The sequence below is a fragment of the Boleophthalmus pectinirostris genome, unplaced genomic scaffold, assembly GCF_026225935.1.
Source record: "Boleophthalmus pectinirostris isolate CB_2022bp ecotype Guang Dong unplaced genomic scaffold, ASM2622593v1 HiC_scaffold_6, whole genome shotgun sequence".
Lineage (NCBI taxonomy): Eukaryota > Metazoa > Chordata > Actinopteri > Gobiiformes > Gobiidae > Boleophthalmus > Boleophthalmus pectinirostris.
In genome coordinates this window covers 35,188,640-35,332,818 of record NW_026571447.1, presented here as the reverse complement: position 1 = coordinate 35,332,818, position 144,179 = coordinate 35,188,640, and the positions used below count along the sequence as shown (strand labels likewise).

The following is a 144,179-nucleotide window of genomic DNA, read 5'->3' as shown; positions in this document are numbered from 1 at the left end:
TTAATGCATTTTTGTCCATTTTGCGAGTAATAACCCATTAACTATTTTCTTCCCATTAAAGTAGTCGAGATCACAGACGATGTATTTTTGCACACACTGAAATCTGAATAATGTTTGATTAATACCAACTAATAACTAAGTAACATCTAATTAGCAAACCAATTACCACTTAATATGTGGTCCCTGAACTAAAGTGTTTTAATGAAATTATTTTTATCTGTACTATACAAAACTTTAAAACAGGGGTGTCAAACATACGGCCTGGGGGCCAGATCCGGCCCTCCAAGACCTTTAATCTGGCCCTCTGCTGATTTTCTACTAAAATATTTTAATTATATTTTAAAATATTGTTAATTTTCTGTGGTGTTTATCACAGCAGTTTCTCAAGTGTCTCTGTACGTGGCCCCTCCCACCAGAGCAGCACAAATGAAGACTTGTCTCTTTCCAAACGCTCTTAAAGGACGATCGTTTTGACTGTTGACCGTGACACCCACATCAGAAAAATGTCCAAAATAAGAAAAGTGGACACAGAGTACAGGATTTTGCAACAAAAACTGACTTATTGTTAATGTTAAAACATTGTTGCATTTTTCTTAAAGTTTCAGGTTGTTCATGATATTATATTTTGTAAAAGAAAGAGTTCATCAATTTAAAAAAGATTTCTGTCATAGATTTGTGTTTCTCTGCACAAATATTTGAACTTATTGTTATTTTTGGGGTTTATATGTCATGAGTTTTCTGATCCAGCCCCTTTGTTTGACACCCCTGCTCTAAAACATATGCCAAAAGACCTTTTTATAGCAAAGACAGCAGCAAAAAAAAACCAAAAATAAACAATAAATAATATTCCAATCAGTTATTAACACATATTCATACATATTCTCTATTTAAGTCGCCATAATTAAAGCTTTATGTCAGTGGGGTCAAAACCAAATTCAGAGAGGCCCAAAATTTTAAAAACTGGGACTAAATTGTGCTTGAATATTTCACAGTGCGGCATTAAACTTAGAAAAACAAGTGGTCGACTCTCTGTTATAAAAAATTGTGCTTTTAAGACCTAAAATTATGTGCAAAAGTAACACCTTGTGAAATATCTCTGCTTTTAACCACTATAGTGAAAGATAAAATTCTAACTTGACAGAAACGCGTGAATCTCTACTGAATAAATTACAACTTTTATAACATAAACCATGTCCAATCTCCAAGTTTTTCCATTTTTTTTACTACAAAATTTACATTACAGACTTGATTTTCACCTATTTTCCATTTAAAACTTGGATTTTAACATCAAATAAACACTACACATCTACAGTAGACCATCTCTTCTTTCTCTTTTTCTTTGTCACGCCTTATTTATTCACATTTTGCTTATATTTTGATCCTAAATGTTCTCGTTAATGGCTCCCGAAGATGCATTATAAGATCTATCTCCTCTCTTTACATCCCATCCATATGCATACCCCACTTTTACGTGTTCAAACAGAATTCTCACCCCCATTTTTCACCCCGGCCTATACACGCTCCCTATATTCCTCCTATAGTCTTTTCCCTTTAAACTTGTGTCTGGTTGGTAACAAATGAGCCCCTGGTTTGGCTCGTGATAAATGCCCCGTGCGGCCGGTGGGGGGGCTGTTCTGGCTGAGTGGATGCAGGGGTTGAACGGAGGAGGGGGGGTAAAACGTGTCTGTGCATTTCAGTGTAAAGACAAAGAGACAGGAGAGTGATGGAGAGACGTCAGCACAGGAGCAGACACTGATTTAAGCATCTGGGGCTGGGTTTGTAGGGAAGTGTCTCCTGTCTTAGATGACTTATTTGTAAAGGTTTCATTAGAGGTGGAAAATGTTGAAAGATGTATAATATTGCAGTCGTTTTTGAGACGTAAAATACCATGTATATTATCTGGAATTAATCTTTTTGAGGAGATTTTTTAACTCAAAAGAGAGAAATGTTTTGTGTAATAAACAATGGTATAAAGTTAGGTTTTTGACATCCATCCATCCATTTTCTTCCGCTTATCTGAGGCCGGGTCGCGAGGGCAGCAGTCTAAGCAGGGACTCCCAGACTTCCTACACCCCAGACACGTCCTCCAGCTCCTCTGAGGGGACCCCGAGGCGTTCCCAGGCCAGCTGAGAGACATAGTCCCTCCAGTGTGTCCTGGGTCTTCCTCGGGGCCTCCTCCCGGTGGGACATGCCCGGAACAGATGCCCGAGCCACCTCACCTGGCTCCTCTAGACGTGGAGGAGCAGCGGCTCTACTCCGAGCTCCTCCCGTGTGACTGAGCTCCTCACCCTGTCTCTAAGGGAGCGCCCAGCCACCCTGCGGAGGAACCTCATTTCGAGCGCTTGTATCCGCGATCTCGTCCTTTCGGTCACTACCCAGAGCTCATGACCATAGGTTTTTGACATTTTGTAGTAAATTGTATAATCCATTAATATTTTGTGCTAAACTTATTTATATATTTATTTGTTAATTTATTTCAAAAAGACATCAACAGTGTCACAACATCAACCATACAAGAAATGAATGAAAAGGAGGAGAAAGAAAAAGTCGTCTTATGTTATTTGGCCCGTTTTCCCTTTTCAAGACAAAACATCATCACTGATCGTTACTTTAAAACATTTCAAATCAGTACATTTCAGTTCAGGCACAATTATTAATCAACTCCAAACAGAAATCTTCACTATTATGCACAACAACTTAGTTTTCTTTTTCATACATACACATTGCTTTCGATTTTATGTGTTTTTTTTTTTTATCATTGTACTTGATTCTTTTATATCTTTGTCAAGACGATCCCATAATTTAACTTCTTTCACAGTGATGCTTTGATCGATAACTCTAGTTCTGAATCATGTAGGTTCTTTTTAAATTGTAGTGTCTTGTTCTCATCTTAAACAGACTTTGAATATTTACAGGTAGCACTCTGCACTTTGCTTTAAACATGACTTTGAGGAGACTTAAGTCAACATTATCCTGCTTTTTAAACACTTTAAGTTGAACAAATAACAGATTGGACGGCTCTCTACAGTATAAAGACTGTTGGTGATAATTCTCATGACCCTTTTTTGTAAAATAAATGAAGGTTGTAGGTAAATTTTACATGTTGACCCACAAATTTCAGATATGGTGCGATTATACAAAGTTAATAATGCTGCACGATTTAGTGAGAGCTTTACTTTATGCAGCACAGCAATGGCTTTGGAAATTTTGTCTTTAGTGTAATTTGAGACCTCCAGTTTAGACCTTCATCCACTTGAACCAACTAAGACATTTCAGACACATTTTGGTACATTAATGATGCATTGTTAAAATAAATAAGTAAATAAATCTGAAAAAAATCTCAGTATTGCCCATATTCTGATGGAACATTTGGCAAACGCTTTTCGTCATGATGTTATTGCTTCATCCGGAATGTTTTGCAGTATGGCATTTTTAAACCTTTCTATCTTCATAGAAACTAAACTAAACCAGACCAAGTTACAGGTCAGATCTGTGGAGAGGCGACCCCGCTCACAGTCAGAATACATGTTTTTGTCTGTATTTTTGAGCTATAAATCCACCTGTAATTAAGTAAATGTAAGGTAGAGCTGTTTAATGCCGTACCGTGGAACATTCCAGGCACATATCCATACCAGAAAAGTTACACCGTGCACCTTTAACTTGTTTTTTGTCATAGAAAGGCGTTTAGAGCATCAAACACTGCATAGTTTTGATGTTAAGTGCAAATATGAGTTTTCCTGCATCTTTAGACAGTCTGCTCTTTATTCTGTCAAATAAACACAAAAACATTTACACAGTTAAACACAATAGATTACTTTTTATTTAGAAATGTTTAAATAATGTGCATGTTCTTCCCTTTCCTCTCAGGACGCGGAGGAGTACGCGGAGCTGCCCGTGCGACACAACGAGGACCAGCTGAACAGCGTGTTGGCTCAGCAGCTCCCCCTGCAGGTGAACCCGCACTCGTTCGACAGCGCTCACACCAAGACCCACCTCCAGGCCCACTTCAGCCACGCTCCGCTCCCCTGCAGCGACTACGGCACCGACACCAAGACCGTGCTGGACAACGCCATTCGCGTCTGTCAGGTGGGTCAAAGATTCTGTTTGTGCTTTTATTTAAAGAGGAGATTTGAACACCTAAACCAGCGCAGTATCTGGAGGAATGAAGGAAAGAGTGAAGGAGGAGGGGCGGAGTCTGGAGATATAAGAACTGTGTGATTGGTCTAACAGGTATCCATTAGGGCCCGACCAATATTTTGTTTTTATTTTGTTTTTTTGCTGCCGATATGATACCGATAAAATGGGAGTTAGAGCTGCCAATAGTCGATATAAAAGCCGATATATTTAGTGATGTAAAAATTCTCTATAAATCTTCAGTTGATTATAAAACATAGGTCTGGTTCTACTGGATTTTAAATTGGGTTTGTTTGGCAACATTTATTGTTGTTCTGCCTCTTTATGTCATATTTAAAGACAGCAGGTCAACCTAACGACATTTTTGCGTGACATTCTCGCCAGTAATTTTTTCTTTTTTAAATTAGACAAATTATAATATATAAATTAACAGGCAAAAGGAAAAAAAGAAAGAATACAATGACATCTAGTTGAAGAAAACTGGGCCATTTTCTCGAGTGGGTGAAGAAAACTGGTGAAGAAAACTGGGCCATTCGTTTTCTCGAGTTACTGTCGCCAACAGAGCCCAAAGGAAGTCGTCATCCGCATGTTTCCAAACATCTGCTGGCACAAGCATGAACAGTGCCCTTACAGCAAATTTGACTAAAATGCCAAAAAATAAATAAATAAAAAATGTCGAGGAGCAGTAGATAATGCTGTAAAAACCAAAAGTAGCAGAAAAAGGATTCAGTGTTTGGTTCAATTTTAAAGATGACTAGAATCATCTCTGTCCGTCCACTATGGCTGAGTATACATACGTACCTGGATGAGGTGCAGTCTTGATACGATTCAGTGCTCCTTTATATATCTGTATATATATTTGATCTGATCCATTAGAGCAGTGCTGTCAAACTCAGAATTCACAGAGGCCAAAACTAAAAAGTGGGACTAAGTCGTGGCCTAATCTATTGAAAATTTTCAACATCTGCATGTTTTGTAATGTTAAACCTTTTCTTATTAAAGTAAATGTTTAATAATACTTTTGCTTAAACACTGATTCCAGAACAAGCAGAATATAAAATAACAACATTTTAAATAAATAAATGTGTCTATAGTCTCTGTAGTCGGCGGGCAGCTCTAATACATATCTGATATGATCTCGCGGGCCAAATATAATTATATCGCCGGCCAAATTTGGCCCCTGGGCCTGAGTTTGACATGTCTGCATTAGGGAAAAGGCCCACTGTTTTGTAGTTAAAGCCATTTTAGAAAATTGTACACATGCATTTACTAATCTGATGCATGTGTAGATGTTCAGCCAGCCTATATATAAACCTATAAACTATACTCTAGTTGTGTTTTTGTACTTTTTCTTTGCTATTCAGTAATATTTTTTTAATTATATTGGTAAAACAACAGTAAATCACATGGGTTTTTTCTTGTTTTATAAATGAAAGCAAAAAAAAAAAAAAAAATCATACTTTTTACCTTTTTAAATTGTCTAATCAATAATCCGCAGACTGTGCATAATAAATGACGTTTGAAAAACACAAATAAGCCTCTATAAATGTTGGTAAGCGGTAGCAGCAGGGCGGCTCTGAAGTGGCCTGAGCGCTGAGCCTTGGACTGTCTCTGCTCTCTCAGCGTAAAATCACAAACACATGTGGACAATGGTTTACAGACACTGCTGACTTCAAATAGAAACTAAACAAACTCGCAAACAATTTACTCTGTCCACACATTAACACCCAGCACCGAGACAAAGAAGCATTTGTAAAGCCTGTGCCAGACTTGTCCTGGATATAATATTGTTTCACAGAAGGAGAAATGAACCGGCTGAAATGGACGAGATGGTTTTGAATGGTTTTGTCTGCCCTCTTAAGAGATTGTGTTATTTATGGAGTGGATCTTCAGGTTAAAACTACAAATCACAAACCAACGTCCAACATTCCTCTAACTCAGAGCGGCCTCCCAAGATGTGTTCGATTTCACGCTCTCCAGGAAAAAAACAACGCCTAAAGTGGTTTAATCTGGGGTTATAGCTATATCTGGGTTTACAGTGCCGTTTTAAAGAGGGAGGATTATGCAAAATCAGCTTTTTCTTTCAGTTTTCTACCGTTTTATAATGTTGTTTCCTCATCAAAGTCATGCCTGAGGTGCTTTTATATGTCATCCATGCATGTTTGAGTCATCTAGCGATCTCTTCCAAGCATTATTCAAGCTCTTACAGTTAGAAGTACAAGCTGGTACAAAGCTCCGCCCACAAACCAACGTCTCCCGTGCTCTCACATTACAGTTTTACATAAATATACAAAAGCAGGATACAAAACAACACACTACAACTTCACTAACCTGATTCGATGTGCAGTAGTTTCATTACTTAGACTTCTTTAAACCCGTTTTTATCAGCTGGACTTCCTTTAACTTGATTTTATTCCTTATTTATTTTGATTCTATGTTTTATTTATTATAATTAATTGAATAGTTTGCATTTTTGTCTGTTTTTCTATGCCTTCTGTCTGCTATTTTTATGCTTTTTGTGTCTTTCTTTGCGGCTTGTACATCACTTTGTAAACCTTATTTTTAAAAGTGCTTCGTGAATAAAAATCTGTTCATCTATTTATTTATTTATTCATTAGCGGGATTGACGCTGATTGTGTTGCGATAGCGCTCTGAACACGCCTGACCAGGAGCAAAGGGAAGGGTGAAACAAAACTGATACTTATTAATTAATTATTTATTTATTCAATATTTTACCAGGTAAGTCAATTGAGAGAACACCTTCTTATTTACAATGACGACCTGACCAAGAGGGAGTGAACAGAACAGACTCACACATCAACTATAGCATTAAACGGTGACTAGAGATATAAGACAGTGAAACAGTTGCAGATAAAAGATGTAAAAGTGTTAAAACATGTGCAGTTATTCTGTAAAAAACTTTGAATGGAGTTTGACAGAGGTAAAAACGAATGAAGTTTTTAAAGTAAACATGTTAATACGTTGTTTTCGGCAATTATAGCATTTTTAAAACAATAAAAAGTAACATGATGATCTAATTATGTGTCAGCAGTTAATACTCCACAGAACTGCCCTACCTCCTCTTTCACTAAGGTTCTGGGAATGCAAACTAATGTTAGATTGTTGTAGCCCGTCTGATCGTGTCTGTAAGCAGCAGAAGTTTAACTCTGGTTCTGTCCTCGTCCTCGTCTAGGCCATGTTGGACGTGTGTGCTCACGAGGGCTGGCTCGTGGCCTCTCTGTGCGTCTGTCAGCTGGTGCAGATGCTGGTCCAGGGCAGGTGGCTCCACGACTCGTCCTTGACCACACTGCCCCACGTGGAGACGCAACACCTTTATCTGTTCAGGTAAGAAGCCCGACTGTTACTTCATTTAATGGGTGAAGCAGTCAGTCAGCATGAACTTTGTAAAAGGTGATTTAAACCTAATTATTGATTTAAAATATTGATTATTAGTAGTTGTAGCTTAAAGGAAACTTAATGGACATTCATAAGCTTTTTGCCGTGTTATTGTTCTCATATTGTCATGACATTACTAGGGATGGGCATGATTAGTCGACTAATCGATAATTGATCATTAAGAATTTCGTAGACCACTTTCATTTTTAATTGACAAACCAAATGTAGGTTGCTGTGGGTTGCAAAGCGGTATGAGCGGGTTTATGGAGTATCCTGGTTTTGTCATGGTGCATGTATATTCAATATACCAACAATCAAAAGACAAACACTTTTCAGTCTTTTCATCACAACAGGAGCCAAAATAAATAAAGTGACCAACATAAATAAAGTGAGTGAAATGATGTTAAATAAAGAGCTGCACTAAACCTACATATGTCTGATTTCTGAAAACATGAACCATCTCCAACACGACACTCACACAGGAACAGACTCACCATCATCATCGTCATCATCAACACCCCTCTGTCACAGAAAGAACACTCATATTCCACTGAGTTGTGTCCTTTAGTCCGATAGAAGCTGAACCGCATCAGCGCACAAGGAAAGAGCTGTTTTTTCAGCGCTTATAGTTTATGCAAATGAGCCATGTGGTTTTAAATTTTGTTTCTGTAAAACATAAACAAATGTGTCAAAGCTGCATTAAACACATTTTAATCTCAAACGGGCTGATGTGGCTCTATAGTGATGATGGTTTATATGTTGTGAAGTTGAGTTTATTTATGCAGATTAGTAATAGTCATAATAAACATGATCATTTTAATATAAAAATGTTAATGATTAATCAAAAGTCTATCGTTAATTCTCCCGACGATTGATTAAGAAAATTTAATCGAATGACCGTCTGTAAGCGTTACTCATATTTGCATTTTGGTTCATACATGTTTAAGTAATCCTGTGTTATCCTGCATCAGAGGCTTGAGTTCTCAGAAAATGTCTGTTTCCACTTTCCTTTTTGTCTCTTCACTAACTGTTCTGTATTTGTAGTGATTGTTGGAAAAATTCAGGCTTTGATTCGGCATTTCATACGTGGATGTCACAGGACCTGTTTCCAAAATTAAGCCATTTTAGATCAGTATTTCTTCTTACACTGTACAAAATGTAAAATCATGATCTACTTGTTCGTTAGATGTAACTAAATCTAAACCAGATCATTTTTTAACCTGTTTGTGATCAACAGGAAATGGTCGAATAAGAAGAGCCCCTCTGATAAAGGCGCGTACACTGGACCAATAGAAGGACTTCCAGAGCTGATGGCCGTTTGTGCAGGAAGAGAAAGTGTTTTTGCATCAATCCTCGAGCAGGAGTTTAATCGCAGCCAAATCAACCAGGTAAAACTTTACAAAAACAAACTTTATTGATCCACAAGGGAAATTATTTGGACACAGAAGCTCACACATCAAAAATATAATATAATAACAAAGAGTAAAACATATAAATGGTAATAATAAATACTAAATAAATAGCAAAAAATTGAAAGAAACAGGTGTCAAATAAGGCATAATTAGTTAAATGTTTATGTACAAGTCAAAATAAAATTGAAGTATTTTTTTAGCTGTATTATTTATTTGTCTGTTTTGTTTTCCCTAACCCTAACCAAAAAAAGATAGATACATTTACATTTCAATTTTTGCCAATTGTAATGGTTCTGTCTCAATTTCAAGAGGAATCTGTTTTATTCCTATGTGTTTGAGCATAATCCGTCTTGCGTTAGTTCAGATTGTGTTGTATAAGCAGCTCTTGAGGTGAAAATAAATCTGCTGTAATTCTAAAATTATTATTGTCCAATAGGGCTGAGAATCAACAAGTTCCCGATACGATACATACCTCGATACACAGGCCACGATACGATAAAAATCTCATACACTGAGCTTACGATTCGATACGGTTCAATAAAAATAATGTCTAAATCATGGCTGTAATACTAAAAGTCTTTGTTAAACCACTTTTTGTGCAAAGTTAATCTGAATCTTTAATCATCAAAACTGTGAAAATGTCAAATGTGTCGTATAAAGGAGTTTCCTTTCTCTAAACATCAACAGAACTGTATTCAGGCTGGTGCCACTTAGTGTCTCCGCTCAATTTCATTTCTCTCCAGCGACTGGGTCAGGAATCAGAATACACTAGACGGTTCGCAAAGAAGTTGTAGACCATGCACTGGCCAATCAGTGAAGAGCTGTGAAGCCGTGACGTCAAACTCAAGCGCCTGTCTGGGTCCCACAACAGTAAACAAAGCGTCGAGATGGATGTAGACGAAGACATACATTCTGTGTTGGCAACGATTCCCGAGATCGAGGATTTAAAGCCGGAACAAAGAGAATGTTTGGTTAATTTTATCAAGGGGAAAGATGTTATTGCTCTTCTTCCTATTTGGACTTGGTGCATTACATACATCACGACCAAATAACATCGACTGGTTAAATAAAAAACGTACCCGCTTATTGTGTGAAGAATCCCTCAGTCGTCCAGGTAGAATCCACGGCGAGGAGAAAATTCAGTTCGTCGACTGGACAGAAGTTAGTTCGGTTGAAGACGTTTCGATTTTGTCCAGTCGACAAACTGAATTTTCTCCTCGTACCCGCCTATTGTTGAGCGAACGAATCCTAATGCTGCGAGGTCAGACGGTTTCCACAAAGTGAAACCGGCGGATGAATCAGGCAACAAAACTGTAGCTCTGTAACAAAATAATTTAGTAAAATATACCAAATAAATGGTGATATATATCGATACAGCAGCCCCCGATATCGATACTGTATCATCACATTAACATTTCAATATTTTTGCACACCCCTATTGTACAAGCATCAGGAAGTGCAGAGGTAGCATGCTGGTTGTTGTAAGTTTTTCTATTTTAAACTCATCGCAGTTAATAATTACGATGCTCAGAATGCATAAGGTAAGTGAGGAATAAGAATGGACCGTACGTTTTTAAGACAATAAACATTTTAACGTTTTTAAGAAATAAAAATCTGAACGTTTTTGAGAATCTGAAAGTTTTTAAGACAATAAAAATCTGAACGTTTTTAAGACAATAAAATCTGTTTTTAAGACAATAAAAATCTGAAGACAATAAAAATCTTTTTAAGACAATAAAAATTGAACGTTTTAACAATAAAAATCTGGACAAAGAAAATAAAAATCTAAAAGTTTTTAAGACAATAAAAATCTGGAAATTTTTAAGACAATAAAAATCTGAACGTTTTTAAGACAATAAAAATCTGCATTTTTAAGACAATAAAAATCTGAAAGTTTTTACGACAATAAAAATCAAAACGTTTTTAAGACAATAAAAATCTGAACGTTTTTAAGAATCAGAAAGTTTTTAAGACAATAAAAATCTGAAAGTTTTACGTAAAAAATCTGAACGTTTTTAAAAATAAAAATCTGATTTTTAAGAATCAGAAAGTTTTTAAGACAATAAAAATCTGGACGTTTTAAGACAATAAAAATCTGAAAGTTTTTAAGACAATAAAAATCTGAACGTTTTAAGACAATAAAAATCTGAACATTTTTAAGTGTGTAAAAGTGAAACACAAGAGCTAAAAACCACTTGGACACTCCAGATTTATCTCAGTTTTACTCTTACCTCGTCGTCTGTGTGGCTCTCTGCTCGGAGCCGGGCCCACGTCCCCCCGGTCTTCTATTACCGCCGCGTTGATGGGGTTTCAGCTCCTGTGGAAGTGCTAATTGCCGCCGTAATGAGAGTGTCCGGGGCCTTGTGTGTTCACCCAATCACGACCCCCCTCCTCCCGCTCACCCCCCCGGCGTGTGCTGCCCGCTCTAATTAAACGATTAGATGCTCGGCGGCGTCCCTGTCTGCCCGCGCGGACCTCAGTAATCTGCTCATAAATAGCTTTTCCCGGTGATTCAGACCGAGTGTTGGGCTCCACACGCCGCTCGGCTAACGCTCCACCTGTGTGTTTTCACTCATGACACGCTTTAGAGTAGGGTTGAACAATTTCGGAGGAGGGGGGGGAATATCTAATTGCGATTTGTCTGACGAGCGTCGCGACGTATGTGTTAATAATAGGATTCTGTTCAAAGTTCACATCATAAACTCATCCAGGAGAATTGACTGAAAATGAGATGAGGAACTAACGCAGGGATCACGTTTCGGAACATGTTTGTACAGATCTGGACTGCAGGGTTCGCACAAGAAGACGTTTGGATGTTTTGTTGTTTGTGGAGGAAATTGTGGTACTTCAAAAACTGCAGCCTTTGAGATTTGCTAATTGCGTCTCTTTAAATCGTGATTTTGGGTCGTTTAATCTCGCAGCTGCAGTTTAAAGTAGAGAACGGGCCCTTTTTTACAGGATCTTTGTTTACTATTCCATTCATTCCTTGTTAGGGGTGTGCAAAAATATCGAAATATCAGTGTATTTCGTATCATTTAACCCTCTCAGGCTCAAATAAATTTTTAGTATCAGGAAAAATCTGATATTTGGGGAAAGAAACACTGAATCCAGAACAAGCAAAATATAAAATAATAAAAAATTTTTTAAAAATAAATAATGTCTCTATAGTCTATCTGTATCCGGCGGGCAGCTCTAATATATATTTGATATGATCTCACAGGCCAAATTTGACCCCTGTGCCTGAGTTTGACATGTCTGCATTAAATAAAATAAAGCATAAAATAAATAAATAAGCAAAGTCAATAAAAAACATTTAAAAAACCTAAAAATGTGAACAATTTAGAAAAAATAAAAAAAAAAGAAAAAGAAAAATTGCAAATAAAATCAATAAAAGACAGTCAGAGGGCCACACGATTCTCACACCGTGTTAAAACCCGGTGAGTAATAGTGTGTTTTTTAAAGAGACTTAAATGAATCGACTGAAGGGGCGCTCTTAATGTGAAGGGGGAGAGCGTTCCAGAGTTTTGGGCCGACCACAGAAAAGGCCCCGTCACCCCGACTTTTGAGTCTCGCTTTTGGGACGACAAGTTGGAGTTCAGAGTCAGAGTCTAAAATGTTTGTGTTTCATATTCACTTTGCACAAGAAGTGGTTTAACAAAGACTTTTATTATCACAGACATGATTTAGCCTTTATTTTTTATTGAACCGTATCGAATTGATTTGAAATATATCACATAGAACCAAAAGTGCACTGTATCGAGATGTTTATCGTATCTGCATCTTCTTAATGATTCCCAGCCTTCTTTATGGGCAGTTATGTTTAATGCCACACTGTGAAACATTCAGACAAAGCAAAAACATTTCCAAGTGGACATCGACAGCTGACAGGACGTTGCAAACTCTACGTACGATGTAAAAACGTCACCAGACTATGACGGAGTATAAGGGTCAGATAAAAAAATAAAATAAATGCTGGCGCTATGAGAATAAAGTCGGAACATTTTAACATTAAAGCCGTAATATTATGGGAATAAAGTCAAAGCCATTTTACGAGAATAAAGTAGTAATTTTATGAGAATAAAGTCGTAGTCAAAATAAAGTTGTAATATTAAGAGAATATCGGCTGCTCGGAAAGTCTGAACGAGTGGAGAATGGAGAATTTGGAGCATTTTGTAAAGGAGAAGAATCCGTGTCATTCGTTCATTCAACTGAACAAGGACTGAATCAGGACTAAATCAGGTCCGGAACCAAACCAGAAAGACCAGGATTGAGACCTGGACCAGACCAGGACTGAAAATGGTTTAGTCCTAGTTTAGTCCTGGTTTAAGTCACGGAAATGGGAAATGGCGTTTTGGTGACTTTAAAATGCGATGCGGGACTATTGCGCCGCATACGGACTGAACCAGGACTGAAACAGGACTGAATCAGGACTAAACCGTTTTCAGTGATCCCGGTCTCAGTCTTGGTCCCTGACTCAGTCCTTGTCTAAGTCCTGGTCTCAGTCCCGGTCTGGTTTCGGACCTCGTTTAGTCCTGGTTCAGTCCTGGTTTAGTCCTGGTTTAGTCCTGGTTCAGTCCTGGTTCAGTCCTGGTTTAGTCCTGGTTCAGTCCTGGTTCAGTCCTGGTTCAGTCCTGGTTCAGTCCTGGTTCAGTCCTGGTTCAGTCCTGGTTCAGTCCTGGTTCAGTCCTGGTTTCAGTCCTGGTTTAGTCCTGGTTTAGTCCTGGTTTAGTCCTGGTTCAGTCCTGGTTTAGTTCTGGTTCAGTCCGGAGGCGCAAATAATGAAGAAAATTGTTGTTCGTTTTCTTATTTTTGGTTTTGTATTGAAAAACAAGATTCTTCTTCTGCCGCATTTTTCACTTTGACTTTGATTTTATTACGACTTCATTCTCGTAATATTATAACTTTATTCTCATAATATTACGACTTTAATGTTGAAATGTTACGACTTTATTCTCCTAGCGCCAGCATCTTTTTTTTTGTTTTATCTGACCCGTATACTCCGTCGTACCAGACCAAACCTGAGTGTGTAAAATCAAATAAAGTCTTTTCTGCGTGTTTGTGTTTTAGGCCTGGTCGTTCCTGAGCCACCTCCCCGTGCTGGACGTGAGCCTGAGCGTGAAGGGCTGGTGGGAGGGGGACCGGGAGCGGACAGAGCGCCCCCTGGCTGCGGTCGGGGTGAACCTCCGCGAGGACAGCAGCTGGTGTGAGGTGCACGCTGATCAGGAGTATGTTCTACAGGTGTCTCTGAGGAGGGTCAACGCAGGGCAGCAGAGGGTCAGTATAAGCTTTTTCACTCACCTTAAAGGTTGTATAGAGGATTTTCCAAGGAACGAGAAATCCAGCGACTGTTTGTCCTTTTTCAAATGTTGCGCATGCGTGAAATCACCTCCCCTCCCCTACAGCTCCTACGTAGAAACGCCTTCTCCCTCCTCCTCTTTACGCCAGAAACAGGTTTGTTTACAGCCGGTGCTGCACATGACTTGTAAACAACTAACTACAGTGTTGGTTAGGCAAGACGGAGAAGTGAGGAGCGGGGGGAGCGGGTGCGCGGACATTTCGTTCGCGGACGAGAAGTGAGGAGCAGGAGGAGCAGGGAGCAGGGAGAGGAGAGAGGAGAGGGGAGCGGTGCGCGGAGATTCCGTGTCCGGAGAAGTGAGGAGCAGGGGGAAGAGCGGATCGGGCAGCGGGGACAGGAGCAGGAAAGGGGAGCAGAGAAGGTTGCGCGGAGATTCCGTGCGAATGAACTAGCTACAACACGCAGCAGCAAGCGGACTCTTTCTTTGCCTTGAAATTACGTTTTCAGACATAGGATATCGCTTTCGTGTCCTGAAAAACGTTTGTCTCGCTCTTGGAAATAAAGTACGTTTTCATAATAAGCAGAAGTTTCCTGTCCAGGAGTAATTTGTGGACCAGTGCGTCAGTCTTTAGACCCTGCGTCTGCTTCAGTCGCGCCATCGCTGGAATGAATCTTCAAGAATCACCTTAGTTTAGCTTCGCTGCTTTTCCCCTTGTCTTCTTCTTTCAGCGACCTCAAAAACGGACTTTCTTTTGCGGCGAACTGCTCCTGGATTCTTGTCTGCCATTGCAACAAACTTTGTGCAAACTGCGAGGAAGATATAGGTCAAAAAAAGCCGCTAAGAACTGTTGCGTTGGTGGAGTAAACAGCGTCTGTGCGTCTTGCGTCTGTGGACTGCGTGACAGTCGTACGTAAACCACGTACCGGCGGCGCGCAGGCAAGTCAGTTACGCTAGAAACGTAGGGAGATTGATTGACAGCCTGTCAGCTCACAGATAACGAGGCAGTGTCGTTATCTATTGGCAAATGTTTAGCCCCACCACGTCCAGAGTTGATGAATTTTTATTCTCTTTTTTTTGGTCATCATAATTACAAGGCTACTGCATCTCTATAATCTATCATTGACAACTTGAAACAAAAACAAACAAAAAAAAAATCCTCCATACATCCTTTAAATATGAATATGTCAAGTTGGACTTAGCCTCTGCCTTACTAGGAGATTTTGAAAATAGAAGTGATCCTGTCAATTTAATTATAACCCTAGGAAAACGTTTTATTTTTAAAGCAAAAAAACAATTCTCACTTAATATTAATTATCTAAAAAAATATATTTATCAGTACTTAACCTGGGAAGGTTACACAATTGAAACAGACAAAGAGAAAAAAAAAGTATAAAAAGAGATGGGAAGTTCTTAAATACCTGGGAGAAAATTAGTATGTGATATATATGCTAATATATCTTATAAAACTGATGTCGGCCAAAAAGATTTAAAGTAGGGATCTATATAATATTCATATATCTACTATTGGGGACTACTGCCACTACTACTGCTACTACTACCAATGATAATGATAATAATAATAATGAAATATTATTGTTGTAATTATTGTAATTAATAGTAGAGATAATAATAGGTATTATGGATGTAATAATAATTAATAATAATAAAAATAGTAATAGTGATAAAAGGTAGTGGAAATAATAGAATATTTTATATATAATAGTGGAATAGTAGTGGAATAATTAGTGATAATAATAACAGTAACAATAATTAATAAAAAGAAATGCCTTTAGGGTTATGTTTTTTGAGATTGTGACAGATGGGGAAAGATGATGAGGGGAACTGATGATGGTGAAAATAAATATTAGTCTGAGTATAGGGACTAATACATTTAAAAAATTAAAATTAAAAAAAAAAAAATAAAAAAAAAAAGGAAGGAAGAGAGACCGCAGTGTATCAATATTAGGGAGCCTAGCGGTGTATTTATGTTGCACTATCACATTTATATTGTTTTGAATGTGTGTCGTGTGGGTGGTTGGGGGGAAATGGGGGGGCTTTTTTGTATTTGTTGTGGTGTTGTGGTTGTTGTTTTATGTTTTTATGTTGAATTTTGCAATTGTTAAATGTTTTTATTTTGTTTTTTTTTGTTTTTTTATGTTATGTTCTGCTGTCTTTAATAAAAAAAAAATATATATATATATATATATATATATATATATATATATATATATATATATATATATATATATATATATATATATATATATATACACATATATATATATGAATATGTCAAGTTTTAGGTTTATAGGTAACTTAATCGCCTCCATTTTAATTTTTGCAACCTGGAACAGTGCTGAAAATTATTGTTAAGTAACTGTAGGCTTTTATATTTACTTCATATTCTGGATTCAAGTCCCACTCTAGTTTCAGTCAACAGGATTGTTTATGTACCGTATTTTTCGTAGTATAAGTCGTACCAGCCAAAAAATGTGTAATGAAGAAGAAAAAAAACATATATAAGTCTGACTTTTGGGGGGAAATTTATTTTATAAAAACCGACATTTCATCTTGAACAGAGAACAACAGACTGTTAACGTCACATATGAACAGTTCTTCAGATAATTATAACATAAACAACAGAACAAGTTTAACAAACTCTTCATCTCACTCCAAATCACTAAATCCATTCAATTCTTCATCCTCTGTGTCACTTCTGAGTAACTCCACGACCTCCGGAGGTAAACAGAGCACCGCTTCCTCTTCTGTGTAACTGTGACTCAGCCTCAGTTCCAGTTAGAATTATTCTGGCCTTTCTGAATCCCGACAGGATGGTTTCAGTGTCACTGAAGTCCAGGCTTTGTTCATCCATCCAGTGACTTCAGGAAAGTTACATGACGCAACTATGAAGCTGTGTTCTCCATCCCCACTTTCTGTCAGTCCCTCACAAGTTTCTCGCTCACTCCAAACTTTCTTTCTGCTGCTGGATTACCATGTTCGGCTGCATATTTCACTACTTGCAGCAGGACAGTGGCTCTTTCTGCAGGAGACATGCGCAGAAGAGCCAAGTGACAGTGGTACAGGAGTAACAGGAACAAGACTAGCCCCTCTCATGGCTGTCAGCGTGAAAATTTTAATATATAAGTTGCACCAGAGAGTCACAGGAAACACCCAAACCATGAAAAAGTGCGACTTACGGTCCGAAAAATACGGTAAATGCCTACATCTCCACTTACTAATTTAAAAAAGTAACTCATTAAGATATGAACAACAATGAACCTCCCTTTAACCAAAAAGTAGTTAACATTTTGTCACATCTAATATCCTGACACGAACTCCATGTCGCGTTGTCTCCTCAGAGGAAGCAGGACAGTAAGGCCCAGGCCCCGCGGTTCCCCAAAGTGAAGGACGAGGGCTGGTTCCTGGTTCTGGGGGAGGTGGATCGACGGGAGCTTTTGGCCGTGAAGAGAGTGGGATATGTCAGGAACCACACCGTCGCATCTGTGGCCTTTTACACTCCAGAGACCACAGGGAAGTAAGTGCACAGCTGTAAACTGTACTCGAATAATGTACTTTAACTTAACATTTATATAAATGGTTGCCCACTGCTTCTAACATGTGCCTCTCTTACTTTAACCTTAACTTAACCTGTGCTGTAGGCCTCAGGAGTTATTTTTTCTCTCATGTTTGGTTTCCGGCATTGACAATTTCCTCTTAAAGTTCTCATATAGTTTCACGACAAAGTGTTTTTAGACCTGGTTCCATTCTTCGGGATAAAGGTGTCATGCCAAAGAGTCAAAGTGGCAGCAAATCTGATTCAGAAATGCTGAAACAAGCATTTTTGTTTATCTTTGTTTGTATGTCTAGGGTGACCAGATGTCTCTATTTCTCCAGGACAGTCCCAGTTTTGAGCCCTGTGTCCCTTGTCCCAGTGCATTTATCTAAAACCAGTGATTTGTCCCAGTTTTATACAGGAAATGTCCCTATTTTTGACCAATTTGATCCCTGCCAACATTAAAGAGAGGCATAAATTGTAATTTGTTTAGGTAACATACAAAAAAATCTGCTTAAAATCGACCAAAACCCAAAGAAAATGTGACAATACTGACTCACGTTAGTCATAACAGTTTTCTTTAATTATGTACTCATTTCATTTTAGGTTTATTTGACCATTTATGCAGTTGTACCTTAATATTTACAGTTACATAATTTCACCAGGAGCTTTTGCTAAATAGGGTGTTTTTTGGGCCCTGAGACCAAACGGGGCCGAGTTGGGGTTTGTCTCTATCAACTTGTGATGGCCCAAGATGTAAGATAAGAGGAAATAATGGTGAAAAAAGGGTCGCCAAAAACATCCTGAGGAGTGAACCTGGCTCTATTACCGGCCTATTACCAACCACTAGAACACCAGGGATTTCACTGTTTTATAGTTTTTAAATTCTGGTCAACGTATGTGCACCATAAACTCATCCTAAGTCCTGTTAACTGAAGACTTTTAGGCTGTGCAGTTTAGGCGACACGGTGGCTTAGTGGCTGTAACTCACACTTCACAGCAGGAAGGTTTTAGGTTCAACTCCCAGGTCTTTCTGTGTGGAGTTTGCGCGTGTCTCCTTGTATCTTAACCCAAAACATGTACAATAGGTGAAATCCACCAGCTACAGTAATCCAGACCAGCCTGACCAGAGACGAGTTCAAGATCTGGAGATGGGTCTCACAGGGTTCCCACGGTCATGGAAATCCTGGAAATGTCATGGAAATTGAAAATGTCATTAAATTGTGTAAATTCAATGAAAGTTTTGTAAAAGTCGTGGAATTTTAGTATCTCATTCACGCAATGCCAGCGTTCTGTTAAGTTCTCGTTAGATTATTCTGATTATTTCTGATCGTCTGCGCCTTTTGTTTAAAAGAGACGACAATAAATGCACTGACAGGATTTTGAATGTTAAAAAACTACCGTATTTTCCGCACTATTAGGAGCTCTGGATTATAAGGCGCACTGTCAATAAATGGTCTATTTTTGAAATTTTTTCACAAATAAACCGCACCGGACTTTAAATGAAACACAACAGTGTGATGGGTGAGTGGTTTTGTTTGTTTGTTCGTTCACGGTGACTCTGGGCTTTGTTCAGTTGTGGCGTGTAGGGAGGGTGCTGTCTGGGACCAACGGATTGTCGGCGTGTTCGCAGTGACTCAGTTGTTCAGTCGTGTCTAGAAGTGGCACATTGCACTCGCTTTTTCGGTTCGTTCGTCTGTTCCGTTCCTCGTCGGCGTGGAGTGATGAGTGTGTCTGCGGGTGTTTTTCTCTGTGCGGTCGCTGTCTGCTCCGTGTGTGTTTGCGTGTTCTGCGGGTGGTGCGGCTTTGTAGTTTACTGAAGTCGTGCTGTGACACCCGAGTGGATTCGTGTATAGGGCGCTCTGGATTGTGGGGCGCGTGGTCATTTTTTGATGGGGTTGGAGGCTTAAGAGCGCGTCCAATATCCCGGAAAATACATTATAATCCCAAACCATAAGGTGAGTGGAAAGGGTTAACATTTCATCTTTAGCCCTAAAAGTCTGATCAATTCAACACATGTAGGTGCCGTAAAATCATGAAAATTCACTTTAGGTCATGAAAAAGTTAGAAAGTTTTGAAATTTTGTCAGTAAAAAAAAGTGGGAACCCTGGTCTTAAATGCAGAGGACAAATTTCTTTCTAGGAACAATAGTGTATCTTGGCCTTAAGTAAATAAAACTGCTGCTTTTTGATGTTATATTTTTACAGTTTTAAGAAAAAATTTACTATTATATTACAAATTTTGGTATGTTCTTAAGATTAATTGTAAATTCTGGACAGTTTACAAACCAGATGGACTGTTTTGTTTTTCCACAGATACATCTACACCGTGTACGTGATGAGCGACAGTTACCTGGGCCTGGACCAACAGTACGACCTCCACTTGAACGTGATTCCCCCCAGCATCTCCGCACAGGTCAATACCGAAGTGTCCGACTCCGTCAGCGACCTGTCCGTGAGCTGACCCCGCGACGACTGCGCCAAAACCTGCACCAAAACTGCACCAGAGCACTCACCAAACACCTCATTCTGACATTCGAGCTGTGAGGATTTCTTGTTTACATTGAACCCGCGCTTATAATCTATGTTGGATTATACATAGAGTGGAACTATGCAATCGTATTTGCCTTTTCGCTATCAAACGTCATTCCAGAGTTTTGCAATTCAAACAGAAAAGCACTGCCCGATTATTTTTCGCCATATCTGAGCAACTGTGGGCTATTGTAGCTTTTGTAATGTGCCAAAAATATTAAAACGTCACAGAATACCGATAAGAGTGAAGCAAACTTTCACATTTTGACTACCTTACCTTACAACGAGCACAAAAGTTTAGTCCTCCAGCCAAGGTAATCCTGACCAAAACTAACTAGAAATGGGTCTTTGCTCCAGACAAATGAAGGATGGTTGGAGAAATTTCCAATACTGTGTCCTTAAACCTCAATACCGTATTTTCCGCACTATAGGGCGCACTGCGTCATTGAATGGTCTATTTTCACACTTTTTTCACATATAAACCGCACCGGACTATAAGGCGCATTAAACGAAACACAACAGTTAGATAAGTCAGTCAAATTTATTTAACGCGTTCACAATAACTCTCAACTTTGTTCAATTGTAACGCGTAAAAAAAAATACTATCTGAGAGCGACAAATTGTTAGAATATTCACAATAACTCATAATTGTTCAAACAGTTGGGCGATCATCACTGAACTGCCAGGGAACAGTAACCACACTGACTCGTCATTATCCGTGTCAGTGTGGTTACTGTTCCTTGGCAGTTCAGTGATGATTCGGGTCTTGGTGAAAGCTCGGACCACAGTTACACAGATACTGATCCTTAGCCGGGGCGTCCACGATCTGTTGTCAGATCGTGGCGTAAGTCGCTCGGCGCAGTCTCCCTGTCTCGGTGAATGTGTGTTCTCCTTCTCTCATCCACTGCTCCCATGCAGCTCGCACTTTCACTTTATAACAGTCTTGAGTTTAAAGTGGGCGTTGTGAGCGTGTCTCTTGACAGGTGCATTTTGATTTTAAAAGGAATCACAGTATGTTTTACTCCTGATGCTCCTGACTACAGAGCCGTAATGCTGCAAGTGGTGTGGCTTTGTAGTTTACTAAAGTCGTACTAAAACACAACAATAAATTCACATATAAGATGCTCTGGATTATAAGGCGCGCAGTCGTTCTTTGATGACATTAAAGGCTTTTAAGTGCGCCCTATAGTGTGGAAAATACGGTAATATAACATATTTTACATCTATAGACAATATAATTTATGGACTGTACATTGACTGGAGGCATCTTAGCATTTCAATAAAGCAAAGTGGCAGTATTTGTCCGTGCCAATGTTGCTCATCAGTAGGAAAACGTGAAAAACCGACCGGCTTATCACACTTTAAACTTAATGTAATGAGCTGAATGTTGCATTATTAAACATTGTGTCTGGTTTGGGTGAAGGATTGTGATGTCTACTGCCGCTTTGGCTCTTAGACGAGATCAGTATTTTGTAAAAAGGGGTCTAAAAATACACTTGATAAATAAATAAATAAATGTTGGATTTTAAAGGTGAGCTGTGTAACGTTTCTGTTGGGAGTCATGCCGTTAAACTCTCATAACATCTTTTTCTCTGACGGCATTCCCTGCTTGTCTGTATGGAGATAAATTGAATGCCATAGTGTGGAACATCCCAGGAAAAGCATTAACGTCTCCATGGAAACAAGAAAGTGGTGGATCCAGTAACGTTACATAGTTCACCTTAAGTTGCTTTAAGTTGAAAATTAGGGACGGTAAAAGTGAAAAAATGCATTGCACACAAAGTGTGATGCCGGACTTTTGCATCGCGTGCGGACTGAACCAGGACTGATCCACGTCCGAGACCAGACCGGGACCAGAGCGGGACTGAGACCGGGTGCGGTGCAAAAGTCCGGCATCGCAGTCACGGAAGTCACGTAAACGGGAAACGGCCATTATCCGTTTTTTCCATTCTTCATTTAAACATAAAATCGAAAACTGAAAAAACGAATCGTTATCCGTTTTTTCATTTTGGTTTTGGAGACAAATAGTGAAGAAAACTGCTGTTTTTTAGTTTTCTTATTTTTGGTTTTATATTGAAAAACGAATGAATGAATGATACACGGATTCTTTTCCGTTGTTTTATAGCAGCATCAGCTTATAAACATCGGGAACTACATATCCCATGATTAATTTCAGCGCAGACGACTTAAAGAAATATGTTTTTACTTGAATTTGACAATAATAATTCACTCCAGATTCTTGTCAGGGTGTTTAAAAGCAAAAAAGTGTCCTATCTACAATTGTATCAGCATATCGTGATAATATACCGAGAGATTAGGATATCGTTACGTCCCTATCTAAAATATTTTAACGAAAAGGATATTTTGATCCCTTTTTACAAACACAAACTTGTTTTGTCAAAGAGCCAAACTCAGAGCAGTGCTGATACTTTCTGCATATGTCATACTGGCATGTCTGGACTTTAGATACTTGTGATACAAGTAAGTATGTGATGGAATACGTTTATTTAGTTAAACAGTGATTGAAAAATGGACCGTACCTTTTGACGTGATAAATCCAGAGGCGTTTAAAACCTCTGTAAGTGAAACATAAGCAGAAAACCACATCTGCTGAAGTATGGGGTTTAAAAGAGGCATTGGAATCTTTTAGTTTGAGAAAAGTAATGTTAGGTCTTTGAGAAGAATTTGTGGATAAAACAGATTGTTCAAAGTTGAAATAAATGCATTACTTCAACCTAATTGTGTTCTTTTCTGTGCGGATTCGGGTGGGATCAGCTGGGGGCTCTTGATGTGCAAGTTATTTACTCTTTCATAGTTTGCTCCGGTTTCCCTTGGCAACATAAACATGCAGAGGAGTCGGACGATGAACCTGGCTCAGATTTGGAGACGGGTCCCAGGTGCCGCGCCGTGATCGCTCGCCGCAGACGGACCGCAGAGTCTGTCCCCGAACCAGGACTAAATCTGACCCATTTAACCACAACTAAACTATTCAAGTATTTCAAATGTAAAATCTCCCTAAAAAGACAGACTTGTTGTTTGTGAGAAACTTTAGATCAGACATAGACTGTATAAAAGAGCGTTCAGCGCCGCTCAAATGAGGCCCGCAATGCTCACAGTTACAGGAGCGAATCTGAAGACAGGCTCTATGTTATGAATAGGATTTTTTTGATGGATAAAATAGCAAAAAAAAAAAAATCTGGATCATGTAGAGCGAGATAATATGAACATTTTAAAACCAAAATGACGAGACTCACTGCAGCAGTTAGAGAGAGAAGCGCCAGAAGATCCTAATGTAAGTCAATTGGTGCCAGAGTCAGAGGGAGTCGGAAGAGACTCCTGGAGAACTTCCTAGTTGGCACACGGCTTCTACAGCGTTAGCTACGTCCACTCGTATATACAGTCTATGGATCAGTCTTAAAGGTTGTATGGAGTTTCAAATTGTCAATGATAGCATTATAGAGGTGCAGTAGCCTTGTAATTATGATGACCAAAAAAAGAGAATAAAAATTCATCAACTCTGGACGTGGTGGGGCTAAACATTTGCCAATAGATAACGACACTGCCTCGTTATCTGTGAGCTGACAGGCTGTCAATCAAACTCCCTACGTTTCTAGCGTAACTGACTTGCCTGCGCGCTGCCGGTACGTGGTTTACGTACGACTGTCACGCAGTCCACAGACGCAAGACGCACAGACGCTGTTTACTTCACCAAAGCAATGGTTCTTAGCGGCTTTTTTTGACCTATATCTTCCTCGCAGTTCGCACAAAGTTTGCTGCAATGGCGACAAGGATCCAGGAGCAGTTTGCCGCAAAAGAAAGTCCGTTTTTGAGGTCGCTCAAAGAAGAAGACAAGGGGAAAAGCAGCGAAGCCAAACTAAGGTGATTCTTGAAGATTCATTCCAGCGATGGCGCAACTGAAGCAGACGCAGGGTCTAAAGACTGAAGCACTGGTCCACAAATTACTCCTGGACAGGAAACTTCTGCTTATTATGAAAACGTACTTTATTTCCAAGAGCTAGACAAACGTTTTTCAGGACACGAATGCGATATCCTATGTCTGAAAACGTAATTTTCAAGGCAAAGAAAGAGTCCGCTTGCTGCTGCGTGTTGTAGCTAGTTCATTCGCACTGAATCTCCGCGCACTCTTCTCTGCTCCCCTTTCCTGCTCCTGTCCCGCTCTTCCCCCTGCTCCTCACTTCTTTTCCGCGCACGAAATGTCCGCACACCCCGCTCCCCCCGCTCCTCACTTCTCCGTCTTGCCTAACCAACACTGTAGTTAGTTGTTTACAAGTCATGTGCAGCACCGGCTGTAAACAAACCTGTTTGTGGCGTAAAGAGGAGGCGGGAGGAGGTGTTTCTACGTAGGAGCTGTAGGGGAGGGGGGGTGGTTTCACACATGCGCAACATTTGAAAAAGGACAAACAGTCGCTGGATTTCTCGTTCCTTGGAAAATCCTCTATACAACCTTTAATGTCACTGATGAGGAGCCTCTCCCTGGTTATCTCTATGGAAATGCTATCACTTTATCATGTTTAATATATCTCTTCTGTATTTCATGTACCTTTCATTTAAATACACTTTTTCACTGGTCAGAAATAGTCTTACTGTGAGAGGAGATCACGTCTCTACAAATCTGACCTGTAACTTGGTTTGATCACATTTTTATACAGCGCTTTTCACCTTCAAGTCCCTCAAAGCGCTTTACAACAAGGAAACACTCACCCATTCACCCATTCACACACCAGTGTACGCAGATACTGGGGGTGAGGTGGGTTAAGTGTCTTGCTATGTGTATGGAGGGTTTGCTTGTTAAGGATAATTTAAGGGTCCTGTTGGTGCATCACTCGTGGTCATACTGGTCTCATATTTACTTTGTTTTATGGTGTTTGTTTATGTGCTGCTTTGTGTGGTGTTGTCCTGTTTTTTGATAAAACATGTTACCCCCCTGTCCCAAGACAAATTTCTCCCATGGGAGACAATAAAGGATTATCTTATCTTATCTTATGTGCGTATGATAGTGGTGTGTGCGTGAGTGATGGTGCTGGATGGAGGGACCGATGGCACCGATTGGCATGGCAGGCGTGCTTCTGTCAGTGTGCCCCAGGGCAGCTGTAGCTACAATAGTAGTTTACCACCACTGGGTATGGAGAAAAAGAATAGTTTAGTTTAGTTTAGTTTACTTATTTAGTGTCATGCACCATTTAGTTGGTGCCCACATGGACTTATAAGACACATAAAACAATAAGCAGACACATCACACATCAAACATAAAGTGTCCTCCCAGACTTTCAACACAAACTGAGCCAACTTAAAAACATTACATTTAAACAAATACTTAAGTCTCTCCTCATCAGACAGAACAAACCAACAGAAAGACACATTAGACAACAACTGACAGCGAAGGTCATGATACAAAGGACAGTAAAACAAAAAATGCATTTCATTTTCAATGTCCTTTAAATCGCACAGAGCACAAGTGCGCTCCTCCTCTGGGACTGAGTGGAAGCGTCCCGTCTCCAAGGCCAGAGTCAGAGTCCCACACCTCAACTGGGCACATACTGACCTCTGACCTCTGCTCAGGTTCAGGGTGACATATGGTTCAGGTCCAAAACAGTCTGTAATTAAGATGTATGTTCTTAATTTTGGTTTACATAAGATGTCATAGTGACACTTTTGTTTATACTTATCAAAGTAAATGTTCCTCTCTTGTCGAACACTACAGATTAACTTATTTCTGTAAATAAACTGGAGATCTGCAATCTCAAAAATTTAAGAATAATGAATCTATGAAAAATGCTCTGTAAAGTGTCTTTGTGACATATGTCTGTGAAAAGCGCTATATAAATGAAAGACTTACTAACTCAAGGAAACAAGGACAACATTCGTCTGTGGGAGCTGGAATCGCTTCAGCCAACCTGTGGGTCTGTGGATTTCATTGCTCAATAAATTATGTTCATGTCTTGACTTGAACCGTCAACATTCGGATCAGTGGAAAAACAGAGCTACTGTCACCCTGGAATATTTCTGCAAAGCATCTCCATGGAGACGAGCACATAATAATTCACGCTCACGGGCTTTTCCAGACCAGGTCCAGCTCCTGTAGAAGTTCCCAAAGTTCCTAAACCTGGTCTAAACCTGGACTAGAATGGACTGTTGTGGTGTCCTTAGGCAAGACACCTTCGTTGCCTGGTATGAGTGAGCGGTGGTCAGAGTTTGGCTCGTGTCGGTCAGTCGAACCCCTGACAGACGTGGATCCAACAGGAGCTGAGCAGAACCAAGTGTGGAGAGAATGAATAACGGATCAAAATGTAAAGTAGTAGTAGTAGTAGTAGTTAGGGGTGTCAAATTATCGCGTTAATTGCGATTAATTAATTACAGTCATATTTAGCGCGTTATGTTTTTAATCGCGTTAATCTCATTTTTAATCTCTAACTTTACTGTTTCTGTATGTGAGTTTCTTTATTATAAAAACTGTTTTTATGTGTTGTTGGGACAACAACACACACACACACACACACACAAAAACATTTATACATTTTTTTATTTCGGTAATTCCACTCATTGCCGGAAACCCACACAAAACGCGCGCAGTAACAGCGTAAGTAAACGTCATGTTAACGTTGGCGGCGTCAGTCGCACAATGGACGAGGTGGAAGAGCCAGTAGAACAGAGCAGCAGTGCACAGGTAAAAACACATTCGTGTCTTGGAAATTCTTCTCCCGACGTGAAATATAAAAGAAAATAACAAATATAAAATCGCCTGAAAACAACCTGCATAGACTCATGATGTCTGCACTACTGTCCTATAGTGACCTGCCACATGAGGGGACACGCACACACACACACACACACAAACACAAACACACACACTTCATCATCGTCATTAACCTGAGAACGCGCGGACCACGTTTCCTTCCGTAGTTACTGCGTGGACACCGACGTCTCGTGCGCCGCATGTGGAACGTGTTTTCTCGCGTAAACCGCACTTCCTCCTGTGCGCCTCTAAACCAAAACTAACACCAAGACTAAAACCAAGACTAAAACCAGGACTAAACCAGGACTAAAACCAGAACTAAAACCAGGTCTAAACCAGAACTAAAACCAGGTCTAAACCAGGTCTAAACCAGAACTAAAACCAGAACTAAAACCAGGTCTAAACCAGAACTAAAACCAGGTCTAAACCAGGTCTAAACCAGGACTAAAACCAGGTCTAAACCAGGACTAAACCAGGACTAAACCAGGACTAAACCAGGACTAAAACCAGGACTAAACCAGGTCTAAACCAGGTCTAAACCAGGTCTAAACCAGGACTAAACCAGGACTAAACCAGGACTAAACCAGGTCTAAACCAGGACTAAACCAGGACTAAACCAGGACTAACACCAGGACTAAACCAGGTCTAAACCAGGACTAAACCAGAACTAACACCAGGACTAAAACCAGGATTAATCCATTCCAGGACTAAACTAGGACTAAAGTAGGTCTAAACCAGGTCTAAACCAGGACTAAAACCAGTGATCTCATATATAAAGCATTTCTCTATCAATAATATTTTTAATATGGTTAAGGAAAGACTGGACTTTTTATTGTCTTTAAGTCGACAAAAGTTATTATGTTCAGATTTCCTCGTCTTTGCTACTTTACAGCAAACAGTTTCTTATTCATGGAGACTTGGGCTCAACAGCCAAATTGGAGAGATTTGTTAAACAATAAATGACTTTATAAAGTCACTTTTTTTAAATCTATATCAGTCTTTTGATCTGCCACAATAATGTAATAATGAATTTAAATGAAAATACCTCAAATTGAAGACTTTTCTCAGCAATTTTTAGGTGAGATTAAAATGAGATTAATTAGATTAATTAATTACAGATCATAATTAATTAATCTCTCAATTTTTTTAATCGCATGACAGCACTAGTAGTAGTAGTAGTAGTAGTAGTAGTAGTAGTAGTAGTAGTAGTAGTAGTAGCAATAGTATGACCATGTTCTGCCACAGCCATACCTACAGCCCAACACAGTGACAGGTTTAATGTCTTGCCCAAGGACACCACAACAACACAGAGCAAGATTTAGTAGTAAATAGTAGAAGGAGTCGTAGGGGGAGGAGCAGTATTAGTAGTAAGAGGAGTAGTAGTAGTAGTAGAAGTAGGAGGAGTAGAAATAGTAATAGAAGGAGTAGCAGAAGTAGTAGGAGGAGGAGGCGGAGGAAGAGGGGGGAGTACTAGTAGTAGAAGGAAGAGAAGTAGCAGAAGTAGTAGTAGTAGGAGGAGGAGAAGTAGTAGTACTAGTAGTAGTAGTAGTAGTAGTAGTAGTAGTAGTAGTAGTAGTAGTAGTACTAGTAGTAGTAGTAGTACCATCATGTTCTGCCACAGCCATACCTACAGCCCAACACAGTGACAGGTTTAATGTCTTGCCCAAGGACACCACAACAACAGAGAGCAAGATTTAGTAGTAAATAGTAGCAGTAGGAGGATTAGGAGGAGTAACAGAAGTAGAAGTAGTAGTAGGAGGAGAATTACTAATAGTGAAAGGATGAGAAGTAGTAGTAGTCATAGGAGTAGTAGGAGCAGCAGCAGCAGCAGCAGTAGTAGTAGTAGTAGTAGTAGTAGTCGTAAAAGTAGTAGCAGGAGGAGGAGAAGCAATAGGAGTAGAAGTAGAAGTTGTAGGAGGAGGAGGAGTACTTATAGTAAAAGGAGGAATAGTAGTAGTAGTTGTGGTAGTAGTAGTAGTTGTTGTAGTAGGAGTAGAAGGAGGAGGAGTAGAAGTAGAAGGAGTAGTGTTGCCTGGTTCAGAGTAGAAGGAGTAGCAGAAGTAGTAGTAATAGTAGGAGGAGTTGTAGAAGTAGTAGTAATAGTAGTAGTAGTAGTAGTAGAAGTAATAAGAGGAGGAGAAGAAGCAGCAATAGTAGGAAGAGTAGAAGTAGTAGTAGGAGGAGAAGTAGCAGAAGTAGTAGCAGCAGGAGGAGTAGAAGTAGTAGTGGTAGGAGTACTAGTAGTAGTAAGAGTAGTAGCAGTAGCAGTAGCAGTAGTAGCAGCCAACATGTGGAATTAAAAAGCTCCACAAAAGTGAACACAATTTATATTCAAGTTATATTAGGTGAATTAAAAAATGTGACCTACAATACAACATAATACTACAATTTAAACAGCCAGTGCCCAAGTAGAAGTAGTAGTAATAGTAGTAGTAGTAGCAATAACACATGTTTTAAAAATCCTTGTACATGACTGATGACATTTTTAAAGAGCTCAATAATCAGTGAACATGAGCGCGGCGCGTATTTCTCCCTTTTCCAGCTCTGGACGTGTGGAGCGAGCGCGAGCGTGGCCCCGTCATGAATAAACCATCAACCTGTCTGTTCCCCGGACCAATGAGAGCCGAGCGGGGGCTTTCCGGACCAGCCAATCAGCGGCCGGATCTCGCGGAGGGGGGGCGGGCCCTGGAGTCTGCGGCTGTGGATGTGCTGGTATCCATCCAAACGCGAGGAGAGGAGCGATGCGCCGCTGCTCTTTGGGGGATTTCTCACTGGATACCGACGAGACCAACAGGTTTTAGCGCAGCAAATGTGGAAGAAATTGTTCCTCAGACGTAGCAGAGACTGTCACGTAAAAATTTAGCCAGAAAATTGTAATAAAAATAGTGGTAACATTGTTTTAGATACACATTTTTTGACATTTTTCATATTTTACGGCCTGGTTCATGCACCGATTTTTTTTTTTCCATCATGCATCTTTACGCAGACTAACCTTTCAAACGGAATGACTTGCACACTTTGGGAGTATGTCCGCGTTTTGTAGATTTCTGGAGTAGCGTGACCATGATTCTCGGACACATTTAGCCCGCTGGAAATGCTATGAGACGAGCGACCGGGACAGAGGAGGCAAATACTCGCGATCATGAAGGAAAAGTCGAAAAACGCGGCGAGGACCCGGAGGGAGAAAGAAAACAGTGAATTTTACGAACTGGCCAAGCTGTTGCCGCTGCCCTCCGCCATCACCTCCCAGCTGGACAAGGCTTCCATCATCCGCCTGACCACGAGCTACCTGAAGATGAGGATCGTTTTTCCAGAAGGTACGGCGCACTCCATTTCCATTTATCCTTCCGTTTCCACCCTGTATCCAGCGCGTAATCCATCGCTTTTTGGACCCGTTGCCATAGCGATTAACATTTATTTTTTATTCAGGTTAACATCATTTTTTAAAAGACATCCTAAGTTGTTATTTTTTACGATTTGCTGCTGTGTTTTTTTTTATATTTTTAGCAATAATGAATAAATAATAATAATAAGGCATACACGGCGCGTTTTCTCATCGTTCCAGCTCCATATTGGCCTATTTATTTATTTTTATTCTTTGAGTCTCATCCTGCTCTGTTTGGGTTTCAGAATAATGATTTTTAGAAGCGTTGGCATAACAATAAACAATTAAAATAAAATATCTCATGGATGTTTCTGAAAATGTCAGGCTATAAACAGAAAAAGCTCGAGTCCAAGAATATTTTTACGAAGGCAAAAACGAGGGCAACTCTCTTTTCTGTCCAGGTTTTAATCTGAACCACAGGCCTGTCTCTCTCTTTGGCTTAAAGTTGATATATATTTGTAATTCGTAATCGATTATTTAGGATTAATTCGGTTTATAAGGTCAAAAAGGTTTATAATATAAGAAAAAATACTGAGGACTTTAACGTAACATGATCGTGTAAATCCGTTTATTATGAATTTAAAAACGCATTTTAAACAAACAAAATGTGTGTCTGTTTTTCTTAAATCATTATTTTAACATCAGATGTAAATCATAACACAGATTTTTAGCAATAATACTTAAAAAAATGTGGGAAAAAATACGTCTAATAGTTTGTAAATTGTCAGTGACGCGTCTTGGTCCGTGCGTAAAATGCGCACAGCTGCGGTCAAGGCGCGTGTACAAATAATTCAATACATTATTTTTGCAAAGTAATTGATTAGTCGATTATCAATATTAATAATGAATATATGTTTGGCTTTGTTGTGCTTTATTACACCTATGTGTGGATGTCATAGGCCTGGAATGAAATGGATTAAATAACAAAACCAAACCAAACCAAACAAAACCAAACAGTCCTTGCTGAATTATGGAGGAAATCTGAATGATTACAAGTTTAATTAATTTGTCCAGGTTTTACTGTGATACACATGACTAAAAATAATAAGAAAATGTAATTAAACGGAACGATCTATAGGCTTTATGCTCCAGATACGCGCGTCCTCTCCGGGTTTTACTTCATCAAACCCCGTGCGTTAAAATCCTCTTCTGTAATCACTCCGAAACGATCCGCGCTGTTACTGTAATTAGTCTGTGCGTGATGGACACGTGTAAAGCTCGTGTAACGCCTCTAAAATAACACGAACGCGTCTCGTGGGACCACAACTGCTTTGCATAACATTTACAACTCTTCACATGCAGCACAGACAGGCCTGGATTTGCTCTACTCTGGTGTTAACCTGATCCAAATGTCGCCTGTTTCTATTTTACGCTTGGCAATTGCGTTATTAAAAGTAAACATTATTAGAATAAGTTGGTTGTTTAGCTTTTGGCAATGTTATTTTCTTTTATTTTTTAATTAAAGGTGCAGGAAAGCGTTGTACATTTAGATTCCAGCTGTAGCGTCTAAACAAAAATTCGTAAATCAGCGTAAATAAGTTTTTTTTTAAAGCATCTGCAGCAAAAATCGTGACGCCCACTGCAAGAAAAGCCACATCTGCGCGTAGCTGGATAACACGGGCTTACACATCTAGAATATATTTATTGTCCGGTGCGCCTCCAGTGCGTCCGTCCCGTGCGTAAAGGCCGTACGTGCTCGCTGTTTATCCCTCCTGAGAAATGTCATAGCCGTGACCTCCAGCCTCCAGCCCCCTCCTCCTCCTCCTCTGCGCCTCCGTGTGCCCGCCGCGCAGGCCCTTCTCCTGGGGGGCCCCCGGAGGATCGCAGCCTGTAGCAGATTAGCCTCACGGAGCTCCGGGGCTGCGTGACCACTGCAGAGCCTGGCACATTAGTATGACGCGCACGTATGATCGCTCCAAACATATGGAGGAAGGGAAGGGGAAAAAACGCAGAGGGAAGACGCGAAAATGCCAGAAATATACACATTTTTAAACCTTAAAGACGCACAGAGAAATCATGATCACGTTTCACAGCGCGTTTCTGTTGACAGTTTGTTTTCATGTGGTAAAAATGCACAAAAATATCGCTGAAAAACTGAGAAACATTTTTCCATTTCTAATTTACCAACACTTCTCCAAATGCGTAAAATTGAAACACTATAAACGCTAAAATTACTGGATTAGTGACCAGATTTTCAAAATTAAAGACTAAAATAAACCTGGGTGATCAGATTTTCAAAATAAAAAACTGGGACACTCGGTTTGTGGTGTTTTTTAAATAACAAAATTGTGACTCGAGTGCGTAATTATCAAAAAAACTGTTCTGCACTCGGTCCATTCATGACAAACACGAGTCAGTGCAGTCATATTTTTTTGAGTTTTTGTTATTTTTAAGCAGCTTTTTTGTATTTTATCCAAACAAATTACAATGTATGTCTCAATTTACTGTCAACAGGGATCAAATTGGTCAAAAATAAAGACATTTCTTGTATAAAACTGGGACAAATCTGTGGTTTTGGATAAATCTGCTGGGACAGGAGACACAGGACTCAAAACTAAACTGGGACGTCTGGTCACCCTGGACGTGATTCCATAAAGAACATTTCTGGAGAAGGCTTTAGTATCACTTCCATAAAGCCATAAACCTAAACTACACTGAAACGATTTTGAATTAGCTCAAAATACTCCACATAACAAAAAGATTCAAAAAGCTACAGTGTTAATTTTCACTGTATAATAAATAATTTTGTAGATATAGTGAAAAGAATAAACAGAAATCGAACAGAGCAGCTCTAGGCCCTAATATCTTTTCACTTGTGTCTATAAATAATCCACATAACGTTCCACTTTAAATCTGTATCAACATTCTGTCCAACAAAGTATTCAACAAAGTACAAGTGACGTAAAACATTTTTGGAACGTTTTATTTTCATTTTCAACTTTCCCTGAGACAAGAGTATTAAAATATGACCTTTACAAATGCAATATACATGTTCCAGTACTTATGCAGTTTATTTATTATCATGTACATCCTTGTGAGCACTTGAAAAGTTTTTTTTTTTTTTTTTACTGGACTGAAACGTTTTTTAAATAAAAGTAAATTTCATATGATTTGGGAGTTATTTTGATCATGTTTGGGGTAAAATCGTGACTAAAGGTTTTGAGTTTAAGCTTCGGTTTTGAGCAAATAAAAATAAAAACACAAAATTTATCAGAAAAGTTAAAAAGCTGATTTGTACTGCAACTTTTGACCAAAATCTGTGTCATTTTTCACTACGTTTAACACATTTCCCTACATTTAACACTTTATAAAAATAAATAAATAAATAAAGTACTTTTCCCTTTTACTCTAAACGTACATTTTTAAGCAAGTACTGTAATACTTTTACCTAAAGATGCACTATGTAACTTTTCTGGTAGAGGATCTGAAACCTGCTTGAGTCCATATAAATGCAGTTTTTTTCCTGGAATGTTCCACAGTATAGCATTTAATTTAACTATTTCCATGGAGACAGGCCAAGTTACAGGTCAGATCTGTGGAGAAATAGTTCCGCTCTTACTGTTAATTTAATTTTTGTTGTACGTTTGAGAAATAAAAACAACCAAAATTGAATAAAAACGTGATCAATTTGTTTAATACTTCAATAATCATGCAGAACAATCACGTCACCATGGAAACGAGCAGATGGAAAAGCGACACAGTGCAACTTTAACTAGATTTTTTTTCATGTGATACTTTTACTCGAGTAACTTTTTGTCCATAAAAGAGTTCTGCATTTTTTTTTTTTAAAGATCTTAAACACAAAACATTCACCACCAACTCGTGACGTCATCGGGTGGTGCTCCGGCTTTGCTCCTTTGTGTTTTTAAAGTCCATTCTGAGACGCCTTCTGATTCAAACTTCAGTACAGTTGAGTTTTTGCGCCCCCTGCTGGGAATTTGATGTGAAAATGTGTATATTTTTTATGTAAATTTAAGTTTTAGAACGTGAATTACCAAAACCGAGGGGTCAAAGCTGTTTTAAAATCTTAAATAAAGCGTTTTAATAATTGATCTTCAGACCTTTGACAATTCAAAACATAGAATATTTCGTTTTTTGTCAATTACGACGGCAGCAGCTTTAATTTGCCGTCACTCCAAAAGCCACGGATGCTATTTTTAAACTTCTCCGACGGTGAAATTACTACGGAGAAAATGCTTTAACACCGCAGAACTGTTACCTCAGCTCAGAAACATTTACGATGAAGTAAACAGGAAAAAATGTGTACGTTCCCGAGTCCCGAGAGTATCAGAAGTCAGAGTTTCGACGCTCATGATCCCAGCTCTGATATGACACCAGTGAGTGAGTCGCCTCCACACGAGTCCAGACCTCCGCTTTCGGGCCGCGAGTCCAAATCCGCAAAGAGTGAAAGGTTTGTCCAGTTACTTCAGATTTGGAAAGGCGAAAATTTTCCAGCATTTTTCCATCCGTTTCAATTTTAGTGTCTTAAAAATCATGAAAAACAAAACTAGTTCATCAAAAAGTTCCTCCTCAATCACCTTAAACATTGTAATTATTCCGTTTATAAGAGCTTTTAGACTCCAGAGCAGAGTTAGGACTAAATCTAGCATGCTAACGTGCACTTCCTGATTATCGGACAATAAAATACTTTCAAACTGAGCACACACGGTGGACTTGGTTTGACCTTAACAGCTGCTTGTATAATACGTCTGCACTGGGACAAAGTCTCTGCTCTCATGGGAAGAAATCATGTACAGGGCCTAAAGCAGCCACACTGTCCGGATTATGACTTTATCTCCAGCAGATGGCGCTAGTACTCGAAGTATTGGTGTATACTGAGCAATAAGGACGCACAATACAGATACTGGTATTGAATATCGGTGCCGATCCAAGAAAATGTGCAGTATCGGGTATTGGTTCCAAGTCGAAATCCTGGTTGGACTCTTTACTGACTGATTTAGGCCCAGGACGTCTCATCTCCTCCTGAGACTCGGCTCAGTCATGTGTGTCACCAGTCGATCTTTTAAGTGTTTTGAGACAAACTCTTCATGGGGGACGAGGTTCCTCTGCCTAAACAGGGCTGGGAGATTATAGGTTCTATCATCCATCCATTTTCTTACGCTTATCTGGAGCTGGGTCACAGGGGCAGCAGTCTAAACAGGGACTCCCAGACTTCCATCATCCCGGACACTTCCTCCAGCTCCTCCAAGGGGACCCTGAGGTGTTCCCAGGCCAGACCAGAGACATAGTCCTGTGTCCTGGGTCTTCCATGAGACCTTCTTCTGATGGGACATGACCAGAACACCTCTAGAAGGAGACGTCCAGGAGGCATCAGTAAAGATGCCGGAGCCACCTCAGCTGCTCCTCTCGACGTGGAGGAGCAGCGGCTCTACTCCGAGCTCCTCACCCTGTCTCTAAGGGAGCACCCAGACACCCTGCGGAGGAAACTCATTTCGACCGCTTGTATCTCGTCCTTTCGGTCATCACCTAGAGCTCATGAGCGTAAGTGAGGGAAGGCCTTAGGTGGAGGAGTTTAAGTATCTCGGGGAACTATCATGTCCACAATATTAAAAAAAAAAGTAAACTGAATAGGAGTGAGTTTGTGGCTGCATTATGAAACTAAAAAATTAAAAGAGAGTCTAAAACGTTTTGAGACGACTGTAGAAGCTTGACAGAGATGTTGGTCATCAAAAAAACACAGTTTTTGTTCGGTTGTTAACTTCACATGAATTTAACACCAAAATGTCCCGGCGTCCACTACAGAGGACATGTTACACAATTATAAATAAAATGAACAAAATCTAAATGCTAAGTTGTTAATTTACCTCCAAATGGATAGAAAATCACAAAATATATATATTGTAATACACTTTTTTTTCTTTGGTTCCCAGGTGGATATTTGAACTTTAATTCACACAAAACTAATAAGCTTTTTTTTAAGTATTTTGAGAGAAAATCATACCATTTTCAATCTCTCTCTCTCATGTATCGGTAAATATCAGAAAATGGCAGATACTTAAAGATGTAGAATCGATATCTGTGCGTCTGTACTGAGAAGTAAATCTACTTTGAATCCAGTTAAAAACAAAATCTGCGAGTATTGACGTTGTTTATTCAGTAAATAGTCTCAGTTTAAAGGACTGGGATTTGAACCACCAACCTTCAGATCAGAGGAGCAACATCTCGACATCCCCCGTAATATTTTAACGTGTGAGAAATGTGCTAAAACGTGCTCGTAAATGTTTGGGTTGAGGCTCAAGTGTCTCACAAACCCACGAGTCGACGCTATAATGAAGCAGAATGATCACTTTATGCTCTTTAAGACGATCGCGTTCGACGATTCAGGGTCGGTTTTAAAAGATTTGATTAGAAATGAGTTCCGCCGTGTTCTAATTTTACATTTACGTCTCCAAAACAACAAAAACAACAACATTTTAACAGGTGGTTGAAAGCTTAGTTAGGAAAAATAAGAGGTTTAAACAAGACGTACGGGAGTAAATGTGATACGCACTACATGATCACAAACTTAAGAACATTAAAATATGACCTTCTAAAACACTTATAAGAAACATATGAGTTGTCATGTAAAACTATTCGCGTTGAGAAATAAAAACACACACAAACAGCAGGATGTACGAGGTTGAAAGGCAAAAAATACATGTTCCAGCTGCAAAGTCCTTCTGGCTGGAAAGTTCTCTGAGGATCTGTTTACACGAGAACTCTTGAGGGTAAAAACGACAAAATATTTCATCTGAAGTGCCTTTTGTTTAGAGCAGGGGTGTCAAACATACGGCCCGGGGTCCAGATCCGGCCCTCCACGACCTTTAATCTGGCCCTCGGCTGATTTTCTACAAAAATATTTTTATTATATTTTCTATTAAAATATTGTTAATTTTCTGCAGTGTTTAGCAGAGCAGCGTCTCCAGGTTTGGTACATTCACATTTCATTTTATTATGATATAGAAGCGCTGATTTTCTAACTCAATACATCAGAGAGCGTGACGCGGCGTCGAGAACGTTCCCCCCTCTCCCGGGCACAGCAGGTCCCCGAGCGACGCCCATGAGAAGGTGCCCAGAAGGAGGATGAGGGGGACGTTTCCGACGAGAGAATGGGACGCTCCAGCTGGGACTTTCAAGCCAGGGGGACACTCGAGCCTGTGTTTATGCAAAAGCTAAAAATGCATATTTCGATTCAGGGTCATGGAAATCCTGGAAAAGTCATGGAAATTGAAAATGTCATTCTCCAAGCCTGGAAAAGTCATAGAATTTTGTAAATTCAATGAAAGTTTTTGAAAAGTCATGGAATTTTAGTATCTCTTTCACCAACTTCAACGTTCTTATGAGACTGTTCTGATTATTTCTGAACATCTGCACCTTTTGTTTAAAAGAGACGACAATAAATGCACTGACAGGATTTTTAATGTTAAAAAAACAATAAAACCAAACCATACAGTGAGTGGAAAGAGTTCACATTTCATATTTAACCCTAAAAGTCTGGTCAGCTCTACACATTTAGGTGCCGTAAAGTCATGGAAATTTCACTTTAAGTCATGAAAAAGTCATTGAAATGTTTTAAAATTTTGTCAGTGAAAAAGAGTGGGACCCGTGAATATTTCTTTGCCTGAAATGTTCCATAGTATGGCATTAAACGTGATCATTTTTGCTATAACTGGACCCAGAGGTGCTTGTCTCCATGGGGATAAATAATTGCCAAACTGTGGAACATTCCAGGTAAAGTAATTACAGCTCCACAGAAAGTTACATACTGCATCTTTAAATGATGATTTTATGATTTACTTATTTTCCTCTGCGCTTTTTGTTTAAAAGAGACGACAATAAATGCACCGACAGGATTTTTAATGTTCAAAAACTATAATACGAAACCATAAGATGAATGGAAAGAGTTCACATTTCATATTTAGCTCTAAAAGTCTGACCAGTTCTTCACATGTAGGTGCCGTAAAGTCATGGAAAATTCACTTTAGGTCATGAAAAAGTCATGGAAAAGTTTTGTAATTCTGTCAGTGAAAAAGAATGAGAACCCTCGTCCCAGACACGGCTCCTGACAGGTTTAACCCAGAGACACTGAAGGACGGGTCAAATACAAAGGACAAAATTACATAACATTATAGTTTTATGAAAAATGATACGATTATATTAGTAGTTTTGGTAAAGCCCAGAGTCACCGTGAACGCGACAAACAAAGTCCCACTCACCCATCCAACTGTTGTGTTTCGTTTAAAGTCCGGTGCGGTTTATTTGTGAAAAAAGTTTGAAAATAGACCATTTAATGACAGTGCGTCTTATAATCCAGAGCGCCTAATAGTCCAGAAAATACGGTAATAATATATAGATTTTCATAGGGGGGTTAATATACCATAAGAGGATTCTGATACTCACCTCACCGCGGGGTCAAAATCCTACACCACACCGGAAAGAGAATGTTTGTTGAATTTTATCAAGGGGAAAGACGTTATTGTCCTTCTTCCTACGGGATGTGGAGCATTACAAATGTCATGACCAAATAGCAGCGATTGGTTAAATAAAAAAGTGTCCGCCTACTGTCGAGCGATCGAATCCTAATGCTGCGAGGTCAGACGGTTTCCACAAAGTGAAATCGTCTGATGAATCAGGAAAAGTTTTGAAATTTTGTCAGTGAAAATGTGAAAAACCCTGTTGATTCTTACTCCTGTTTTTACACGTCAAGAATATTCCTCATTCTACCTCTGCTGAGCTTGTACTTTGCTGTTACAACACTGCAATTTCCCCACAAATAAAGCTCGTTTTTGTCATAAACGTGTTTGTAATGATCTGGAGCTCGAGCAGGACTGGAGTGTGCCGGGGTCTGTGTGTGTGTGTGCCAGGGTGTGTGTGTGTGTGTGCCAGGGTCTGTGTGTGTGTGTGCTGGAGTCTGTGTGTGTGTGTGCCGGGGTCTGTATGTGTGTGTGTGCCGGGTGTGGTTGTGTGTGTGTGTGCGGGTCTGTGTGTGTGTGTGCCGGGGTCTGTGTGTGTGTGTGTGCCGGGGTCTGTGTGTGTGCCAGGGTCTGTGTGTGCGTGTGGGGTCTGTGTGTGTGTGTGCCGGGGGTCTGTGTGTGTGTGTGTGGTGTCTGGGGTCTGTGTGTGTGTGCCGGGGTCTGTGTGTGTGTGTGTGTGTGCCGGGGTCTGTGTGTGTTGTGTGCCGGGGTCTGTGTGTGTGTGTGCCGGGTCTGTATGTGTGTGTGTGCTGGGTCTGTGTGTGTGTGTGTGTGTGTGTGTGCCAGGGTCTGTGTGTGTGTGTGCCGGGGTCTGTGTGTGTGTGTGCCAGGGTCTGTGTGTGTGTGTGTGTGCTGGGGTCTGTGTGTGTGTGTGTGTGTGTGTTGTGTGGGTCTCGTGTGTGTGTGTGTGTCGGGGTCTGTGTGTGTGTGCCGGGGTCTGTGTGTGTATGTGTGTTGGGGTCTGTGTGTGTGTGCTGGTTCTGTGTGTGTGTTGTGTGTGCCAGGGTCTGTGTGTGTGTGTGCCGGGTCTGTGTGTGCGTCGGGGTCTGTGTGTGTGTGTGTCGGGGTCTGTGTGTGTGTGCCGTTGTCTGTGTGTGTGTGTGTCTGTGTGTGCTGGGGTCTGTGTGTGTGTGGTGTGTGTGGGTCTGTGTGTGTGTGTGCCAGGGTCTGTGTGTGCGTGTTCCGGGGTCTGTGTGTGTGTGTCAGGGTCTGTGTGTGTGTGTGCCAGGGTCTGTGTGTGCGTGTTCCGGGGTCTGTGTGTGTGTGTCGGGGTCTGTGTGTGTATGCCAGGGTCTGTGTGTGTGTGTGTCAAGGTCTGTGTGTGTCGGGGGCTGTGTATATGTCGGGGTCTGTGTGTGCATGTGTGTCTGTGTGTGTGTGTATATGCGTGTGTCGAGGTCTGTGTGTGTGTTTGCCGTTGTCTGTGTGTATGTGTGTCAAGGTCTGTGTGTGTGTGTGTGCCGGGGTCTGTGTGTGCGTTGGGGTCTGTGTGTGTGTGTCGGGGTCTGTGTGTGTGCCGTTGTCTGTGTGTGTGTGTGCCAGGGTCTGTGTGTGCGTGTTCCGGGGTCTGTGTGTGTGTGTCAGGGTCTGTGTGTGTGTGTCGAGGTCTGTGTGTGTCGGGGGCTGTGTATGTGTTGGGGTCTGTGTGTGCGTGTGTGTCTGTGTGTATATGTGCGTGTGTCGAGGTCTGTGTGTGTGTTTGCCGTTGTCTGTGTGTATGTGTGTCAAGGTCTGTGTGTGTGTCGAGGTCTGTGTGTGTCGGGGTCTGAGTGTGTGTCGGGGTCTGTGTGTGCGTGTGTGTCTGTGTGTATATGCGTGTGTCGAGGTCTGTGTGTGTGTCGAGGTCTGTGTGTGTGTGTCTGAGGTCTCTGTGTGTCTGTGTGTGTCTGTGTGTGTGTGTCGGGGTCTGTGTGTGTGTCGGGGTCTGTGTGTGTGTGTCGTGTGTCTGTGTGTGTGTGTCGGGTCTGTGTGTGTGTGTGTGTGTGTCTGTGTGTGTGTCGGGGTCTGTGTGCGAGGGCCGTGCTGTCAGTGGGTGATCAGGGGCAGACTCTGGCTCACCTCCCCACATTTCTGACGTGGTTTCTGGGTGTCGGGCTCGTCACGCCGGCCTCTTTTACGAGTGTGTGGAGCTCCAGGCATCTGCGCCGCTAAAAACGAAAGCTCCAAGTCTAAATATAGAGTCCGCCGTAGTTCAGACGACTTCATTTAAGCTCCAGATGAGTCGGTGTTTTAATTTAGTTACATCCAACTTGATTTATCGGATTTGTTTCGATATATTCACCTTTTTATTACATCTGCATTTGGAATTTGACAGTTTTTTTGTCTTTTAAACCTGAGAGTTCAAAACCACAAATGTTATCATATATACACTGGAAAAAAAACAATATCTAGGTGATTTAAAATGACTTAAATTAAAAACATTTGACTTTATTTGAGTCGATTCAACTTGACGAGGGACATTATCTGCCAATGAAATAAGAGTTTTTTTCTTAATTCAAGCAATTATTCGATTTTGTTTCTTATTTTAAGCGTAAAAGTTGTGTGTTTTTCTTCTGTATTTTCATATTTTAAGTACAAAACATCTTAGTCCTTTGGTAGAAATTTACTCAAATCAAGATAAAACTTTCTTAATTCAAGTTTTCTTAACTTGCCTAGATTTTGTTCATATTTAGGTCTAAAAGTTTGATCAGTTATACACAGGTCATGGAAATTTCACTTTAAGTCATGAAAAAGTCCTGGAAATGTTGTCAATGAAAAAAATGGGTACCTTGAATGTTTCTTTGTCTGGAATGTTCCATAGTATGGCATTAAACTTGAATATTTTTGCTTAAAACAAACAAAAAAACTTTCAAGTTGACAAGTAAAATGATCTACCAATGGAATACAGTAAGTTTGGGTTTCTTAATTCAAGCAATGTTCGATTTTCTTATTTTAAATAGAAAAAGTCTTGCTCCTTTGGTAGAAATTTACTCAAATCATGACAAAACTTTCTTAATTCGTGTCATCTTAACTTGACTAGATTGTGTTCATATTTAGCTCTAAAAGTTTGATCAATTCTACACAAGTCATGGAAATTTCACTTTAGGTCGTGAAAAAGTTGTGCAAATTTTGTCAGTGAAAAAAAGTGGGAACCCTGAATGTTTCTTTGCCTGGAATGTTCCGTAATATGGCTTTAAACTGGATTATTTTTGCTTAAGACAAACAAAAACTTGACCCCCAAAAAGTAAAATGATCTACCAATGGAATAAGAGTGTTTTTCTTAATTCAAACAACATTGGATTTTGTTTGTAAGAGCAAAAAGTAGTTGTTTTTCTTATTTTAAGTGCAGCAAGATGTATTTTCATATTTTAAGTACAAAAACTCTTGTTCCTTTGGGAGAAATTTACTCAAATCATGATGAAACTTTCTTAATTCATGTCGTCTTAACCTGACTAGATTTTGTTCATATTTAGGTCTAAAAGCCTCATCAGTTCTACACAAGTCATGGAAATGTTGTCAGTGAAAAAGAGTTGGAACCCTGAATATTTCTTTGCCTGGAATGTTCCGTAGTATGGCATTAAACTGGATTATTTTTGCTTAAAACAAACCAAAACTTGACCTACAAAAAGATGACAAGTAAAATGATCCACCAATCTTTCTAATTCAAGCAACACTGGATTTTCTTTCTAATTTTAAGCGCAAAAACTTGTTGTTTTTCTTATTTTAAGTGCAGCAAGATGTATTTTCATATTTTAAGTACAAAAAGTCTTGCTCCTTTTGGAGAAATTTACTCAAATCACAATAAAAACTTTCATCTTAACTTGACTTTGTTTTTTGCAGTGTAATAAATCTGAATGAATAAAACCTGTCAAAAAAATTAAAGGTGCAGTGTGTAGCTTTTCCGTCACTTTCTTGCTTTCTTGTTGCTATGGATACGTCGTTGCCCTGCTTGGAATGTTCCACAGTGTGACATTAAACAGCTCTACTTTACATTTATCCAAATACATTTGGTTTTACAGCTCTAAAATACTGAGGAAAAACACAAATTCTGACTGTGAGCGGGGTCGCCTCTCCGCAGATCTGACCTGTAATTGTTCTAGTTTAGGTTTAATGCCATATTGTGGGACATTCCAGAGCAAGAAACGACAACAACCTCCGCCAGAAAAGTCACGCATTGCAGCTTTAAGATAAGAAAAAACAACAAGAACTCAAAAAATGAAGTTAAAAAAATCTTAATTTTCGTCATTTTTTAACTCGTTTCGGCGTCGTTTTTGCGGCGAAACACGCGTAATTTTCTCCAGCACATCGTCGAGGAGTAAAGCTTTAAAATGTCCTGTCACTTTCACTTCGGGGTGAGTCTGAACACTCCAGAACGCACTCTCTCCAACGCCACTCAGGTCACATTTGCATAAGAGCACAAAGGCGCTGAAGAGCTCTTGATTTGATGGGATTTTTGTCGGATTTCTGTCGGATTTTTGCCGTTTTCTGCGTCGCCGGTTTTATTTACGGAGGGGAGACTTGTCAGAGCTGTGACCTTTGAACTTTTGCCCCGCTCGCTTCAATTACACGACACCCCACACCTCAAATATCTGCAGGGAATCAAACCGGCGACCGCAAGTGTCCACAAACGCACACACAAACACAGAGCCAGACAAGCAGTTAAAAAGTGACGGGTCAATCATAAACCTCGTTAAAACTCCAACAAACTGTAAATATTTAATAATAAAACTCATAAATTATGTTATTTCTATCCAAGGACTCTTTACAAAACATAAAATCAGCTTTAACTACACAAACATTACACTTTATTCTCGTTTTTTTCTCTTTTTTGGTGTTTGTTTTTATTAACACTGTCTTTACTGTTACAATTTTCGAGATATTTGGGTAAAAATATGCTGACTAAATGGTTTTGGACAAGTAATACTTACAAAAACATGCATTGTTATTAAAAAAAATGTTTATTCAGTTTCACCATTTTAATGTTTTGACGCAGCAATAAGTTTTATAGTTTTTATTCATACAGTTTTATGTTTGTTGGCGGCATTTTGAGGAGATAAAATGCTCTTTTATAGTTCTACACTGGAAAAAAACTATATTTAGGTGAGTTAAAGTGACTTAAATTAAGAATATTTGACTTTATTTGAGTTGATTCAACTTGACAAGTAAAATTGAATAAGTTTGTTTTACTTAATTCAAGCAACATTGGATTTTATTTCTTATTTTAAGTGCAAAAAATTATTATTATTTTTTTTTAAGTGTAGTAAGATGTATTTTCATATTTTCAGCAAAAAAAGTATTTTAATTTAACTCAAATCATGATAAAACTTTATTAATTCACGTAATCTGAACTTGACTAGATGTTGTTTTTTGCAGTGTAGCTGTAAGCAATAAAATAAATAAATAAATATATAAATAAATAAAATAGGTTATTATTTTTATTATTATTATTAGGCTTACAAAAAAAAAAAAAAAAAAAAAAAAAAAGCATTGAGTGTTCCCACCATTGCATTGAGTGGCTTAAATAAACCAAATAAAAAATAAAAATACATAAGTGTGTTGTCGCCTCTAAAGATCATCAAATAAGTCACTATTTGGTTTTATAATTAAAATAAAAAAAAATAAATAACATAAAATAAAATTAAAAAAAAAGAATTGAGTGTTCCCAAAGTAGTTTGTATTTTTACGTAACAATTAAAAACAAAAACAAACAAAAAACGCATTCAGTATAATTTTTTACGCATTACGCAATGACGTAGTTTTTAAAAATAGCCTTAAATAAACTACATCAAAAATAAAAATATATAAGTGTGTTGTCACCTGTAAAGATCATCAAATAAGTCACTATTTGGTTTTATAATTAAGTTAAAAAAAATAAATAAATAAAATAAAAATTTAAAATCGCATTCAGTATAAAGTTTTTACGCATTACGCAATGACGTAGTTGTAAAAAATTGGCTTAAATAAACTAAACACAAAGTAAAAATAAATATATATAAGTGTGTTGTCGCCTATAAATATAATCAGATAAGTCAGTTTGTTTTTTTAATTAAGTAAAAAAAAAAAAACTTAAATATTTTTGTAACATCGTGCGTAAAACGAGAAGCGTCCGTGGGGTTCATAACTCCCGCGTGCTCCTTTCTTTCTCTCTTTTTTGGCGCACATCTCCACTCTTTTCCCTCTTTTCTCCCTCTTTTCTCTCCGTGTCTGCGCCATAATCATATTAATGAGTTGATGAAGTGTCTCTTTTGTGTTTGTGCGCGCGGTGTTTGTGCGCGCGGGCCCGGCTCTGGATCAGCGGGCCGCTCTGATCCCCTCACGCCGACTGTTTGCTCTTCTGCTCGGGATTTGCATCTCAATGTGTCGCCGCGCGGGGGCTGGAGCGGCGGCCCTCGTGTTTGTGCTCTCTCTCTCTCTCTCTCTCTCTTCTCTTTCCTTCATTCTTTCTCTCTTTTTCTTCTCTCTCTCCGTCACGTTCTCTCCCTGTCGCCGTGTGCTGCTTGTTATTTTTACCGCTGATGTTCGTCTCAATTGTTGACATGTGTTTCTGCCCTCCTCCTCCTCCTCCTCTTCTCTCTTTCTTTTTTTTCCTCTCTATCTCTCTTTCTCACACGCTCCCTCTTTCCTCTTCTCTTATTCTTCCCATCTCTTCTCTTTTCTTTTTTATTTCTCCATTCTCTCTCTCAAAATTTTCATCTCCTTTCCACTGTTTCTTTCTCTTCCTTCTTATTCTCTTCCTCTTTTTTTCCCTCTCTCCTTTCCCTTTCTACTCCGTTTTCTCTTTCCTCCATCATCGTTCTCTCTCCTTAACTTCTCTCTCCCAGTTTTCGTCTCCTCTCCCTCCCTCGCTCTCCCTTTCTCTTCTCTTTCTCACACACTTCTTTCTCTCTCCTCTTCCCTTAGTTCTCCCCATCTCTTCTCCTTCTCTTCCCCTTTATTCTCTCTCCTTTTCTACCTCTCTTCGCCCTCTTCTCTCCTTTTTTCACTCCTAGCTCACTCGCACACTCTCTCCTTACCTCTCTTTTTATCTCTCTCTTTATTCTCTCTCTCGTCTCTGTTTTTCTGTCTCTCTCTTACTCCTTTTCTTCTCTTCCCTCTCTCTATTCTTTCTCTTCTACCCCTGCTCTCTCTTTCACTCACTCCATTCTCTCTCGTTACTTTTTCTCTCCCAATTTTCATCTCCTCTTCAGCTTTTCTTTTTCTCTGTCTCTTTCTCACACTCCATCTCTCCTCTCCCCTCTCTTCTTACTCTCTTCCTCTTTTTGCTTTCTTTCTCTCTCTCTACCTCTTCATTCTCTGTCTCTGTCCTCTGTCTGTTTTTCTGCCCCTCTCTCCTACCCCTTTACTTCTCTTCTTTCCCTTCCTACTCCTGCTCTCTCATTCACTCTCTCCACTCACTTCACTTACCTCCTCTCTCCCAATTTTCATCTCCTCTTACATTCTGTCCTCGTTTCCTTTCTCTCTCTCTCTCCCTCTTCCCTCATTTCCTCTCTCTCCCTCTCTTCCTTCGTTTCTCTCTCTGTCTCTCTTCCTCCCATTTTCTCCCTCTCACCTCTTCCCTTGTTTCCTCTCCCTGTCTCTCTCCTTTCCTTGTTTCCTCTCTCTGTCTTTCCTTCTTCCCTTGTTTCCTCTCCCTGTCTCTCTCCTTTCCTTGTTTTCTCTCTCTGTCTCTTCCCTCATTTCATCTCTGTCTCTCCTTCTTCCCTTGTTTCCTTTCTCTGTTTCTCTCTCTCTTCCCTTGTTTCTTGTCTATCTCTCTCCTCTTCCCTCATTTCCTCTCTCTTCTGTCTCTCTTCCCTCGTTCCTCTCTCTGTCTCTCTTTCTCTTCCCTTGTTTCTTCTCTCTGTCTCTTCCCTCATTTCCTCTTCCCTCCTGTCCTGTTTCTCTCCCTCTCTTCCCTCGTTTCCTCTCTCCCTCTTCCCTCGTTTGTCTTTCTCTCTTCCCTCGTTTCCTCTCTCTGTCTCTTCCCTTGTTTCCTCTCTTTCCTTGTTTCCTCTCTGCCTCCCTGTCTCCCCTCCTTTCCTCTGTCTCTTCTTCTTCCCTCATTTTCTCTCTCTGTCTCTTTCTCCCTCTTTCCTTGTTTCCTCTCTCTGTTTCTCTATCACTTCCCTCGTTTCCTCTCTCCTTTCTCTGTCTCTTCTCTTATTTCCTCTCTCATTTCTTTCTCTCTCTCTCTCTCTCTCTCTCTCTTCCCTTGTTTCCTCTCTCTGTCTCTTCCCTTGTTTCCTCTCTCTGTCTCTCTCTCCCCTCTTTCCTAGTTTCCTCTCTTTGTCGCTCTCTCCTTTTTCCCTTTTTCTGTTTCTCTTTCTCTTCACTCGTTTCCTCTGTCTCTCTCTCTTCCCTCATTTCCTCTCTTCTCTCTTTTCCTTTCCTATTTTCCTCTCTATGTCGCTCTCTCCTCCCCTTGTTTCCTTTCTGTCTCTCTCTCTCTCTCGTTTCCTCTCTCTGTCTCTTCCCTCATTTCCTCTCTGTCTCTCCTTCTTCCCTTGTTTCCTTTCTCTGTTTCTCTCCCTTCCCTTGTTTCTTGTGTCTCTCTCCCTCTTCCCTCTTCTCTCTGTCTCTCCCTCTCTTTCCTCTCTCTCTCTCTTTTCTCTCGTTATTTTTACCTCCGTTGTCGTCTCTTCTCGTCTCTCTCTCTCTCTTTTCCTCTCTCTGTCTCTCTCTTTCTTTTCCTTCTCGTTATTTTTACCTCCGTTGTCTGTCTCTTCTCTTCTCTCTCTCTCTCTTCCTCTCTCTGTCTCTCTCTTTCTCTTCTCTCTCTGTTATTTTTACCTCCGTTGTCGTCTCTTCTCTTCTCTTCTCTCTCTTTTCCTCTCTCTGTCTCTCTCTTTCTTTTCTTCTCTTTCGTTATTTTTACCTCCGTTGTCGTCTCTTCTCTTCTCTCTGTCTCTCTTTTCCTCTCTCTGTCTCTCTCTTTCTTTTCTTTCTCGTTATTTTTACCTCCGTTGTCGTCTCTTCTCTTCTCTCTGTCTCTCTCTCTTTTCCTCTCTCTGTCTCTCTCTCTCTTTTCTTCTCGTTATTTTTACCTCCGTTGTCGTCTCTTCTCTTCTCTCTGTCTCTCTCTTTCCCTCTCTCTGTCTCTCTCTTTCTTTTCCTTCTCGTTATTTTTACCTCCGTTGTCGTCTCTTCTCTTCTCTCTGTCTCTCTCTTTCCTCTCTCCGTCTCTCTCTTTCTCTTTCTCTCTCTCTCGTTATTTTTACCTCCGTTGTCGTCTCTTCTCTTTCTCTCTCTCTCTCTTTTCTCTCTCTGTCTCTCTCTTTCTTTTCTTTCTTGTTATTTTTACCTCCGTTGTCGTCTCTTCTCTTCTCTTCTCTCTGCGCGCGCACAGACTCCGGCCCGTGTGCGCGCGCTCTCTGGTGCGTCGTTATTTTTAGCGCCAGACTTTGCACGTTGTCGGAGATGGGCGCAGTTGGCTCCGGCGCTCGCGCTGGCAGAGCTGAGGATTTGACAAACAAGTTGGCTCGACGCACACGATGCACAAAACACGCACAGTAGCGCACGATAACAGCTGCTGACGTGAAATACAAGGCGCGCGAGCTTCACATGAGCCACTGTCCGGACCCGGGCCTCGTGCTTCCGGTTTGTAAATATATTTAAGAGCGACGGCTAATGTGTGACCGGATTTTCAAAGTAAAACACTGGGACGTCGCTGGTTTGTGGTGGCTGGTAATGAAATTGTACAACGAGTGTGAAATTACGGAAAATTGGCACTAATGTGAGTCAGTATAATCACATTTTCTTTTTGTTTGTTGTCGCTTTTAAGCAGCTTTTCTGTATTTTACCAAAACAAATGCCTCTTTTTACTGTTGGCAGGGGTCAAATTGGTCAAAAATAGGGACAAAAATAAGGACATTTCTTGTATAAAACTGGGACAGATCAGTGGTTTTGTATAAATCTGCTGGGACAGGGGACACAGGGCTCCAAACTGGGATTGTCCCGGGTAAATAGGGACGTCTGGTCACCCTAGACCAGGGGTGTCCAAACTTTTTTCATCAAGGGCCACATATCTAAACACCGACGAAGCAGAGGCCTGATCGAGGCTGTAAAATAGTGCTCAATACAGCGAATAACTGAAATATGTTAGAATTCAACCATCAGTCCTTTATTCATGCTAAGATCCTTAAAACCACACACTAAATATTAAATATTAGCTTTATCAAGGTAGATTTTCAAAAAATTTGCAGGAAAAAGTTCATTTTTAATTGATGGACCAATTCACCTGAAAGCCTGAGGGCCAAGAAAAATGTGTCTGAAGGCCGCATTTTGCCCACGGGCCATAGTTTGGACATGGCTGCCCTAGACTAATGAAGAGATGAGGGATGGTAAATGGTCACATTTTTCTGTAGCGATTTTCCACCTTCAAGGCACTCAAAGCGTTTTACAACAAGGAACCACTCACCCATTCACACACCAGTGTACGCAGACACTGTGGGCAAGGTGGGTTAAATGTCTTGCCCAAGGACACAACGACAGCATTCATCTGTGGGAGCTGGAATCACACAGCCAGCAACCTGTGAATCAGTGGATCTGATGCTCAGCCTGTGATGTTTATGTTGAGAGCTGGAATCAAACCGCCAACCTTCAGATCAGTGGGCGAATGCTCTACCAACTGAGCTACTGCCGCCCCAGTATGTATGTATGATGTAACAATAATCAAAATATTGTGATATTGTATCGTCAAAAGTTTCACAATAATCATGGGCCGTTGGAATATTTCAAATCTCAAGTGTCTCTGCTTAAATTCATTGCTTTGGTGCAGCAACAGCTAAAGAACTATATAGACCATGATCCTTTGCTCTAGTTTCAGGCCAATCCATGTTTTGAAGTAACTGTTATGAAGCACTTTTAAATCTTGTTACATACTCACAATTTATTTATTTTTTTCCATAACATATCTCAATAAATATCGTACTGTGAGATGGATATTGTGAGAATATCGTATCGAGAAGGCTGGATATCGTTACATCCCTAGAAGACATGTGTTTGAAAAAAAAAAAAAAAGTTCTGCTATTATCTTTTGAATGGTGGAAAGTCCTCAAAATATCACCTCTAACTTTTTATTTAAAGGTGCATTGTGTAACTTTTCTGGTGGAAGGTCCGTCACCTGCTTGTTTTTATGGAGATGTCGTTTAGCAGCAAGAGCGTAGGTTTGGTCTCAGCTTTGGTCGGGACATTATCAGCTAAACTCCACCATGAAACCAACTGACAGGTTACTCGATTAACAGATTAATGATATAATATTATTTACTTTTCATATGATGCACACTGCAACAACCAAACAGCACATCTTTATAAGAAAGGGTAAAATGGTATAAGAAGTTGCGTTTATGTTTTATGAATTCTTTCCAAAAACACACAGAGTCTGGGCAGGTCAAAAATAAGTGAGAGGTGGTTTCATTTTTCAGTTTGTTTGTGTCCATTGTTCTTCTAAGATGATTCTTTAGCGCACAGGTGTCAAACATGCGGCCCGGGGGCCAGATCCGGCCCTCCAAGACCTGTAATCTGGCCCTCGGCTGATTTTCTACTAAAATATTTTGATTCTATTTTTTATTAAAGTATTGTTAATTTTCTGTGGTGTTTATAACAGCAGCGTCTCCAGCGTCTCTGTACGTGGCCCCTCCCACCAGAGCAGCACAAATGAAGACTTGTCTCTTTCCAAACGCTCTTAAAGGACGATCGTTTTGACTGTTGACCGTGACACCCTCATCAGAAAAATGTCCAAAATGAGAAAAGTGGAGCCGAGTGCAGGATTTTCCAAGAAAAACTTACGTATTCCTATTTATACAAGTTAATGTTAAACAAGTTCATGTTAAAATATTGTGTTGAAATTGTATTTTTCTTCAAGTTTCAGGTTGTTCATAATATAATATTTTGTAAAAGAAAGAGTTCATCAATTAAAAAAGATTTCTGTAATAGATTTGAATTTCTCTGCACAAATATTTGAACTTATTGTTATTTTTGGGGTTTATATGTCATGAGTTTTCTGATCCGGCCCCTTTGGGATCAAAGTCAGTTGGATACGGCCCCCGGACCAAAATGAGTTTGACACCCCTGCTTTAGCGGATAACAGCGATGTAGAAGTTTGTAGCAGATTTCTCTTTGCTTGTTGGCGATGAGATATTTGTGAGGTTATGTCCGTACATTTTTCCATGGAATATTGTCCAACAGTGCATGAGTAGAGCGCCGTTTGGGAGGTGCACTTGTGGTGATCGTCGCTCTTTTTCTGCGGCAACTCATTATAAGGCAAGTTTAACTGAAGATGAAGCCGAGTCAGTTCCTTTTAAAAAGTTTTTCAAAGTTTGGTGCAGCGTCTTCACTCTCGCCTGCTCAAGCCGACATCTTCAGGTGCGGCTCTGTCCTGTCGCTTCCCCAGTTTAGGCTCCTGGCTCCACTAATGACATCACTCTGTTGCAGCCAATGAAACAGCGGCAGGTGTAACCCTGTCTTCATATCACTGTATACATCTCAGAACGTCCAATAAACAAAATGTGAACTAAAACGTGTTCAATTAACGCTACTGAGTTTGGAAAAATATCTGAATACATTTATATTTTTGTTCATTTATTTTGTCTTCCCCAAATATTGTCTGTGACATGTCCCCACTGTCTCTATGGACACCTACGCCCTTGGTTATCAGCCTGGAATGTTCCACAGTGTGTCATTAAACAGCTCTAACTTACATTTATCCAATTACAAGTTGTTTTATAGCAAAAAAACAGGCATTCTGACTGTGAGCAGGATCGCCTTTCCACAGATCTGACCTGTAACTTGGTCTGGTTTGGTTTTCATGAAGATAGAAAGGTTTAATATCATACTGTGAAACATTCCAGAGAAAGAAACAACATCTCCACTAGAAAAGTTACACAATGCACCTTTAAATCATAAATATTGTTAACAACGAGTGGATGAAGTACAGGTTTATTCCTGGTTTAGTCCTGGTTCAGTCCTGGTTTAGTCCTGGTTTAGTCCTGTTTCAGTCCTGGTTCACTCCTGGGATAAGTCCTGTTTTAGTCCTGTTTTAGTCCTGGTTTAGTCCTGTTTCAGTCCTGTTTCAGTCCTGGTTCAGTCCTGGTTTAGTCCTGGTTCAGTCCTGTTTTAGTCCTGGTTTAGTCCTGGTTCAGTCCTGGTCCCTCATGTCTCAGGTCATTATAGGACAGTACTTGTGTTTTGTATCTTTTATCTTTTTTTTTAACCTCTGCCTGTTCAGTATTTACCTTTGTACCATTTAGAGCTCTTCATTGGACTTGCACGACTTGAATTGCAATAAATAACTGGAAAAATTAGGGTGTTCTGAGCATTGTTTCAAAGACAGGGTCGCAAGAGATTTTTTTTCTGGGTCACCTTGTCACGATCTGCATGTAAGTCTGAAATATACAGTTCTGACACATGAGAGAGCGAGTGAATATCCTGTCCTCAGTAGGGCCAGTATTTTTTTATGCTTGTTCCTTTCACTACTACAAACACTAAAAGTTTTAACTCTACTTTAACACTGTTTAAATCCAGGCTCAAAACAGTTTTATTCAGCTGTGCACATGACTGAAAGGTTTTCATTCTGCACTCTTCTCTCTCATTGAAATTTTTTGATGATTATTTATGTTTTGATTTGTTTGTATTGTGATATTAATGTATTTCTTATTCTGTGAAACACTTTGAATTTGTGTAAACTTGCCTTGCCTTGGATTGAATCTTTTTTTGTTTTGTTTGCAGGTCTGGGGGAGTCCTGGGGTCACGTGAGCCGCACCTCTTTGGACGGAGTCAGCCAAGAACTGGGTTCTCACCTCCTGCAGGTGCCCACACAACACAACACATGTTCATTAATGCATATCCATGTTTACAGATCATCACAGATTTCCAACAACTGTACAATCTCTCTAGCCAGGCTGGTGCCACCTAGTGTCTCCGCTCAATTTCATTTCTCTCTAGCGACTAGGTCAGGAATCAGAATACACTGGACGGTTTGCCAGAACTTCGGAAGTTGTAGACCACGCACAGGCCAATCATCGAAGAACTGAACCAGCCCAAGTTGCGACAGCAGACTGCATACAATATTCTATGTTATTAGGTTCTTTTGTCAGACCAAGAGTTTGTTTTCACACCTTTCGACTGCTCACTAGCGGTCTTCCTCAGAGTCACGTGATGTTGCTGTGACATGTCTGGTCAGCTGATTTATACAGGTTTTCGCGCTGTCTTCCTACCGATGGAGGCAGGACAACAGCGCCATCTGTCTCCACCGGTAGGAAGACAGCGCCAAAACCTGAGGAAGAGCGCTAGTGAGCAGTCGAAACTGTCAGGTATGAAAACAAACTCTTGGTCTGAAAAAAGAACCTAGTAACATAAATTATCAGAAGACCAAATGAACCTCCTCGGACTACATACACTATTCTCCTTTAGACTTCCTTTGTCAAATACAAACTTTGCATTTTTTATCGCACCTTTAATTTGCAAGTTCATCTCGCAGAAACAATAATGATCGTTGACAGACATGTTCACTCTCTGCTTTGTTTGCTGTTGTGTTGGCAAGTACCTGGACACCATTGAGCGTTCCGGTGCATTTCATACGTCATGACCAAATAGCAGCGATTGGTTAAATAAAAAAAGTACCCGTCTACCATCAAGCGAATGAATCCTAATGCTGCGAGGTCAGACGGTTTCCACGAAGTCAAACCAGCTGATGAATCAGGCTACAATCTCTCTGCCTCCAACTGTCATATTTAAAGGCACCTGCTGACACTTTTGCAGCTTCAGTCATCCATATTCTCTGAGGTGTGATGCTAACTGTAGGCTCTGCTCTGTCTGAGACTGAAAATCAAACAACTAAACAGGACCATGAACTCTCGTATTGATCACAAGCTCCTGAAAATGTGCTGTTTAAATCCATTTTTGCTTGAGTTTACAGACAATCTTAAAACTTTAATGTGTGCGTTGTGTCACCATGTCCACCAATAGACGTACATGTAGAACACCCCCAGCATGATGTAGCCGTAAAGTATCAAGAGGTTTGTATGTTGTTGTTTGGATCGTCAGAAGAAGTTCATAATGCCCATAACATTTATTTATTTATTTTATTTTTTGCAGCAAATGTACAGTTCAATACATGCTGATGATGCAATAACATAGGCTACAGTACAAGTTATAGAGCTTTAAGGATTATTGTGGAACTTTTTCAGACAATCATGATGTCCACCTAACTCCAGATGTTGCCATCGGTGCCCCCATCATGATTTGGGTTGTATTATTTTGTACGGGGCCGATCTTGACAGTAAATAAGTTCAATACGGACGATAAAGCTGTATTAAACCCCTCAGAGAATCGGTGCTGTGTGACTTGTTGGTGCACATGAAAGTCGAGCATTTTACACAAATGAAGCGACTTTATGTCAGATTTAAGATGCAAAACATTTCTCAAATTCTTAAAAATGGGATCCCTGTTTCACCGAAGTGTCACGACAAAAAAACGCAATTTAGGAGGGTTTAGAGACAAAAGTGGTCTGTAGGTTTGCGGAACTTCCGGTTGATGGTTTTCTGTGGCAAAATGTCTGTGTAAATGTCTATTTTCCACCAGCTTCGTAAATCTGCCCTATCACCAAATCTTCAACCAACAAGGTCCACAAACGATAAACATTCTAACATGAACAATTTATCCACAACTATCAAGTTGAGAAAGACGAAAACTTAAAGGCGAACAACGACAAGCATTAGGGAGCTACTGAGCAAAACCAATGTTATGGTCCTAGAGATGTCTCGCATTCGAACTGCACAAATCTATCTATGTTAATATCAACATCATGAAATCGATTTTTAATTTTAATTGTAGAATCAGTCTGAGTGAACAAGTTATTTATGTTTTATTCATGAGCATAATGTTAGTTTTGTTCAGTAGTTCACTAATGTGTCATTGTTGTTCTCCTTTAAAGTTTCGTCTTTCTTACATTGATAGTTGTGGACAAATTCTTCATGGTTTAGTCCTGGTTTAGTCCTTGTTCACTCCTGGTTCAGTCCTAGTTTAATCCTGGTTTAGTCCTCTTGGTTTAGTCTTGGTTTAGTTCATTCTCCTTGTTTAGTCCTGGTTCAGTCCTGGTTTAGTCCTGGTTTAGTCCTCCTGAATCAGTCCTGGTTTAGTACTCTTGGTTTAGTCCTGGTTCAGTCCTGGTTTAGACCTCTTGGTTCAATTCTGGTTCAGTTCTGGTTCAGTTCTGGTTCACTCCTGGTTTAGTCCTGGTTTAATCCTGGTTTAGTCCTCCTAGTTCAGTCCTGGTTCAGTCCTGGTTTGTCTTGGTTTAGTTCTGGTTTAGTCTTCCTGGTTTAGTCCTGGTTCAGTCCTGGTTTAGTCCTGGTTTAGTCCTCCTGGTTTAGTCCTCCTGGTTTAGTCCTGGTTCAGTCCTGGTTTAGTCCTGGTTCAGTCCTGGTTTAGTGCTGGTTTAGTCATAGTTCAGTCCTGGTTTAGTCACAGTTTATTCCTGGTTTAGTCCTGGTTTAGTCCTCCTGGTTCAGTCCTGGTTTAGTCTTGGTTTAGTCCTATGTCAGTCCTGGTTTAGTCTTGGTTTAGTCCTCTCTCCGTCTATCTATCTATCTATTCCTCCTGTTGTATTAATGTAATTATTGGCTGGAGACCTTTGTGCGTCGATCAGCCGGGCGTGTGGCAGAACGAGACACCTCCTGCTGCCTTACTCTTCCTCCTCCCTCTCCTCCCCCTCCTCTTCTTCTCCCTCTTCCCCCTCCTCCTCCTCGTCCTCCTCCAGCTTTAAGACACAAATGAGCCGAACGCATTCCTAGTCACGCACTCTCCCTCTCGCTCTCTCTCTCTTTTTCTCTTTATCTTCCTCTCTCTCAATCTCTTTCTCTCTCTCTCAGTCATCTTTCTCCCTCTGTTTCTCTTTCTCTCTTTATTTCTCTCTCTTTCCATCTCTCCACAACACAAAAGATCCCACGTTAGGCCCATAAAAATGACACACTCACACATTTGCTGGTGACCACAGAACAAAACACAGGTTTAAATGTGTCGTCATCACCAAGTGTCTGTAAATGAGAGTGAAATTTAAGGATAAAGCAACAGTAATAACAAAATAAATTGAACAAAGGCTTCATTTCTGACATTTTAAATCCGAAACCTCTCAATAAGATTTATTGTGATATTTTGTAGAGGCTAGAAAAACTGTGAATACACAAATTTTTTCTCTTAAAATGCCTTGAAAAGACTTAAACCAAAAAAGATTCAACATGATTATGCTGCATTCAATTATCCATCTATCTCCCACTCTGATCTCGGACATGACGTCACATACACTCTTCCATCCATCCATCCATTTTCTTCCTCTAATCCAGGGCTGGGTCACAGGGGCAGCAGTCTAAACAGGGACTCCCAGACTTCCCTCTCCACAAACACTTCCTAAAGCTTTTCCAGGGGGACCCCAAGGCGTTCCCAGGCCAGCCAAGAGACATAGTCTCTCCAGCGTGTCCTGGGTCTTCCCTGGGGCCTCCTCCCGGTGGGACATGCCCAGAACACGTCCTGAGGGAGGCGCCCAGGAGGCATCAGAACAGATCCCCAAGCCACCTCAGCTGCTCCTCTCGACATGGAGGAGCAGCGATTCTACTCCGAGCTCCTCCAGTGTGACTGAGCTCCTCACTCTATCTCTAAGGAAGCACCCAGCCACCCTGCGGAGGAAACTCATTTCGAGCGTGTATCCGCGATCTTGTCCTTTCAGTCCGGCCCCTGACTGCACCTTGAAATTCTGTCCATATATACAATGAACAGAACCGGTGACAAAGTGCACCTGGAACAGGTTTGACTTACTGCTGGCAATGCGAACACAGCTCCTGCTCTGGTCATACAGGGACCGGACAGCCCTTAGGAAAGAGCCCCAAACCCCATACTCCCAGAGCGCCCCCCACAGGACAAAAACTTCTTTTTAATTACAATTTTCACCAGGCCAAGTTACTTTATTTCATTTATTATTTTTTACCAGCTCAGTGTTAGAACTTTATCGTTTATTACAATATTTTTCAAAAACTATTTGTGATACTTATATAGACTTGTGGTGAAATCGTGTACCTTATCTTATTATTATCATTATTTCTTTCTTTGCAGACTCTAGACGGCTTCATCTTTGTGGTCGCTCCAGACGGAAAAATCATGTACATTTCAGAAACTGCCTCTGTGCACTTAGGTCTCTCCCAGGTGAGTGCGCTCTTATGTTACTCCATTCAAATATCTCTGTAATTCACCGTATCTCTGCTTATATTTCATTGTACTGAGAGAATTGAATGGAGGCTTTGTTTGATATAAAGAAAAATCTCCTGGGGGTTGATAGAGGAGAAGAGGGAGAGGCTGAAGAGGCTGATGTTTCTGCTGCTGCGTTGGGGATGAGACAGAGGAGGGTGTGGATAAAGTGTCAGGTCATGGGAGGGGAAAGAGCGATTTATATAAATGATCTGAAATGTGATTGGTTGAGACGAAATCATAGCAGGTTTTGATTGGTGGTGGACAGTGACTACAATACTAGAGTAGTTAAGGGTCGTCTGAACCAAGATTAACTGTGGCTAAACCAAAACTAAAAATGAAAAACAAAAACATAAAAAAACAAAACAACAAAAAAACAGGTCTTATTAAGCACAAAACCAGGACTAAATTTGACTAAACTGAAACTAAATATGAAAAACTAGGACTAAAGATGACTCAACTAAGAAAATTTGATTAAACCAGGACTAAATAAGCATGAAACCACACATTGTTTATATTTTGGTTTATTTGCACATAAATGCAATTTTTTTTAGGTCAGTTCAACCTGGGGTCAAGTGAAGATAAGAAGTTTCTATAGTGGAAGGTCAAATTCTTTATGGAAGGGGAATTTTCAATAGTCATTTCTATCCAGCAACTAGGTCATGAATCAAAATACAATAGACTGTTTCCAAAATCCCCGGAAGTGCAATCAAATAACCATATATTCAGTGTTGTCAACGATTACCGAGATCGAGGATTTAAAGCCGGAACAAAGAGGTGAATTGGTGAATTTGGTGAATTTTATCAAGAGGAAAGACGTTATTGTCCTTCTTCCTACGGGATTTGGAACAAGCTTAATATACCAGTTTCCCCCGTTAGCGGCGCATTACATACGTCACTACCAAATAGCAGTAATTGGTTAAATTATAAAAAGTACGAACGAACGAATGAACGAATTCTAATGCTGCGAGGAGAGACGGTTTGTACGAAGTGAAACGAAGTAAAACCGGCTGATGAATCAGGCTAGAATTTCAGTGCATTAAACTTAAACTTAGACAAAATGGATTGATCCATGAGTTGTTGAACAGTTGTAGGGAGTATTATCTGTTACATAATGATGAGTTGTTGTACAGTCGTAGGGAGTATTATATATATTACATAAGGCAAGTTGTTGTACAGTTGTAAGGAGTATTATCTGTTACATAAGGGTGAGTTGTTGTACAGTTGTAGGGAGTATTATCTGTTACATAAGGGTGAGTTGTTATAGAGATGTAGGGAGTATTATCTGTTACTTAAGAGTGAGTTGTACAGTTGTAGAGAGTATTATCTGTGTGAGTTGTTGTACGGTTGTAGGGAGTATTATCTGTTTTATAAGGTTGTTGTATAGTTGTAGGGAGTATTATCTGTTACATAAGGGTGAGTTGTTGTACAGTTGTAGGGAGTATTATCTGTTACAATAGGGTGAGTTATTGTACAGTTGTAGGGAGTATTATCTGTTACATAAGGGTGACTTGTACAGATGTAGGGAGTATTATCTGATACATAAGAGTGAGTTGTTGTACAGTTGTAGGGAGTATTATCTGCCACATAAGGGTGAGTTGTTGTACAGTCGTAGGGAGTATTATCCGTTACATAATGGTGAGTTGTTGTACAGTTGTAAGGAGTATTATATATATTACATAAGGCGAGTTGTACAGTTGTAGGGAGTATTATCTGTCACATAAGGGTGAGTTGTACAATTGTAGGGAGTATTATCTGATACATAAGGGCAAGTCGTACAGTTGTAGGGAGTATTATCTGTCACATAAGGGTGAGTCGTACAGTTGTAGGGAGTATTATCTGTCACATAAGGGTGAGGTGTACAGTTGTAGGGAGTATTATCTACGACATGTTCTAAGTTGAGAGTGTTTTTTCAGGTAGAGTTAACTGGAAACAGCATTTATGAATACATCCACCCGGCCGACCACGACGAGATGACCGCAGTGCTCACGGCTCACCAGCCCTACCACTCGCACTTTGTACAGGGTAAGATCCCGAAGAAGACGGCATGAACGGTATTTAGTCTGAGTTTGTTTTTCTTATTTTCTTATTTTTTTGTTTCAGAGTACGAGATGGAGCGATCCTTTTTCCTCCGAATGAAATGTGTTTTGGCCAAAAGAAACGCAGGGCTCACGTGTGGAGGATACAAGGTGAGACGTTTACTGAAATCAACGGAAAGGTCAGTGAACGGTGTAGCTTTTTGGTTGGGGGCCTGTCACTTCGTTGTTTCTATGGAGATGCCATTGCCCTGCCTGGAATGTTCCACAGTGTGACATTAAACAGCTCTACCTTACATTTATTCAGTTACAGATGGCTTTTAAGATCAAAAATACCCAGAAAAACAATCATTCTGACTGTGAGTGGGGTCGTCTCTTCACTGACAGATAGAAAGGTTTAATGCCATACTGTGAAACCTTACAGGCAAAGCAGCAACATCTCCATGGAGAAAAGCATTTGACAGACCCCCTTCCAGAAAAGTTACACAGTGCGTCTTTAAATTGATCTAAGAAAATCAGAAATGGCACTGGAACAAAATAAAGAAATGAGGAAGGCATTTTTTAAGGACAACAACAAAATCACCATTTTCTTCCACGGGGGCAGCAGTCTAAGCAGGGACTCCCAGACTTCCATCACCTCCAAACACTTCCTCCAGTTCCTCCAAGGCGTTCTCAGGCCAGCCTAGAGACATAGGCTATGGTTCAGACTGTAGCCTGAAGTGACCCAAATCAGATTTTTTGGCCCCATGTGACCTGTATCTGATCTTTTAATGATAGTCTGAATGACACAGATCCAATTTTTTCAAATGTGACCCAGGACACTTGGATATGTGGTCCTGAAACTGATACATATCTGATCTTTTGACATGCAACTTCAGTCTGAACGGCCAAAGTGCATTCATCCACCTACACGTTATCAACAAGCCACAAACGTCACTATTCTGAAGTAGGCGAAAATTGTTAATGAACTCCGTGTCACTGAAGCGAAGCACATCACCATTCACCACACTTGTCTCCACATCCACACGTTCCTTTCAACGGACGTCGCTGCCGCTGTCCCACAAAACGCCACGGCCAAAAACCTCGTCCTTCTTCTTCTCAATCTCCTCCTTAAAACAAGTAAGTTGTTCATGTTCTGGCTCCGGTACAAGAGGAACTTTAAAATCTCCAGGTGCTCAATGCTGCGTCCATGTTTGGACCTCTTCCGTAAACACAGAGCACGCTTGTTGACGTCTTCGTGTCTCCAGTGCACATGCGAGACACTTTTGGGCCGTTTAATGTTCACACTGGAGTCACATACAAGTCACATTTAATTGGAAATGTGAATGACCTCGCAAAAACATCAGATTTCACAAAAAAAATCGGAATTCAGCATTAAGCCCTGCAGTCTGAACATAGCCATAGTCCCTCCAGCCTGTCCTGGGTCTTTCTGGTTAGTCTGGCGCCATCTAATGTCTCCGCTCAATTTAAATTCTCTTCAGCAACTAAGTCAGGAATCAGAATACACTATACAGTTTGCAAGAACCTCAGAAGTTGTAGACCTCGCACCGGCCAATCAGAGAAGAGCTGTGAAGCCATGACGTCAAACTCAAGCGTCTGTCTGGGTCCTTTTTGTGGAACAGCACAACAGTAAACAAAGCGTCGAGATGGATGTAGACAAAGACAGACATTCTGTGTTGGCAACGATTCCCGAGATCGAGGATTTAAAGCCGGAACAAAGAGAATGTTTGGTGGATTTTATCAAGGGGAAAGATTTTATTGCCCTTCTTCCTATGGAATGAATGCTAAAACATGGGGCGAGTTGCTGGATGCACCTCGATGTTAATTTACATAGACTTGAAGGTAAATCAGCAGGGATGGGACAAGACACAATTTCCACAAAATGAGACAAGATAAGAGATTGGGTCCAAGAGAACGAGACATTTGACAATTCAGTTTCCAATTTTGGCCTCACAATGTTTAATTTACTTGATTTCCACTCTAGCACTGCTTTTTGGAACTGTAAGAGGCGTAACTCACCCACATGTGACTCTTTTATGTCCAGTCCAAATGTAAACGCTTGGAAAAAATCTCACAAGATCATTTTTCTCATGTGTGTGGATGATCTTGTGGCCATTTGTCTCGCGATATCTTGTTGCATAAGATTTTTTACCATCCTTATAAACCAGACATTTGTCACAGAGCAAAACATGAGGCGTTGTTGACTTTATTTCTGTGTAAATCTGATATTTTTGTGTGTATCCACAGGTGATCCACTGCAGCGGGTACCTGAAGGTGCGCCAGTACAGTCTGGACATGTCTCCGTTCGATGGCTGTTATCAGAACGTGGGGCTGGTGGCGGTGGGTCACTCTCTGCCTCCGAGCGCCGTCACAGAAATCAAACTGCACAGTAATATGTTTATGTTCAGGGCCAGTCTGGACATGAAGCTCATCTTCCTCGACTCCAGGTACAGTGGGTTTAGAGGGTCCTCTGTAGAGCTTCAGAAACACTGCAGGGGAGGCTCTAAAGGTTGTCCACACAAATAGGATAGAGAATTTAGGTTAAAATTAACTTCACACAATTTATTTGTTTAATTATCTGGTTTAAATCAGTATTAACTAAGCCCAGACATTTAGCAATATTTAAGTTTTACGTAGACCTGACACGATCAGACTGAAGTGACCCAAATTTTTTATCAGGTCTTTTAAAGGCAGTCTGAACGACACAAAGTGGACACATGATAAATACTGAGCCCCAGAATCTATCGTTCCAGATTAGCAGATTGTTGTAAAGGACGGAGTGATTGTTTCAAACTGACAGATCCCTGTGTGTTTCAGAGTGGCAGAGCTGACCGGGTACGAGCCTCAGGACCTCATCGAGAAAACCCTGTACCACCACGTCCACAGCTGCGACTGCTTCCACCTGCGCTGTGCCCACCACCTCTGTGAGATATTTACACTACTACTACTACTACTACTACTACTACTACTACTACTACTACTACTACTGATACTACTACTACTACTACTACTACTACTACTGTCTACTACTACTACTACTACTACTACTACTACTACTACTACTACTACTACTACTACTACTACTACTACTTCTGCTACTACTTCTGTCACCTCTACTACCACTTCTACTACTGATACTGATACTACTACTAATCCTGCTACTACTACTGCTGCCACTCCTACTCCTATTACTACTACTGCTACTACTACTGCTGTCACTCCTACTACTACTATTACTACTACTACTGTCACTCCTACTACTACTACTACTACTGTCACTCCTCCTCCTCCTCCTCCTAATACTACTATTGTCACTGCTACTACTACTGCTGTCACTCTTCCTACTACTACTACTACTACTACTACTACTACTACTACTACTTCTACTACTACTACTACTGTCACTCCTACTACTACTACCACTAATCCTGCTACTACTATTGCTGTCACTCCTACTACTACTGCTACTACTACAGTACTACTAGTAATAATACTACTACAAGTGCTATTATTACTACTACCACTACTGCTGCTATTACTACTTGTAGTAGTATCACTACTGCTACCACTACTGTTATTGCTACTACTACTGTTACTATTTGTACTACTAATACTCCTCCACCCTGTACACACCATCTCTGTGAAATTCACACGTGTTAACTACATGTCATTTTTATTTTTTTCTACTTTTACAAACCTAAACCCTTAAAATCCACACAGTTAGTGTTTAAAGGTGCATTATGTAACTTTTCTGGTGGAGGGTCCATCAGATGCTTTTCTCAGTGGAGATGTTTTTGCTTTGTCTGGAAAGTTTCACAGTATGGTACAAGGAGATGAAACCAGACCAAGTTACAGGTCAGATCTGTGGAGAGGAGACCCCGCTCACAGTCAGAATGTCTGTTTTTCTTTGTACTTTTGAGCTATAAAACCACCTGTAATTGAATAAATATAAGATAGAGCTGTTTAATTCCAAGCAGAAACGTGACGACCCCCAACCAACCATAAAGTTAAAGTCAAAAGTATTTCCACATTGTCCTCTCTTTCATCTAACCCTCTGTGTTTTTGTGTTTCGCTCCAGTGCTGGTGAAGGGCCAGGTCACCACCAAATACTACCGCTTCCTGTCCAAACACGGCGGCTGGGTTTGGGTGCAGAGCTACGCCACCATCGTCCACAACAGCCGCTCGTCCAGACCTCACTGCATCGTCAGCGTCAACTACGTCCTCACGTGAGTCCACACTGCCCTTACGTACTCTGAATTTACTTTGGTTTTCAGATTAGAGAATGAATACAGAATCAGTAATGGAAAATAACAAAGTGAAAATAGTGAAGTACTTAAGTAAACATTTTAGGCATCTGTACATTTTTAGGTGAAGTCTTTTTACTTTTACTTCACTACATTTGAGAGCAAGCATCTATACTTTCTACTACTACTTTTTATCAAGTTAATAATTTGAGCAAACACAAATATGCAAATAAAAGCAGCGAGGAGAAAACAATCGAGTCAATTGTTTTTTTAGAACAAAATTCTGCACAAATCTGTGTCAAAATCACTAAATTTAAAGCTTTATTTAACCTCAAAAATAGCACATTTTTACTCTTTATGTGGATTTTTAATACTTTTACTTAAGTAGATTTTTTCATGTGATACTTTTACTTTTACTTGAGTATTTATTTGCTCCAGTATCTGTACTTTTACTTAAAGGTTGTATGGAGGATTTTTTTTTGTTTCAAACTGTCAGTCAAAGATTAAAATACCATTACAGAGACGCAGCAGCTTTGTAATTATGATGACCAAAAAAAAAAGAACGAAAATCTATAAACTGTGGACGTGTTGAGGCCAGATAAACATCAGCCAATAGAAAACGAGGCTCCCTCATTTTCTATTGGCTGTTAGGTTGTCAATCAAACTCCCTAGTATAACTGATTCGTCGGTGCGCGGGGATTACGTGGTTCGCGCAGTGGTTCTTAGAGGCTTTTTCGAACTGTCGCTTCCTCGCATTTCGCACAAAGTTTGTCGCGACTGCGGACGAGAATCTACGACCGGTTCGCCGCAAAAGAAAGTCAGTTTTTGAGGTCGCTGAAAGAAGAAGAGACGGGGAAAAGGAGCAAAGCCAAACTGGGGTGATTCTTGAAGATCTCGTCCAGCGAATTGCGTGACCGAAGCAGACGAAGGGTCTAAAAACTGACACGTCGGTCGCTGAATTTCTTCTAGACAGGAAACTTCAACAGTAATTCTGAATGCGCACAAGGACTGTCGCTGTATTTCTCTTCCCTTAAAAAAATCCTCTATACAACCTTTAAGTATATAATAATAGGTTAAAATACCGAATAATAATATTATTCTGAATTTAGTCAGAACAATTCTACGTGATGTCATGTAGTACTTGAAATGATACTGACCACTGGAGACAATACACACAGATGTTTTTTTTTACTTGTTTTGTTTTTATTTTTGACCATAAAGCTGCTTAGTTCACACTAAAATAAAAACAAATAAATAATAGACAAAAAAAGATAAAAAACATATACTTTATTCTATTTAGAAGGTAAAATAAGTAATTCCGCTGTCTTAAAATAACAATATTAATGTGCATTGACGAAGTGTTAGAAATCTGACATGTTGAAGTGAATTGCGTTCCTCAGACACAATGGTTTATTCCTATTGACACAGGCGCATGTACAGATGGGATCGGCGCCCCCTGTCTGTCAACTCAAGTGTCATCGCCGTCATACGAGATAATGAGATCTGTGCGCAAACAGCTCAGAGGGAAGCAATTAGCGGAAGGTTAATTAGAAAAATGACTTGTATTTGTCAAGAAATAGAAAGAAAGTTTGATCTGGAGGTTTTTATCAGAGGAGACAAAGGGTGATGCAATGAAACCTGGTGTATATATATATATATATATATATATTTTGGTCATCTTTAGTGTAAATCTGTTGCGTTTTTGAGAGATTTGTATGCGGTGAGCGGCTCAGAATCGACCATTGTCCGTTGTTGGTGTGTGGGGCCAGTGGAGACTCCAGTACAGTTGATCCAGGCCTGTGTGTAAACAACAGGGAGGCTGCGGACGTCTGGTGTTTCTCAATATGAAGTTTGATTCATGGAGTTGGATGGTGAAATTCAGCAAACAAGGCCACTTTTCCTGTTTGTCGCTGTCGGCCAATCAGAGCCCGCTCCCTTTGTCCACTCAACCAATCACCGGTCTCATATAAATGCACTTTCTCTCCTCTCCCTCCTCAAATAGACATTACATATTTAAAGAGACGTTAAACACCCTCCTGAAGCTTTACTCCGTCCCTAAGCAAAACCTGAAAAATCCTCCAGAGTGGGCGGCGCGCGGCGGGTTGGGGACAGCGGGTGTGGGGCGGGCTCTGGAGCGATGATTGACAGCCGACTGACAACCACAACAATCCAACGTGACTTTGAAACAGAGCGGACTTTTTATAGAACTATAATAAAATCTGGAAGATGAATCCAAAATGTGTGAAAAATCCCTCAGTCGTCCAAGTAGAATCCATGGAAAAGGAGAAATTCAATTTATCGACTGGACAAAAGTTTATTTGATCGAATACGTTTCACAGCTCATCCAAGTTGCTTCTTCAGTTGTCAACTTTATATTTTACAATTATTATCTCTGTTTTAAGTCTGTAAAATCACTCAGCACACACTCTATACACTTTTCTCACACAGGACAGTTACAACCTTTTTTGCATCCCTCTTAAAATGTATCACTGCTGTCGTCCTTTTGTTATTCTCCTCCTTTATGTAACAAACCAAAGATTAATTTATTCCATAATGGAGCCTACAGCGCAAAGTCACTGCTCCATTTTTGGAGACTCGCACCTGCGCAGTACAACACTGCACCCGCCCATTAACCCGAGATTATATCAAACTTTTGCGCTGCCTACACCACGGACTGAACCAAGACTAAACCAGGACTAAACCAGGACTGAACTCTAGGACTAAAACAGGAGTAAACCAGGACTAAACCAGGACTGAACTCTAGGACTAAAACAGGAGTAAACCAGGACTAAACCAGGACTAAACCAGAACTAACCCAGGACTAACCTAAGACTGATTCCAGGACTGAAGAGGAGGATTAAACCAGGACTGAACTAGGACTAAAACAGGAGTAAACCAGGACTAAACCAGGACTAACCCAGGACTAGCCTAGGACTGATTCCAGGACTGAAGCGGAGAACTAAACCAGGACTAAACTCTAGAACTAAAACAGGAGTAAACCAGGACTAAACCAGGACTAAACCAGAACTAACCCAGGACTAAACTAGGACTGATTCCAGGACTGAAGCGGAGGACTAAACCAGGACTAAACTCTAGGACTAAAACAGGACTGAACTAAGACTAAAACAAGAGTAAACCAGTACTAAACCAGGACTAAACCAGAACTAACCTAGGACTGATTCCAGGACTGAAGCGGAGGACTAAACCAGGACTGAACTCTAGGACTAAAACAGGAGTAAACCAGGACTAAACCAGGACTAAACCAGAACTGAAACAGGACTCACTGTCAGGACGGGCTCGGAGGCGACCGCAGGAGAAAGGACCGTCTCAGCTTCGGCTCAATTGCCCTATCACACTTTGTGGACAAACTGCTCGGGGTTCTAGCTCTTAAGTCCAAGATTAGTCCTGGTTTAGACCTGGTTTAGTCCTGACCCGCCCGTGTGTAATTACTACCCGCCTGTAATACGCAGTACGTGTTTATATGCTGTAAAGAAAAGCATGCAAAATTGCGCAAAAAAAATCCGAGAAACAGCGAGATCGTGAAAAGTGAACCACGATATAGCGAGGGACGACTGTAATTCGATATATTGTGATGGTCCACGAGAACTTTGACGATATCAAGATATTTCGGTTATTGTTTTTAACATCATGATCATTCTTCCTCCAATCTAGATAAATCTGGACTTAATTTCCATCGCCACAACAATCCCGCGTAGCCACGTTTCCGAAGCGGTGATTTGTTCAAAGGGAAACCCGGAGAAACAAGCTGTAAGCCATAAAGAGTGATTTAGTTTACAGTCCATCAATTATAAGGTGGTTAACACAGCGGTATTATGGGATGGACGCAGCGAGCAGAGGAGACTTCTGTGGAGCGGTTTAATGTGAGGTTTTATGAGCTTTAAATCACCGAACTTCTGTCAAATTCACACATCAGGGCAATAAAATAATGTACACAAGAGGGATCGTGTGGTTAGGCAGTGTGGGTAACAGCAGCTACAGCCGTTTCAGGAGGAATTTATCAGGATGGAGTAAGAATAGGTAGGACATTTTTGGAGTCAAGACATATTATGCTGTTTTCTGATCTATGTTATAATGTCGTTTCCTCATCACAAACAGACCTGGAGTTTTCAGTTGAAGAAAAACGGTTGAGCGCTTCACTGGGTCATTTAAAAAGTACCGTATTTTTTGGACCATAAGGAGTAATATCGGTAATGTTGAATTCTCTCGTCTTTTTTCATACATAAGTCGCACTGGATTATAAGGCACATTCAACGAAAAAAAAAAACGGGCGACACTTGAGACTGATCCCTTAGCCCAGGCGTCCACGATCCATCGGCAGATCGTGGTGTAAATTTGCTCGCCGTTGCCTGTCTGGCTTGGTGAATTATGAATGTGAATGTGGGTGGATCATTTAAGTTTGTTTATTTGTTTATTTTCTTTGAGTAATAATGTGTTTAATGCAGTTTTGCGCACATTTGTTTACATTTTACAGAAACAAAACTTAAAACCACATGGATAATTTGCATAAACTATAAGCGCTGAAAAAAACTGATTGCTCCTTGTGCCCTGATGTGTTCAGCTTCTGTCGGACTAAACGACACGACAATCCATCAAGCGGTGCGGCTTCGTAGTTTACCAAAGTCGTACTAAAACATTTTGACAGATTTTTGAGAAAATTAAAAGATTTTAAGTGCGCCTTATAGTCCGAAAAAGCACTGAAAATAACTTGCTCCTTGTGCGCTGATGCGGTTCAGCTTCTGTCGGACTAAGGATCGTAAATTGGGCTTTTTCCTGACTACAGGTCGCTATAATTCTCCGACGATCCATCAGGCAGTGCAGCTTCGTAGTTTACCAAAGTCGTACTAAAACATTTTGACAGATTTTTGAGCGCCGTGTACCACATAAAATCAATTCGAGGTCAGTAAGCACAACCAGAATTAATACATAAGGCGCACCGGATTATAAAGTGCACTGTTGATTTTTTTTTTTTTTTTTTTGAGAATTAAAGGATTTTAAATGTGCCTTACACTCCGAAAAATAGGGTTTAAAAAAAAAAAAGCCTTACAGGTGCTCTACCAGGAGGATTTCAACCCTGGAATTGCCGATGTGTACTAACGTAAAGGTAAAAGGAGCTGAAAACCACCACTACGTGACATCACAAGGAGGAACAGAGCATTTTAACAGAATAATAAAAGGCTACTCCAACATGTGTGAATGAAATAAAACACAACTCCAGGTCTGTTTTTGAGGAGGTAACAACATTCTAACATGGATTAAAGCTCACAGGAGTCAATTTTGCGTAACATAGGATCTTCAAGTGGTTTCTTTTAGGGTTTTTGAATCTTCTCGTTCCTGGTTTAGTCTCGATTTAGGACAATGTCATAAAAAACTGCAGTTGCAAACCCATTTCGTTTCTAGTACTTCTTGCACTTTCCCACATGAGGCAGGTTCAAACAGAGACAAAAGTTTTTCTCTCCACACAAAGGCGTATCAGAGGGAGTTTTATCAGGGAGTGTTGATTCACCGGTAGCGTTGGTGTGTTCAGCCGTAGATAGGACGAGATATGGACCCTTCACCTGTGCATGACCCCCCCATACTGGGCTAAGGCTGATAACCTGTGACCCTCCTGCTCCTACACTCCGCTCCTCACAGACGTCTGGGAAAAACTTTAGAAAGTACGAGATAATAGGTCTGAATGATTTTACAGAAATACTAATCCATCTTAAAAAAGAGTGAATATAATGAAAAAGTTCAATATTCTTTTAATTTCAGAAAGTCAAACCCATATATTATATAAACTCATGACACAATGAAATATGACTTGAATTTTTATGATAATGGTTAAAAGATAATGAAAACCCAAAATTCAGTGTCTCAGAAAATTAGAATTTTACATAAGATCAATTTAAGAAACAGATATTTAAAAAGAAATGTCAGGCTTCTGAAAAGTCTCTTCATTTCTATGCAACTTGGACTCGAGTCAGACTTGAGTCACTATTTTTAGGACTTGAGAATTGACTTGATAAAATGGACTAAGACTTGGGACTCGACTTGGACTTGGGACTTGACTGACTTGAGGCCTGTGACTTAAGAAGACTTGAGAAGCACTTTTAAATCTGAATTTGTTCTATTCTGACTGTAATGATTCACTGTAAGATCTTGTCAAGACATTTAAAAAGAAAAAATTGCATTTCTACAACTCTTAAATACTATATAATTATTCATATATAAATATACTACAACTATAAAAGTACAATAAAAGTATGACTTGGACATGACTTGGACTTATGGACCAGTGACTCGAAACTCTACTTGGACTTGCCTTTATTTGACTTGGGACTTGACTTGGACTTGAGGTCAAAGACTTGAGACTTACTTGAGACTTGCAAAATGGTCCGACCTCTGGTGATCTCCCTGCGGCGCTGCTCAGGTGAATTGGAAGCCCATGGTGCTTTGATATTTTCAGATCTTCTGCATTGCTGGGTCTAGTGTCTCTCAACTTCCTCTTGTCTTTTAGTTTATTTCTTTATTTATTTGCATTTTAATTTCATGAACCAAATTTTCAGTATGGGTGTGCAAAAATATTGAAATATCGATGTATCGTATTGCTTAATTTGATGACACAGTATTGATATCGTGGTCTGCTGTATCGATATTTATCACCAAGAGTATTTTTAGATATATTTTACTAAATTATTTTGTGTCAGAGCGACTATTGTGTTGACATTTTCACTGCTTTGTGTAAAATGGGTATTTTCAGGCTGGCGCCACCTAGTGCCTCCAATCAATTTTATTTCTCTCCAGCGACTAGTTCAGGAATCAGAATACATTAGACGGTTTACAAGAACCCTGGAAGTGCGAGTTCGGACACCGGACAATCAGCGAAGAGCCATACATTCTGTGTTGTCAACGATTCCCAAGATCGAGGATTTAAAGCCGGAATAAAGAGAATGTTTGGTGAATTTTATCAAGGGGAAAGACGTTATTGCCCTTTTTCCTACGGGATTTGAAAAAAGCTTAAAATACCAGATAGCCCAGCAGTGCATTACATACGTCACGACCAAATAGCAGCGATTGGTTAAATAAAAAAAGTACCCGTTTAATTTTAATGCTGCAAGACTGCGACAGTTTCCACAAAGTGAAACTAGCTGACAAATCAGGCTGTATTTTCATATTAATTTTGTACAAACTTAGAGGACTTAGTAAACTTTTACTATCACAGCCATGATTTAGGCTTTGTTTTTTTCACTAAAATGTATTGAATCGATTTGAAATATATCACAGAGGTGAGACCAAGTCGTTGTTTTGCAAGTCTCAGGTAAGTCTCAAGTCTTTCACCTCAAGCCCGAGTCAAGTCCCAAGTAATTACAGCCAAGTCCAAGTCGAGTCTCGCGTCACTGGTCCATAAGTCCAAGTCAAGTCCAAGGCGTCTGCTTTGAGCTTCAAGTCATTTCAAGTCTTTAAACCAAAGTACCAAATATAACTTTTTGCAATTTATGACTTTTAAGATAAATTGTACTTATACAGTCATAGTATAATTATACGTGAGTATTTATAGAGTATAAAAGAGTTGTAGAAATGCAATTTGTTTCTTTGTAAATGTCTTGGCAATATCTTAGTGTGAATCAGAATAGAACGAATTCATATTTAAAAGTGCTTCTCAAGTCTTCCCAAGTCATTGACCCTCAAGTCGAAGTTGAGTCCCAAGTCTTAGTCCATTTTATCAAGTCAAGTCTCAAGTCCTAAAAATAGCGACTCAAGTCTGACTTGAGTCTAAGTCACGACTTGCAAGTCCCCACCTCTGATATATCGTATCGAATCATACTGAATCAAAAGTGCACTATATCGAAAAAACATATCGTATCGTGGCCTATGTATCGAGGTGTGTATCGTATCGGCAAATTCTTAATGACACGCAGCCCTAATTTTCAGATTCAAAATGTTTGCCAAATTAAATCTTATATAATTTCCATTTCAGGCATGTTTTTGATGAGGAAACAATGTTATTAAGATGGTACAAAAGGTAAAAAAAAAAGGAATAGTTCTCTCCTAAATTTCAAATAAAAAGTCATATATTGCATCGAGATATAACAATTACGCTCTATTAATAGTTTCCAAATACGTTTTTATTTGTACTGTAATGTTTTTAACCACTGCTTCTGTTTTTGTCTAATCATTCCTCCTCCGATTTAGAGAAATCACAGCAGAAGCCAGTGTAGTAGAGTGTGATTAGGACTCCTTTGGCTTGAATTATTTATTTATTTTAGCATTTTAGTTTCATGAATCACAATTTTCAGATTCAAAAACGTTTGCCAAATTAGCTCTTGCGGTTCCATTTCCCTCGTAGCGCGGACTGGCTCTGTGACAGCTCGGCCTTGTTTCCACTCCAGTTTCGCCCGGAGACTGTAGCTCTTCTAATCCCTGTTCTAATGTGCGTTTGTGTGAGCGGAGACTGAGCAGAGCCGCCACAATCGCTCACTGTTTGTCCAAGGAAAAGATTCGGAGTCTGCCGAGAGCTCCGCGGCTCTTCACACACACATCTATTCCCATTTCCCTCCGGTGAGACGCTCCGGTCCCTGCCACGGGAAATTTGAATTTAAGATGGAGGAGGGAAACATCGCTCCATCTGCCGCCTCCGTCCTCAACAAGCTGCACACAGCTCTGTCACATTTAAGGCTGTCAAGAATGAAGGAATGAAAAAATAAATAACTGAAATTAATTAATAAATTAGTACAATCAATACATCGATAACATTTAATTTTAGGGTACACTTATTAACATCAGACTACCTGTTAATTATAGTTGCAGATGGTTAATTTGTCATTAATTAGTATTTATTCAGCCCTTATTAATGTTTAAATCCCCATAAGCTTATTCTGCATTTACAAACACTTTCCTATTAATACACTCCTTATTACTGCTTATTAGTTTGACATTCATGAATTATGATTCTAATAAGCTTTTTGTAATAAGTGTTTTATTTACGACTAATAGAACAAGAAGTGTAGTTTTTATTTATTTGCACTTAATAAATTTAGCTTACACTTATGTAATAAAACACTCTCTATTAGGTGTTAATAGAAGCCAACTAACCCTTAATAAACAGCTTAAAGAAATGTAGATAAAATGTAGATAAAAGTGTCCAGGTCAGATTGGTATAACAGTGTTAATACTGAGTTAAAATTTGGGATTGAAACTCAAATCTCTCCAAGAATATAGTGTGCAAATATGTAATGATTGTTGATTATTGTCACCAGAGCGTTTGTCACTGAAACAACAGTGAAAATATTTCATTCACTTTATTCACGTTGCCTAAAATATCACTTTTCCTGTAGTGTGTGACCAGCTTTATCAAATCAAACTTTCTGAATGAGAAAGTTTTGTGGCCTTGGCTGATAAATGATTTTTATAACTCTCCCAGTTACTATTTTTACAATTATATTGTAAGTAAGTAAGTAAGTAAGTCTTTATTTATATAGCACTTTTCACAGACACTTTTGTCACAAAGATGCTTTACAGAGCTTTATTCAGCATTATTCATTCACTCTATACCTGGTGATGGTAAACTACTATTGTATCAAAAGAAACAGAAAATGCACACCAAGATTCCTGCAGAGGTGCAAATGCAAGGAGCATTTCACCCTGGTCAAGCTACTATTGTAGCCACAGCTGCCCTGGGGCAGACTGACAGAAGCGCGGCTGCCATGCCAATCGGCGCCATCGGTCCCTCCGACCAACACCATCACTCACACACACCACTTTCATACTAGGCAATGTGGGTGAAGTGTCTTGCCTAAGAACACAACAACAGTTATTCCCACTGGCGCCCCCTGTGACTCCTGATTTTCCCAGTGTCTCCCATTTAAGTACTAACCAGGCCCGGCCCTGCTGAGCTTCTGAGATCTGACGGGATCAGGCTTTTTACAAGCCGGTATGGCCACAACTGTGGCTTGAAAAATTACAATTATGGATTCACCAAACTCTCCTGCCCATCGTCCCTGCAGCTCATGGTCTCATGTGTTTCAGGGACACAGAGTATAAGAGTTTGTGTCTCATGTGTTTCAGGGACACAGAGTATAAGAGTTTGTGTCTCGTGTGTTTCAGGGACACAGAGTATAAGAGTTTGTGTCTCGTGTGTTTCAGGGACACAGAGTATAAGAGTTTGTGTCTCGTGTGTTTCAGGGACACAGAGTATAAGAGTTTGTGTCTCGTGTGTTTCAGGGACACAGAGTATAAGAGTTTGTGTCTCGTGTGTTTCAGGGACACAGAGTATAAGAGTTTGTGTCTCGTGTGTTTCAGGGACACAGAGTATAAGAGTTTGTGTCTCGTGTGTTTCAGGGACACAGAGTATAAGAGTTTGTGTCTCGTGTGTTTCAGGGACACAGAGTATAAGAGTTTGTGTCTCGTGTGTTTCAGGGACACAGAGTATAAGAGTTTGTGTCTCGTGTGTTTCAGGGACACAGAGTATAAGAGTTTGTGTCTCGTGTGTTTCAGGGACACAGAGTATAAGGGCCTGCAGCTGTCTCTGGACCAGATCTCGTCCAAGTCTTCGTTCCCCTTCAGCAGCAGCAGCTCCACAGACCGGACCTCCAGAGGAAGAGTGTCCCGACCCAAAACTAAAGCCAGACTCTCCCCGTACACTCAGGTAAGACTCTGCAGGTGCTTTTGTTTGTCTGTCACATTTGATTATTTATTTTATACAGTCTCTGACCAGTTTTAGTTGACAGACAATTGCAGTGCATTGTTCAGTTCTGATCTGATCAGATTGGTAATTAATAATTTTTTGTTGTAATTGTGGGGCTGATATGAAGCAGCAGTGGTGCAGTAGGTTGAGCATTTTGCCTTGAACCAGAGGGTAACTCAAACCTTGCCTTAGTTCTGTCCACTGCTATTGAGAATATTGCATTTCCTGCTCTATTCACAAAATTCCGAGGTTAAAACGTCCAAATGATAAAATAAAACAGTCTGTATTGATATCTGAAACATATATTTAAAAGAATAGTTAGGGTATGATGTAATGCTCAAAGTTAGTTTGTATTAAATCCCAAATAGGTTCATAATGGGCCCATGAGCTCCGTCAGTGTACAGAGGCTACAGCGAGCCTGGAGGCGCTGTTTTGTTCAGTTTGTGGTGAACAGAGTAAATGTTTATCCAGATGATCGAATGGATTTAATGAGATTATCAGACGGTCGGGTCAGAGACGAGCAGCCAAGACACAAAACAGCCAAAAACAGCCCAAAAACAGCTCCAGTCCTCATTATGCTGTTTAAAATCAGAGGAGAATTTCCACTCACTGTTTAAGCTCAACTAAGCAGAAAAGCGTCCTTAAATGAGACATATTTTTCCTGGTACTTAGTTGGAGTACCTGACTTTGTAAATCAGTAAATTTTGAACAAATGAAACACAAATGAAAGTGGGTTGCCAGGGCCTGAGTCTAAACTTGTTTTTGTCACTTTATGTTTAGGCCGTCTCTCATGTAAAAGCTCAGAACCTCTAGAATTCCCTCCCTGAGCTGCAGAGGCTTCACTAGCACTGACTCATGATTGGCTGTAGGTGCCGGGGTTTAGGTAGTGACCATTCAGATCAGACAAACCACTGTTGGGCAAGTTACTTTAAAACTGTAATACTTTATTTATGACTTGTTACTGTCATTTCAAAGTAATTATTTATATTACAATTTTACTGTATTAAAAATGTAAGACATTACACGACTATTACAGCACTTTTAAGTTACTCTCACTCTAACTGTGAAGATGCTGAACCTTTGTGCCGTATATGGACTGAACCAGGACTGAACCAGAACTGAACCAGAGCTGAACTCAGACTGAACCAGGACTGAACCAGAATTAAACCACGTCTAAACCAGGACTGAACCAGGACTAAACTAGGTCTAAACCAGGACTAAACTAGGACTAAGCCGGAGCTGAACCAGAACTGAACCAGGTCGGAGCGGAGTTCTGTGTCGGTTCTTTAGCTCGCGGTCACCCAACGATCTACGCGGGCGCATCTCCAGTATTTCACCGCTGCTGATATCACTGTGATTTTAGCGAATTTGTATGAAGAAAAACCCACCACTTCAATCCAGGTTAAAAAAGCAACGCGTGTTACTGACATTTGTACCGAGTAAAATATTACTGTTATACTGAACATTATTACGTTACAGCAAAAAGCAATGCATTACAGTAATTTGTTACTTTTATAACGCGTTACTCCCAACACTGTTCAAAACACCAAATTATAACCACGAACAGCTTGGTGATCGTGTCCAATGTTTTTTTGTAATTAAGAATAAATCAGCAGAATAATTATCAGTAAAAGCAGTATCAAATTTCTTCTTCATATCTGGAGACACAGACACAGTCTCTATCAGTGGTATGGACTTTGAAGTTGTGACTTGGACTCGAGTCAGACTTGAGTCACTATTTTTAGGACCTGAGACTTGACTTGATAAAACAGACCAAAACTTGGGACCCGACTTGGACTTGAACATTAATTACAGTGACCTGGTACTTGACTCGGACTTGAGGCCTGTGACTTGAGAAGACTTTGTGCTTCTCCAAAAGAATATAAAATACTTTTTTCTTTACAGTTGATGCATACGGTGCTTAATTTTACAAGAACAAACTGGAGCATGTCCCTCTCACTTCTCTGTTTGTTACGTTGGATGCAACTGAAGTACTGTGATACTCAAATGTACTACAGTAATATACAGTACAGTAAAGTAAAATAGAGGAAACTACAAAGAACATGATCCTTCTATTTCAAGTGCAGAATACACAACAAAATAACTGATATTAAGCACTTTTAAATCTGAATATTTTCTGTTCTGACCATCATGATTCACACTAAGATCTTGTCAAGATATTTCTACTCTTATATAAATACTCATACATAAATATGCCGCGACTTTTTAAGTACAATTTAATTTAAAGTTCATATAAATTACAAAAATCTAAGATATATTTGGTACTTTTTAGTTTGAAATGACTTGAAGCCCAAAGCAGACGACTTGGACTTGACTTGGACTTATGGGCCAGTGACTTGAGACTCAAATTGGACTTGCCTGTATTTGACTTGGGACATGACTCAGACTTGAGGTCAAAGACTTAAGACTTGCAAAACAACGACTTGGTCCCACCTTTGGTCTCTACCCATCCATCCATCCATCCATCTGTCTATTTATAGAGAAAAAATCTTTAAATAAGTAAGTAAGTCTTTAGTTATATAGCTCTTTTCACAGACATATGTCACAAAGACGCTTTACAGAGCATTATTCAGCATTATTCATTCAAGAAATTTAATGTGATCTCTTGTCTCTGTCTCCCTCAGTTTGGGGGTTTCCAGGCGGAGCGCTCAGAGTCGGACAGAGACAGTCCGTGGGGGAGCAGTCCTCTCACAGACTCGGCCTCGCCTCAGCTTCTGGACCACGGTGAATCCATGGACTCCTCCTGCGTCTTCAGACAGTTCACCGACCCCAGGAGCCTGTGCTACGGGCTGACGGAGGAGCAGTACCACCCCCATCCAGAGGGGCACTCACACCACCTACACTCACATCCACAGGTGAGCGCTCGGACAAACACTAGAATGTTTATTTTGATGGAGTCATGCAGGTGTTTTGATAACTATAGTAAATGAGCACAACAGTAACATTTGCCTTTGCCTCTGCACAGGGTCACGCGTGCGACAGGGGGCGCTGTGAGGCGGGCCGGTACTTCCTGGGTCCTCCCCCCGCGGGCAGAGAGTCGTGGTGGGGCGTGGGCCGGTCTGTTCTGGGGAAAGACTCGGCGGAGGGATACGACAGCAGCCTGCCTCACCTCACCGCAGTGCACAGCTACCACGGTGAGAGTGAGGGTCAGCCTGGAGTGGAACTGGAGTGTTCTGCATGGATGTATATGCTGGAATGTTCAACAGTTTCCGTGGTGACACAATACACACATTAACACTGTCAAAAAGGTTTCAGCAATTCAAGAAAAAAGAAAAAATGCATTTAAACAACACATTTTCAGGAGGTTGTGATCAATATGAGCCTCATGGTCACGATCAGGTGTTTGACAAACAGGTGAGAGTGAAAAAAACTGCTGGCTCATGCTATATTATGTGTGAGAGACTTGTTTAACAGCACAAATCATCTCCTGTTGTAGTTCCAACTAAATCAGCTCGTTCTGGAAAGATAAAGCAAACCTGGGCATTGTTCAGCTCCCGGGCCACATACGCCCCTTCGTTTGACTCTGATCGGCCCATTTAAGCTCATTTGGAATTACAAAATAAACATATTTTATAATTTTACTTCATGCATGGACTAAAGCTGCATTGCTTTTATTTTAGAGGTGTTTTTAAATGACATTTTTTGTAAGGCAATCTCACTTTTTCATTGCATAGTCACAACATAAACTCTTACCAGTCTCATCAAATTATCAAAACAATGATATTTATCGCTTTTAATAAAGAAATACAATTGATATTATGCAGAATTAAGTTAAGCATTTCTGTTTCTCATGTGACCCCATGGAAAAAATAACTGCTAACCCCTGGATTAAAGTCTAACAAAGCCTCAGACAGAACAGTGCCTCCAGTTTGCATTACATCTCCAGGGGAACAAGTTGACGACATTGGCTGCAAAGTATCAATATGATCCTCTTTCCCAGAGCTTAAAACCTCTGGCATCATAATTTACCTTCCTCTTTTTACTCCAGTTATTTATTCTTTTTTTTTTTTTTTTTTTTTTAAATCAATATGTTTTGTGTGAAAGTGAAAGAATAATCTAAAACGTATGATTTCCACAAAGGTGAAACGATAAAAGGTGAATTGCCCAAACTAAACTAAAAAACAAAATCAAAGACATACTTAGGCTGTGTTCAGACTGCAGCCTGAAGTGACCCAAAGCTGATTTTTTGTCCCTATGCTCCTGTATCTGATCTTTTAATGACAGTCTGAACCACACAGATCAGATTTTTAAAAATGTGACCCAGGACACTTGGATATGATCCTAAAACCGATAAATATCCGATCTTTTGACATGTGATTTCAGTCTGAACGACCAAAGCGCATTCATCCGACCTACACGTCAGGCTCGGAGGGAAAGTGAGGCTAGAGAGTCATTTAATATTTGGGGGGATCATTGTATTCAGGCCAAATTGGAGGGGTATCATCGGAACTGGGCGGTTTTTGAAATGACTGTTAAAGAAATGTCTGAGCGCGGCTACATACGGTCCTGGCGCCAATGTCAGCGAAAAATAAAGAGCCTGCGAGTCAAATAAAAAGAGGGTAAAGACTCAAACAAACAAAGTGACGTATGACCTGTCCGTTTTACGAAGAACTGACTGTATTTTGCGAGACAAGCCCAGAGTTTAGACGAATTCCAGAAACACTGAGCATCGTGTCCTTCAATGCTCATGCGGGACACTTTTGGGACATTTAAAGTTCACACTGGAGATCACATACAAGTCGCATTTAATTGGAAATGTGAACGACCTTGCAAAAAAATCAAGTTTCACCAAAAAAATCCAAATTGAGCATTAAGCCCTGCAGTCTGAACGTAGACATAGAGCATTTGTGGAGCATTTGTGGAGAGAAAAGACGTCTGCTTTTCTTTCAACTAGATTTAACAAAAGTTAGATTTTTTTGACATGTTCTGCCATTTACGCTTTGACCAATAAGCTTGTATTCTTTGCCTCGATGTTCCGCCTTTCCTGATCTCTAATCTCTGCCCACAGGTCGCGGTCACTGGGACGAGGACAGCGTGGTGAGTTCTCCTGAAGGGGGCTCCACCAGCGACTCCAGCCCCCCGCAGCCGCCCAGCCGAATCCAGAGCCTCATCCGCGCGACGCAGCAGATGATAAAAGAAGAAGAGAGCAGGCTTCACGTGCGCAAACTCACTCAGGACGTCCCCCTCGGCCCCGCCAACGGCCTCCCCAAAGCCCCCTGCTACGCCCCCGACTACCCGCCCGCCCCGTTACCCCTACAGACGATGGTGTGCCGAGGGCTGAGCCACGTGGTCAGCCCCAACGCCAGCCCCGCTCCACTGTCCCGACTCAGCAGCCCCGTCTCCAAACCAAAAGACTACCATCAAAGTGACTTATCTCCGTCCATCTCTCTACCGCTGCATCATTCGTTTGCCAGATCGGGGCCGTGTTCGGGATCGCCCACCCCGGCACCCGCCCTGTACCCGTCGCACCCGCACGCCCACAAGCACCTGCCGTATTCTCTCAACGGGTACGCCCTGGACAGTATCTACGACGCGGACTCGCTCAGAAGTTCCACGCACTTGGAGATGGGCGCTCACGCACGGTTAGCGTCGGAGCAAAGCCAAGCACTTAAAGGGACTTCGGTAATTATCGCCAACGGCAGCTAACAGCTAACTGCAAACGGCGAACGACTTGTCAGAATATGTGAAACGGCTAGAAATCTGTTGGGTCATGAAAACTTTCCAAAAAAGAAACATCAACATGAGTTAAAATTAGTTGACATTTTTTAATTTATTTGAATTTAAGATTGTTTCATTTCATTTTTACTCTCAAAATAGTTTTTAAAATACGTTTTGAAGCTGGGGTACCCGATTGTTTCTGATAAATGAGAGCATCGAGTTTAGTGAAAGCAGCACCTGAATAAATCTGATCACGACTCATATTTGGATCTAAGACTATGTTCAGACTAGGGATGGGCATGATTAATCGATTAATCGATAATTGATCATTAAGAATTTCATCGATTACGTAAATTTTAATCGACAAACCGAATGTAGGTTGCTGTGCGTAGCGTTGAGTGACCAAACAGGTCTGTACATGTGTCTCTCTGCACTCAGTAGGAGCGAGCAAACACAAACAGTAGGTCAGCCTGTAGCGTGCCAAAGCACAAATGTGTATTTAACGATGACTTGTACAAGAAATTCCACGCTCTCTGTTGCGTTCGGGACAAGTGTGAGTCCATGTGCACAGTGTACAAAGCAGCACATATGTTTCGGTGTCCAGTGGGAAAAAGCTTTACCAGGTGAGAGTCGCTCAATGTGGATGACGAGTCCCCACGTCCCTCCCCCCCGTACGGTGTCCTGGTTTTGACAAACGCAAATCTGGTCACACTAACCTGTATTCCACTGAATCATGTCTTTTAATCCGACAGAAATTGAACCACATCAGCGACACAAGAGCTGTAGTTTTATCTTCGCTTAGTTTATGCAAATTAGCGATGCGGTTTTAAGTTTAGTTTCTGTGAGAGTTGCGCCTGAAATGACCCAAATCTGACTTTTTTCAACCCAATGTGACCTGTTTCTGATCTTTTAATGACAGTCTGAATGACACAGATCTGATTTTTTTCAAATGCGACACAGGACACTTGGATATGTGGTCCTAAAACTGATACATATCTGATCTTTTGACATGTGACTTCAGTCTGAACAGTCAGGTCACATTCATCCCACCTACACGTCAGGCTCAGAATCTCATCAATGGAGGGAAAGCGAGGTTAGCGAGTTTATTCATATTTGTGGGGGTTTACCTGGTTCAGTTCTGGGTTAATTCTGGTTAAATCTTGGTTTAGGCCTGATTTAGACCTGGTTTAGTTCTGGGTTAGACCTGGTTTAGTTCTGAGATAGAACTGCTTTAGTCCTAGGTTAGACCTGGATGATGCCTGCATGTAAACCTGGTTTTAATCCTGGTTTTACCTGGTTCGGTCCTGGATTGAATCTGGTTTGATCTCGGTTTAGGCCCGAGATGGTAGGCCCTGGTTTACTTCTGGGTTAGACCTGGTTTAGTTTTGGGTAAGACCTGGTTTACATGTCAGGCTTGGCGGGATCGCTGTATTTAGGCCAAATTGGAGTCGTCTTATCGGAACCAGGAGGTTGTTGAAATGATTGCCAAAGAAATGCCCGAGCACGGCGACACAGTTGGTCCTGGCTCCAATGTCAACGAAAACCAAACACAAGGAGATTAAAGCGGCCGTGGACCTGTAACCTGTCCATTTTACGAAGAACTGGACCATATTTTGGGAGACAACCCCAGAGTTTAGGCGACTTAAACACTGAACACGCTCGCTGAGTGTGACATCGTTGTGTCCTCCGATGCTCACGCGAGACACTTTTGGGGCGTTTAAAGTTCACACTGGAGATCACATACAAGTCACATTTAACCGGAAATGTGAACAACCTCGCAAAAAAAATAAGATTTCACAAAAAAATCTGAATTGAGCATTAAGCCCTGCAGTCTGAATGTAGCCTAAGTGTTGAACATTTAACTATTGCAAACTCATAATGACGAGCCTGATACAGAAGCAGACGTGTTGGGATGTTGGGTGGTCTGTCCCTGCTGAGCTCTGAGTCTGAAAACGTTGTTCTAAACCTGAGTACAAGCCCAAAAGTTCATGCATGTGAATACTAGAGACGTACCAAAGAGTTTGTGAAAGCTGCAGGAACCAGTTCGATAGATTTAAATGTTCGTCCACCAACCTGGAGCTCGGTGATTGTGTCTTTCGGCACGACACTTCGTCAAGTATGAAAGCTTCGTGTGCTTCAGTGGTTGGTCGTAGAGGCCAATGGCACAGACTTCTTGCCTCGCTTCAGTCTGTGGAGTGAGGAGCTTAGTGTTTGGAGAAGCTTTGTCAAGTCTGTAAAAGTACAAGTGTAAGAACAACATCATCATTACCTCCTCCTCTCGTGGTCTGAACATCGGGTACCCCCCTTTCAACGACAAAAATCTGAAGTCGAAAATGTTTTGTCAAATTATTCTCAAATTAAAATGAACTGAACTCAAGTAATTTCCAAGTTTTCAAGTAATTTAGTAACTGATTCATTATTAATTCATATTTATTTTTGGCACTCATTTCGTCATACTAACTCTTCTCGTTCAGTGGATCTAAACTCCAACCAAGAGCAATTTTACACTTCACAAGAATCGATTCACACAAACTAATATGCAAAACCATCTCATGTTCCTCCTAGAGTCTGGAATCCTCACGTTTAACTCTTAAATACATCGTACGTTTATCATGTTTTTTGTTTTTTCCCAAATTCAGTGATGGAATGGAAATGTATCAGTCATAACTTTACCACGCCAGATCTGGTTTGTCCAGTTTGAGACCTGGTTTAGACCCGGGTTAGGCCTGGTTTAATCCTGGGGTAGACCTGGATGAAACTTTGTTAATCCTGGGTTATTTAGTCCCTATTTAGACCTGGTTTGTTCTGCTTGGATAAGACCTTGTTTAGTCCTGGGGTAGACCTGGGTTAGACCTGGTTTAGTCCTGGGTTAAATCTGGTTAAATCTTGGTTTAAACTGGATTTAGAGCTGGTTTAGTTCTGGGTTAGACCTGGTTTAGTCCTGGGGTAGACTTAGGTTAGACTTAGCTTAGTTTTGGGTTAGTTTTGGTTAAATACTGGTTTAGACCTGGTTTAGTTCTGATATAGACCTGCTTTGGTCTTGGGTTAGACCTGGTTTTAATCCTGGTTTTACCTGGTTCAGTCCTGTGCTAAATCCAGTTAACACTCAGTTTAGGACTGATTTAGACCTGGTTTAGTTCTGGATCACACCTGGTTTAGTTCGGGGTTAGACCTGGTTTAGTTTTGAGATAGACCTGCTTTAGTCCTGGGTTAGATCTGGTTGACATCTATCTGTAAACCTGGTTTTAATCTTGGATTTACCTGGTTCAGTCCTGGGTTCATTCTGGTTAAATCTCAGTTTAGGCCTGATTTAGAACTGGTTTATTTCTGGGTTAGACCTGGTTTAGTTCTGAGATAGACCTGCATTAGTCCTGGGTTAGACTTGGTTTATGCCTACATGTAAACCTGGTTTTAATCCTGGTTTTAATCCTGGTTTTACCTTGTTCAGTCCTGGATTAAATCTGGATAAATCTAAATTTTGGCCTGATTTAGACCTGGTTTAGTTCTGGTTAAGACCTGGTTTATTTCTGGGTTAGACCTGTCTTAGTTCTGAGATAGACCTGGTTTAGTCCTGGGTTAAACCTCGTTCTTGGTTCGGCCCTGGGTTAAATCTGGTTAAATCTCAATTTAGGATTGATTTAGACTTGGTTTAGTTCTGGGTAAAACCTGGTTCAGACCTGGTTAAATCTCAGTTTAGGCCTGATTTAGACCTGGTTTAGTTCTGGATTAGACCTACTTTAGTCCTGGGTAAAACCTGGTTGACGCCTACATGTAACCCTGGTTTTAATCCTGGTTTTACTTGATTCAGTCCTGGATTAAATCTGGTTCAATCTCAGTTTAGGCCTGATTTTGATCTGGTTTAGTTCTGGGTTAGATTTGGTTGACTCTTACATGTGATAGACCTGGTTTTAATCCTGGTTTTAATCTTGGTTTTAATCCTGGCTGTTCCGGGTTCAGTCCTTAGTAAAATCTGATTAAATCTCGGTTTAGACCTGATCTTGACCTGGTTTAGTCCTGGGTCAGACCTGGACCTTCACAACACAACAAATTCATGTCTCTAAATATATTTTCTTTGTGATTCTTTGTAATTTTCACCTGTGACACTTGTGGCCGAACACAATCTCCCCTCGCTCTTCATTTCTCTCGTGTTATTATTGTGTGACGAGACTCAAACCTTCTCTTTTATTCCTTGTTTTGGGTTTTTAATGAATCATATTTATACACGAGTTTGGGTTGTTTTTCATTTATTTTAGCCTGAATTTTGCTCATTTCATATAATTATTTATGATCTCTTGTAAATATGATCTGAAGACGATTCTGACTGTTTTATCACAAAGACCTGTATTTATTATGGGCTAAATCAGACCCAGTCTAAAGCTTGTACATGTGTGTTTTGAACTTGAGAGCTGGAAAGAAATTAAATCATTTTGCAGAAAAATGTGGCGTGAGTCCTTTGTTTTAATATTTATCTCATGCATTTATTTCATTTATTTATTTCGAGCTGATTAATGAACACAAGAAGTACAAATGTATCTGGCACATTAATGTACAATTCACATATACAGAGAGATTTTTTTTCTTATCGGAGCTTGAAAAAGGAGTGGGAAGAGGAAAACTTAAATAATCCCACCGCTGTCTGGAACATACATTAAATGCTTTGTTTAAGATTCCTTTTATGTTGAACAAAAATATTGAAATTAAATCTATTTGAAGCAATAACTGCATCAAAAGTCACTGGCAATAAATGACATGTGCACTCACAGTTTTACTTTATATTTTTTTACTTGATCTTTTTTACTGAAGTTATTGTGGTGGAGATTGTTTTTGTTTTTAAACTTAAAGTAAACTGTTCTCTTTATGGCAATTTAAGACAGTTCATCAGCGTTAGGGTTAGGACATTAAGCCAATGATGTTCATTATGTCTTCTTATATACTTTAACTTCTTAGGTTCTTTTTAAAGACAATGCAGTAAAGTGTATTTACCTTGTTGACATGTACAGGAAGTAACAACAGGTGATATATGACACGTCACCACCAACACCGGTGACAGTTCTGAAGATGGCTTGCAGCTAGCAGCCGAAACATGTCAACAAGGTAAACACACTTTACTGCATTGTCTTTAAAAAGAACCTAAGAAGTTAAAGGGTTAGGACATGACGAGTGATAACTGGTCTAGGGGGCAGAACTCTAGGCCAGACTTTGCGCCTCAGTTTTGACACACTGAGGCTACGTCCGCACAATACTCTTGGATTTTTTAAATTTTTTTTGTGGGTTGAAAAAAATTCGCGTCAACACACGTATCGGATCAATAAATATTCATGTCCAGGCGACAACGGAGCACTGACTGAAAACGATGTAATACATATGCCACACCTGTATGTGGCGCTGTTAATGATAATAATATTTAATAATGTATATCCCTATCACTGTTTTTTTTTTTTAACTTTAAGGTAATTTAGCCAATTTTACATGTATCCCATAAATATAGCAGTTTGTTTTTGGTTTTTTTTCAAAAAGTTAAACATAAACTTTTGTTTTTAGCCATAAGATTTGGATGAGAATTATTTGAATAACTTAATCTAAAAATCCAACAGTTTAATTATCCGAAGTTTTTGTTATTGATCCGTGTGTGTAATCTGCGGTGTGTTGGGAGCTGCTCCTTGGGCTACATCTGTCACATTTCGGCAACGGTCTTTTGGTCCGCCGTGGCCAGTTCGAGGGGTGTAGCGTTTATTGTATTGAAGGACCCTGGCGATGACGAGGTTGCGACGTCATCGTTTTCCATAAACTGCGGTTTGTTTGTCCACAGACAACGTGTAGCATATCTAAAAGGTGTATGCAAGGGACAAAGGGGTGGAGTTGGTGTAGGCACAGGGCTAGAAAACAGAAGGCTAGGCTGCGGCTCTCTGGGAGGTAGGGAAACAGTAAAAAGCACAACAAACTGCAGAGCTATGGTTGGTGTTTTATATTGAAAAGTGAAAAAGATATATATACAATATTTACAATATTTACAATGATCTGCAGATTTCCTCAAGTTTGGTTAATACATGTGAAACAATATGAAACAGTAGTGGTGAATAAGTCACTTTGTTAGTGTCCGTATCATTGTCCAAAAACCAAAAGGTGAAATTTAATGTCCACAATTCGTGTTGAAGTGTTCATATAGTCTTTTAGGGTGTGTGTGCGTGTAATTGTCCAAACGCGGGTTGAGTAGGTATAATGAGGGACTGGACTGGCTGCAACAGCCCCAACCCGACCGTAGAAGCTGTTTGAAGTGTCTTTAGTTGCAGGCAAAGTTCCTGGGTTCAGCTCGCCATCGGGATGGTTTTCGCAACCAGAATCACCTGGCCAATTCCCTTGTGCTATCATTTAATTCTGTCTTTTCGGCATCAGATATTAGCGGTAAGGGCTCCTGAAACGTTGCATAAGTAAGCGTAAGTTTACGAACAACCGATGTTATGTAATCAGAAAATTTGTGCTGGTAGCTCCATACCTGCGCAGCCGTCCTGTCTCGCCTCACTCCCGGGTGTGTATGGAGGGAGGGGAGCAGGTGATGCGTTTAGTGACTCGTCGCCGTTGGAATATTCGCTATTGACTAGATTTGTATATATTAACCTGGGTTACAAAGGCAACACAGGCGTTCTCAGATTTATCCACTCTGGAACCTGTTCTCAAAAAAAAAAAACTGTTTTCGCTGACCTGAAAGGCCAACTCTGTGTGGAGGAAAGACCAAATCAAATACAAACGTCACCATTTCGACCAAAAAATGTTGTTGTGTGGACAGGCCTTGAATGTCTCTCTCACTCTTCACCTGCGTTTCACACTCACACTGGGTCTGTGTAATAAAGCATGAATGGGGAAATAAACAGACTCCGCATGAGATGGAGGAGCAGCGGTTCTACTCCGAGCTCTGGACTTTACAAATGTACAAGAGTCATGTTCATGTGACTGTTCTTCTGTGGGTCTCCTGAGGACACCTGTGTCTGCTGCTGAGTGTTTGCATCATTCTCTCTCATGTTTGCTCTTCTCTATCGCTCTCTCCACCCTCTTTCCTCTTATTCCTCACTTTAATTCTTCTTCTTTTTCCGCCCCTCCTCCCCATTTCTCTCCCCATCTCTCTTTCTCCTTCCTCTCTCTTCTTATTCCTCACACTCCTCTCTCATCTCTCTCTCTCTCTCCTTCCGTCTTCTCTCCTTCCCTCTCTCTCTCCACATTAAAAGCCTGTCAGCACACCTTTTATTCCTCCTTAAACTCTCTCTCTTTCATCTTTCTTTCTCTTTTTTCCCTCTCTCCTTCAATCTCTATCTGCACATTAAAAGCCTGTCTCTCTCCCTTTGTCTCTCTTTCGTCTCCTCTCTCCTTCTCTCTCCTCCCTCTCCTTTCCTCTTTCCTCTTCCTCAGTCTTCTCTCCTCTCCTCCTCCTCCCCATCTCTCTCTCCTTCTCTCTCTCCTTCTCTCTCTCTCTGCACATTAAAAGCCTGTCATCACACCTTTTATTCCTCACTTAAATTCTCTCTCTTTCCTTCTCTCTCTCCCTCTCTCTCCTCCCTCTCTCACCCTTTCTCCTTCTCTCTCTCTCCACATTAAAACCCTGTCAGAACTCCTTTTTTTCCTCCTTAAATTCTCTCTCTCCCTGTGTCTCTCTTTCCTCTCCTCTCTCCTTCTCCCTCTCTCTCCTTCTCTCTTTCCTCTCTCTCTCTCTCTGCACATTAAAAGCCTGTCATCACACCTTTTATTCCTCCGTTAAACTCTTTCCTCCCTCTCTCCTCTTCCTCAGTCTTCTCTCTCCTCTCCTCCTCCCCATCTCTCTCTCTCTGTCTCTCCTCTCTCTTTCCTACCCTCTCTCTCTTCTTCTTCTCTCTCTCTCTCTGCACATTAAAAGCCTGTCTCTCTCCCTCTATCTCTCTTTCGCTCCCTCACTCCTCTTCCTCAGTCTTCTCTCTCCCTTCTCCTCCCCATCTCTTCCCTCTCTCTCCTCTCTCTGCACATTAAAAGCCTGTCATCACACCTTTTATTCCTCTGTTAAACTCTCTCTCTTTCCCTCTCTCTCCTCTCTCTCCTTCCTCTTTCTCTCTCTCTCCACATTAAAATCCTGTCAGAACTCCTTTTTTCCTCCTTAAATTCTCTCTCTCCTCTGTCTCTCTTTCCTCTCCTCTCTCCTTCTCCCTCTCTCTCCTTCTCTCTTTCCTCTCTTCTCTCTGCACATTAAAAGCCTGTCAGAACACCTTTTATTCCTCCGTTAAACTCTCTCTCTTTACCTCTCTCTTTCTCCCTCTGTCTCTCTCATCTCTCCTTATCTCTCTCCTCTTCCCTTTCTCCTTCCCTCTTTCTCCTCTTCCCTCCCTCTCTCTCTGCACATTAAAAGCCTGTCTCTCTCCTTCTGTCTCACTCTCTCTCCTATTCGTCTCTCCTCTCCTCTCTCTCCCTCTCTACTCTTCCTCAGTCTTCTCTCTCTACTCCTCCTCCCCATCTCTCTCTCTTTCCTCTCCCTCTCTTTCCTACCTCTCTCTCTTCTTCTCTCTCTCTCTCCTGCACATTAAAAGCCTGTCTCTCTCCCTCTATCTCTCTTTCGCTCCCTCACTCCTCTTCCTCAGTCTTCTCTCTCCCCTCCTCCTCCCCATCTCTTCCCTCTCTCTTTCTCTCTCTCTGCACATTAAAAGCCTGTCTCTCTCCCTCTGTCTCTCTTTCCTCTCCTCTCTCTCTCTCCTTCCCTCTCTCTCTCTCTCTCTGCACATTAAAAGCCTGTCATCACACCTTTTATTCCTCCGTTAAACTCTCTCTCTTTCCCTCTCTCTCCTTCCCTCTTTCTCTCTCTCTGCACATTAAAACCCTGTCAGAACTCCTTTTTTCCTCCTTAAATTCTCTCTCTCCCTCTGTCTCTCTTCCTCTCCTCTCTCCTTCTCCCTCTCTCTCCTTCTCTCTTTCCTCTCTCTCTCTCTGCACATTAAAAGCCTGTCATCACAACTTTTATTCCTCCGTTAAACTCTTTCCTCCCTCTCTCCTCTTCCTCAGTCTTCTCTCTCCTCTCCTCCTCCCCATCTCTCTCTCTGTCTCTCCTCTCTCTTTCCTACCTCTCTCTCTTCTTCTTCTCTCTCTCTCTCTGCACATTAAAAGCCTGTCTCTCTCCCTCTGTCTCTCTTTCCTCTCCTCTCTCCTTCCCTCTCTCTCTCTCTCTGCACAGTAAAAGCCTGTCATCACACCTTTTATTCCTCCGTTAAACTCTCTCTCTTTCCCTCTCTCTCTCCTTCCCTCTTTCTCTCTCTCTGCACATTAAAACCCTGTCAGAACTCCTTTTTTTCCTCCTTAAATTCTCTCTCTTCCTCTGTCTCTCTTTCCTCTCCTCTCTTCTTCTCCCTCTCTCTCCTTCTCTCTTTCCTCTCTCTCTCTCTGCACATTAAAAGCCTGTCATCACACCTTTTATTCCTCCGTTAAACTCTTTCCTCCCTCTCTCCTCTTCCTCAGTCTTCTCTCTCCTCTCCTCCTCCCCATCTCTCTCTCTCTGTCTCTCCTCTCTCTTTCCCTCTGTCTCTCGTTCCTTTCCTCTCTCTCTCCCTCTCCTTCCGTCTTCTCTCCTTCCCTCTCTCTCTCTCCACATTAAAAGCCTGTCAGAACACCTTTTATTCCTCCGTTAAACTCTCTCTTTACCTCTCTCTTTCTCCCTCTGTCTCTCTCATCTCTCCTTATCTCTCTCTCCTCTTCCCTTTCTCCTTCCCTCTTTCTCCTCTTCCCTCCCTCTCTCTCTGCACATTAAAAGCCTGTCTCTCTCCCTCTATCTCTCTTTCGCTCCCTCACTCCTCTTCCTCAGTCTTCTCTCTCCCCTCTCCTCCCCATCTCTTCCCTCTCTCTTTCTCTCTCTCTGCACATTAAAAGCCTGTCTCTCTCCCTCTGTCTCTCTTTCCTCTCCTCTCTCTCTCTGCACATTAAAAGCCTGTCATCACACCTTTTATTCCTCCGTTAAACTCTCTCTCTTTCCCTCTCTCTCTCCTCTCTCTCCTTCCCTCTTCTCTCTCTCTGCACATTAAAATCCTGTCAGAACTCCTTTTTTTCCTCCGTAAATTCTCTCTCTCTCCCTCTGTCTCTCTTCCTCTCCTCTCTTCCTTCTCTCTTTCCTCTCTCTCTCTTCTGCACATTAAAAGCCTGTCTCTCTCCTTCTGTCTCACTCTCTCTCCTATTCGTCTCTCCTCTCCTCTCTCTCCCTCTCTCTCTTCCTCAGTCTTCTCTCTACTCCTCCTCCCCATCTCTCTCTCTCTGTCTCTCCTCTCTCTTTTCCTACCTCTCTCTCTTCTTCTTCTCTCTCTCTCTCTGCACATTAAAAGCCTGTCTCTCTCCCTCTGTCTCTCTTTCCTCTCCTCTCTCTCTCTCCCTCTCTCTCTCTCTCTACACATTAAAAGCCTGTCATCACACCTTTTATTCCTCCGTTAAACTCTCTCTCTTTCCCTCTCTCTCTCCTTCCCTCTTTCTCTCTCTCTGCACATTAAAACCCTGTCAGAACTCCTTTTTTTCCTCCTTAAATTCTCTCTCTCCCTCTGTCTCTCTTTCCTCTCCTCTCTCCTTCTCCCTCTCTCTTCTTCTCTCTTTCCTCTCCTCTCTCTCTCTCTCTCTCTCTCTCTCTCTCTCTCTCTGCACATTAAAAGCCTGTCATCACACCTTTTATTCCTCCGTTAAACTCTTTCCTCCCTCTCTCCTCTTCCTCAGTCTTCTCTCTCCTCTCCTCCTCCCCATCTCTCTCTCTGTCTCTCCTCTCTCTTTCCCTCTGTCTCTCTTTCCTCCCTCTCTCTCTCTCCCTCTCCTTCTGTCTTCTCTCCTTCCCTCTCTCTCTCTCCACATTAAAAGCCTGTCAGCACACCTTTTATTCCTCCGTTAAACTCTCTCTCTTTCTCCCTCTGTCTCTCTTATCTCTCCTTATCTCTCTCTCCTCTTCCCTTTCTCCTTCCCTCTTTCTCCTCTTCCCTCCCTCTCTCTCTGCACATTAAAAGCCTGTCATCACACCTTTTATTCCCCCGTTAAACCCTCTCTCTCCTCTTTCTCCTTCTCTCTCTTTGCACATTAAAAGCCTGTCTCTCTCCTTCTGTCTCACTCTCTCTCCTCTTCCTCAGTCTTCTCTCTCTACTCCTCCTCCCCATCTCTCTCTCTCTGTCTCTCTTCCCTCTCCTCTCTCTCTCTCCTTCCCTCTCTCTCTCTCTCTGCACATTAAAAGCCTGTCATCACACCTTTTATTCCTCCGTTAAACTCTTTCCTCCCTCTCTCCTCTTCCTCAGTCTTCTCTCTCCTCTCCTCCTCCCCATCTCTCTCTCTCTGTCTCTCCTCTCTCTTTCCCTCTGTCTCTCTTTCCTTTCCTCTCTCTCTCCCTCTCCTTCCGTCTTCTCTCCTTCCCTCTCTCTCTCTCCACATTAAAAGCCTGTCAGCACACCTTTTATTCCTCCGTTAAACTCTCTCTCTTTACCTCTCTCTTTCTCCCTCTGTCTCTCTCATCTCTCCTTATCTCTCTCTCCTCTTCCCTTTCTCCTCTTCCCTCCCTCTCTCTCTGCACATTAAAAGCCTGTCATCACACCTTTTATTCCCCCGTTAAACCCTCTCTCTCCTCTTTCTCCTTCTCTCTCTTTGCACATTAAAAGCCTGTCTCTCTCCTTCTGTCTCTCTCTCTCTCCTATTCGTCTCTCCTCTCCTCTCTCTCCCTCTCTCCTCTTCCTCAGTCTTCTCTCTCTACTCCTCCTCCCCATCTCTCTCTCTCTGTCTCTCCTCTCTCTTTCCTACCTCTCTCTCTTCTTCTTCTCTCTCTCTCTCTGCACATTAAAAGCCTGTCTCTCTCCCTCTATCTCTCTTTCGCTCCCTCACTCCTCTTCCTCAGTCTTCTCTCTCCCCTTCTCCTCCCCGTCTCTTCCCTCTCTCTCTCTCTCTCTCTGCACATTAAAAGCCTGTCATCACACCTTTTATTCCTCCGTTAAACTCTCTCTCTTTCCCTCTCTCTCTCCTTCCCTCTTTCTCTCTCTCTGCACATTAAAACCCTGTCAGAACTCCTTTTTTTCCTCCTTAAATTCTCTCTCTCCCTCTGTCTCTCTTTCCTCTCCTCTCTCTCTCTCTCTGCACATTAAAAGCCTGTCATCACACCTTTTATTCCTCCGTTAAACTCTCTCTCTCCGTCTCTCCTCACATTAGCGTCCGCCTCGTTGCCGAGTAACAGAGCCGAGCCGAGACTCTGTCAACAAACCCAGGAACACTTAAGGTTTAAACGGTAAATACGACAGGTTCACACCCGGCGCAGGTGTCACACACGGCCACGGGGACGACACGGGATTTTATTCTTCTAACACATTTCACACGGAGGCAACAGGAAGGGCATCTGACATAAACATCCTGTATGATTAAAATGTGACTCACTGGAAGCTGATGAATCCGTGTATCGTTTGTTTTTCAAAATAAAACCAAAAAGAACAAAAAGAAAAAAACAACAAATTTCTTCATTATTTGTCTCCAAAAAGAAAAAAACAGATAAGGATTTATTTTTTTAGGTTTTGTGTTTATATGAATAATGGAAAAAAACGGATAATGGCTGTTTCCCGTTTCTGTGACTTAAACTGAGATGCCGAACGAAATCAGGACTAAAACAGGAATAAAACAGAACTAAAATAGGACTAAAACAAGACTAAAACAGAACTGAACCAGGACTAAAACAGGACTAAGTCAGGACTAAATCAAGACTAAAACAAGACTAAAACAAGACTAAAACAGGACTAAATCAGGACTAAAACAAGACTAAAACAACACTAAAACAAGACTAAAACAGGACTAAAACAGAACTGAACCAGGACGAAAACAGGACTAAGTCAGGACTAAAACAGGATTAAAAACAGGATTAAAACCGGATTGAACCAGGACTGAACCAGGACTAAAACAGGACTAAACCAGGACTAAAAGAGGACTAAACCAGGACTTATCCCAGGAGTGAACCTGGACTGAACCAGGACTGAATGAGGACTGAACCAGGAGTAAACCAATACTAAACCAGGACTAAAACAGGACTAAACCAGGAGTATTGTAACAGGCCCAGAGGTGCGTCTTTGTAGATTGTTGGGTGATCAGGACTGAGACCGGGACTCAAACCGGGACCAGACCAGGACTCAAACCGGGACCAGAACCAGGACTGAGACCGGGACCAGACCTGGACCAGAACCAGGACTGAGATCGGGACTGAGACCAGGACCAGGACCAGACCAGGACTGAGACCGGGACCAGACTATGACCAGACAGGGACCAGACCAGAACTGAGACCAGTTTAGTCCTGGTCTAGACCTGGTTTAGTCTTGTTTTAGTCCTGGTTTGGCAAATTAACACCATCAGCTTTTCTGCCAAAATACATAAAAAGAAGAAAAACACAGAAAAATACAAATTTTACTGATCTAACTTTATCTAATCTAACAAAAGAGACTGGACGTGAGACTGGAGTGTGAGTAACAGACAGACATTTTAACCAGGAGCTACAAGTCTACAAACCTCATGAAATGGCATTACATTACTACAATAACTTCTGCAAAATATCACAATAAATATCCTACCGTGAGATTTTGATATCATTACATCCCTAGCAACATATTTACTTTTGTGTCCTAGAAAGTAATCGTTGAACTCCATGACGAGAAACAAGGAAGCTCCACGACTCCACAGAACTAAAATAAAAATAGTTTTTATTTTAAATCCATGGTCGACACTGCTGCAGAACTTCAGGAGCAAATAAACCAGAGAGAATAAAATAATCAAAATCAAAATAGGCACTGAGACTAGTTTTTAATCCGTATTTGAAATAAACTTTAAACTAAATATTGGAAATACAGGTCGACGTTTTGTTTTTTTCGACACTAAAACAAAAAAATGAAACGTCAAACTGTTTTCCCATTTTATTGTTTTTCGTTCTGAATTGAAATTCCAATTCCAAATGATTCTAGTGATTTTTTAATGCAGATTTTTACAGATTTAAATAGTTAATGTGGGAATATTATTTTATTTCTTGTACAATTTTTAACAGTCTCTTCATATAATCCATTTGGTCTTGAGCCTCTCTTTCCATCTCTCATTTTCTTTCTCTTTTTCTCTCTCTTTCCTTCTTTTTTACATAACCGCTGCTGATCTGGGCCGGTTGTTCTAATTGGATTACTTTGTCTGAGTGTTTTCCTCAAAGTGACATTTTATCGATCTCTCCGGGGCCCCGCGCTGGCCCCCGGATCGGCCCCCAGTGCAGTTAAAAGGCACGGCTGCATGTCTAATCACGGCGCGGGACAGTTAGCCGCTCGCTCCCCCTCGCTCCTGCGTCCGCGCCGATGCAAAACGCACTAATCATTTACAAACGTGTGAGTTAGAGCCACATTACGAGGAAGGAACATCGCATTAGGAGCGCTGGAGTGAGAAGAAACGGCAACGAGCTGATGTGAAACAGCTTTTATTGTTGTAAACGACGAAATTACCAAGAGGAGAGTTTAGAGTTTGCAGACATTTGAATTTTATAGTTTTTTGGACAAGTGGCTCAGAGGGTCAGACTGTTCAACCTGTAATGAGAGAGTGAACGGTTTGAAACTATACGCTCTATAGTTCACAGCAAAAATGAAAATCTAGTTGAATCTAAGTTAACATGAGTTTTATCATGATTTGAGTAAATTTATAGCCTGATTCATCGGCACATTAGGTAGACGGGTACTTTTTTTATTTAACCGGTCGCTGCTTTTTGGTCGTGACGTTTGTAATGCGCCAAATCCCGTAGGAAGAAGGGCAATAACGTCTTTCCCCTTGTTAAAATTCACCAAACATTCTCTTTGTTCCCGGCCTGTCGCAATAACTCCAAAAATGAATCACCGCGGTACTAAGAGGTCCACTGCGGGGGGTTGCCAACGTGACCCGACCCAGAGTCCTGCACGGGTCCACCCGTGCTCGTGACTAACCCAGGACTAACCCAGTACTAACCCAGGACTAACCCAGCACTAACCCAGGACTAACCCAGTACTAACCCAGCACTAACCCAGGACTAACCCAGGGACTAACCCAGGACTGACCCAGTTACTAACCCAGCACTAACCCCTAGGACTAACCCAGGACTAACCCAGCACTAACCCAGGACTAACCCAGCACTAACTCAGCACTAACCACTAACCCAGGACTAACCCAGCACTAACCCAGCACTAACCCAGTACTAACCCAGCACTAACCCAGGACTAACCCAGTACTAACCCAGGACTAACCCAGGACTAACCCGGGACTAACCCAGGACTGACCCAGTACTAACCCAGCACTAACTAACCCAGCACTAACCCAGGACTAACCCAGTACTAACCCAGCACTAACCCAGGACTAACCCGGGACTAACCCAGGACTGACACAGTACTAACCCAGCACTAACCAGCACTAACCCAGTAACCCAGTACTAACCCGGGACTAACCCGGGACTAACCCAGTACTAACCAAGTACTAAACCAGGACTAACCCAGGATTAACCCAACCTGGTACAGGACTCTGACCAGAGCTGGTGCAGGACTCTGACCCGAGCTGGTGCAGGACTCTGACCAGAGCTGGTGCAGGACTCTGACCAGAGCTGGTGCAGGACTCTGACCAGAGCTGGTGCAGGACTCTGACCAGAGCTGCCACAGTGAGAGCTGGAGCAATGCAGCGGCACTTTGTTCCAAAGCCAAATGTTACTTCTCCCACAATACACACACTATATCCACATGACAACCAAGGTACATGTGCATCTGTGCAACAAGTGCATCATCAGAGAGAGTTTTCAGAGCCGCTGGAAATATTATAACTCCGGGGGATGTGGGGTGGGGGTGTGATATACGCACCACAGGAGAAATTCCCTAACCACGACAGCCCTAATTTTAAATCCTCGATCTCGGGAATCGTTGTCAACACAATGTATGGCTCTTCTCTGATTGGCTGGTCCCGGACTCGTGCTACCGGAGTTCTAGCAAACCGTCTAGTGTATTCTGATTCCTGACCTAGTCGCTGGAGAGAAATGAAGTTAAGTGGAGGCACTAGATGGCACCAGCCCGACTAGTAAATTTCTACCAAAGGAACAAGACTTTTTGTAGTTTAAATCAGAGGTGGGACCAAGTCTTTGTTTTGCGAGTCTCAAGTGAGTCTCAAGTCTTTGACCTCAAGTCCTAAATCAAAGACAAACAAGTCCAAGTCAAGTCTTGAGTCACTGGCTCATAAATCCAAGTCAAGTCCAAGTCGTCTGCTTTGAGCTTCAAGTCATTTCAAGTCTTTAAACCAAAGTTCCAAATTTAGCTTAATTTTTTGCCATTTTAAACTGAATTGTACTTAAAAATCATGTTGTATTTATGTTTGGGTATTTATATCGTTGTAGAAATGCTAATTTTCTTAATTCAAAATGATGCATATCACTAAAGTTATTCTACAGACCGAAAGGGTTTAGGCCGCCTGAGGATCTAAGGCTGTGGGAGGGTTTGTAAAGGGGTTAAAAGTTCTGAAATCTAACTGGGTGCAACTTGGTTACCTGAATGAGCTTTAAAAGTGATGAGTAAAATCTTAAAATCGATTCTAAAACACACACAGAAGCTAAAACAGGAGAAATGTGTTGATGTTAAACCCAGTGAGGAGCCTGGTCGGTACAAGGAGAAGCAGTTGTGAGCTCTTAAACATGACATACAAAGGACCTTTAATACAAACCCGCTGGCACCAGGAGTGTGTTTAATCTGTTAGTCATGCCACATTGAGAGTGGTGTCCTCCTGACGTGGGTTTGATCATAACTGCGTCTGCGGAAAGTCTCCTGAACTGTTTACGACTCGGGGAACAGAGAAACCCGAGCCTCCTCCTGCGGTCCGCTCTGAACAGGTGAGCGCTCAGCCAGAAGAGCAGCGCACGCACACGTCCTACTGCACACAAACAATAACAACATCTGTGTCCGAGTCCAAGAGGAACATTTTATATCTATTTTGTGTTTAGTTGTATTTTTGTGACAGCTTGAGGGACGATACACTATTGTCATCCGGTTTCATTTAGGACTTTGACTGGACTTCACTTTCAATCTAAAACAGGCCCTAAATGTTCAAATAAAATCCCTCAGTTGTCGTCCAGGTAAGATCCATTTGCTACAGTCTGTAAATGCTCATGACAGTTCAACACCTGCCCAGATGAGAGGCTTTTAGAGCAGTGAAGCAACTTTGAGCATCTGGAAGAGGGTGCTTTAGTTTTGTTTCCCAAAGACGGGGTCACAATAGGTTTTTTTGGGGTCGCCTTGTCACGATCTGCAACATATATTTCTGACACATGAGAGAGCGAGTGAATAACTAAAACTGCACATAGGCTTAGGGAATGTGCAATAATTATAACTAAAACTGCACATAGGCATAGGGAATGTGCAATAATTATAACTAAAACTGCACATAGGCTTAGGGAATGTGCAATAATTATAACTAAAAACTGCACATAGGCTTAGGGAATGTGCAATAATTAATAGAACAGAAGAATGCAAGGGTTTGCCTGTTAAGGATAATTTAAGGGTCCTGTTGGTGCATCACTCGTGGTCATACTGGTCTCATATTTACTTTGTTTTATGGTGTTTGTTTATGTGCTGCTTTGTGTTGTGTTGTCCTGTTTTTTGATAAAACATGTTACCCCCTGTCCCAAGACAAATTTCTCCCATGGGAGACAATAAAGGATTATCTTATCTTATCTTATCTTATATCCTGTCCTCAGTAGGGCCAGTATTTCTATTCTTGTTCCTTTCACTACTACATACATAAATGTGTAAACTGGGATTTTCTGTGCTCACAAAAATGAAGACAAAGCACAGAAACAGACTGAATGCTGCTCTCCTCCTGCACCCGCACTGGAACACGCTACAAAAACACAGTCAGGCCCACCTATCTCATTAGAAATATTGACTTATTTTGTATAATTTCTAATCTTTTTGTAAGTATTTTATTGATTGTTTTGTTCTAATATTGCTGGTTCAATTGAATGTTGAAAAGAAAAATAAATGGGCTACATTTAATGTCCAAATAGGTGACTTATGGATCCTTTTGTTGCTGGTTCAATTACTGTTTTTCATTGTTGTTGTTAAGTAATACTAATTAGGGTGACAGTACCTCAGTTGGTAGAACGTTTGACCACTGACCCACAGGTTGGCAGTGTGATTCCAGCTCCTGCAGATGAATGCTGTCGTTTTGTCCTTGGGCAAGACACTTAACCCACCTCAACCCCAGTGTTTGCGTACACTGGTGTATGAATGAAAGACGCTGTATAAAAATGTGACCATTTACCATTTTAATTGATTCAGAGAGACAATGGGTCCACAGAAAAAAAAAAAGTTTTTGAAACACTGTTTTAGGGCTTTTAATGTTATTTTTAGAATTATTCAAATGAGCGTTTTGGTTTTCCTGCTTTCTTTTTTATATTTTTGATTTGAGGTTGTGTTGACAGTCCAGTGGTGGTGTACTTGCTTGACTTCTCTATCTGAAAAAGCTGTGACAATCTCCAAAATCCATATATGTGAATACTAGTGATGTGTGAAAGGATTTGTGAAAGTTGGGGAAAAGTTAGATCAAATTAGGCTATGTTCTGACTGCAGCCTGAAGTGACCCAAATCTGATTTTTTCGTCCCTATGCGGCCTGTATCTTATCTTTCTGACCCAGGCCACTTGGAAATGTGCTCCTAAAACCGATACATATCTGATTTTTTGACATGCGACTTCAGTCTGAACGGCCAAGGCGCATTCATCCACCTACAACCTGTGAGCCGAATTCAAGGAAGCTAAAGACTCAAACAAAAGAAGTGTCCGTGGACGTGTAACCTGTCCATTTTACCAAGAACTGGACCATATTTTGAGAGACAAGTCCAGCGTTTAAGTGACTTCTGTAAACACTGAGCACGATCGCTGTGTGTGACGTCGTCGTGTCCTCCAATGCTCACGCGGGACACTTTTGAGGTGTTTAATGTTGACACTAGAGATCACATACAAGTCACATTTAACTGGAAATGTGAACGACCTCGCCAAAAATTTCAGGTTTCACCAATGATATGCAATTCCTTCATTTATGGTTTAGAAATCAGGTACTGCAGAAGCTTTAAAGGAGACTCTTGTGAACTTTTAGTCATGTTATAATGTTGTTCTCTCCTCAAAAGCAAACCAGGAGTTGTGTTTTGTTTCATTCACACATGTTTGAGCAGCCTTTTATTGTTAGTCTGTCTACATTTAATCTCCAAACTCGCCAATTCCAAGGTCTGAAATGATCCAGATGATTCTCGTGAAGGTGTATGGAGTGTAAAAACACAGTGGGGCCACTTCACAAGGTAGAACAGAGAGAAGAACTCAGCCGAAAAATCCGTGTATCATTCGTTCATTACTTTTTCAATATAAAACCAAAAATAAGAAAATGAAATAACAACAGTTTTCTTCATTATTTGTCTCCAAAACCAAAATGAAAAAATGGCTATCGATTCCTTTTTTCAATTTTCGATTTTGTGTTTAAATGAAGAATGGAAAAAACAGATAACGACCGTTTCCCGTTTATGTGACTTCCGTGACTGTGATGTTGGACTTTTGCACCACATACGGACTGAACCAGGACTGATCCAGGTCCGAGACCAGACTGGGACCAGAGAGGGACCAGAGCGGTACCAGAGCGGGACTGAGACCGGGACTGAGACAGGGACCAGAACAGGACCAGACCGGGACTGAGACCAAGACCAGCGGTCCGAGCGGTTCTGTGTCATTGTCTGCGTGCTGGTTCTGTGTAGGGAAAGTGAGAATGCACTGTGGACTACAGGTCCGGACGGGCTGCTCCGGTCCTCCGCGCTCAAGAACTGCGGCTGGTTCTGAGGTGGTGCACAGCATCCGATCGACGCTCTCACCACCAACGAAAATGAATCAAACTAAGAGCTTTTGGTTCAAATGGACCATTTCTGGGACCAGACCAGGACCAGAGAGCTACTGAGACTGGGACTAGACCAGGACCAGAGCACTACTGAGACCGAGACAAGACCAGGACCAGACTGGGACCAGACCGGAGGCTCAGAGCCCTGAGGCTCGGACCCTGCGGAGGCTCGGAGTCAAAGCTCGGAGTCCGCTCTGGTCCCGGTGTGGTCCCAGGATTTGGAGACAAATAACGAAGAAAGCAGTTGTTTTTTCGTTTTATTATTTTTGGTTTTATATTGAAAAACGAATGAACGAATGATACACGGATTCCGAAACATGCAGGATTTGTGTGTTAACCATGTGTGAACGAAACAAAAACACAAGTCCAGGTCTGCTTTTGATGAAGAAACAACATTATAACATAAAACAGCGTAATATGAGCCCTTTAAATTTAGCATTAATTCAATGTTTTATGGCTTTTTGCAGCGTGTAGACTCTTCCTGCAGGTCCAGTTTGTAACCGTGTGTGCTGTTGTTGTGTTCATCTGTTAAACTGGTGCCTCTGATCCTCCAAAGCCTCTCACAGACTTCACTGTTAGTCTGAGGATTTCCTTTAAACTCCTCTGCTCCTGTTTCCTGGCTCTGCTCCGTATGTTCACAATATCATCTCCTGCGAGGAAAGACACCTAAACACAACACTGTACACATCTATACAAACACGTGGATTATTATCAGATGTATGGATACTTCAGCTAGACAAATGAGCGAGTTTAGGAAATGAACATGAGCACGCTTCCGGCTCCATCAGCTCCTTTTTTCAGGTCTCATGGACAGTGCCCGCTCCCGACTAAACTTCAGAACTTAGCTTCAGATTCACTCCTCTAACTGCCGGCCACATCAAGCTTCATTTGACTGGAGTCGAACACTATGACGTCCCACTCCCTCGGTCCTCTTCTTCATACAGTTTATGTTTAGACCACAGGTGGTAGAGATGTCAATGACCTTACAAAGAAAAAGAAAGAATTTTATGAGACAGACAAAGTAAAGGATTATTGGAATTATGTATTGGGGATGTAATATGTTTTAAAATGTAGTAATTTAAGTCTGCAACAAACGACATGATTTTTCAGTCTTAAATTAGTTTTAAATAAAAGGCACATAGGAGGTACATGGAGAGATTTAAATTCTCCAAGCGCAGACAGCAGCTGGATCTGGCAGCGAAGAGGCCATGCACCACAAGATAAAACAAAATTATTAGCTTACAAAGCTGGGCAGCGAAACCGCAATCCCCCCCTCCCCATGCCTCACGGGCCGTGTCTCTAAACCAGAACTAAAACCAGGACTAAACCAGGAGAGTAGGTCCAAACAAACTATTTGAAATGCATCATGGGAGGAGATACGCGTCCCCTCTGTCTGAAATGAAGCGCAATGTCTCCAGTGCAGATTGTTGTCCAGACGCAGCCGTGAATCATTTTCCAATTATTTTGCCAATACAGAGAACGTAACACACAAAGATCAGAGCAAGTACCAATGTGCGAACGTGTCGCTTCCATAGTGAGTCAAGATTGAGGGTGTGTACCTATGTTCCCTGGGCTCAAATGACCTGGATCAGGGAGTGATGTTAGGTGCCTCGGCCTAAGCAGTGCTTTCCACGGGAAGAACCATTCGCGCTTCTGTCCGAATGCTTTGCATCACCTCAGAATCAGCCGTGGTCCTCGAGCACCGAGGACAGGAACAGCCCACCTGGACCTGTAGCCCACAGCTCATTCTCGCTTTTGCCACATGGGTCCAACATGCAGAAGACGGCACAGAACCGGTTCAGACCCATTCCACTGCGCACTGGCCTTGCTCATCCCCGTCTGGAACCAGCACATGGAGGACAGAGCCTCTGGACCTGTCTTATCAACGCACTCGAAGGACGGCACAAGACCAAGGACCAGACCCCCGGCCTTGTCCTGAGGAGCTGTGCGTTACAGTGAGTGCTCCCGTGTCTTTACCGCTGTTGGCTGCTGCTGTTACCCAAAGTCAGAGCTTCTACTTTGGGCTGATGTGCATGTGATGTGGGTGATAACTTGAGATGAGGACAGCCTGTGGTGTTAACCAGTACCTTTCGCCCAAAATGGATGCTTATTTCTACCAGAAGATAAACATTGATATTTGCCTGTGTGAAAGTGGACCACACTGGACAACAAAAAATCAAACTAGTGCTGTGAAAGCGCCCTAAACCAGGTTTGGACCAGGACCAAGGGGGGGACCGGTCCACCTGCCATTTGCCCAGTAGTACAGATAATCATATTACCGGCAGATTCAAAATCAGACACAAGACACAAAGCCAGGTCACACTTGAAGTTGAGGAGGAGTAAATCGAGGCTTGAATGGGGCAAATATCCTGTAGTGTGTGGTGGTCTTAAGATAACTTATTTTTGATGACCAAATGTGTCCTGTCCATACAATTTACACCCGTAAATGGTAGAATATACAAACATACATATGAAATTAGGCTAAAAGTTTCTCCATGCACTTTTCCCAAAAACTTTTTATCTTTTACTTGAGTCATTTCCTCGATCTGATCACTGCATCGTACTCCTTTTTTTTTTAATCTTCTGAAGTAATCGTACTCCGCAGTCTGGTCAGTGTTGCATTTGGAAGGGCATCTGGCTTAAAGCGCACATGCTAATTCAATACGACGGCACATCAAAGCCTCAGATACTTCTCGGGGTGACTTCATTGTGGTGTAGTGTGTGTGTGTGTGTATATGTGCGTACGTGTGTGTGCGAGTGTCTCTAATGCTCTTTTTACAGACACATTAAAGCTCTGTTCACAATTTCACGCTTTAGTCCCAGCGCTGGTGTTATTTTCACAACCTTTCAGCACAGGCCGCTCTGTATCCTGGAACGGGACCCTCACCCCTCCTCTCTGTCTCTGCCTCTCATCAAAGTCTGACTCTGCTTTGTCCCATCTGCAATAAATATGTTGAATAGAGAAGAATGCCAGTCCATCACATTCATTTATGACTCTGATTTTAATGCACTAATGTCAATAAAGTTGCATTTTTCTTATACCACATAAATATTGGTTGATTTAAACGAGATTAGACAATACTGCATCTAGCAATACTCTGAATTCTGTTTAACTGTACAGTATTTATTCAGGTTAACTTTATGGGAGATTCGTCCTCTGCATTTAACCCGTTCTCCCAGGAGCAGTGGGACACATCTCCAGATTAGGGCCCGTTCCAATTAGGGATGGGCATTCGATTAAATTTTCTTAATTGATCGTCAGGAGAGTTAACGATCGATTATCGATTAATCATTAACGTTTTTTATATTAAAATTATCATCATTATTATTACTATCTGAACTACTAATCTGCATAAATAAACTCATATTAAAACATATAAACCGTAACGACTCTAGAGCCACATCAGCCCGTTTGACATTATAATGTGTTTAATGCAGATTTGCGCAACTCTCACAGAAACAAAACTTTAAAATGCATGGCTAATTTGCATAAACTAAGCGAAGGAAAAAAAAAACTGCTGTTTTGCGCTGATTCGGCATGACTCAGTGGAATACAGGTTAGTGTGACCATATTTGCGTTTGTCAAAACCAGGACACCGTACGGGGGCAGGGAGGTGGGGACTCGTCATCCACATTGCGCGACTCTCACCTGGCAAAACTTTTTCCCACTGGACACTGAAACATATGTGCTGCTTTGTACACTGTGCACATGACCTCCCACTTGTCCTGACCGGAACGGAAAGCGTGGAATTTCTTGTACAAGTCATCATTAAATACGCGTTTGTGATTCGGCATGTTGCAGAATGATCGACTGTTTGTGTCTTGCTCCTTCTGAGTGCAGAGACACATGTACAGACCCCTGTTTGGTCACGCTACACACAGCAACCTACAATCGGTTTGTCCGTTTGTTGTTGATAAAATGAACGTAATGAAATTCTTAATGATCAATTATCAATTAATCGACTAATCATGCCGATTCCTAGTTCCAAAATTTATTTTGTTGAAGCCAATATGATACCGATAAAATGAAAGTTGGAGCTGCCCATAACCGATATACTTGTAAAAACTCACTGTAAATCTTGAATTGTTTAAAAAAACTAAGGATTGGCTCTAGTGGATTTTAAATTGGGTTTATTTAGGCAACATTTATTGTTATTCTGCCTCTTTACGTCTTATTTACAGACAGTAGGTCGGCCTAATGGCATTTTTGCATCACATTCTAGCCACTAGTAAAGAAAGTAAACTACTGCTATCAGCCTTTAGCGGTAAATGCGTTTATATGTGTAAATGTAGATCATTCACACCTCTGTTCACAGCTCATTTACATATTAATGCAGATCCAGTAACATATATATGGCCAATATAGTCACTTTACAGAAGGCCAATAGAAAAGAAAACAGTCTGTTTATGTGTGGGAGCTACAGCAGCTAATCACTAACCCAGGGGTGTCAAACTCATTTTGGTCCGGCGGCCGTATCCAACCGACTTTGATCCCAAAGGAGCCGGATCAGAAAACTCATGGCATATAAACCCCAAAAATAACAATAAGTTCAAATATTTGTGCAGATAAACGCAAATCTATTACAGAAATCTTTTTTAATTGATGAACTCTTTCTTTTAAAAAATATTATAATATTATGAACAACCTGAAACTTTAAGAAAAATACAATTTCAACACAATGTTTTAATATTAACTTGTTTAACATTAACTTGTATAAATAGGAACAAGTAAATTTTTCTTGGAAAATCCTGCACTCGGCTCCACTTTTCTCATTTTTTACATTTTTCTGATGAGGGTGTCATGGTCAACAGTCAAAATGATCGTCCTTTAAGAGTGTTTGGAAAGAGACAAGTCTTCATTTGTGCTGCTCTGGTGGGAGGGGCCACGTACAGAGACGCTGGAGATGCTGCTGTGATAAACACCACAGAAAATTAACAATAATAGAAATATTAACAGTCCCGACTTCTGCTGGCTGGTAAAATGGTTTTAAAAGGGTTTTTATCGCTGTAGAGCTAAAACTATATCGGAGGCAGACCTTTTCCCCGAGTATTTACATTTTTAAGGTAGGACAGGTATCTTTTAAATCAGGGTTTTTAACATGGTTTTAATCCTTGGGTTTAACAGTAATCTGTCCTTTTATCGTAGGATTTTGATCTGCTACTGTTTTGTTTTGTTGTGTTTTGTTTTATTTTACAGTTTTGGTTTGTGTAGTATAGTTGGTATTTTAGCTCTATTGCACCATTTAAATAACATCTGTTTTATCGTTGCCGTCCCTGGGCTTTGAGCTTTTAGTTTCAGTTCTAGTTCAAGTTCCTGGGTCGTACTTGAGAGGGGTTTAGCCCGTACTTTTTTATTTGCACTTTGGGATTTAAATTATTTAGATGTGATTGGATGGTAGCACGTTCTGTTTTGTTCTGGGTGGGGCTGCCCCATGGATCTATTAAAATAACTGGAGGGTGTTGCTGCTTGTAGCTGCCTCGAGTTGACGTAGTGACACTCACTGGTTCTACAGCGGAAAAAATCCCCTGGGCCGAGAGAAGATTTTTCTCATAGAGGCAATGTAATCACAAACTGATCGTGTTCAGCTGACAGGGACCTACAACTTTCAAAAATGTCGGATTGTGTGGCGATTTTTACCTATTTTTAGATCATAAACTTTTGCTCAGCTCAAAATCTTCAGTTGTCTTAAAAAACTTTTGACAATCGGCTCTGCTCTGCTCCGCTCTAGCTCCTCTTGCTCTGATTGGTCGAAGCGATCACGTGGTACACGAGCTCGCGCTACGTGCGTGCGCTTGTGTGCATTGGCGTGTGCCTGCAGGAAAAAAGACCCTACTGCGCATGCCCGGTCGGCCCACAGCCACCGGAAGAACCTCGCCGGGCTAAAGGCAAATCTGGAATCATGAGCCATTGAGCTCAGCCCATTAACTTGAATGGGCGGCCATTTTGGAGCCTGGGGGCTTGGGCTCCTCTCTCAAGTCGTCCTTGTTTGGTTAATAAGTTGTAACTTTTATTTCAGTTTTTTTCAGATTTGGTTCCACCGCCCAGGGAATGCAAGGCTTTATTCTTGTTCTTGTTTATTCTTGTCCACCTGGCTCCTTGAGAATAAAATATTGTACATTTCTACTTGCCCCTCTTTTAGTCTTTAATAAATTTTAACTATACATTTAAAGTCACGTCTCTGTCCTTTTTATTTTACATATTTACCTGTGGCCTCGGTCATTTGTGTTTTGTTTTTTTTTAAAAACATCTATTTATTTAAATAGAACATCACTAAAGGTCACAACAGAATGTTCTGTGATGACATCACTAAGGTCGCCATGACAACAACTTGACCTCAGAACTTAAATACATGTAAGCTTGGACATTTTAGACAAACAGACAGACGACAGACAGGCTGCGTTTAGACTTTCGTGTTATCGTGTTATCTTTGCTACAAGCGTTTAATCCATCAGCTTTTAGCATCTGAGCGAAGTACTAGCCACAGATTTGGTTCAGTTCACTTTAGTGCGCTAAGCCGAACTGAACAAAAGGATCCCACTCAAGGTAAGTTTTTGAGATGTGAAGTGTTGTTTTTCTGTACCTTTTAACTATAGCCTGATATATCGGCTGGCCGATATTATCGGCCAATATGGGCAACTGGAGACATATCGGCTATCGGCCGATATGCTTGCTGATATGGGCCGATATTTCACGTGGGTTTGTTATATCTCGTTATAAAGCTTAGACTCTCTACATTATGTTCATTTAAAGCTATGTGATATTTTTGAGTGTTGTTTGCATTGTGTTTTAAAGCTGAGTGATTTTCTGAGGGTTACTAGAGTGATTAGAAAAAGGTAGTGAGTTGCAGGTTGCGTAAAATAGCCCTGGAATTCTTCAACAGTGCTCTAACGCGTATGCCTACTATGACAAACAAGTACCGTGTATATGCATTTGTTCCGAGTTACGCGTCCACAGTGTTTTACCCCGTGTCTTAGCCCGCCGCGGCGTGTGGGATAAGCATTGGGCTACATACGCCGCAATACTTTGTCAACAGAAACGTTGTTGAAGCGTGGATTTCATCGTATTGTCGTGCTACTATCTGGATGTTTTGGATCGCTTTCGGAGTTGTGAACAATAGACGTGAACGCGCATGGATTTCTCGTGAGCCCATTCATTCACAAATTTGCTGCGCTACACGACGTCACAGCCACTTTGATTAAAGGTACTGCATGTTGTTGTAAATATTTGGATTGATTGTTAATCATATTCCCCGGCTAGGCTTTAGTGGTGCTTTCACATAAGGTGAAGCACTTTCGCGTTGTTCTGGGACCCGGTTAGGGCTTCGCTTGTGCGTCAAGCGGGTGAAGCATTGCGCTTGGGAGTGCCGCCGTAGTTCTGGTTCTGAGACAGTTTGTCTGGTTCCAGTCTATCGGTATATCCGAGGTACATAACAACACACCGCTAGTACGTGCAGAAGACTAGGGTTGAGTTAGCTTAGCGCCGGTGGATAGTTAGGGGGAATAAGATTTCTTTCAGCAACTTGTACCGTTTTAATAAAACATAAAATAATAAAAAAAATAATAAAAGTAAATGAGAAAATAAAAATAAAGCGCTGTGTTGTGTGAGTGCAGACTTTTGTGATTATTGTGACTTTGTGAATGAAAATGGAGACTGATTCCAGGTCAAATGTTGGAAATGAAACAATTAAGAGGCAATCAAAACTCACTCCCAAAGCCTTGGAACATAAAGTGGAAAAGCTTTAAGATGAAAGAAAAGCAAAAGTGAAAAGGATTAAAAGTTCAATAAGGGACACCTAAAGTTTTGCATTAGCAACCGATAATGTACCGTAGCAACTGACACTGTTTATTTCATCTTTCAGCACATTGGCATGCCAATCACTGATTCTGTGATTACTGAAGGATCCATCAGTATTCAACATGAGACTAAAAACATCACTGTTAAAGGAGCCAAAACATAAAGAACTTGTGAGTTGTGTTGGCTGGACTTCAGCAGATGAAGTGTACTCCTGCAGTGAAGATCACCAGATTCTGAAGTGGAACCTGCTAACTAGTGAGACTAGTTTGGTTGCCAAGCTTCCAGATGACTTATATCCGATTGAACTCCACTGGTTTCCTAAAACTCTGGGCTCCAAGAAACAGAACCAAGCTGACATATTCGTTCTTACTAGTACCGATGGAAAATTCCACTTAGTTTCTAAAAGTGGGCTCATTGAAAAGAGTGTAGATGCACACAATGGAGCTGTGCTATCTGGAAGATGGAACTGTGATGGTAGTGCTCTAATTACAGCTGGGGAGGATGGCCAAATCAAGATTTGGTCCAAGAGTGGAATGCTGCGATCTACACTTGCTAGCCAAGGTTCCCCAGTGTATTCTGTTGCTTGGGGCCCTGACTCAGACAGAATTCTGTACACATCAGGAAGGCAGCTCATTATTAAGCCATTGCAGCCCAGTGCTAAAGTCATACAGTGGAAAGCTCATGATGGCCTTATTTTAAAAGTTGATTGGAATTCAGTCAATGACTTGATAATATCAGGGGGGGAAGATTGTAAATATAAGGTGTGGGACAGCTTTGGTCAGTTGCTTTACACATCATCTCCCCATGATTACCCAGTCACCTCTTTGTCCTGGGCTCCCGATGGAGAGGTGTTTGCCATGGGCTCCTTCAACACACTACGACTTTGTGATAAAACTGGATGGTCCTATGCCTTGGAGAAGCCCAACACTGGAAGTGTGTTTAGCCTGGCCTGGTCTGCAGATGGCACCCAAATGGCTGGTTCCTGTGGTAATGGACATGTCATCTTTGCTCACATTGTGGAGCAGCACTGGGAGTGGAAGAATTTTGTGATCACCCTCACCAAGAGAAGAACCATGCAGGTGCTAAATGTGATCGATGAGGCAGTGGATGTGTTAGAGTTCAGGGATCGGGTCATAAAAGCCTCACTGGCATTTGGGCATCTTGTTGTTGCCACCTCACTCCAGTGCTATGTTTACAGTTCAAAAAACTGGAATACTCCTCTCATCTTTGACCTGAAAGAGGGAAATGTCAGCCTTATTGTTCAAACAGAGAAACATTTTCTGCTTGTGGATGGAGCGGGCTTGTATATATTCTCATATGAGGGTCGACTTATATGTTCTCCAAAATTTCCTGGGATGAGGGCTGATATTCTCAATGCTCATGGCATCTCTCTTAGCAACGACACAATTGCTCTTCGAGATAAAAGTGATGAGAAAGTCATATATCTCTTTGATGCCCTGACGGGGAAAGCCTTTGGTGATGGTAAACCATTGACTCATAAGATGGAGGTGGTGGATGTTGCCCTGGACCAGTGCGGCCCCTTGAAAGGAGCGCAAAAATCGCATTTCATAGACAAGAACCGTGACCTTTACCTGACCTCTGTACATCATGGACGACAACCCAAAATTTGCAAAATCGGTAGTATGGTTCACTGTATGCAATGGAATGATTCTTCTAACATCTTGTGCGGTATTCAAGACAATCAGTTTTACGGTGTGGTACTACCCAAGTGTGGTGTTTGTTGATAAGGACCTTTTACCGCACACACTTTATGTTAAAGATGCAAGTGAGTTTGCCCGGGCACCACATATTTTGAGCTATGTGGGCACCAAGGTGACATTGCGCCAAGGGGATGGTTCTTTGGTGTACAGCACTGTTCCACCTTATCCAGCCATTCTCCATGACTACAGCTCCTCTTCTCGCTGGGAGGATGCACTGCACTTGTGTCGCTTCGCCAAAGACCAGTCTTTGTGGGCATGTCTTGCTGGAATGACTATGGCTAGTAAAGAGTTAACAACAGCAGAGATGGCCTATGCTGCTATTGGAGACTTACCTCGTGTGCAGTACATTCACTTCATAAAGGAGCAGGCATCTAAAGAGTCCTCTCTTGCCCATATGCTGCTTTTCAGTGGTCAGGTCCAGGAGGCTGAAGCAGTTCTGTTACAAGCCGGGCTTATTTATCAGGCTATACAGATCAACATTGACCTGTTCAACTGGGAAAGGGCACTGGAACTAGCAGTCAAACACAAGACCCATGTGGACACTGTGCTGGCATTCAGAGAGAAGTTTCTCCAGAGGTTTGGCAGAAAAGAATCTAACAAGAGATTTCTTCAGTACGCAGAACTGATTGAAGTGAACTGGGAGAAAATCCAAGTGAAGATTGAGATGGAGTTATCCAAAGAGCGTGAGAGGGCAGCTAATGCATCTGTCAGAGGCAGCATGGCCTCACGTCGATAATGTTTGTGGGACCTCAGAATAAACTGTGTAAAGATGTTTTTGTGTCTCTGTTTGTGGGGTAAAATTATGGAACAACTTGAAAATAGAATTAAAACTTTGTTCGAATATACATGTATTCAAAAGGGCAATTAAAAAATTAATTATTTCAAAATACTGTGCGGAAGAAATGAGTGCTTAGGGTATATGTGTGCATGTATATGTATGTGTATGTATATGGGTGTATATATGTATATATATATATATAGGTATGCATGGGTATGTGATGTGTATGTAGGTATGTATATATTATATCTGTGTATATGATGTGTACTATATCTGTGTACATAATATACATATATTTGTTGTTGTCTGTTAGATTGTAATGCAATGGAGGTACTGTGCAATTATTGCTTATAATGTACAGGAAATGAGAAGTCTATTTGTTCTTCGTTAATTTGGGACTGTAGAAAAAAGGGGTGGGGTTAAATAAGTATTTACTTCCTCCCACTCCTTTTTCGGACACATTAAAATTCTGCGTAACATTTATTTTGCCTGTTATTATAGAATAGAAATAGTTACTTTTTGTGTTATCTATGTATTTACGTTTTTGTCTTTTTTTTATTATTTAGTTTTTTGTTTTTGTTTTTTAATTTATGTTCTATGTATTACTGTCCGAAATAAATAAACATAAACATAAACATGTGTCTCTGAAGGTTTGTTGATATTCAAGTTTGGCACTGGGTCATATATAGACTGGTGAGAGATTTAGCCACTTAGAAGCAGCTGATGAACAGAGCAGTAAGGGTAACCAAGCTTCTCAGAGAATACTGTATAATGAGTAATGTATTGTAATGAGTTCTAACCCTGAATGTCATTGAAAAGGAAAAGTACCATTTCTGCATCCTCAAAGGGCATATGACATGGTTTCAGATTTTCAAATTGCAACTGTTTGGTGGTATAATACATGGGGAAAAATGTAAACATAATTGTAAACCAGGCAAGTGGTAGTTTGTGAAGAACAGCTGAATTATTCAGCAAGTACAGCTGAGTTCTAAAATGTTGATGAGTAAATAACAAAATGATCCATTCCATTTTCTTCCGCTTATCCGGGGTCGGAAAATGATCCAAGTCAGGTAAAATATATGACAGAGAACACTTCTGATCAGCGTTTACTTACGGTTCTGGAGAAACAAAATGAGATCACATCCTTGTTGGTTGAGCAACAGTCACTCTTTCTCCTGCCCAAAAGGGACTTGCATGCCTTCGACGGAGATCCTTTACAATATCAAACCTTCATCAGCGCTTTTGAGCACAATATTGAAGCCAAAACTCAAAACCACAAAGACCGTTTATATTACCTTGAACAGTATACTCGAGGTCAGCCCAGGGATTTGGTCCGAAGCTGTCAACACCTGCCTCCTGCTTGTGGTTACGTTCAAGCTAAGAGTCTGCTTCAAGAACATTTTGGGGACCCATTCAAAGTGGCATCTGCATATATGGGGAAGGTGCTGGCCTGGCCTGTGGTGAAAGGTGAGGATGTGGAGGCGCTTCGGGCCTACGGTTTGTTGCTCCGTGAGTGCTGTAATTCTATGGGAGACTGTGTGGAAGACCTGAATGTTCCTACCAACATGCAAACAATCATTAAGAAGTTGCCATATAAGCTCAGGGACCACTGGAGGAATGTGGCCTGTGATATTCAGGAAAGGTTTTCTCGTAGAGCCACATTCAACGATATTGTAAAGTTTGTCGAGAGACAAGTGAAGATTGCAAGTGACCCTCTGTTTGGGGACATACAGGACTCCCCAGGGACAAGAAAAGGGGACTTCAAACCTGTGACTCCTCGGACCAGTCTAAAACCCAAAGTGCTATAGCCTGGGGATAAAGAATTAAGCAGCGTCCTTTGAACACTATGTAACAAATTGTATAATGTACAACAAGCAGGAGGGATAGTAGTACTTTCAATATGGCAAAAAGTGACTACTGCTGGGTGGTTCTAACACTGATAGTCCCAATGACATTATAAAAAACCTTTTAAATGTTTTAATTTTATTTTGATTTTAAATTTTGTTTATTTATTAGATCAAGTTTTTTGTGTATTTTTGTATTATATTTTCTTCATGATTTTCAGTTAGATTTTATTTGTTCTTATTAATTTAAATATGGCTTTTCTAAATATGGATTCTTAATTTTCTGAACACAAACAAGATTTTTAATCAGTGCAATTGAATACAACCAAAAAATGTCAAACGTATTTGTAGGAGCCATTCGTGGGTTTTCTGTTGGTTTCCTCACGTGACTGGTGTGCACACGCTTTAACTCTGTGCACTACACTGCGGTGTCTGGGGGTGGCACGGTGGGTGTGGTGTGGCCTATATATGAGCGCGCTCACCTGCTGAGTGTAAGGCCTTGGATCATGGCGGCGGGGTGAGCACGGGGAGCAACTTTCTGTTGACCGTATTTTAACAGGAAAGATTTGCATATAGAAGGGATCGGTGCATGGCTACGGACGGCAGCAGCTTTAAAGTAAGTGCTTGTCGCGAACCCCCCCTCGGCCTCAGGAGAGCTCACTTGGGTGGGCTAAAAAGATGAAGGTTTTGGCGTAAACCCCACTAAAAGGGCTACTGAATTCAGACAAAGATGTTCATGATGTTTTATTTTGATAAATGAATAACTGTTAGAGCATTAGAGATTAAGAGTGTTTGATTTAGATATTAGAAGTGTTTTTGTGATTTATATTGCCATGAGTCACTTGTTTTGCTTTGATTTAATTTGATTTGTTTCTTTTATGTTGATTTGCTTAAATTTTTTCCATTTAATTTTTAAGTTTAGGTTATTTTGCAATAATTTCTGTAACCGTTATGTTTGTGTGCAGAAAAGATAAGGGCCTTTTGTTCTTTTGACAGTTGACCTTTACTTGACACTGATGTACGAAACTTATAGGTTGTGCGGTGTGGGAGGCCTAACCGGCTCTTTGGACAACGCGAAGTGGCAGTAACTTCACACCTGGCTGGGGAGAGATGCGTAGGGGGGCCAGAGTGGTGAAGATTGTGGTTTCTAAGATTGTTGTCTGTATTTGAAAAAGAAAAAAGAAGAAATGTGTGCTATATGTGACGTACAGATCGCTTTGCATGTACCTGGGTGGAGTTCTGTGACCTTAGATAAATATTGAAAATTCTGCATAATAACTCAGATCCTGATTTTGGTTGGTGTTGGCCCTCCGGCTGTAACTTGGCTTAGGAGTTCAGAATCTCTAAATTCGGACTAGGCTGTGCTTTATAGCTTTCCTGGTCACAGGGTAATTTCTCCAAAAGGGTACTTGCAAAGTGATTTGTCCTAATTATTTTTGTATGAGCTTTCTGGTAAAAAGGTAGCGGCTACAGGGTGAGTTGGTTATAAGTGCTCTGCCGTGGGCACTCCGGGCCTAAAAACCCTGAGTGATCACGAATATAAAGAGTAACCACCAGTCACCCGAGTAGCGCATAAAACAATAAAAAGCAGAAAAATAAGACAAAGACAAATCACTTGTTGGGATCTTTTGTTGAGTCTCTCCCTTTAATTATTATACATATATATTTACCACGGGCAAGTCAAGTCATCCTAGGTGAGTTACTTACAGAAATGCAATGTTTGGGGAAATTTTCTAATGCAATGTTTTTGATGCAAAGCTAAATTTGATTAGAGGTCTTGAGGCACTGCTAAGGATAAATTAATATTTGCAATGTTTTTGTTATAAAACTAAATCTGGTTAAATTCTTTGAGGCACTGCTAAAAGTGTGTTTTGGGCAAAGGTTGTCAGACAGAGTATAGAGCATTTCATAGAGTGGTTTCTAAAGCTAAGTGAAGTTGTAAGTGTTCCCCAGGTGATACTTTAAGAGTTGTTAAAGTTACCTGTATGGTGTTTCTTAAAGTTAAAGAATACTTTTTGAGTGTAGTAAGATATTTACCTTGTGTTATCGAAGTTAAACGATACTTTTTGAGAGTAGTAAGATATTTGCCTTGTGTTATTGAAGAAATAATACCTTTTGAGTGTAGTAAGTGATATTTTTGAGCATGCATTGTGGTTTTAACCCTTGTATTGTGTTAGAAAGCTACACGCGTCTTTAGTATTACCGGGTCAAATTTGACCCGTGATTTAACTCAGCCTGAAAATACTTAAAAACACTAGATATCATCCAATATTGTTTTTCCCCTCATAACTAACTTAGTATGTGTTCATATCCATGGAAACATTTTTATTTTTTTTTTGGCTGCACAGACCTTTTATCTTAAAATATACCACTCGTTTTTGATTACAAAAACTGCTTAAATTCACTAATTATATTTCCTATAGTGATAAAATTTGTAATTATATTATATAATTATACTATAATCATAATAATTTTATATATAATACATATAATATAAATCTAATTTATATAAGTATAATTATATTGGGTGTGAAGAGGCTTGGTGACCATGAACTGTCACTTTTTCTTGACTTGAAGACGTCTCTTTCAGTCTTTGTGACATCTGGGTTCTCCTCACCACATGTGTGCTCTTGTTCAGGGTCATACTGAACCTCATCCTCATCCACAGACGTATATATGAATGGACATAACTAACGCTGTAGCCACCGCGTTCCAAAATAGAAAGTTCTCCAGGAGGCTCTTCCAGGCTCCTTCTGACTCTGGCTCCAATTGACTTATGTTAGGATCTTGTCGTCCTTCTCTCTGTACCTGCTGCTGTGAACCTCGTCATTTTGGTCTTAAAATATACGTATTAACCTGCGACACATGATCCTGATTTTTTTTTTTTTTTTGGCTGTTTTGTCCGTCCAAAAAATCCTATTCATAACATATAACCTGGCTCTAGATTCAAGCGCCAAACGCTGTGGGTGACGTCACACTCACTTAGTCCACTTCTTTTATTCAGTCTGTGCCCTCATCCTCATCCTCAGATACATCTTCCTCAGCTTCACTTTCCTCTCTGTCTTCAGAATCACTGTCATGACCAAAGATCTGATCCAGCGCCTCATAAACAGTGAACCTGCTCATGTTGACTGATGCTGCAACAGATACAGCTGATAATATCTCACTAAAACCCTGTTTATATATGACAATGTTTATTTTAGATTCAAAATTTATCAATGTGCTGCAAGAAAGAGAAGAGTTCACGTGGGTGAAGACGACCTTTTTGTGTGTGTGTGTGTGTGTGTGTGTGTGTGTGCGTGTGTGTGTGTGTGTCTGTGTGTGTGTGTGTGTGTGTGTGTGTGTGTGTGTGTTGTGGGACACACTGAGCCATATTTGATCCACAGAGCAGCCTACAGCTTGTAAGTGATGCATAAAACAGCCACTATTCTCTGCCGGGTCATTTTTGACCCGTAACACCACAGATGTCACTTTTTTTTTTTCAGACCTTTACAATTTACTAAAATGGTGAAAATTGATTTTGTTGCGTTAAAATAGTTGTGTCTGAGGATTAGATGAAGCCTCATTCCGGTACAAAAAAGCAGTTTTTACATACCTAAACTTGAAAACGGGTCAATTTTGACCCTAACACAATATAAGGGTTAATCCAATTTACAGACAGATAAATGTCCTAATATGTGGCTCCGCATCAGTATTTATCTACGGTGTAATTTGTCTGTGTCTGTGTCCGTACTGTCCCTGAACACACCACCAGAGTGACGTCACTTCACTCGCGTGATCGAAGCGGCTCTTAGATCCGGCTCTTTGAAGCGAACAACGGGAGCCTGCTTCTTATTGGGAGCCGTGTTTTCTCTTTTTCTCACTTTTTCTCTTCATGCCGCTTGTAGACCCGTAGTTTGACAGCAGCAACGGCTGAAAATGAAACTTTCAGAAATCTGCGTGTGCATAGGATAAAATAAGTGCATATTTGGCTGCAGTTCAGCATAAAATGAATAAACCAGGACTAAACTTGGGCTTAAGTGAAGGAGAGAGATAGAAACCGAGTCCCGACACTCAGTCTTGGTTCAGTTCTGGTTTAGTCCTGCTTGCAACAAAACCATCTCAAGAGTCGTTTGGGAGCCGAAAGAGCCAGTTGCTTTAGTGAGCCGAGAGCCGGTTCTCCAAAAAAAACTGGAATACCCATCACTAGCAGTGACAGTAACAGTAGCTAGAATGTGATGCAAAAATGCCATTAGGCCAATCTACTGTATGTAAATATGATGTAAAGAGTCAAAATAACAATAAATGTTGCCTAAATAAACCCAATTTAGAATCCACTAGAGCCAAACCTAAGTTTTTTAATCAATTCAAGATTTACAGTGAATTTTTACATCACTAAATATATCGGTGATTATATCGGCCATCGGCAGCTCCAACTCCCATTATATCGGTTTCATATCGGTCACAACAAAATCCATATCGGTCGGGCTCTACTTTTAACGTTTATCTAACTTTTGAAGCAGACTAGTTTAAGATATTAGCATTAGCTTCACAAAGAAACTACACACACGACTTTACCAGTTTGATTTGTTTTTTGGGCAAAGATTTTTGGGACCAGACAATATAAGTAAAGGTTAAAGTAACTTCAAACTGGAAAGGTTTTTGTTGTTGAGGTTAAACTGTAAACAATAGTTAGACTAGTGTGACCAGACGTCCTTATTTACCCGGGACAGTCCCAGTTTTGAGCCTGTGTCCCCTGTCCCAGCAGATTTATCCAAAACCAGTGATTTGTTGCAGTTTTATATAAGAAATGTCCCAAGTGTCCATATTTTGGACCAATCTGATCCCTGCCAACAGTAAAGAGGAGCATATATTGACATTTGTTAAACTAAAATACAGAAAACAGAGCTTGAACCATAAAAGAAAAAATGCACCAACAGGAGTCCCTCAGATTAAAACTGACCCACAAGTGAGTCGAGAACGGACAATGTTACGAGCTCTTTTCACAGTTTATTTATGCCAACCGTCCCGACCCGGGTGTCTCCCACTCCTTGAGTTTTGAAAATCTGGTCACCATAAGTTTGACAAAACTAATGACAATAGTTTGACAAGTAACAAGAGCCATTTAAAGTGACCTGGATTAAAAAAGCGAATACTGTGCTGTTAATCTGGTACTGTCAGTGAAATTGTAACTGAATAACCATTTCATTTTGGGCAACTATGAACACACTAAACCTTTAAAAGCTAAACGGGCTGCACAATAAACTGCTATTTAATTGAAATTGCAATTTGAGCACAACCATCAAATAACAAAGTCTGCAACAAAGACCAGACTCATTAAAACTGGACTACAATGTACTGACAACACGTTGTACATGTTCGACTGTTAACTACAACTGTGTTCTAGTTTTGTATTTGTCATTAATAAAAGTTTTATGTGAATTTCAGGACCAAACTTGTCACCTGACAAACCCGAGAGTGACAACGATGTGTCCAGTCCTCAACCAGGGCCGAGTGGAGTCTTACCCTGGACTAATCCCTCCACACCTTCAAACAGTGGAAACCTTCAAACCACCAAGAGAAGGTCTCCATGTATCGAGGTGGAGGAAGAGAGCCGCCAGACGAAGAGGAGCAGGACAGATCCTGCTCCGAAGAAGAGACCAGCCAAGTCCAACCATTCCATGGCACTTCAGAAAAAAAGGCTCAAAAAGACAGGTAATGTAACTTATAAGTTAAACTACATGGGTCAGTTTGTACTGTGTTATTGTAAGATATATCATGCGCCTAATAGAGTGACAACCTCAAATAGTAGCAAAAATGATCTAGAAACTGTTGAAATCAGTTTGTTTCGAAGACTCAGTTTCAGTCTGATGGTGCTGGTCTCAGAAACTAGAATCCAAAACTAGTATTTCCTAGTGTCCTGCGCTGAGTTAGATAAGTCCCGCCCTTAAGGCAGGTGTTTTGGCCTGAAAATACCCTGTCTTGGTTTATAGACAAGCATCATTATGGATTGTTCTGGACCTATCCTGATTTACTGAACTCTCCTACTTGACTCAGGCGCAGGATACTGTTGTAAAACATTAGGCAGACTGTAGCTAAACCCACCATTTTAATTTTATGAGTTAAAACTGCTTTGGCGCTGTATGAGTTTCAATCAATTTGGCCATTTTATCATTTTGACCTCCACCTGGCTCCTTGAGAATAAAATTTTAGCTATACATTTTAAGTCACGTCTCTGCCCTTTTTATTTTACATATTTACCTGTGGCCTCGGTCATTTGTGTTTTTTCAAAAAAAAAAAAGATCTATTTATTTAAATAGAACATCACTAAAGGTCACAATAGAATGTTCTGTGATGACATCACTAAGGTCGCCATGACAACAACTTGATCTCAGAACTTAAATACATGTAAGCTTGGACATTTTAGACAAACAAACAGACAGACGACAGACAGGCTGCGTTTAGACTTTCGTGTTATCGTGTTATCTTTGCTACAAGCGTTTAATCCATCAGCTTTTAGCATCTGAGCGAAGTACTAGCCACAAATTTGGTTCAGTTCACTTTAGTTTTAGTATAAAACTACAAATTCGCCATGGGCAGTGCGCTAAGCCGAACTGAACAAAAGGATTCCACTCAAGGTAAGTTTTCGAGATGTGAAATGTTGTTTTTCTGTACCTTTTAACGTTTATCTAACTGTGTTTGTTATTGTAAGATATATCATGTGCCTAATAGAGTGACAACCTCAAATAGTAGCAAAAATTATCTAGACACTGTTGAAATCAGTTTGTTTCGAAGACTCAGTTTCAGTTTGATGGTGCTGGTCTCAGAAACTAGAATCCAAAACTAGTATTTCCTAGTGTCCTGCGCTGAGTTAGATAAGTCCCGCCCTTAAGGCAGGTGTTTTGGCCTGAAGATGCTCTGTCTTGGTTTATAGACAAGCATCATTATGGATTGTTCTGGACCTATTCTGATTTACTGAACTTTCCGACTTGATCCAGGCGCAGGATACTGTTGTAAAACATTAGGCAGACTGTAGCTAAACCCACCATTTTAGGTTTATGAGTTAAAACTGCTTTGGCGCTGTATGAGTTTCAATGTTCAAACACATAGAGGATTAACAATAGGTCACATCACCACAACCCACTGAGACAGCACTCCCACAAAGTTATGATTTTTATTATATAGTAAATCTCACTATTTATTCAACCATTCTTATGGAACCAGTAAAAAGAGGAACAGGTGCTCACCTTAGTATCTGTGTCACCCTGTACTTTTACTTTTACTTAACAACAAACTTTTAAAAAATGAAATGTTGAAGTATTGATATTTAAATATTTGTCATGTTTTTTTCTTGAGCAGACAGTTCCAGACTGAGATCCTCTGATGAGGACGAGAGTGGCTCTGACGCAAAGAAGCGACCCTTAGAAGGTAAGAGGCAACACAAAACTAAATAACTACATCAATAGTAATTACAGACAGCAAAAATGAGAAGAAACTGCACACCATTAATTCTCCCTACATTTTATAGAGCAAATCAAACTGGAAAGGCCAGCAGATTACAACACGCTGAGTGACACAGAGGATACGAGAAGACCAGCACCAAGGTGTAGCAACGATGCCTCCAGTTCTACACCAGGGCCTAGTGAAGTCTTGGCCTGCTCTGGTCCCTCTGTGGCTCCAAACACTGAAACTAAGAGAAAGTCTCAGTGCAGCGAGGAGGAGGACGAGGAGCAGCGCAGTCCACGGAAGAAGAGCAAAACAGATGATGCTCCAAAGGAAAGGACGCGCTGGTCAGAACGTCACTTCTCACGTTTGAAGAGAATCTGGATGATAACGACAGGTAATATAACCTACACATTTAACCGCATTGGCCAACTTGTAATGTTTCTTTGTTACTGTAAGATTTACCATGTACCTAATAGTGTGACCACAAACTGCATCAAAAAATGACAGATAATAATGTGACACTAACAAACCATTCATTCTCCCAACATCTTATAGAGGAAATGGAGGAGGAAACTCAAGCGGCCTCCACCCCGACCTGCGCAGATGGTAAGTGTAACAATATTTATTACATATCTAGAAATCTGTTGGTAAAGGCTGTTTAATTCAAATCAAAATCTTTTACAGAGCTCTCCAAAAAGTACACGTGGGCTGAGATATTGCAGGAAGGAGGCTTTGGAAAAGTCTTTAGTGGGGTTCGCATTGAGGACAACTTACCAGTAAGTCTACAAATGTATTTGAATCTATTGGTTTAAGTAGAACTAAAGCAGCCATTAATTGATTAGATTTGAAAAGCATTTACAATGATTTTTAATAGTAACACTGCCATCACATTTTGACTCTACAGGTGGCTCTCAAGTTCATCAAAAGGACTATGGTGACGTTCATAGATGTGGTAAGTAATATATTCTGTATCTTTAAGTGTACAAGTATGTCTCCATCATTATTAATACTGTTCATTGTGTGGTTCAAAGGAGATGGATGGAGTTCCAGTCAGACTTCCTAAGGAGGTCTACTTCCTGATTAGGGCAGGAGCAGGGCCCACCTCCTCAGACTCCAGAGTGACTCCACAGCTGCTGGACTGGTACGAGCTTTACCAGGACATTGTGTTGGTGCTGGAGAGACCAGTGCCCTGCCTGGACCTTGTGGACTATTTCGAAAACGTAGACATGAGCCCCGACATGGCCAAAGTAAGTGTCTAAAACCTGACTTCTCTAAAAGTAGTAATTACTGAGAACTTCACTCATCAATGATGTCTTTCAGATCATTTTCCGTCAGTTGGTGGATGAAGCTATCGAACTGGAGTCTAAAGGCATCTTTCATCGGGACATCAAGCCTGAGAATGTGCTGCTGGAGACGGGCTCCGACGTCCCCAGAGCCAGGTTCATAGACTTTGGTTGCGCCACCTTTTTCACACCTGGACAAGAGTTTACTGATCCACAAGGTAAACATTGTACTGTTGCTAATGAATGATCAAATGTACCTGACAAAGTACTTCTGATGAAGTGATCCATGTATTGTACATTTACTGCTTGAAATATACCAGCACTCTCCTAAATAGGTTTGTTTTTCAGGCACTTTAGATTACTCCTCTCCGGAGTGTTTCTGTGGGCAAAGCTACACAGCAGGACCCACCACGGTGTGGCAGCTGAGCGTGCTGCTGTTTGTCATGCTCTTCAAGAGGCTTCCTCTGTCTCAAGAGGAGAACATCGGCTCAGTGCGAGTTGTTCCTATTCCAACCTGTATTCCACAAGGTAACTGCACATCTCCAAACATTTGACTTTGACTGACACAGTGTTCCTGACTCTAACCTCCTGTCTGTGTGAATGCAGGATGCAGAGACCTGCTGAGGGGCTGCTTGAAGGAGGACCCTGAAGAGCGCCTGACCCTGCAGGACATCAAAGACCATCCGTGGTTAAACACAATTTAAATAAAGTGTATATTACAAAATACAATAGAAAATGTTTTTCTTTCAAAAGTGTGTCTGGTTATACACCGTACTTTAATACTTAATAAAATAGTCTTAATTAAAAGAGAGTAAAAGTTATCATTTCATTATTAATATGGTATGTCCTCTTTATCACTTACTATTATAGTCGTCCTGACTGCATGCTGTATCCGTTTCCTCTGCATCAACTTTTGGAATGCATTTGAACAAGCAGGCTCTTGGTTGTAGCTGCTTGAGTTGCTCTAAGTAACCATGGTATGCTTGCATGTAGGCGTGATCACCATTAACAGCAGCAAGGGGGGTTTTCTTTCTTGGCATCGAAGCATTAGATCTTGGGATAGATTCTCTGCATTTCCCGGGGACAAAATCTATTTCTTCTACTGGCTGAGTAAGGGCATTGCTACCAAACACTTTATTCCACCTGCAAAAAAATATAAGACATATTATGATTAAACAGAGACTTAAACCTTAACACTTGTCAACATTGAGGTGTAATGCAGCTATCATCAGCTTTGACTAGGGGGAAAAGGGTGGAACTGACTGCCGAAATGTGGGGAAAATATAGTGAATGATGACATGGGGATGTCGACTATGAACAGTTTTAAAATAATATTGAAATCACTGATGCATGCATCCCCAAATCCCTGATATTTAGATTAAAGAAAAATAATGTTCAGTATAAAAAAAGTTAAGGACCAGACATAAAAATGCTTCAACGTTACCTGCAAGCCTCACTTGTACAGGAAGTCTCCGTCAGTCCAATTCAAACAGCTGTCTCCACTTTGAAAAGGATTGCAGCTTCATGATTGCAAGTTTCTCCAAGTCTGAAATCAGAAGCAAGATTCTTATAAATATGATAAAATCTGGCAGACAAAATCAAGAATTCTCAACAAAAAATGACTTACCCAGCCTTACAATCACAGTGACCAGTGATTACTTCTCCAGTTTTCCAGCACACACCCAAGGCATGTGAGACTCTTGAGACTCGGGCTGCCCTGGTCTCACTTTGGCCTTTAAAATAACAAATTCTTCTTCGACTTGTCGAGAGACTTGTTGGCGCTCCACATACAAAATGTTCGCTGCAAACTCAGGATGATTTAGGCAGTCAAAAGTTTCCTTTTTGGTCCTTCCTGTGGATCAATCCTGCCCTTCGCCTTCACCTTTCACTAGTTTTCAATTCTGTTGGAAAGGGAAACAGTTTGAACGGAGGTTTGCAGTCACACACATCTGATTCTTTGCTTTTATGGAGTTTGCAAACAAATTTCTCAATCCGATTTCGGTGTACATGTGTGAATTTTAGTGGTTTAAGATGTAAGATGCTTAATTAAATCTTCACAAATGAACTCTACTCTCTCTGTCTTTATCACCTGTTCTCTGTTTCTCTCTCTTCTCTGTCATCTCCTTCTCTTTATCACTCTTTAGCCCTTTCAAAGTCTTTCTGTCTGTCAGTTCGGACATTCCCTGGACACGCTACAGTCCGGCTCGTGTTGTTTTCACTGGCTCAGGAACAGGACAGTGGTTTTCTCGGAGACTCTCTCACATTAAACATAATGATCACGGCCTTCACAGCCTCACGTTCCGCTACTGTCCCTGCACTTTGAGCCAATTAAAACACTCGCTGAGGCTTACGGGGCTTCACAGACAGACCCTCAGCAGGTCAGATATGGCTAACGGTGATATTTACAAGAAGACAACAGCTGACTGACCGTGGTGACTACACTTTATGATATAACTGCAAGTACAGAGACATTTTAATGATCAGGAATGCTTTGGATTAAATGGACGCTTTCAAAACTCCGCCAAACCGTCACCAATAACTCACTCAAGCACTTTCATAGACAAGGTGGATAGTGTCTTGCAGCGGTTGGTAGAAGTGTGCAAAAATAACAAAATACCAATATATCGTATCGTTTAATGTGATGATACAGTATCGATATCTTGGGCTGCTGTATCGATACATCACCAAGAGTATATTTTGGTATATTTTACTCAATTATTTTGATACAGTGCTACAGTTTTGTTGTTTGTTCAGAGGAAGGAAACTCGATTACGCAACACATTTGACACATTCACTGTTTTGATGATTAAAATGTTTGTGTTTCATATGAACTTTGCACAAGAAGTGATTTAACAAAGACTTTTAGTATCACAGCCATGATTCAGCCTTTATATTTATTGAACCGTATCGAATCAATTTGAAATATATCGTATCGAATTGAAAGTGCACTGTATCGAGGTATGTATCGTATCGTGGCCTATATATCGTACCGTGGGCTATGTATCGAGATATGTTTCGTATCGTGGGCTACGTATCGAGGTATGTATTGTATCGTGGCCTATGTATCGAGATATGTTTCATATCGTGGGCTATGTATCGAGGTATGTATTGTATCGTGGCCTATGTATCGAGATATGTTTCATATTGTGGGCTATGTATCGAGGTATGTATTGTATTGTGGCTATGTATCGAGATATGTTTCATATCGTGGGCTATGTATCGAGGTATGTATCGTATCATGGGCTATGTATCGAGGTATGTATTGTATTGTGGGCTATGTATCGAGGTATGTAGCGCATCGTGGCCTATGTATCGAGATATGTTTCATATCGTGGGCTATGTTTCGAGGTATGTATCGTATCATGGGCTATGTATCGAGGTATGTATCGTATCATGGTCTATGTATCAAGGTATGTATCGTATCATGGGCTATGTATCGAGGTATGTATCGTATCATGGGCTATGTATCGAGGTATGTATCGTATCATGGGCTATGTATCGAGGTATGTATCGTATCATGGGCTATGTATCGAGGTATGTATCGTATCATGGGCTATGTATCGAGGTATGTATCGCATCGTGGCCTATGTATTGAGGTATGTATCGGATCAGCAATTTCTAATGGTACCCAGCCCTGGTGGTTGGAGAGGAATCATATTACCAGCTTCTAAACTTTTTGCTGAAACTCCAATGAGAATCTCCTAACGTAAAAGTTAATTAAAGTACATATCACTGGACTCATAACGTTTACTATACTGGGTTTCTGTGCAGAGTTTGTTCTCACCGTGCGTAGTATCAGTGTGAAAATCCCCTGTGTATGGATGGGTTACAGCACTTTCCCAAACTTTTTCTAGGCACCCATATTTTAAAAATCACAAACCTTTGCGACCCAAGTCAATAGACATTATTCATAAATCACAAAATAAAGGTGTATTTGATTTATTGAACATTAATGAGGATATTTGATTGTTGACTGAGTGAACAATCAGTATTACTCAAGTTTTAAACAACGAAAAACAAGTAATTGAAGCAGCAATAAAAGGATCCATAAGTTGCCTATTTGGAAATTAAATGTAGCCCATTTCTTTTTCTTTTGAACATTCAATTGAACCAGTAATATTGGAACAAAATAGTCAATAAAATCATTACAAAAAGATTAGAAATGATACAAAACATGTCTTAACATTTCAACATTTCTAGTGAGATAGGTGGGTCTGTCTGTGTTTTTGTAGCTCGTTTCAGTCCGGGTGCAGGAGGAGAGCGCCGCAGCAGATCAGACGCAGCGTTCAGTCTGTTTCTGTGCTTTGTTTTCATTTTTGTGAGCACAGAAAATCTCAATTCACACATTTATGTAGTAGTGAACAGAATAAGCATAGAAATACTGGCCCTACTCTGGACAGGATATTCACTCTCACGTGTCAGAACTGTATATTTCAGACGTACATGCAGATCGTGACAGGACAACACGAAATAAAATCTCTCACTGTTGATATGTAAGATTTTACTTTTTTCATCCACTTTACTTTTCCTTCTTTGCTGATTTATTTCTCTTATGTTAAGGTGCCAGTATCAGCTAAAGAAAAAGACTTCCCTTATCAGAGTGAGTGATAGACTGAGCCGTCGTCTTTGCGTGGGACCACAGGAGCAGCAGCACTGTCCCGGGACGTTTGTGTTTACAGAGGAACAAAAAGACGACCCATCAGCCCCTTCACCCTCATGACCTCTGACCTCTGCAGGGACTCGCCTCTTCACAAACTCTCTCCACTCTGGGTTAGAACATTTGTGGATCCTTTACTAATAAAATGCCGTCTCTGTGAAGTGATATAATGACCCATGATGTTTTTTATTTGTGAGACCTTCTAGTGAGTTATTAGTTTAAAATATAGACATTTTATAACTCTGGCAGAGCAGTGACTAAACAAGACTCTCGCATCGCAGCAAGAAGGTCCCAGGTTCAACTCCCAGGCCCTTGAGAGTTTCTATGTGGAGTTTGCATACTCTGTCTGATCCGCTGTTGGCAGAGAAAGTGTCCAAACAAACCAAAACAAACAAGGCGACACAGACAGAGGTACATCAAACTGTCTGTGCTTTTCTCTCAAAGTGTAGTTTCTCAACTTGTGACGCTTCCCCAATCAGCTTCAAGTATTTGTTTGAACTTTTCTTGAGCACTTTGGTGAGAATAATCCCAGACTGATAATGTGTAGTCCCAAAATCAGAGTGCACATGACAAAATAGATTCTGCCAGGGCTCTACATGAAGCAAGAAGGTCCCATGTTTGATTCCCTGGTTGCGTTGGCGTTTGTGTTTGTATGTTCTCCTTATGTCCTTTGGGTTTCCTCCAAGCTCACTGGTTTCCTAGTCAAGCTGGCACCACCTAGTGCCTCCGCTCAATTTCATTTCTCTCCAGAGACTAGGTCAGGAATCGGACGGTTCGCAAAAACTCCGGAAGCGCAAGTTTGGGGCACAAGCCAATCAGCGAAGAGCCATACATTCTGTGCTGGCAACGATTCCTGAGATCGAGAATTTTAAACTGGAACAAAAAGAATCTTAGGTGAATTTTTTCAAGGGGAAAGACGTTATTGCCCTTCTTCCTACAGAATTTGAGAAAAGTTAAATATACCAGTTTGCCCTGTTAGTGGCGCATTACATATGTCACGACCAAATAGCAGTGATTCGTTAAATAAAAAAAGTACCTGCCTACCGTCGAGTGAACGAATCCTTAAGCTGCAAAGTCAGACGGTTTCCGTGAACAGAGCAGCCGCAGGGTCTTAAATTTCATGTTCTTAAATTAAGGCCTTAAAAATTCTTAAATGTCGTTTCTTATTTTTTTCACAAAGGTCTTAAATTTCTTTTGTATACTTTTTTGTATACTGCTGCAGTGCAATGTTAAATGGAGGGAGGAAATAAAAACAACATGTAATGTGGATGAATGTCTAATTTGGAGTTTGCGCAAACAATACTTTGGTTTCTGACGCCAGCAGCAATGAGTAAATGATCAGGAAAGTGGAGGAAGACACTGCATGGATCATGGGGAAGTGTAGGTTTAATGCACAGTGGCTCTTAGTTTCTAGATATAGTACTAGTAGTTGGTTGGTCATTATTAGAATTGACTCTGGTGTTTTTCGCCCACATAATGGGTGCGATGCTGGTCTTCATTTTCATTGAAGTGGTCTTCAAAAGGTCTTAAAAAGTCTTAAACTTGAGTTAGTCAGACCTGGGGATACCCTGGTGAAGTCAAACCATCTGATGAATCAAGCTACTGGTTTCCTCCATCAACCCAAAATATTTACAATAGATAAAATCCTCCAGACCAAGACTAGCTCAAGATCTGGAGATGGATCATGTTCCTGAGGAGATGCACCAGTGACATTGAAGGATGAGTGAAATGCAGACAATAAATAAGGTACACTTTAACTTTTGAACGCCTACATAATTACCATAATCTCACTAGAAACTATAATTTAGCAGCAGTTGTAGCAAAAGTATCATCCTGCCTATGTGTGATTAGAGGTTAAATGTCAAATAAATAATAAAATAATATCATTCTGCCCTTCAGAGCGGATACCACTACTAAATTATAGTTTCTAGTGAGATTATGGTAATTATGTAGGCGTTCAAAAGTTAAAGTGTACCTTATTTATTGTCCACATTTAGTCCATCCTTCAATGGCACTGGTTTCCTCCATCAACCCAAAATATTTACAATAGATACCAAGACTAGCTCAAGATCTGGAGATGGTTCGTGTTCCTGAGGAGATGCACCAGTGACATTGAAGGATGGGTCAAATATGGACAATAAATAAGGTACACTTTAACTTTTGTATGTCTACATAATTACCATAATCTCACTAGAAACTATAATTTAGTAATGCTGTCCTCTCTGTAGGGCAGAATGATATTATTTTATTATTTATTTGACATTTAACCTCTAATCACACATAGGCAGGATGATACTTTTGCTACAACTGCTGCTAAATTAGAGAAGAACATTAAATTATTTGGTGTCATCATGATAACACCATGTATAAACATATAGACAACTATTAGATAAAAAGCACCATATTCAGAATGCAAAAGACGAGCGTGTCTCCGTGTCTCTCCTGGTGCAGATTGAGTATGAAAAGTGCGTCCTCATCTGAGTAAGAGCGGCTCTGTGGAGGAGATCATTGATCAGCTGTAACAGGATTATCTCTGTCTGTTTTGATGAGATTTAGTGTAAGACAAAAGCCTTTTCCCGTGCTCCCCGGGTCACAGCTCTGCGCTCAAATTAGCAACTTTATTCAATGGGAGATTAATTAGTTAATGGTGCAGAGCAGGGGATGAGGAGAGGATCGGACCACTGTGCCCACTGCTCAGTCCTGGCTTTGGACTGGTTCTTCAGACTTGGTTCTTTTTGAGGTTAACTATTGCTTTAGTGTTGTGTTCTTGGGCAAGACACTAGACTCCCTGGTGTCACTCCCACTATACTAAAGTGCAAATTTAAAATGAATGGACTAAATCGGAGAAACTTGTAAATGTGCATTGTACATTTCAGTCAATATTGTGAGTTGCTCAGTCTGTTCAGGGGTGTTGAAGGATGGGGTCAAATGCAAAGGACAAGTTTCATTACAGCAGCGATAAAGTATCTTAAAGCAAAATTTACTTTTGCGAGCTTTTAACCCTGTGGTAGTTATTTCCTCTTCTCGTTTATCCTCTCCAAGTTGTATTTGGAGTAATTCGTGCATCTTTCAGCCCATATTTTCACCACCACCAGGACATGTCCACAGCTCTGAACTGATTTTATTTTCTCAGTTGGTGATACACATACGATTTAGCAGCATCATGTAGTCATTCTTGTACAAAAAAAACAACAAAACAAAACATAAATTAAAAAAAAACCTCTCTACATGATCCGCAGCGATCCATTGTGATGATGTTTAGAGCGACGTCAGCTCCCATTGGACACTGTAGTTTTCTAACATGAAACTAAGTGAATGTTTTAGATGACTACTGTGATTTAAGATGTTCAGATTATAACATAATTAAGGAAGCCGAGAGGGGTCACAACAAACGCAAACGCCGCAACAAATACAAATGCGACAACACAACAAAAAGCCACAACAAACCAAAAAAAGCCACAACAGAAATGACCGCGAGACTCTATTTTAATGCAAACGCCGCAACAAATACAAACGTCCCAACATAAATGCAAATGTAAGTAAAAGTAATTCATTGTTTTATCATTATTCGTTTCACGTTGTAGTTCTTCTTCTTCACTTGCCGCTTGATCGGTCCGTCGGAAAATAGAGTCCCGCAGTCACTTCCGTTGTGGCTTTTTGCCGTGTTGTGGCTTTTTAATGTGTTGTGGCATTTGCGTTTGTGTTGTGGCGTTTGTATTTGTTGCAGCGTTTGCATTAAAATAGAGTCCCGCGGTCATTTCCGTTGTGGCTTTTTTTGGTTTGTTGTGGCTTTTTGTTGTGTTGTCGCATTTGTATTTGTTGCGGCGTTTGCGTTTGTTGTGACCCCTCTCGGTTTCAGTACATAATGATCCACCAGTGTCATAGATTATAACTATAGAGCAGGCTCAAGCACAATAGGTTTTCTTTAAAGGTGCATTAATTAAGTTTTATGGAAAAGTGTCTGTCACCTGCTTGATTGAAGATGTTAATGCTTTGCCTGTAATGTTCCACAGCATGGCATTAAACAAAAAAACAAAAATCTATCTTGTTTTCCTTCCATTTCCATTGCAAGATGTTATTACCAACACACTCTGACTATGAGGGGGGGTCACAGATCTGACCTGAAACTTGGCCTGGAGGTGTCACCTTCTCATCTCCATAAATTTAATTGCGTACTGTGGAACTGTCAGGGGAAAGTAATAACATCTAAACGGAGACAAGCAGGTGGGTATTCCAAGAACTGAGCTCAAGCGAAAGCCTAGAACACCTGTCTCTGTGTGAGTGGAAAAAGTGACTTTTATAGTCATGTGTCACTTGAGGTTTGCTGCAGTTATGAAAACAAACCATTTAAATGTCTATGGCCATTATTTCATTAAAATGACCTTGCACATGTGGATGTTGTGAGGGGCAGAACACACAGCAAAAAGTGGAGTGTTAAATTGACTCTCACAGAATCAATTTTAACATTTTCTTACAGTTTATATGAGTCCAATCTGTTCTAAAGTTAATTAAACATTTTTGGACAATGTTAATGAAGTAACACTGGACCAAAGTTCCTGTTTCACCCCAAAATCAAGAGTTATATTAACATTTTGAGAGTAAATGAATAACACTTTGTAGGGTTATCCTGATTTAGCTAAACAACACACAGAGATGTTTTATTTTTACTTTATTTTAGTTAATTTAAGATGAAATTATGTACAAAACTGGTTCAAACTGGTCTTCTGTCGCGGGAGTTTGAAGTGGTGGGTGGGAGGTGCCAAATTAACACCAACTGAAGTTGAATTAACACTAGTGGAAGTTGAATTAACTCCAATCATATCAACTCTGGTAAATAACCCCAAGTTGAACCCCCATTTAACTTTCAAATAGTTAAAATAACACTTTTTTGTGTTAAAAACAACTCTAAAATATTTCACCTTGAAATTTTAACTCCAGTTTTTGCTGTGCAGCTTTTACACACAGGCAGACGCTGGTTTGGACTCATCATTACGTCTGTCTCTCTTCATTTCCTCGTCTCTCACTCCCTGTCAAACTGCAAACACCTTGGCGTGCTTTTTATCGTGTCTTATTAGGTTACATGTGAAGATATGAAGAGGGCTGTTACAGCTTTACTTTTACACACAGTGGAATTTAAGCTCTGCAAGTAGTACCGCGCATCAGGAAGTGGTCAGGCAACTTCATTCTCCAGGGGTATTAACCAGACTCTGTCCACACTACGCAGCCACCCTCCTCTGTTTACAGAGTGACCGGGAGAGGAGGGGGAACGAACAGGAGAAGAGGGGGGGTCGTGTCTTTCTTCTCATTTCTAAGATCTCTGAAAAGTTCCGTGGCCCAAATCAAACTCTGCGACTGTGAGCTGTAGCTCCTCTCTCATTGAGTCAGATCATAACAAAATAAAATCAAATGTTTGCCTCAAGTGGAGGAGTTCAAGTATCTCGCGGTCTTGTTCACGTGTGAGGGGAGGACAGAATGTGAGATTGACAGGCGGATGGGTGCAGCGTCTGCAGAGATGTGGTCGCTGTATCGGACAGTTATGGTGCGATTTACTGGTCAGTCTTCGTTCCTACCTTCACCTATGGTCATGAGCTCTGGGTAATGACCGAAAGGACGAGATCGCGGATTCAAGTGCTCCGCAGGGTAGCTGGGTGCTCCTCACAGGGTGAGGAGCTCAGTCACATGGAAGGAGCTCGAAGTAGAGTCGCTGCTCCTCCACGTCGAGAGGAGCCAGTTGAGGTGGCTTGGGCATCTGTTCCGGATACCTCCTGGGCGCCTCCCTCGAGAAGTGTTCCGGACATGTCCCACCGGGAGGAGGCCCCGGGGAAGACCCAGGACACGCTGGGAACACCTCAGGGTCCACCTGGAAGAGCTGGAGGACGTGTCTGAGGTGAAGGAAGTCTGGGAGTCTCTGCTTAGGCTGCTGCCCCTGCAACCCGGCCCTGGATAAGCGGAAGAAAATGGATGGATGGATGTTTGGCCCATTTTCCGTGATGTTGTTGCTCCATTGCTCTGGCCTTTTCAGAGTCACTGCGAGCAAACACAAACTGCATCTTAAATTCCAAGTCCTGAGTTTAGCTTTGGTTAGAGCCGGGCTTATTTCTGTCATGGAACGACTTGAGGCTTAAGCTGAAGATGGAGTTAAATTCAGCTCAGGATTTCAGGATAAGGCTGAATTTGTTAAGCCACTTTGATGGAATACCCCCCGTGTGGCACTACACCAGAAAAGATCCATATACTAACCTCAAAACAAAAGCTTCAGAGAGTGCAAATGCTCTTATAGAGATAGACGGAAGTATTTAAAGTGTGAATACTTTCCCATCGAATACAAAGTTAATGTGTCTGTCTCAGCTCTAGTGTTGTTGACTTTAGTTTATCACCTTATTTCTCCTGTTGTTTTCTCAGGTCAAACTCACATCTGGGAAGGCCGTCCTCAGAGACTCGTTTACTCATAATATTTGCTTTTCTCAACAAAGTTCACATTTACCAACTTCTACTTAACACAAATGCATTAAGTTAACTAAACAGGCTGTATTCATGTCAACACCTTAAGAGTCTCAGGCATTTCACACCATTAAGAAGCTCGAACAAACAACACACTCTGAACAAGAAGCAAGACATGGACTAATTAAGTTGATGAAGTAGCTTGTTTCAGTACAACAAATTTGATCACAGTGTAAATTAAAGGATGGATCCAATGTAAATAACACATTTCTTTACAAGGAAAAATGAACCTTTATTAAAAATTCGTGTATCATTCGATCATTCGTTTTTCAATATAAAACCAAAAATAAGAAAACAAAAAAACAACTATTTTCTTCATTATTTGTCTCCAAACCAAAATGAAAAAACAGATAATGATTTGTTTTTTTTACAGTTTTCGATTTTGTGTTTAAATAAAAAATGGAAAAAACAGATAACGGCCGTTTCCTGTTTATGTGACTTCCGTGACTGAGATGTCGGACTGAACCAGGACTGATCCAGGTCCGGGACCAGACCGGGACTGAGATCAGAGCTGAGACCCGGACCAGACTGGGACCAGAGCGGACTCCGAGCTTTGACTCCGAGCCTCAGCTTTGAGCTCCGGCCCTGCCGTGGGCTCTGAGCCTCCAGTCTGGTCCCGGGATGGTCCCGGCCTGGTTTCGGTCTGGTCCCGCTCTGGTCCCGCTCTGGTCTCAGTCTCGGTCTGGTCCCAGTCTGGTCCCGCTCTGGTCTCAGTCTCTTTATTTTTGAGAAAAAAATCTTAGAAATTGTCAAAATCTTAGATCCTAGGTTGAAATTTCTCTGAATCATTCCTTTAAATGCAGTAAAAAAATGAAAATGCCTTAATTTAGAGTTTAATTTTGAGAAAAAAATCTTAGAAATAACCAAAATCTTAAATCCTAGGTTGAAATGACTCCGAATCATCCCTTTAAATGTGGTATAAAAATAAAAATGACTTGATTTAGAGTTTAATGTTGAGAAAAATTCTTAGAATTAGCCTAAATCTTAAATTCTAGGTTGAAATTACTCTCAGTCATCCCTTTAAATGCAGTATAAAAATAAAAATGACTTGATTTAGAGTTTAATTTTAAGAAAAAAAATCTTAGAAATAACCAAAATCTTAGAAATAACATAGAAGGAACATAGGGCGTTAACATAGGAGTTAAACATATTTCCCAGGATAATGTGAGCCAATTCAATGAGGGCCAAGGATCACATTTGGTCCTCACGTCATTGTTGAACACCGTGAATTTATGTATTAATATAATCAGTGAGTACATGTGCTGATTGAAATTATAGTTTTCTCTTCACTGCCGATTTCTTATAACTTATTTTTGCTATAATTTGTCTTTCGTTCCCGGATATTTTGCTACAGCACTTTTGCCCAAACGTGTTATTTTAAACTCAACAGGTGTTTAATCTGTTTGTATAGGTCAACCCCAGTGACCCTCCTCCTCCTCCTCACACACACTCACACACACACTCACACACACACACACACACTCACACACACACGCAGGGTACAGTCGTGGTGCCATGCAGACAGCAGTCTCTGGACCCTGTGTCCCGTGTGAGGGGCGCGTGACCTTTTTGACACCTCGACGGGCACCTGGAGCCGAGCGTGCAAAAGCCACATCCACACCGCCACCGAGGAAGTGATCCGAGCAGCTGACAGGAAGCCTCGCACACAATACATTTAAATAAAGACGGGGCATATCAGGTTTTTCACAAATTTCTGTAGGTGCATGTATGAATATATTCTAGGCTTCATGTTTTTCTCTTCAGTGGATGCAGGGGATTAAAAGATTTGTAGTGAATGGAGTTGGCAATGAGGATGAAGTTTCACTTATTTGAAAAATACAAATGCACTCTCTCTGCTCCCGTTCATAATGATTAAATTATTTGCTTTTGACATTTTTAAAGTAAATATTTTGCATAAGAACATGAAAAAGCTAATCGTTTTCCTTTGGTTCAAGTTTGTTATGGTTTTCATTTGAGAGACAGTTCACACTGCAAAAAACAAAATCTAGTCAAGTTAAGATGACTTGAGTTAAGAAAGTTTTATCGTGATTTGTGTGAATTTCACTTGACAAGTAAAATTATCTACCAGTGGAATAAGACATTTTGTACTTAAAATATGAAAATACATCTTGCTGCACTTAAAATAAGTAACAAAATCGAATGTTGCTTGAATTAAGAAAAACACACTTATTCCATTTGTAGATAATTTTACTTGTCAAGTTGAATTGACTCAAATAAAGTAAAATGTTCTTAATTTAAGTCATTTTAACTTACTTAGATATTGTTTTTTTCCAGTGCAGTTTGAACCAAGCCTGATTCATCAGATGATTTCACTTCGTAGAAACCGTCTGACCTGACAGCATTAGAATTTGTTCGCTTGATGGTAGACGGGTGCTTTTTTTAAATTTAACCGATCGCTGCTCTTTGGTCGTGACGTAATGTGCCACTAACTGGTATATCAAGCTTTTCCCAAATCCCGTAGGAAGAAGGGCTCCTTGATGAAATTCACCAAACATTCTCTTTGTTCCAGCTTTAAATCCTCGATCTCAGGAATCGTTGCCAACACAGAATGTATGTCTCTTCTCTGATTGGCTGGTGCCCAGACTCGCACTTCTGGGTTCTTCTAGTGTATTCTGATTCCTGACCTAGTCAATGGAGAGAAACGAAATTGAACAGAGGCACTAGGTGGTGCCAGCCTGGACAGTTTGGACCCATCTTAGCATAAAAACATAATAATAATTTATTAAAATGTATTCCTAAAAATCTGGACAAGACAAAAGACCCAATATATATATATATATATATATATATATATATATATATATATATATATATATATATATATATATATATATATATATATATATATATATATATATATATATATACATATACAATACAATAAAAAAAAAGGTTTTGAGTTAAAATTATATTTTGTGTGCATAGTATGTAATTTATTTAGCTATATGTAAATATTTGTAAAGTTCCATGATCAATGTACATAAACAACAACTTAATTTTTGAAACTCTGTCATGAATAAGGACGGGTTAATGTAAGTTTTTCTTCTTCCCACTCCTTTTTTGAGAAATTCCTTTCCTGTTGTTTACAGTGTTTATGTAGTATGTACATGATTATTGTTTCTCTCTTGGCACAAACTCAAATAAAAAACAAATCAATCAAAAAAAGCAGATGACCCACCCAGCAGTTCTGGAAAATAAAATCAACTGTTAGGTCTTTAACACCGAGCCCTACGATATAACTGTCTACAATAATAAAAGTTATTAGTAATGCTCAAAACACTTGTGAACATGACTTGTATTTTATTATATTCCCTGTAGTTTTCCTCCCTGTCTCTCTGCTCTCAGATAAACGATGAAGCAGCTGTGTGCGTCGGAACAGCGGCTCGGAGCACGTACACGCTCCGCTCCTGTGTTTGGGCGGCGAACTCGACAAATTCCTGGCGTCAGATTGAGCCATCAGTCTGGCATGGACACCCCACTTATCTCACCCCCCCTCCCCTCGATCACACCCCTCTCCCACCCCCTCCCCTCGTCGCCCGCCACACCCGCCTCGCTGTCGCCTGCCCCCGTCCCAGGGCAGCCGCGGCCACGTCACCTCCGCGGGCGATAATGTCTTATTGAGTGTGAACGTTTGTGAAAGGGACAGTCTGAGGGGAGCAGCTTTCAACAATTCAACATGTCCGGCACAGAGCAGAGGGGACAGGGCACAGAGCTGAAGGGCTGACGGGCCGAGGGTGATGACAAATACTAAAGTGAGGAGAGTTTACTGCTCTGATAAATGAATATTGTTCTATCACAGTGTCTCAGACGACATCACATCAGGACCTCATGTGTGATTGATATAAGAAGAGGGAGACGGGTCATTTGTCTCTTTACCGACAGTGAGAGGGCAACATGGGTGAAATAGTTGACCAAAGGACCCATCTATACTATAACAACTATAGTCCTCCTTCAGTAAACATTCAATAAACACATTTTAATTATAAATATAGAAATGTATTTATTATAACTTTTAAGGCTTATTAAGGGCCTGTTTACACGAGAAAACTTGTGGGTAAAAACGACAAAATATTTTATCGAAAGTGCCTTTTGTTTAGACAGTGAGGGCATTTCTGGGGCTTAAAAACATCCATCCATCCATTTTCTTCTGCTTATCCTGGGCTGGGTCGCGGGGGCAGCAGTCTGAGCAGGGACTCCCAGACTTCCCTCACCCCAGACACTTCCTCCAGCTCCTCCGGAGGGACCCCGAGTTGTTCCCAGGCCAGCTGAGAGACATAGTCCCTCCAGCGTGTCCTGGGTCTTCCCCGGGGCCTCCTCCCGGTGGGACATGCCCGGAACACCTCCTGAGGAAGGCGCCCAGGAGGCATCCAGAACAGATGCCCGAGCCACCTCAACTGGCTCCTCTTGACGTGGAGGAGCTGCGACTCTACTCTGAGCTCCTCCCGTGTGACAGAGCTCCTCACCCTGTCTCTAAGGGAGCGCCCAGCCACCCTGCGGAGGAAACTCATTTCAACCACTTGTATCCACAATCTTGTCCTTTTGATCATTACCCAGAGCTCATGACCATAGGTGAGAGTAGGAACAAAGACTGACCATTAAATTGAGAGCTTCCGTCTACACTGCCCAAGACGCAAAACTCTGGTCAGATCTGCTCACGTCGTGTACATGTGTACGTCACATACATACAGCACACAGAAACAAACATGTCTGGTGGCTCTAATAAACTGACAGGAGGCTCCCAACAAATGTACAGAATATGCAGAGATATTAGTGAACAGAGAAGGATCTGCAATCACCTCTGTCAAATTCTGGATGCGTCAGTTCGTCGCAGGCGAGTCAGACGGATATGGACGGAGACCTGGAGAACCAGTCGATGGTGGGACGACTTTGTGGAAGGATCAGCTGATGAAAATGTGTGGTGTGAAAACTTCTGTATGTCCAAAGACGCCCTTGTTGCTTTAAGTACAAGAAAACCCAGTCGAATTCCACACACTTTTGCGTCACTGTATGCACGCAGATTTCCTCCCGAAAACGCTCCTCTAAACGCAGAATAAAAAGAGAAGACACGAAGCCACTTTTGTGTCTTCTGTTCAGATCATCATTATATAAACATAGCCTAAAATATGCTTTTATTTGTATTAAGAATATTTTTAAAACTTGTTGCAAAGGAACCATAAACAAACTCAATGTCCAAGAAACATGTCCACGAAGCAATGGAATAGAATTTATAATTTAAAGGAGACTTTTCAGAGCTTTTAAGCATGTTACAATGGATTCCCCTCTCATTTACCCTCTTGAAATTGTACAGTATTTGGAGTGATTCATGCATGTTTAAATAATCTTATAACCTTTCTTAATCTGTGACACATGGAGCCATTTTGGCCCAAATAAAAAAATTAAAAAAAAACAGTCCTCATTGCCAGCATTGATCTACAGATATCTAACAGCATGGTCCAGGGGAGGTGGGAGCTCCCATTGGACGCCACAATTTTCCAACTGGTATGTCAGTGCACTTATTACTTTTATTATTTATTAAGTCATTTTAGATACATTTTGTGATTTAAAATTTCCAAATTATAGCAGACAGGCACAAATGTCTACTACTATTATAGTTTTAGTCGACTGGGACATTTTTGCTGACTTAAACTTCCCTAAATCTAGCCTGATTCATCAGCTGTTTTCATTTTGTGGAAACAGTCTGACCTCGCAGCATTAGGATTTGTTCGCTCGACAGTGGGCTGATACTTTTTTAAATTTAACCAGTCGCTGCTGTTTGGTCGTGACGTATGTAATGCTCCAAATCCCGTAGGAAGCAGAGCAATAACATCTTTCCCCTTGATAAAATTCACTAAACATTCTCTTTAGCCCTATTCGCACAGGATAAGTACAACCTGGGGACATGTGGTAATTTGTAAATTACGGCCCCACTTCTGTGTTACTTGCAGCGCATTCGCATGGGATAAGCGAAGTCCGTAAATCACTCTGTTTTACTGATATTATGACCGGATAACATCGTAACATCTGCTTCTATCTCTTTCGCGACTAGAAAGAGACTAGACCAGTCCTAGACCAGGACTAAACCAGGACTGGATGAGCACTGGACCAGCACTAGACCAGGACTGGTACAGGACTGGACCGGGACTAATCCAGGACCGGTATAGAACTGAATTGAGACTAAACCAAGACTTAACCAGGACTAAAACCAGTGTCGATCTAGCGACCAAGTTGTGTGGATCACTTCGCTTCACAGCTCTTTATTGATTGGCCAGTGCGTGGTCTACAACTTCTAGGATTCTAGTAAACCGTCTAATGTATTCCAATTCCTGACCTAGTCGCTAGAGAGAAATGAGAGGCACTAGGTGGCACCAGCCTGACTACCCTAAAACTTCCCTAAAACCCAAAAAATCTTGACTAAAATTTGAGTCGAAACTAAACTAAACTAAACTAAACTGTCTTGTCGAAGTTAATACTACCTTAAACTCTCTCAAGGCAGAAACCTAATCACTGTGCCACCAAACTGCCCACCGCCCACTATAATCATCACCAGAACCTCTTTATCAACCTTATGGACTCAGCTTAGACCCAGGTCCCAAAGTCTCGGTCTAAATGAGTCCTGGTGTGTGTGAATCGATCATGTCTCTGAGGGAAACGGGAGCGGAGGTGTTGGTTCCTGATGGATTAGACAAACACAGATGCAGCGCTCATTTTTGTGAACTGAAACATGAGCCGGGGGTTTAGGGTTTGCTCCAGAGCTTTGAGTTTCAGAAGACCAGGAGAGGCAAAGGGCAAAGGGGCAAAACAAGGAATACTTTTACTCAAATCATTTAAGAAGATTTTAAAATAAGATGAGATTAATGCATTTTTAAGAAGATTTTAATATAATCTGGTTCTGACTGATCTTAATCTACAATATATATTTTTTTAATGATCACTTTATTATCGGTGCTGTACCAGATTTTTACTGTTTAAAAACGTAAAAAACAGTGGTCCAAGGTTATTCCTCGCTTACATTACCTTATACAGTTCTTATTCATTATTCATCTTAATTTATAAAAAACTTTCACAACTTTCAGAGACCAGAGCGAAGTTAAAGCTGACACAACTACAATCTAAAGCGCACTTCCTGATTGTCGTACAATAAAATGTTTTTTCTAGAATGCAGCAGGCTTATTTTGACCTCAAGAACTGGAGCAAGACAAATTTTACTCAAATACATGGACAGAAAATTCAGCAACAGGGACTTTAAAAACATTTACGCAGTTGTTTTAGTTTGCAAAAGTGCCCAAATACACATTTATATAAAAATAATGTAAATATGAAGTGTTATTATTCGGTTGTCCATGTATACTCGACATATTTTAGTTCTTTTTTCTGAACTTTATACCTCACTAACACTACTACAATCAAGTAAAAAAGGCAATAATCTATTTTCTCAAACAAGTACTTTGTTTACCTTATAGCGTGAAGATTGGGCCACCAGATTTACTTATCATTAGAAGAAATTGTAATTATTTGATATTTGTAACTTTTGTAATTGAGGAAGTGGATAAAACTTGTGTCAATTTATTTATTTTTGTATATTTAGAAGTGTACTTTCCTACTTCTGTTTGTCTGGGAATACATAAGTTTCAGTTTTCTTTTCAGAGACAGATCAGTTCTAACTCTGCATTGCCCAAGTAACAGAATAAACACTACACATTTTATCAAATATATGTTTAAAATGTTAGGTGACTTGTAATTCTGTGCTTTTTTCCTTGGTCTTTGCATCGTTGTGCGGTGACGGTCAGGTGCAGACAGGGGCCCTGATTTAACCCTGCACTGAGTCTATTCCTGTGGAGAGGGACTCGGGTTTCTCTGAACTGTCAAATCAACACCAATCTGTCACTGTCCACGTTATATATGAGAATATTCAAAGGTCTACAGGGGGTCTACACAAGGTCTAGACCAGAATCTAAACCAGGACTGACTAGGGTCCAGACTGAGAATCCAGACCAACTCTCATCTGTCACTGTTCCCCTTATATATGAGAATATACAGAGAAGTCTACACAGGGTCTAGACCAGAAGCTGAACCAGGTCTAACCAGGGTCCAGACCAAACATTTTTTACTTTTTTATTTAGTTTATTTATGAGACAGGGACAGTGCACAATATACATTCAAGCAGTCCATGTTGTGATCTACCAGTTTTCTTCACCATCAGTACACGCCCTCTGCTCTGTACTTACTCCGTCTCCAATTTTATTTTCTTAATCTGTGATACATGGAGCTATTTTGGCACAAATGAAAAAATACAGTCCTCATTGCCAGCATGAGCTACAGATACCCAACAGCATGGTCCGGGGAAGGTGCGAGCTGCTATTGGATACCACAAGTTTCCAACTCGTATGTCAGCGCACTTGTTTTTTTTTTATTTTATTTATTTATCTATTAAGTCATTTTAGATACATTTTGTGATATAAAATTTTCAAATTATAGCAAAACTATCCACTGGTGACAGATTATTACTCTATAGCAGACACAAGCGCATTTTTGGTTACTACTATGATGGGTTTAGTCGACTGTGACATTTTTGCTGACTAAAACTTACAGAAAAATTCCCTAAAACCCAAAAAAATACTGAGTGCATATACATGCACATCAATAACCCGGTTATTAGCCATATCCCGGTTATGTCAGTATTCGGGTTACTGCGTATACATGCACACTGAGAAACCGGGACACTCATATCCGCGTATACATGATCAAATGGAGTATCCCGGTTTCTTGACATAATCTTACAAATGCGCAGGCGCAAAAATGAACTTAAATCGATTTAATAAACCAGGAAAAATACAAACCGTGAGTTCCTTTAGCATAAGAAGCTAAGGAGCTACGAGATCTCCCACAATCCACTGTGCAGATTCTTCAACTTTATGTTGCAGTAACCGGGATACTGCGTTTACATGCCACAAGTATCCCGGTTACTATCGGAATAAACCAGCTACAGTAACCCGGTTTCTAATAACCGGGATACTGCCATAACCGGGTTACTGAAACCGGGTTACTGCGTTTACATGCACCATCAAGAAACCGGGATACTCAAAAAACCCGATCATAACTGGGTTATTGATGTGCATGTATACACACTCACTGAGATAGGGACAGTGCACAATATATATTAAACTTAACAGGAGAGATGTGTTGTGCCAGGTTGTAGCACTAGATCTAATTTCCACCTGTCGTCCCTGGTGCATATTTTTGAGGTTTCCAAATGAACTCTTTTTTGTAGAGTCCACGTTATGTATGAGAATATACACACAGGTCTGTATGAGGGTCTACAGCAGGTCTACACTAGCCAGGCTGGTGCCACCTAGTGCCTCCGCTCAATTTCAATTTCTCTCCAGCGACTAGGTCAGGAATCAGAATACACTAGACGGTTCGCAAAAACCCTGGAAGTTGTAGATCACGCACCAGCCAATCAGTGAAGAGCTGTGAAGCCATGATGTCAAACTCAAGCTCCTGTCTGGGTCCCTTTTGTGGAACAGCACAACAGTAAACAAAGTGGTCGAGATGGATGTAGACGAAGACAGACATTCTGTGTTGGCAACGATTCCCAAGATTGAGGATTTAAAGCCGGAAAAAAGAGAATGTTGGGTGAATTTTCTCAAGACGTTATTGCCCTTCTTCCTACGGAGATTTGGTCGCATTTACATACGACATGAACAAATAGCAGCAATTGGTTAAATTAAAAAAAAGTACCCGCTTACTGTTGAGTGAATAAATCCTAATGATGTGAGGTCAGACGGTTTCCACGAAGTGAAACCAACTGATGAATCAGGCTAGGTATACATAGGGTCTAGACCAGAATCTGAACTAGGACTGGGATTCAGACCAGAATTCAGATCAACTCTCATCTGTCACTTTCCCCCTTATGTAAGAGATTATACAGAGAAGTCTACAGCAGGTCTACACAGAGTCTAGACCAGAATCTAAACCAGTACTAACCAGGGTCTAGACAGACTCTCATTTGTCACTGTTATATATGAGAGAGAGGTCTACAGGGGGTCTACAACGAGTCTTGACTAGACCCAGGACTAACCAGAACCCAGATGAACACTTACAGAACACAGAGAGAATATAAACAGAAGTCTAAACTGGGTCTACAGAAGGTCTACAAGTTTTAGAGCAGAATCTAAACCAGGACTAACTATGCTCCAGACCAACACTCATCTGTCACTGTCTGTGTTATATATTGAGAATATACACAAAGGTCTGCACTGGGTCTAAACCAGGACTAACCAGGGTTCAGAGCAAGAATCCAGACACTCATCTGTCACTGTCCTAGTTATATGTGGACGCCGAGAGATACAGGTCAGTCTAGCTGCGAGATACCAGAGTTCAGACCAAACTGTGCACCTGGACTGACTGAAAACTCTCAGTATTATCATCCAGTCGTGTTCTTCTCCTGTGAGTTGAATTGTCATGAAATTTGACCCAGTGGAAACCCTGACATGTGGGCAAACATGCAAATTCCGCACAGAAAGACTTGGATGGACCCTTTTGCTGGTCAGTCACTCAGCCGGGGGTCCAGATGAGGGAAGAGTCTGAGGGGCTGATGGTTCTGTGATGAATTAACAACTACATTACTGTACTTCTGGTTTAGTTGTAACTTTATTTCATGAATATTTTGAAGTATCTAATTTAACCCTCTCCAGGCAGGCGTTGCAGATTTGCAACAGCTAAATTCCAAGTACCTACTTACTCCACATCCATATTATATTAGCTTTTTTTCCTCAGAAGCCTTTTTTCCCATCCATTCTGATAAACGTGGGCAATGCAGACTGTGCAAGAATGGCTACACGCAAACGGCCTGCCAGAAGTGCAAAATACTTTTTTTGTTTACAAAGGATAAAAAAGTCAGAATTGTATATTACTACCCCATATTATAATTTTCCCCAAATATCAGATTTTTCCTGATACTAAAAATGAATTTGAGCCTGAGAGGGTTAACACTCAAACACATGAAGAGCTCGTGGTGGTCAGAGGCTGCTCTGTCAGTCTGTCCCAGGGCATCTGTAGCTACAGACAGTGGAATGTGAGAGTGAATGAATAATGCACTGTAAAGTTCTTTTAAATACCTATACCAGATTTTTCCCATGTATTTGAAGAAAATACAAGGTAGATATCTAGTACACCGTAATATACCGGCTTTCAGTTAACTGCGGTGCAGGTGAATATTTTGATAAAGATTTGGAGACCGCTGGGAAAATCAGGTGCCACAGTGGGGCGGCAGTTGCAAAAACTGTCGTTGTGTCCTTAGGCAAGGCACTTCACGCACATGAAGTGCCACCCACCCACACCCACTGGTATGAAAAGTGGTATGTGAGTGAGTGCTGGTGGTGGTCAGAGGGGCAGATGGCGTAGATTGGCAGCCTCGCCTCCGTCAGTCTGCCCCAGGGCAGCTGTGGCTACAATAGTATTTTACCACTACAGGGTATGGAGTGAAAGAATAATGAACTGTAAAGCATCTTTGAGTGTCCAGATAAGTGCTATATAAAACTGATGTATTATTATTATTATTATTATTATTATTATTATTATTATTATTATTATTATTATTATTATAAATAACCACCAGTTCCAAATAAACACCAAGTCTAATGTATTTTTTAAAAATTTAAAACAAATCAAGGAAGAAGACGTGACCACTGATGCTGCACGTTTGACTCGGATAGGCTATACTCTCTGTGATGCGTCCAATCACCCTGATTTTGCTGTGAAACCCCTATTTTGATGTAAAAAAAAAGAAAGATGGCACAACATAGATGGCAGGAAATGGAAGCAGTTTTTAGGAGTTTTGGTAAAATTATTTCAGTTTGGCAATTCGGAGGAAGCAGTAATGTCATCGTAGTTGAGACGAGGCGGCAGGAATCGTCCTGAAAAGGTCGGCAAAGTAGTCAACATGCCATCGTATAACAGCAGCACCTCCTCCAAAGCGTGCTGTAAAAAACTTAAAATTATAGTCAGACTGGTTAAAAGAATTTGAGTATCATATTTTCCCAGTTTTGTTGAGCAAGATTTGTGTGAGGAAGGAATTTATTGTCTCAAATAAAGGCCTGGTCTCAAATAAATGCCTGGTGTGTTAAGTGATTGAAACAAATAAACGCCCCGGCTATTATTTGGTATTTTACGGTACACAACTCTGATTTAATTACAAAGAATTTTATTGTCAGATAAACAGGAAGTGCATGTTAGCTTTACTGCCACGGCGAAACTCTACACTGATCTCTAAAAGTTGTGAAAAGTTATTATAAACTCTTCACGGTTAAAATCCGATACAGGGGCTGTAATGAAGATGCCTGAAGACTTTCCTCTACAGCGCCCCCTATTGGAATCTCAGGCTTTATAAGTTGATCTCCTGTAAATGCCGAAGAGATAAGCGTTGATTAAACCTGGTTATTTACGCTCGGGGGGTGAGTGTGGCAGCTGTCGCGTCGCTCTGTTTGAGGATGAGCACAA

At 40.8% G+C, this 144,179-nt stretch overlaps 3 protein-coding genes and 1 pseudogene across 3 annotated transcripts in view; all 4 read left to right on the top strand.

Moving 5' to 3' along the window:
- ascc3 (activating signal cointegrator 1 complex subunit 3) overlaps positions 1-23,062 on the top strand; it is a 323,589-nt gene extending 300,527 nt beyond the window's left edge. Inside the window, 6 exon segments of the mRNA XM_055163753.1 lie at positions 3,868-4,086; positions 7,328-7,479; positions 8,768-8,918; positions 14,010-14,216; positions 17,599-17,774; positions 20,108-23,062. Coding sequence (XP_055019728.1) covers positions 3,868-4,086; positions 7,328-7,479; positions 8,768-8,918; positions 14,010-14,216; positions 17,599-17,774; positions 20,108-20,255 — 1,053 coding nt within the window. The 3' untranslated portion in view covers positions 20,256-23,062.
- Positions 23,063-30,210: 7,148 nt separating this feature from the next.
- sim1a (SIM bHLH transcription factor 1a) lies at positions 30,211-80,918 on the top strand. Its single transcript, XM_055164033.1, has 12 exons — positions 30,211-30,394; positions 52,620-52,699; positions 56,997-57,086; positions 59,045-59,153; positions 59,232-59,317; positions 61,412-61,611; positions 61,982-62,088; positions 63,243-63,390; positions 73,903-74,053; positions 76,738-76,968; positions 77,079-77,247; positions 79,122-80,918. Exons 1-12 carry the CDS (start codon positions 30,220-30,222, stop codon positions 79,757-79,759), a joined length of 2,184 nt encoding a protein of 727 aa, XP_055020008.1. The 5' UTR covers positions 30,211-30,219; the 3' UTR covers positions 79,760-80,918.
- Positions 80,919-107,539: 26,621 nt separating this feature from the next.
- On the top strand, positions 107,540-109,908 carry LOC129411859 (intraflagellar transport protein 80 homolog; annotated as a pseudogene).
- Positions 109,909-118,365: 8,457 nt separating this feature from the next.
- Positions 118,366-125,222, top strand: LOC129411819 (serine/threonine-protein kinase pim-2-like). The gene is made up of 11 exons (XM_055163916.1): positions 118,366-118,411; positions 119,133-119,201; positions 119,302-119,613; positions 119,775-119,825; positions 119,904-119,995; positions 120,124-120,171; positions 120,251-120,466; positions 120,540-120,720; positions 120,851-121,030; positions 121,109-121,190; positions 125,063-125,222. Exons 1-11 carry the CDS (start codon positions 118,366-118,368, stop codon positions 125,220-125,222), a joined length of 1,437 nt encoding a protein of 478 aa, XP_055019891.1.
- Positions 125,223-144,179: the final 18,957 nt, after the last annotated feature.

Coding starts and splice junctions, on each gene's coding strand:
- sim1a (XM_055164033.1), top strand. CDS start 30,220: ATGAAGGAAAAGTCGAAAAACGCGGCGAGGACCCGGAGGGAGAAAGAA. Junction 59,318..61,411: donor TCACGTGTGGAGGATACAAG/GTGAGACGTTTA, acceptor GTGTATCCACAG/GTGATCCACTGCAGCGGGTA. Junction 63,391..73,902: donor AGCGTCAACTACGTCCTCAC/GTGAGTCCACAC, acceptor CGTGTGTTTCAG/GGACACAGAGTATAAGGGCC.
- LOC129411819 (XM_055163916.1), top strand. CDS start 118,366: ATGGGCAGTGCGCTAAGCCGAACTGAACAAAAGGATTCCACTCAAG. Junction 119,996..120,123: donor GCATTGAGGACAACTTACCA/GTAAGTCTACAA, acceptor TTGACTCTACAG/GTGGCTCTCAAGTTCATCAA. Junction 120,467..120,539: donor TGAGCCCCGACATGGCCAAA/GTAAGTGTCTAA, acceptor GATGTCTTTCAG/ATCATTTTCCGTCAGTTGGT.